General features: G+C 53.4%; 26 protein-coding genes across 26 annotated transcripts; 13 read left to right on the top strand and 13 right to left on the bottom strand.

Annotated features, from left to right (window-relative positions):
* Window positions 1–1759: 1759 nt before the first annotated feature.
* On the bottom strand, window positions 1760–2569 carry TRIREDRAFT_5016 (uncharacterized protein; the record flags this gene model as incomplete). The annotated part of the gene is made up of 1 exon (XM_006967521.1): window positions 1760–2569. One exon carries the CDS (start codon window positions 2567–2569, stop codon window positions 1760–1762), a length of 810 nt encoding a protein of 269 aa, XP_006967583.1.
* A 5341-nt stretch (window positions 2570–7910) lies between these two features.
* Window positions 7911–8834, top strand: TRIREDRAFT_123131 (uncharacterized protein; the record flags this gene model as incomplete). Its single annotated transcript, XM_006967653.1, has 1 exon — window positions 7911–8834. One exon carries the CDS (start codon window positions 7911–7913, stop codon window positions 8832–8834), a length of 924 nt encoding a protein of 307 aa, XP_006967715.1.
* A 6628-nt stretch (window positions 8835–15462) lies between these two features.
* TRIREDRAFT_123130 (uncharacterized protein) lies at window positions 15463–17896 on the top strand (the record flags this gene model as incomplete). Its single annotated transcript, XM_006967652.1, has 1 exon — window positions 15463–17896. Exon 1 carries the CDS (start codon window positions 15761–15763, stop codon window positions 17894–17896), a length of 2136 nt encoding a protein of 711 aa, XP_006967714.1. The 5' UTR covers window positions 15463–15760.
* A 2713-nt stretch (window positions 17897–20609) lies between these two features.
* TRIREDRAFT_66438 (uncharacterized protein) lies at window positions 20610–21752 on the top strand (the record flags this gene model as incomplete). Its single annotated transcript, XM_006967651.1, has 1 exon — window positions 20610–21752. The coding sequence occupies one exon, from the start codon at window positions 20610–20612 to the stop codon at window positions 21750–21752; it is 1143 nt and encodes a 380-aa protein (XP_006967713.1).
* A 2472-nt stretch (window positions 21753–24224) lies between these two features.
* On the top strand, window positions 24225–26323 carry TRIREDRAFT_50625 (uncharacterized protein). The gene is made up of 3 exons (XM_006967650.1): window positions 24225–24861; window positions 24959–25264; window positions 25331–26323. The coding sequence occupies exons 1-3, from the start codon at window positions 24609–24611 to the stop codon at window positions 26302–26304; spliced, it is 1533 nt and encodes a 510-aa protein (XP_006967712.1). The 5' UTR covers window positions 24225–24608; the 3' UTR covers window positions 26305–26323.
* Window positions 26324–29432: 3109 nt separating this feature from the next.
* TRIREDRAFT_66329 (uncharacterized protein) lies at window positions 29433–30493 on the bottom strand (the record flags this gene model as incomplete). Its single annotated transcript, XM_006967579.1, has 2 exons — window positions 29433–29824; window positions 29890–30493. The coding sequence occupies 2 exons, from the start codon at window positions 30491–30493 to the stop codon at window positions 29433–29435; spliced, it is 996 nt and encodes a 331-aa protein (XP_006967641.1).
* A 2802-nt stretch (window positions 30494–33295) lies between these two features.
* TRIREDRAFT_123126 (uncharacterized protein) lies at window positions 33296–36996 on the top strand (the record flags this gene model as incomplete). The annotated part of the gene is made up of 6 exons (XM_006967649.1): window positions 33296–33420; window positions 33502–34304; window positions 34355–35041; window positions 35093–35389; window positions 35438–35869; window positions 35987–36996. 6 exons carry the CDS (start codon window positions 33296–33298, stop codon window positions 36994–36996), a joined length of 3354 nt encoding a protein of 1117 aa, XP_006967711.1.
* Window positions 36997–37739: 743 nt separating this feature from the next.
* TRIREDRAFT_110015 (uncharacterized protein) lies at window positions 37740–39798 on the bottom strand (the record flags this gene model as incomplete). Its single annotated transcript, XM_006967578.1, has 4 exons — window positions 37740–38157; window positions 38249–38775; window positions 38856–39692; window positions 39784–39798. The coding sequence occupies 4 exons, from the start codon at window positions 39796–39798 to the stop codon at window positions 37740–37742; spliced, it is 1797 nt and encodes a 598-aa protein (XP_006967640.1).
* A 1651-nt stretch (window positions 39799–41449) lies between these two features.
* Window positions 41450–42348, top strand: TRIREDRAFT_5013 (uncharacterized protein; the record flags this gene model as incomplete). Its single annotated transcript, XM_006967520.1, has 2 exons — window positions 41450–41603; window positions 41711–42348. The coding sequence occupies 2 exons, from the start codon at window positions 41450–41452 to the stop codon at window positions 42346–42348; spliced, it is 792 nt and encodes a 263-aa protein (XP_006967582.1).
* Window positions 42349–50235: 7887 nt separating this feature from the next.
* TRIREDRAFT_66280 (uncharacterized protein) lies at window positions 50236–54735 on the top strand (the record flags this gene model as incomplete). The annotated part of the gene is made up of 1 exon (XM_006967648.1): window positions 50236–54735. One exon carries the CDS (start codon window positions 50236–50238, stop codon window positions 54733–54735), a length of 4500 nt encoding a protein of 1499 aa, XP_006967710.1.
* Window positions 54736–56022: 1287 nt separating this feature from the next.
* On the bottom strand, window positions 56023–57019 carry TRIREDRAFT_66437 (uncharacterized protein; the record flags this gene model as incomplete). The annotated part of the gene is made up of 2 exons (XM_006967577.1): window positions 56023–56922; window positions 56978–57019. Coding segments are annotated over 2 exons (942 nt in total), but the record flags the coding sequence as incomplete, so codon positions are not given.
* A 943-nt stretch (window positions 57020–57962) lies between these two features.
* Window positions 57963–59348, bottom strand: TRIREDRAFT_123125 (uncharacterized protein; the record flags this gene model as incomplete). Its single annotated transcript, XM_006967576.1, has 2 exons — window positions 57963–58923; window positions 58966–59348. 2 exons carry the CDS (start codon window positions 59346–59348, stop codon window positions 58464–58466), a joined length of 843 nt encoding a protein of 280 aa, XP_006967638.1. The 3' UTR covers window positions 57963–58463.
* Window positions 59349–69789: 10441 nt separating this feature from the next.
* TRIREDRAFT_123124 (uncharacterized protein) lies at window positions 69790–72011 on the bottom strand (the record flags this gene model as incomplete). Its single annotated transcript, XM_006967575.1, has 2 exons — window positions 69790–70349; window positions 70400–72011. The coding sequence occupies 2 exons, from the start codon at window positions 72009–72011 to the stop codon at window positions 69790–69792; spliced, it is 2172 nt and encodes a 723-aa protein (XP_006967637.1).
* Window positions 72012–74246: 2235 nt separating this feature from the next.
* TRIREDRAFT_66296 (uncharacterized protein) lies at window positions 74247–75951 on the top strand (the record flags this gene model as incomplete). Its single annotated transcript, XM_006967647.1, has 4 exons — window positions 74247–74436; window positions 74489–75033; window positions 75097–75704; window positions 75789–75951. The coding sequence occupies 4 exons, from the start codon at window positions 74247–74249 to the stop codon at window positions 75949–75951; spliced, it is 1506 nt and encodes a 501-aa protein (XP_006967709.1).
* A 4935-nt stretch (window positions 75952–80886) lies between these two features.
* Window positions 80887–81931, top strand: TRIREDRAFT_110008 (uncharacterized protein; the record flags this gene model as incomplete). Its single annotated transcript, XM_006967646.1, has 5 exons — window positions 80887–80964; window positions 81316–81322; window positions 81367–81418; window positions 81654–81753; window positions 81806–81931. 5 exons carry the CDS (start codon window positions 80887–80889, stop codon window positions 81929–81931), a joined length of 363 nt encoding a protein of 120 aa, XP_006967708.1.
* Window positions 81932–88072: 6141 nt separating this feature from the next.
* On the top strand, window positions 88073–88654 carry TRIREDRAFT_110007 (uncharacterized protein; the record flags this gene model as incomplete). The annotated part of the gene is made up of 2 exons (XM_006967645.1): window positions 88073–88316; window positions 88512–88654. 2 exons carry the CDS (start codon window positions 88073–88075, stop codon window positions 88652–88654), a joined length of 387 nt encoding a protein of 128 aa, XP_006967707.1.
* Window positions 88655–89332: 678 nt separating this feature from the next.
* On the bottom strand, window positions 89333–89587 carry TRIREDRAFT_5011 (uncharacterized protein; the record flags this gene model as incomplete). Its single annotated transcript, XM_006967519.1, has 1 exon — window positions 89333–89587. One exon carries the CDS (start codon window positions 89585–89587, stop codon window positions 89333–89335), a length of 255 nt encoding a protein of 84 aa, XP_006967581.1.
* A 12071-nt stretch (window positions 89588–101658) lies between these two features.
* TRIREDRAFT_50618 (uncharacterized protein) lies at window positions 101659–104144 on the bottom strand. The gene is made up of 7 exons (XM_006967574.1): window positions 103990–104144; window positions 103561–103906; window positions 103346–103506; window positions 103159–103293; window positions 102397–103106; window positions 102244–102348; window positions 101659–102188 (listed from the first exon to the last, which is right to left on the bottom strand). Exons 1-7 carry the CDS (start codon window positions 104046–104048, stop codon window positions 101779–101781), a joined length of 1926 nt encoding a protein of 641 aa, XP_006967636.1. The 5' UTR covers window positions 104049–104144; the 3' UTR covers window positions 101659–101778.
* A 3718-nt stretch (window positions 104145–107862) lies between these two features.
* On the top strand, window positions 107863–110249 carry TRIREDRAFT_66469 (uncharacterized protein; the record flags this gene model as incomplete). The annotated part of the gene is made up of 6 exons (XM_006967644.1): window positions 107863–108419; window positions 108536–109054; window positions 109107–109245; window positions 109299–109378; window positions 109434–109507; window positions 109567–110249. Coding segments are annotated over 6 exons (2052 nt in total), but the record flags the coding sequence as incomplete, so codon positions are not given.
* Window positions 110250–111579: 1330 nt separating this feature from the next.
* Window positions 111580–112603, top strand: TRIREDRAFT_66218 (uncharacterized protein; the record flags this gene model as incomplete). The annotated part of the gene is made up of 3 exons (XM_006967643.1): window positions 111580–111756; window positions 111878–112459; window positions 112496–112603. The coding sequence occupies 3 exons, from the start codon at window positions 111580–111582 to the stop codon at window positions 112601–112603; spliced, it is 867 nt and encodes a 288-aa protein (XP_006967705.1).
* Window positions 112604–112824: 221 nt separating this feature from the next.
* TRIREDRAFT_50616 (uncharacterized protein) lies at window positions 112825–115312 on the bottom strand. The gene is made up of 5 exons (XM_006967573.1): window positions 114795–115312; window positions 114319–114603; window positions 113646–114243; window positions 113203–113542; window positions 112825–113119 (listed from the first exon to the last, which is right to left on the bottom strand). The coding sequence occupies exons 1-5, from the start codon at window positions 115090–115092 to the stop codon at window positions 112985–112987; spliced, it is 1656 nt and encodes a 551-aa protein (XP_006967635.1). The 5' UTR covers window positions 115093–115312; the 3' UTR covers window positions 112825–112984.
* A 1290-nt stretch (window positions 115313–116602) lies between these two features.
* TRIREDRAFT_123120 (uncharacterized protein) lies at window positions 116603–118774 on the top strand (the record flags this gene model as incomplete). Its single annotated transcript, XM_006967642.1, has 8 exons — window positions 116603–116721; window positions 116889–116996; window positions 117083–117437; window positions 117532–117659; window positions 117710–117839; window positions 117891–118338; window positions 118414–118498; window positions 118575–118774. 8 exons carry the CDS (start codon window positions 116603–116605, stop codon window positions 118690–118692), a joined length of 1491 nt encoding a protein of 496 aa, XP_006967704.1. The 3' UTR covers window positions 118693–118774.
* Window positions 118775–121010: 2236 nt separating this feature from the next.
* On the bottom strand, window positions 121011–121838 carry TRIREDRAFT_40074 (uncharacterized protein; the record flags this gene model as incomplete). Its single annotated transcript, XM_006967535.2, has 1 exon — window positions 121011–121838. A coding segment is annotated over one exon (828 nt), but the record flags the coding sequence as incomplete, so codon positions are not given.
* Window positions 121839–122493: 655 nt separating this feature from the next.
* Window positions 122494–124733, bottom strand: TRIREDRAFT_66311 (uncharacterized protein; the record flags this gene model as incomplete). The annotated part of the gene is made up of 6 exons (XM_006967572.1): window positions 122494–122688; window positions 122772–122932; window positions 122997–123318; window positions 123448–123739; window positions 123836–124067; window positions 124238–124733. 6 exons carry the CDS (start codon window positions 124731–124733, stop codon window positions 122494–122496), a joined length of 1698 nt encoding a protein of 565 aa, XP_006967634.1.
* A 538-nt stretch (window positions 124734–125271) lies between these two features.
* On the bottom strand, window positions 125272–126446 carry TRIREDRAFT_109998 (uncharacterized protein; the record flags this gene model as incomplete). Its single annotated transcript, XM_006967571.1, has 5 exons — window positions 125272–125483; window positions 125603–125770; window positions 125852–125909; window positions 126004–126228; window positions 126351–126446. The coding sequence occupies 5 exons, from the start codon at window positions 126444–126446 to the stop codon at window positions 125272–125274; spliced, it is 759 nt and encodes a 252-aa protein (XP_006967633.1).
* Window positions 126447–128183: 1737 nt separating this feature from the next.
* Window positions 128184–130914, bottom strand: TRIREDRAFT_123118 (Hypothetical protein; the record flags this gene model as incomplete). Its single annotated transcript, XM_006967570.1, has 1 exon — window positions 128184–130914. One exon carries the CDS (start codon window positions 130912–130914, stop codon window positions 129121–129123), a length of 1794 nt encoding a protein of 597 aa, XP_006967632.1. The 3' UTR covers window positions 128184–129120.
* Window positions 130915–136824: the final 5910 nt, after the last annotated feature.

The raw sequence follows: 136824 nt of genomic DNA, 5'->3' as shown, positions 1-136824 counted from the left end.
TTGCAAAGCCTTATCAATCAGCTCATCCTTCCAGCTGCTCACATCTCACACAACATGCATCTTCACTTCCCTACCAACCAGCCCATGTATGCCCACACAGCACCCTCAACCAAGGTTACACTGATAGCATTTACAATCAGTAACCCCTCTTAATGGCTTCTGTCACGACCGCCACTCGAACAGCTACTGCTACGGCATGTCACAAGATGGAGGCACTCAGAATCTCCACCACTCCGCTACTCGTACTGCACGGTTGGAGTGCACCCTCCTCGTTCTCCACCTCTTCTCTCACATGGAAGCTGGTTCCATCGCCTGCGTTGTATGTACTACTACTAGTAGTACCTTCAACACCCTCGTTGATGCATACAACCTGCAGGAATCGAACCATATGCATAACATCAACTTCTACTGCTCTCCTTCCAGTTCCATCAAACATATAGTAATGCCACCCTGATTCTTCGCAACTTCATCCACCAGATTCTTCCGCTGCTCTCCTTCTGCTTCCATCAAAGATAACCACCACTCCTCGCTGAGACCTCTCCAAACCTCACGCTCCTTATCGTCATCCCAGCCTCGCAGCACCACCCTCCTCCACACAACCCGACTCGTCCGCATGTCTCACGTCCGTCAAACACCAAGTCCAGCTGATCACCTTCTCACACCTCAGCCCCACAACCATCACCACCACCACCACCCTCAATAAAGCGCGCACCTCCGCGATGCCCATTTCCCCATGACAGGTCACGCCAAGCCAAATGCGCAATTCCGAGCTACTATTCCATTAGTCTTATGCGCGCGCAAGTCATACATATGCAAGTGCTCTACTTGGTTGGTATCATCCACTTATTGACTGCCTTACTCTACGAATGGATATGCAATCAAGTCAATCATTCCGCCCAAGGCTCATCCATCTTTCCGTTGTGGCCATAAGCTTTGCGCTGTGAGACCGAGTGTTGCGGGCGAGAGAGAGAGAGACAGAGCCCTTGATGGATGCAACTATCACGCTAGAAGAGCATCCGCATTCGCATCCGATATGGTGTAGTGGCTAACATCGCTCGCTCTCAACTTCTGGTTGAAGCACCGAGCAGCCCTGGGTTCGATTCCCAGTATCGGAGAGTTTCTTTTTTTGGGCATTCCTCCTCCGGCACTTACACACACGACTTGCATACAGTACACACAGCTGTTGAATGTTTCTTCTTTTTTCCCTTCTTCTTTCTTCTGTCAGTTACTCTCATGAACGTCTCTTTCAAAGGAATGTAGCAAAGTAGAGAGTCAATTTGGTAGTAATTACGGTAAACGACGAAATAACCTCTGTAAATCCAAGAGTACTGTCAGAAAGTTGCCTCCAACTCCCACTGATGCCCACCACCTCCGTTGGTATAATTGCAAAACAAATGACCAAACCATCAAGAAAAAAAGCAACAAAGGGAAAGGCAATGCACTCTGCTCCAGCACTCAATCGAAAAGTCCTCTCCCATGCCATCGAGAGTCCCAGCTCACAATGGCCCATGACCAAAAAACCGCAAGCCAAGATGTGTAGACGTAGAAGCGCCCTGTCATCTATATCTGTGTGATGCGGAAACACCTCCAGCCGCCGAAACGCCTTGAAATGCCGTACTATAAGAGAAATTGAAAAGCAAAAGACCTCTCCAAACCCCCCAAGAACGTTGAGGGAAAGAATCCTGAAAACGCCACCCAATGCAATGATGGTTGACCAAGGAATAAAAAAAAAACAAAAAGGTACCCTCAACAATCGACCTCACTCCTGCTTCTCGGGAAGCACAAAGCGGACCTTCTTCTTCGGCTTCGCAGCCTTGACGTCCACCCCAGCATCGCTCATGAGCTCCTCCTCAGTCTCCTCCTCAATGGACCAGACATCGGGGCTGGGCTCCCGCCACAGGTGATTGTCCCGCACGCGAGCAGACAGGCTCCTCGTCTGCATATGGTGGCGCGTCGGTCCCCGGCTATTGGTACGGCCTCGGCCCCGGCGCCCCGACGACGACGACGACGACGACGAAGGCGCAGGCACGGACATGGAGCCCGGGTAGAGAAAGGTGTCGTTGGAGAGGCCAAACATGGGGCTCTTTGATCGAAAGCGGAGGCCCTCGACGGCCAGGTCGCGCAGGGGCGAAAGCATGAAGGACGACGGCGACGACGGCGAGAAGCGGATGTAGTCCTCGTCGTCGTCGTCGTCGGTGGTGAGCGCATCCGAGTCGTACTCGGGCGACGCCGGACGGGCAGCAGCACAGTCGGGCTTGCGGAGCCCCTCGAGCGACGAGGGGCTGACGCTGCGGACGGCCTCGCGGGGCTGGCTGGCGTCCTCGATGCCGGCGTCAAAGTCCATCATGTCGACGTCGTCCAGGTCCATCTCGTCGACGTCGGCGTCGTCGGCCGGGATCGGGGTCAGGAAGTAGGTGAGCGGGTTGTCGTCAATGTCCTCGAGCAGCGGCCGGGGCTCCAGGTCGGCGGCGGCGGGCCTCTTCTTGATGGACATGGCGGGCGACAGGCGGAGCTGGGTCGGCGGCCAGGATTCTCGGCGGGAGGAGCACAAGACGGGTTCCATGAGCATTGTCTTTGTCTTTGTCTTCTGCCGGTCCAGGGAAGAGAAGAACAAAAAAAAGCTGGGGAAGTAGAAATGATAATGGTGGGATGATGGGGTGTGGTATATGTAGGGGCTGAGGTGTAAGGCGAGGCAGACAGGCAAGATACGACTTGACGATGTTGATGCCTTCAGGCCGCCCAACTTGTGTGAAAATGACTCAGACGGAGAGACAGTAATTATGACAAAGTATGTCTCCTGAGCCTGGATGATTTGGGGGGGTTTCCCTGTGACCTCACGCCCGAGTGGACGAAAAGAATGAAGACGAGGGAGGAAGAGAAGTCGGTGGCTTGACGGCACCTCCGACGGGGGTAGTGCTGAGCAGCCTCAGCACGAGGCAAGGTGAGAAGCGGGAGGGAGAGAGAGAGGGAGAGGGAGAGGGAAATGTGTCCTTCACGCGAGACCAAAAGAGTTGATTCAGAATATCATAAATGAAGCCTGAGAATGCCTGGCGTCGAGGCAGCGAGATAAGCCGCAGCTATATACCAACGGGCAAGCCGACTGGACAAAGGCTAGCAGAAGCTGTCCTCTATCTCACTACCACCACACACACACCCCATCCCCTCTTTTTTTCATTCTTCTCTACTTTTCCCACAAGTCAAGAAAGAATAGGAAAGAAGAGCTGGAAATTCACAAATGGGGTCAGCCAAGAGCTTGTGCCCTCTAAAAAGACGTCACCACTTGCAGCCCGTGATAGCCCCATCTCATACATCCATCCCAGAGGGGAAGATCAAGACAAGGGGGGGGAGGAGAAGAGGGGAGGGGGTGGGCGTGGTGGGCACGGCTCCCGGCTTGGACCTTGTGAGCCCACTGCCCTCTAAAGAGTGTCATGCATGGAGATGGAAGCTCATTCAGCAGCAGCTGCGCCCACGTGAAGGCGGCCTATCATGAAAGGGGGGGGGGGGGGGGGGGGGGATGGACGTCTGGGGCTGGGGTTGCACCGAGTGTGGCAGCCGAGAGCCGTCTATGTCACTTGTCACATATGAGTACAATAATCAGGGAAGGGCCAAGTTTTTCCTTCTCTTGACTGCATGTCATGGGGAGAGCGTGAAGAGCGTGAGCGAGTGCCAATAGACTGGAGTGGACGTGCCGAGAAGAACGTGGAAGGGGCTGAACGGAGGGCGTGTGTGAGTGAGTGAGTGTGTGTAAGTGTATGTGTGTGTGTATATGTGCGGCCTCTGGTAATAGTCTTGTTATGGCGTGAGAGCGAGCAGCGCTGATAATTTCACTCGTTTCCCGCCTATGGGCAAATAGTCTCCAGCCATGGGCTTTTTGCATTCCAGCACGGCGGTTGGCAATCATCAAACCAGGCGGCGAATGAGCGGCCCGTGTCAGATCAGACAAAGACGCGGGGCAGTAAGAGACACAGACAGCCAGACAGACAGACACAATCCCACTAGTAGGTAGCGATCATGCAAGGGTAGTATGTGGGTTCTTCGGAGGAGGAGGAGGAGGAGGCTCTTCCTTGTTGGTGGTGGTTGTCTTGTTCTACGCACATGTTCCATGTAAGCTGAGAGACTAACACGCCCACTAAGACAAACCACAAGACCAGATGACTCTTTTTTTTCCCCCTCCCGCTGGAGCCAGTGCTCTGGGAGTAGCATCATGAACGTGCTATATGGATACTTACATGGGCAGAAGTGAGGCATGATGCTCGACTTTCTCCATCTGGTGGGTTAAGACTCAGGTCATGCCCCCCCCCTTCTCAGTCCATGAAAATGCCCGTCTGCATGATTTCCATGCTGGTTTTTCTTTCCGATCGACCGTTGTTCTGCTCGATCGGACGAGATGCATGACTGGCAAGATGCAAAACACACATTTCTCGGATCCAATCTTGGGTGCTGAACTTATGCATGGTTCCTTGCATGAAGGAGGTTTTTTTTCCCCTTCCTGTTGCTGCCGACTGGTGGTTGGTGTTGTGAGGTGAAATGGGGTGAAGCGGTGTGCACATCACCGCGTCGATCAGAAGCTGCTACTACTTACTACTGTATGCACTATCTGCCTACCTTACTATTAGTGTAAGATTGATAATTCGTCACCTCTTTACAAAATCAAAGAATGAGAGGCAAAAGGATAAAAATGGAACGCGGGCAAACTAGCTGCGGCGCGGCGCGGGAGCGTCGGCTGGCTGTTGGATCATTGTCATCACCCTCACTCAACAAGAGCGAGGATGTAGGCAAACGCAACAAGAGCCGTGATGCCATCTGGATCCGACCAGGCTGCCGCTTCCGGAAGCTCTCATCTCACACAGAAGGTCACCACCCCCTACACCAAAGACAACCCTTTCTCCAGAAACGGACTGATACGAGCTCGCGATAGCGCGCGCACACACACATACACACACACACACACAGAGAGAGAGAGAGAGAGAGAGAGCTCTCCTCAGCTATGGTGGGTCGGACTCCCTTGCGTCTGCTGATTTGCTCCAGCCTCTCCCTTGCGCGACAAATGCGGCCGTTTTGAGCTGAGCACGATGGCGGTCGATCGTCAAAACTCCCCGGTCGTTCTTCTGGAGAGGAGGGGCGGGGGTGGTCAGTCAGCTCACGATTTTTTTTTTTCAAGGCTTGAATGGTTTGTTCGTTATTATTTAGTGCGGGCGAAGAGCAGACAGAGAAGGATACGCAACGGCGACATCATATCGTGCTGACGACGCGTAGATGGGGAGGCGATGCACAAAGTAGGTATTCCAGAAGCGTTCCAAGTCAAGTTGCTACGTCCCGATATAGAAGCAGTTGCCTGGCCTGTAAGATGGGGAGTTGTTCACACACACAAAGTACATAACTCAAAGTCTGTATTGTTTTTCCAAATCTCGTCGAGAAACAAGGACTCGAAATGGGAAAAAAAAGTCTGATCCTCATGAGACTCTTCACTTGACAGCTATACAACCCGTAGCGGATTATAGAACCAAGCGTGACATGGGACAAGCATCCGAAATTCACTCAGGAAGAATGTCCCCTGCGTCATAGAAACCGGGCGAGACGTCTTTTCCTTTGAGCATTTCCCGGTATTCTGGACAAGACGCAGCACGGGGACTCGGTAGGCGTGACCATCTGAATTTAAAGAAAAAGAAAAACGGTCGAGCCATGAGTCGTGATCATGCCAGATCCATTCATTGCGCTTGGATCGTCGATTCCTCTCGCAAGGCTCACGAACTGCCAAATGAATGACACCCAACCCAAACCTTGCTCATTACTTTGTTGCCATCCTCCTACATCCAGAGAGGTAGTACCTAGATCAGTGATAAAGCAAAAAGCATCACGGCAGATCCATGCCTCTGCTTGCTGCATCTCGTCCCGCACTGCTGCCAAGCTTTCCTAAGTACTTGGTCGTGACCCCAGCACCTGATGCCCTCATTTGATTCAACCCTTCTTCATCCATGTTGCTCTCGCTGTCTTTTCCGTTTGCTTACATGATCCTGCTTGATGAACCCCTGCTCGATTCCCGCAGCTTTTGCACGAGCCGATGACGCCATGTCGGCCATCGGAAACTTGGTGAGCGGAGCCCCCCCAGTGTCGCAGTTCGGAGCTTAGATGTCCGTACATCCACGGAGATCTTGAGCCATCCATCCATCCATCCATTCCACAATCGACAATTGCAATCACTCCAAAAAAAAACTTAGATAAATCATGGCTGGCTGATATAAAGCAGATGCAATAGCCCGGCTCTTGAATTCCCATGGCTTCAATCTATCCGTCTTCAAGATTCCCAGTTGCCTCTGGATCCGTCAGCGAGGCTCATGTGCCCGGACAGGCCACGATGCAATCCCGCCCTTGTCAAATTGCGGCTTGCGCGGCACTTGCGTGTCTCTCGATAGCTCAGGCCACCATCCAGATTCCAGACCAACAAGCGTCTCCTCTGCCCGTGGTCCTGTCCTGCTTGTTGGCATCAATCATCCTTGCGCCGGTCTTTTCTCTGCCTCTTGCTCTGCTCAATTCTTCTTGCTTCGTGAATCAATGAGCCGCCCTCGACGGCAGCATTACGATTTGTACAACCGCCTGCTTGTAACACAGATAGACATGCCTTGCTCACCCCGTCGTCGCCCATCTTCCCGCCCAATCCCGCCACTTCGGCCGCAGGTGTGCCGGATGGAGGAGAACGAGCGGCCCTGCATCTTCTTGGCATGCAGACGCCGGGTCGTTGACCCAGAACTTGCCAGACACCAAGAATCATCGAATCACAGAGCGTCGAATCCTCTCATCAACCCCGTGTAACCCCCGTCCAGCCTATCATGATGGCTTCCCCCCCGGTCCCCCGTCATCGCCAGCAGAGGCATGTACGTGTATCGCAACTCCGATTGCCTACCTGTAGATACCTGGTTAGAGGGCATGATTCCTCCGTACTCGTAGGTACATGTTATCTATTTGCACCAGAATCCGTTCTCCTCCCCCCCCACGGAATCAATCGCCCTTGCGCCTTGCCTTACGTAGCCCGCTGTCGTAGTCCCTGTCGGAACCAGAAAGAAAACAGCAACACGGCTCCGAGCGCCAAGCAGCCTGCACTCGGCCTTTTTTCCCTCGTTTTCGTCTCGTTTACCTGAACTCGGCCCGCACGGGATGTGGCCTTTCTTACTACTATTACGAGTGCCTACCTACCTAGTAGTCCCTAGTAGAAGTCCTTTTTCGTTCATCGCGGGTTCCTCGAGACGGCCGGCCGATTACATAAAGGCCATTGAAGCCTCCAGCTGCCTCCGGATCTCCGGATAGTAGACTCTGCACTCCAACCAACCAAATTCTTGACCTCATACGGGACCGACCAGGTATATATTCCCAATTCTTGGAACATTGTAGCCGTCAGATTCCCCTCCGCATTTTTTTCATCTCTTCTTTCATCTTTTTTTTTTCCCACCGTCTCCTTTGACTCGTGGCGAGTCTCTTGGTGATAGTACTCCGCACACCTCGACAGCTTGCCCCACGTGAAGAATCCGACGATCCGATTGCTCACATCATCGATCTTTGTTTCGATTCTCCTGCCAGCTCCGGCTTCGCTCAAAAAATAAAAAGTCCAGGGAATGGGGATCTTAGACCAGGACTCAAATCAAGTTAAAAGATCAAGGCTCGCCCGGCTGTGCGACGCTCTGCGGCCGCAGCGAGATCCAAGCCGGCCAGCAGTCTCCCCCCCAGCAATGTTGCGCTCTGTCGTCATCGTCGTCCTCGTCATCTGCGGCCTGGTCGCCTGGAGCAGCGCGCTCTTCTTCCTCGAGGGCGACTCGTCCCTTGGATCGCTGTTCGACACGGGCACGCACCGCGACAGCGGCCTCGAGTTCAGCAGCAGCCTCACGACGCCGGATCCCCTCGACTACGACGCCACCAGGATGGACGTGACGCAGCTCAGCCCTACCATCCCCCTCCGGATTGTCACCTTCAACGTCCGCTACGCCACCACGAGCCCGGTCCGGGGAGAGAAGCCCTGGAAGGAGCGCGGCCCCCGGCTGCTCAACCAGCTCGGCTTCATCACCGCCGGCCACGAAAACGCCTTCCTGTGCCTGCAGGAGGTGCTGCACGAGCAGCTCGAGGACATCCAGGCCAGCCTCGGCCCGCGGTGGGCGTCCATCGGCCGGGCCCGCGAGGACGGCCGGCAAAAGGGCGAGTACTCGCCCGTCTTCTACCGCTCCGACGTCTGGTATCTCGAGCGCTCGCAGACGCGCTGGCTCAGCCCGACGCCCGAGAAGCCGTCGCGAGGCTGGGGCGCCAGCCACAACCGCGTCGTCACCATGGGCGACTTCACCCACAAGGGCACCGGCACCCGCGTCGTCGTCATGAGCACCCACTTTGACCACAAGAGCGCAAAGGCCCGCCAGCACAGCGCCCAGCAGCTCATGCAGTACGCCCGCGAATGGGGCGTCGACGACGACGACAACGATGATGGCAACGGCAACGGCAACGACGGCAGCAGCAACAGCAGTGGAAGCAACTCGGCCGTCCTCATTGGCGGCGACTTCAACAGCACGCCCGATGACGTGGCCTACCGCCTCATGACGGCGCCCGGGTCGGGCATGTCCGACCTGGCTGCCCTGTTGCCCGCCGACCAGCACAACGGCAACAGCCTGACGTACACGAGCTTTGGCGAGGCCAACGAGTGGCCGCAGCGCATCGATTTTCTGTTTATCCAGGAGCCTCGCACCGCCGTCGTCAAGACGTTTAGCGTCCTGGAGAACATCTTTGACGATCAGGTTCGCCTGTCGGACCACAGAGCCGTCGTGTCTGATCTGGAGATTGCCGTGGACCCTTCGTCATGAGATGGGAGAGTGAATCCTGGGAAGTGATGTCCTTTATGATCAAACATCTCTTGCAAGGAAAAACAAAAAGAACCCTTTGAAATCTCGGGAGGATAATGATACCCGGAGCCGTGCTCCCCGAGTGGCACTGTCTCCAACTGACATTATGACACGGAGTATTGGACATGATTTTCATGCACGCATACACACGAGAAGAAATGAAGAAAAAAACGCAATGAATTGGAGCGGGACTTGGAACTGGGACTGGAAACGAACGAAATGAGATTCCTTAGCATCTATCACCTGGTCTGTTGAAGAGAGGCCACAAACGGGCACCATGCAGCTGCATGCAGTCATCGCCGCAGAGAAGGATTCCAGTCGCATCTCCTTCGCAGTGCTGCCCTTCCCATAGGGACAGGCATCAACAGTCGTTGATGCAACGCATCGACAGACATGGCGCTTTGCATCAAATCAATAGCCTCAACGGACTCGGACTCGCATGCGCACAAAAGGCGGTCAAGAGGCGTCAAGCTGGTTGGTTTGAGAGATGCACTCAACTGCATCCTGCTCGCAGCTTGGAAATACTTTCTTCAGCAGATTGCCAATTTCATTGGTATTATATCGCTGGAATAGATAAGACGGCGAATAGGATACGACGAATATGCAGCAACGGAGTTTCTGGGTCGTTATCTTTTTTTCTCCTCGTACAGTGACGAAAAGCACTTGAATGACCTCTCACCTGCATATGACCAGTTCCCTTTGTCCTCGCTTCGACGAGATCACGACACGTAATGAGGATTGAATTAATCTTGACGAGAACTGCTATTTCAGAAAGAAGCGATTGTTCCAGTGCATTTCGTAGTGGGTGAGCCGATATGACACATACTGCTTGACATTGGACCGGATATGCTTACCACTTCAGTAATCTACATGTTCTCCCATTAAAGTCCTCGTTTGTTTGATACCATGGGTGGTGTTGTTGATATAAGTTAGTAGGATGCTCACATACAATGCATCCAACTTACTGATGTACGTTCTGGGTAACAAGGCGAGAGTATGGCCGAAGTGACTGCACACATGTCCATCACAAGGCCCCATTACAAGTATCAACCTTTCCTCAGATTTAGCTTGTACAATGTCCGACTGGCTGTATGCACTCATATGCCGGGTGAAAACAAATCATAAAGTACGTCGGCCTGTTGGTAAGAAGGCCATCTTACCTGCTTCCTTTGCGCATCTACAAGCAGCCATTCTCATGCTTTACCTAGGTACTGTGGGACAAAGAAAGAGAGCTTACAGTACACACACATGTATGCACTTGCATCCAAGAAAAACATCCCTGTACGACGGGAGGGAAAAGCCAGGTGGAGGGTTGCTGCTTGTTAAGCAGACTGCATTGTCTGCCTGCAAAGTACCGCTTCTTTGCCACGGCATCACGTACAATGCACGAAAAATCCTTGGGAAACAAAACATCTTGGACTTTGCTCGTGCAGTGCAACGACCTGGAAAACTTGCACCAAAATCAGGGAATTCATATGCCAAGCCGAACAATTTCAACGAGATATTCTTCTTTCTTGAGAAAAAGAAACAATCCTAGTTGAGCTACACATCTCACCTACCTACTAGCATCTTAACCTCACACAGCAAACCCGTGAAAGAAACTAGCATCGCATCAAGCATCGCATCAAGCAAGACAAAACACAGACGAAGCAGAAAGACCGCCTTTGTGCCACTTTCTCCCACTGCCAATCACATCGACGACGTTTACCGATTTTGACAGTTCTTTTGCTAGACTTCCTCCTGCCTTCTTTCTTGTTCTTTTTGTGTAAGTGTGTGTGTGTGTGTGTGTGTGAGGTGTGAGGTGGGAGGTGGGAGGTGTGAGGTAGGAGGTATGTGGGAATCACGAGATGTTGATATGCGCCACGAGGTGCTGCCTAGCGCGGTGTACTCTATGAGGCGTACTATCCCTACACTGTCTAGTTCTGTCTTGCTGAACTTGATTTGATAAATACTTGACGAGAGAGCTTCTTGTAACGGGTGCTTTTCGAACAGATTCGGCTCACGATGTACAAGCAAGTGGGCAAGCTGGAATCTTCGCATTCGCTCGGATTTTGTATGCAAGTGCTGTTATCTGAGTTGTCCTCCTCCGTGCGAGACGCACCTTTCATGTGCGTCTTTGCGTGGACGTCTTGATGCCTTGAGGACATGTGATTCGATTTTCGCCATGGGAGTTCTAGAACGCACGAGTTCGAAGGGGGGAGGGGGCTAGGCAAAACGCCAATAGCACTGTGCAGAAGGACAACAACTGAAACAGCAACAAAAGGACCCCAAAACTTCGAACATGGCAGTTCAATCAGAAGGCAAATCAGACATCTTACATATGTAAGTACCATAGTATGTAGCTGCTCTTGTGGAGGCCAACGTAAGACGGGCCAGGCCGGAAGCCGAGACACGCAAAAAAGACGGGGTCCCGGAGGTGGGGCCGGGACACGAAATATGAAGGACGAGGGATCAGAATGCTTCAATAAAGGAGCTCAAATGGCTTGTACGGAGTGTTACAGAAAGGCACCTGTGCCAGTGCTGCTACTATAGCAGGTGTTACTCGGTAGTATGAGGACGACCATGAGCATTAGCTACTCACTTACTGTATGAGCACTACAAAACATGCTGACGAGCAAAAGGAAGGGATTCCGTAGCGTTCGGAACAACAACAGCTTGCAGCCCGGCTGTGAGCTGCTGCGGGACAAGCAGAAGCAGCGGACATGGGAGACAGACAGTGGGCAAGCGGTTTAATATAAACTGTGAACAAGGGGGGGAGGGGGGGGGGGGCGTGTGCGAGCTTGGTCGATCATGCATGGAGCCCTTCTTCGCAACGCTATGCACATTGTCGAGTCATCCGTCGGCCGAAAAGAAACGAGAAAAGACAAGGACAGATCAGAGAGGATGAAAGATGCTGGGGACAGGCTTGACCCGAGAAAATGGAGCAGCACGAGTATGACTCGGAGCAGAAACTGCACGAGAGGAAGGGAAGGGGGGGGTTGAGTGCTTAGACCTCGCAGAGAGAGCTTTTCAGCCTGTAGTTGTGCTTTGGTAGGGGGCCAGGCTGCATGACGACAGCCGTCGACGATTGGGCCTCAATGGGCATATGTAGTGTGTGTATTATGGGGAGGGGAGGGGGGTTGAGCTGGCGTACGACGGAGCATCCGCATACGCCCAGGGACGCGCATCTGGCTTTTATCATCTTGTCTCTATTTCACCGTGCATCAAGCTGGATTAACAGCCATGGACAGTAAGTTGCTTCATGATGAAGTTTTCCATGCCATTACCTACCCGTTCTTGACGGGCGTTTGAGTAGAAGCGGCGAGCACAAGTGACGAGAGCTCTTCGTTGTCTTGTCGGGATGAGGGTGGTACTCTGCGGTTGATACCCAACAGGGCCCTAAGAAGAAATTTGCTCCCACAAAGTTGGGCTGAAAGACGTGATTGAGAGTCAGAAAGAGAGACCTTACAGTCGGACTTGGAGGGAATGGCAGTGGCAGTGGTGGTGGTGGTGGTAGCAGTCGTAACCAAGTCCCATCCGGAGGGTTGGAGAGGCGTATGAACTCGGAACATACATATGTTCCCCCCCTTTGCCCTCATAGACACCAAGCTTGAGTATGAATGACCGCTTCCCATGGCGTGCAGTTCATTCTCGAGGCCGTGACTACGTAAAGACGGCAAGGCTGGCTGTAAAGCCCAAGAAAATTTGCCCGAGGACAGCTGGCAGTTGAACAAGGCCCTGCTGTCCAACGACCAGAACCGCTGCGCTGTCCAGTCTCCACGAGTGGCGATGTTCAGGACGAAAGACGCGGTCAACCTGACCGACCAAGCTTCACCAACTGATAACTGCATCTCCAACAACAAGAGTGAAGGGAAGAAAAAAAAAAAACACTCAGTTCAACAAGGACCTCTGGTTTCAGCCAAAAAAGGCCATGAGGCGTTTCACAATCCAGAGGCGACAACCCAAACGAAAAAGGTGGCGCGGCGCCAACAGAAACGGGCAGAGACGAGCCGCTCCCCAAACCCCACAGTTGGGCTTGAGTGCTTTTTTTTTCTTTCACTCTTCTCTTCTCTATTACTCCTTCAACCTTCTTTTTTCGGGTTTAATGGCTGTTCATCCATTTCATTCGCAGCGGCTCGAGCCGGGCGCACTTGGCACTAAGGGACTACTAGGTAGGTAGGCATGTACTCCGTAATACTACTAGTAAGAGTTGGCTTGTGTGTTTCCACACGCGATGGGAAAGGCGAATGTCGAGATGCAACGTCTAGGTATTTCCCCCCCTCCATTCAATCTGAGCCTTTTCTCTGGGTTCCGGGTTTTGACGTTCTTTTGCAGTCCCCCAACCCCCTAACCCTGGTCCGAACGGGCGGGATTGGTGCTGGGGGGGCAGCACCGGTGACGTCGTTTACAGATTTTCGCGTTGGGCTGCATTCCAGTCATTCCATGAATCCCACGTCTGACAACGATGAGAAGAGCAAGAAAAGAGAGGATAGAAGCAGACGGCAGAATTTGCAGCTGTAGCGGTGCGAATGGATGGACGAGAGACTGCGTGATTGCGCATGCATGTGGTCGTCATTCGGGATCCAGACCAGATGGGCGATGCCATCTTGATCCGTTTGAGATAGCCAGTCGTCTTCAACAACATTGCAGTAGGAATTATTATAGATGCGCCCCCCATCAAGATTGAGCAAACTGCCTTACCTTACTTAGTAGTAGGTAATGAGAGTGCCTGATAGCGCAGTTTGCACTGTACAAAGTACCTATGGATACAGCATCCAGCATCGTCCCAGGATCCCTGCCCGAACCTCTCTGGTCGCTGCATGAGACGACTACTATGTCGCTATTCCCGTCTCCTTCTTCCCCGGCGAGCGCTTGCTGCGACGGCCCCAGCAGGCGCTTTGGAATTCCATATCCCCTAGCCAGATCGTTTCGGCATACGGAGCTGCATACATATGCTGCCTCTATAGGTAGGAAGGAGTTTGTACACGATGCGACGCCAGACACAAAGCCGACATCTGGCATGCGACTCTCAATATTCGCCATTTCCAGTGTCTTGAACCCCTCGCCTGCCCCCCCTCCTTCTTCCCTCTCTCCCCCCTTCTTCTTCCCAAAGTCCTGCTCATCCTCATTAAGTCCAAACCCCCCCCGCGCCCTCGACTGCTGCCCGTCTCGCGCTTCTCATTCGCCAGTCGCTATCGCATGTTGCTCTGGGCTCGGCGATCTGGTGGTGCGGCACCTCCGCCCTCGTCGAGACGACTGGAGTTTGCGAGCCAAAGGCGCCGCTAGAGGGGTCAGGCGGGTCAATGGCTGCCGCTGCACTGCGCTCTATCTACCATGTATGTATGTACACCTATGTAGTATCCATGCACTAGGAGAGCAGATGGAGCAGAGCAAAAAAAAGGTAAAACGAAAGCCGACGAGCTCGTGCAAAGGAGCGAAAGAAGCTCCGGAGTGTGTCTGGGGCCATCGTCCATCAATCCGTCAGGGTGGGGAGAGAGAGGGATATCCCGCCATGCAGAGCCAGACGGGAGACGTCGACGATACATCAAATGTCTCCATCAGTGCCGTTCCTATGTAGCAGTAATATTACGATATCATCACCACCACCAGCAGAGAAGGTCAAGCAAGGCGTTCGCACTCCGCCATTGAATGTGCGAGATATAAACAAGCAACCTTGCAAGTTACCTTAGGTACGTGTAAAAAGGACGATATCCCGTAAGCAGCGGCCAGGATCCAGTGATGCCATGTCGCGCGATATTTCCAGCGCTGTGCGACTGCAGACTGGAGACGTAAACACACCACCATCTGCCCAGTGCTCGTTGCCCTCGTCGCCGTCGAATCACGGATCTGCCTCGTCTATCGAAGCCTCTCCCTTGCGTCGCCTCGCACAGACCGCTCAGACAACAACAACATCAACAGCTAGTACTGACCTTCGCTGCCCAAGCATCACCAGTCCAAGGTACATGCTCTGGTCGTCCGCCCTTTTTCACAGCCCAGATCAACTGCCCGCTTCCCGCTCAGTCTTCGTCGGCTGCCCGTCGCCGGCACAGTGCCCCTCCGCACGGCCACACAGCGCCAGATCCAGTGCAGCGACAGCGCATGAGCCCCTAGAGCAAACCCCCCCTGCCGCCCTCCAGCGCCGCTACCCCTCCCTACGGCACCCCTCCAGCCCTTGCAAGCCCTCTGGCCACCCCCCCCCGAGATGCCGCCCATCTCGCACTTACACACGCAAACCCGACCTCCATGTACCTACAACTACTGCACCTAACCTTCATCTTCGCACCCCTCACTTGTCGTCCCTCCCCCCCCTTGTACACGCTCAAGTCTGTCCTCTGCACACACTTTGCGGCCATTGGATCAGCGACGACGGGCTGTTAAAACCTCGACGCAGCCGCTACTGCGCTGTCCGTTGGTCTCCCCGTCATTTTTTTGCTGCTGCAGGCGCAAGAAAGACGAAGAGAGAGAAAAAATCCTGTTGCTGGGTTTTCATCCTTTATTATCCTGGCCCTTCGCTCTCAGAGAGGGGTTCCCCGTCTCATCTCGCTCTCATCATCAACATCACCTACCTACCTGACCTTATCACTACGCTTCTCACACAGCGCCCGCCAGCCGTTGTTTCTTCCTCATCCGCGACTGATCGCCGTTTGCTATCGGCATCGGGTCTTCTGAGCTTGGATCCATGCGCTAATCGATACGGACCCCCCCGTCTATCAACACCCGATTGTCACCGCCTGATTGACTGCTTGCTACCTGGTCGCTGCCTAGAACGCCGCACTCGTTGATGCGGACAGCTGCGCTCTCAGCAGCGACGCGAGCGAACCCGACCCCCGCCTTGGTGCGGCTTCCTTGCCCCTACAATCTCTGTTTCCCTCTCACCATCCATCTACCATCACACATCCAGCTTCACCATGCCTGACAAGTCCATGGTCGGCTACGTCGAGGACGTCGATGAGGACATCGGCAGCACCATCGGCGTCGAGAGCACCCGCCGTTACGCCCGCTCAGAGGCGCCCAGAAGCCCTGAGCGATCCAACACCGGCAAGCCTCGAGGCGGCCGAGTCCTGCCAGACTCCGACTCTGAGGACGAGACGGCCTCGAGCAGCAGCAGCCTCTCCGACTCCGACACCACGCCCGCACCCGTCCGCAGGGACAAGATGAGGCCTGTGCCCGCTGACCATCGACGCCTGTCGCACCAGGATCGAGACCATCACCGCCGCGACCCCCGCGATTCTCGAGACGCTCGTGGCCCCCGCGACCACAGAGCCCTTGATCGTGACCACCACCAGAGGCGGGAGAGGAAGCCCAGAGACGACGACAGCCACAGGAGGCCCCGGCCTCAGCCAAGGGACCGAGACCCAAGGGACCTCAGAGACCTGAGGGAGCCCAGGGATCCCCGAGACATCAGAGACCTCAGAGACGCCAGGGGCCAGAAGAAGTCCCGGCCCGGTCCCCCCAAGCACGCCGCCTCCCAGCCCGTCGTCTCTCAGGCTGCCTACCGGAGAGGTCAAGTCGAGGACCCGGCCGCGTACGGCGTCCAGCAGCCTGCCGTGTCTGGCCAGCGACCCCGTGCCAACACTCGTCCTGCGAGCTACTATGCCGGCCAGCCCCCACGGCCCCCTCTGGACATGGGCTGGGCTGGACCTCACCCGCCTCTGCCCCCTCCTCCGGGGGCATTTGGCAACTTCCCGCCGCCGCCTCCCATGTTCCCTGGCGGGCCCCAAATGCATCCTGGCATGCCGCCGCCGTCTCCCATGGGCATGGGCCCGCCTCCCTTCTTCGATGGCCCCATGGGCCCACCGCCTCCACGAGACCAATACGGGCGTCATTTCGATGAGTTTGGCCGGCCTGCTTCCGCCATGGGCTTTGGTTCTCCCCCCGAGGCCATCGGCTACTTTGACAACGACTATGGCGACTATGAGGAGGAGCAGCCTCAGAAGCATGCCCGCCGTCCTTCCCGTGCAAAGAAGGCGCCGCCGCCGCTGCCGCTTGAGGAACGCAAGAAGATGCCGCCTCCCGAGTTCGCCCCCAAGCGTACCCAGTCGGCGCGGCCAACCGCGGGCGGCTTCAAGCCTCCGCCAGCGCGTGAGGCACCGCGGGAGGCGCCGCGCGAGCACCTGCGAGAACAGGCACGGGAGCACATCCGAGAGCAGCTTCGAGAGCGCCCGCAGTCCCGCCCAGCCCAGCAACGGCCGCCGCCCCCCTCGCACCGCCGGTCTGTGGGCTTTGTCGACCAGCAGGACTATGACGACGACTTCCTCGACGAAGAGGAATACTACCAAGACGTCCCTCACAACCAGCGCCGCAATGCCCTGACTCGTCAGCGTCGCAGCAGCTCCGTTGCCTATGATCAAAATGGCTACGACATTGTTCCTGCCGGTAACCGAGGCCGCCGCGCATCCATGTACGGGCCCGGCCCCCAGGAGTCTGGCGGCGTCAGCCTCGAGGACGACAACAGGTACTTTGATGCTCTGCGCTACCAGGAGGATGTGAGCGGCGGCACGCCGATGCCCCTGACCGCCGAGACGCTGCGCAAGGCGTCCAAGCGTGGGGAGCTGGCCAGCAGCCGATCCACCAGGAGCAGCGGCAGCCACGACGAGAGCGACTACAAGCGAAGCCACACCACCGGCCTCACCACGCAGTCGTCGGCAGCCCACAACGACGATTTCACCATCAAGGTCTCTGGCCAGGCCGTGGTCAAGGTTCCCGGAGCCCAGATCGAGTGCGATGGAGGCGAGATCACCTTCAGCAGCAACCGAGGCGCCGGCGCCGGGCCTGGATCCGGAGCCATGGGCCATTCCCGAGCCGGCAGCGACAAGGAGAGCACCGTCTACCAGCTCGACGATGCCCGCAGCTCTCGCATGGAACGCAAGGCGCTGCCCCATCGCCCCCGCGCAGCCAGTCAATCCGACGTCCACAGCCGTATTTACGCTCCGCTGCACGCCCCCTACGAGCATGTGCCGTATGATGAGCCCGAGCACTATGAATACGAGGCCCCCAAATACGCTCCCTACGACCCGTCTCTTGCTGCTTCCAACTTTTATTGAACGTTTTGACGACCAATGACCACATGACGCCACATGACGGTTCACGAACTTAATTGACGATTTACGCCATGATGAAAAAGTGCTTCTTTCTATTGTCTTGCTTCGATGTCGACATGCGGCGATGTCGAGCATTTTCTTTAACCTCTTTTGGAATTACGAACCGAAGGAGTTCTCACCTTTGAGTTTCTCCATCCTGCTTTATTTCCGCGTTTTACCATTTCTTGACAACTTTGTTTCCATTTTCCTTTACTTCTCTTCTCTTCCTTCACATCCTGTGCTTGTCTTGGTGGTTCATATACCCTGGTGCCATTTCATGGCGGCAAAACATTCTGATACCCCCAAAATAGTTAACGATGGGAAGGATATTGTGCGCATTTATGGGCAGATATGATACACGGTTTATGGGTTCATTATATCTCATTTCTTCCATAATCTTTTCTCTCTTTTTTTTTTTCTTTCTCTTTACTCATTTCATCTTCTGCGTGAGCACTGCACCGCCTGCAAAGAGTGTCGGTGAGAATTGGGATGGATCGGGCAAGCATGGAGGCAACCTGGTCCGAAAACCTCCGTCCTTGCCGCATGGGAGATGGCACCGCTCCGATGGTTGTGTCGTGTCGGCTTGGACTTGAACCGCATTCAGACACTGCCGTCTCCCTAGCCATCCAGCCTCTGGACATGACGAGTCGAGGTCGGTCTCTCTTTGGGTCCGGCCAATCTCAGTCTTTTTACTCTAGCGACCTTGGTTTTCGAGACAATATCGAGTTGTTTGATTTATTCGTTTTCTCACCAATGTTACGAAAGCGATAGAATGTACGAGCAACGGGGGTTCACACCCCCTTCACTCCCTCTGCCGTACACGAGGGGCACTCTTGACCTTCCACTGGCATGCTGTTCGCTCACCCTGCTCCGACTTTTTCATCCTTCCGAGACACGGAGCTCTTTTTTTCTCTCTCCGTCTGGCAAGAAGAGGGCTGCGACTTGCGGCCACGTGCACTCGAGCCGGACTCTCTGATACCCCTCACGGCTTACCTTTGTGGGCTAGCACGCATAATGCGAGGAGGTGCATGCATGCATGGCTCGAGGAGGACGTGATACGACGGATGAGAGACAGGATGCTGCAAGGAAGGCGATGTGGTATGTAGACAGGCTATTGGGGTGTTTGGATAGCGTGCTGTCGGAGGTATGCGGAGGGATTGACACGGCTCTTTCATGACCTGATGACGAACTAAAAGTGTTTTCTTGGATATAATGACGATATCGATTGGTTTATCATGAGTGCTGTTTCATTGCGTCGTTTTTGTTGTATTTGCGGTGCTATAATGAAGAGTCTATGATTGCTAATAGCTGTCTTTCCGTATTTGGGGGGCATAATGAGTGAAATGCGTGTCATGTTGAAATCCACAGGCATGGAGCAACACTGCATGAAATACATGACTTTTGTATGCTCGTCTTTCATGCAGGGAGCCAGACCAAAGGCGGTGAATCATACAGGAAGACGAGCTGAGAAGCCTCCACGTAGGCTAGATGTGGATCACAGTGTAATATAATTCTTATACTAATCTCAAGCCTTCTGTGGTGCAACTCATCCATTGAAGTGAATCTCACATGCACTCCATCTCATTCAGGAGTACTAACTAGGTTTATTAGCACGACATCATGAGAAGTAGTACAAAGAGGCAAGGTGCTTTACTTGGGGAGTGGTTGGAATGAGATATATCCATGATGAGATGAGATGCGATGAATGAGAGAGTGAATGAGTGAGTGAATGAGTGAGCTGACGACGCAGGACTTCTGAATCGAGATGCTAGAGGCCCAGAAATTGCTAAAGTGGGAAACGCTCTGTAGGTCCACTTTGACGGGAGGAGTGGAGTTGATTGGAGAGATGGGGAGGAGTGTGGGGCGTTGCTGGGTTGGGCGGCTTTCGGTGTGTTTACTCTGGACGTTCCATGTAACTCCTCTTGATTGACCTTTTGCTGGTGTTGCGATGAGGGGAGAATTGGAGGAGATGGTAGAGGCGTGAAGGGCACTTATTGTTGAGGGTGCTGCAGACGCTCTTTATCCCAGTTGTATTCACCTTTGAGCAACAGAAAAGGCGGCATCTCATTCGCAGAAAGACTGTCAATGTTGTAGGTACCTAGGTAGTGAGCACCTCTGCCATGCATGCAGAATCCAAGATGATTGGTTGCAGCTGCTAACGCGACACCCCCCCAGCCACCAGGTTATTTTCGTGGTTTCTGGAGGAACCTGAACCGCGCAGCCGCCGCCCCCCCGGTTCAGCTGCACACACCAGCTCTGCGCCTCTGTTTTCTCCTTAGCGCTTGTGTGTGTTTTCTTTCCCCCGTTTCTTCAAATGTTTGGTTCCTGAAGTGGTGACGATATCGATTCCATTTGTTTAACTCCTGAGACAGTGGGACAATCTCTGCTTGCTGGCACTCTTCATCTCTCGGGCCACGATTAGAGGTACTGAGGACTGCAAAAGGCGGTGGCTGGTTGACGACGACATCGTCCCATATCTCAACTCCGCCTAAGCACCTCCATCTCTCTCTCTCTCTCTCGAGACACTCCCGCATTCCAACACCTCGGCCAAAAAAGTAACCTTCCATCGCAAACCATGGCGCCGGCGGTGGCGGCGAGCACCGGCACGCCGACCGTCGACTTCCTCGACACCGACCGGTTCCCCGCGGACGGGCCCCTCGTCGAGGGCGCGCGCCTCATGGCCCGGCTGTCGAAGCGCACCGTTGACCCGTCCAAGGGCGTGCTCGACCCGCACGACATCAACAACGCGGGCTTCTTCTTCCTCTTTGCGCTCATCGGCGTCGGCTTCGTCGTCACGGGCATTTGGTTCTTCTTCTACGCCAAGAACGGCGGCATCTACTTCAACGACCACGACTGGGACGACTACAAGTCCACGGTGCTGCGCCGCAAGGGGCCCAACGGCACGCTTCTCTCGGGCGCCACCGAGTCGACTGATTTGGGCGGCGGCAGCGTGTACAAGCGTTATGACGACGATGATCACGACGACGACGACGATAGGCGCACGGCCATTACGGACAGCACATACTTGACGGGCATCACGGCCGGTGCGAGCGACATCTTTGCGCGCGAGAAGCGCAAGAAGAAGCGCGAGGCGCGCGACGCGGAGCGCAGGAAGCGGCGCGGCGACAAGGGCAAGGGCGCAGAGGCATCGTCGGCGACGACGGCGTTTGAGGGCGTCGTGGACGAAAAGGCCGAGCGCGAGGCCAAGAAGCTCCTGCGCAGCTACCGCCACGAAAAGGCTGCCCGCGTCGGCGGCATCAACAAGGAGGCTGAGGGGTCTGAGTGGGAAGGGTCGACGAATGCCGCCGAGTCCTCGGTGGGGGCCACGTCGGAGCTGCTTCTGCACCAGGAGCCCACGCCTACGTCGTCGCCTACCAAGACTTCTGCTCCTACTGCTGCTGCTGCTGCTACGGAGGCTTCATCGCCCGAGAAGAAGCCGGCCAAGAGCGGGATTCGGAAGGTGTACTCGACTGCGGACCGGAGGGAGAATCGGGAGGCGGAGAGGCTGCGCGCGGAGGCACGCAGGCTGAGGGCCGCGGACAAGATTGCTCAGCGGGATTTCGGGTACCAGAGGGCTGCCGGGGCGGTGACGAACAGCGAGCTGAGCGAGAGCCTGCTCTCGGGGTCGGGGAGCGGCGGCGGGTCGACGACGCTGGGGGAGAGCAGCATTCCCGAGGAGGATAGCGAGCTGGGGACCAAGAGCTATCACCATCCTCTGCCGGAGCTGAAGGAGCAGAGGAGGAGGGAGAGGGAGGAGAGGAGGGCGAGGAGGAGCAAGAGTGGGTATCGGAGGGGAAATACGGAGGAGACTGATCTGTAGGGTGGATATCGAGCCTGATATAACTGGCTTCGATGAGGCTGGTTTGATGGGTTGATGTTGGTAAGGACGGAGGGTTATACGAGATGACGCTGGAGGTTTCTTGCGATGAATGCGTCTCTGCTGCTTTTGTTGGCGCGGTATCGTTGGTTTGATGATTGATGGATTGGAGGCGGGTTGGTATGGTTGCCTTTCTTTTGTTATGCAAACGCCTTTATGAGCATGACTTGCGGTCAAGAAGGCGACGAGTGAAGATGGTTATGTTTGCTAGGTAGCTTTACGATGTCGGTACTTGTATGAATGATATGCAATAGTTTATAAAATGGCTTGACGAGTTGTCAACACGCTCCATCTTCCCTAGGTACATGCAATATGGCTCTTCCACGTCAAGTAGGTATGAGTTGGACTGCCCAAGTCAACAAATTCTTGGTAGTCTTTGAGATAACATGAGGCTTCTGATATCTCCAAGATGAAAGTCACTTATGATACGTCCCTTTCTCCTATCATGCTAGCTGGTGGCAATACTATATATCCAAGCCGCATCTTACGCGTACGCGTAATACGGAGATTATCATCACAACGAGGCGCTTTTACTTTTCGATCCAGGAACCAACAAGTGTTCACAGTGTCCGTTTCTTTTCCGTGTTTTTGGTCTGCTCCCGTTTTAATGACGCACCTGCATGCTTCGTATACTGGAGTTTTTCGAGAGATGCGTCTTAGACGGCGCTCCTGTTCATCAGGTTTGTGATTTGGGGGCGCTTATTTGCTAATCTGTTGTCGACCTCATCTTACCTCGATATCCCACGAAAGAAGAGGAAGGTCAGCTTTCAACGTCGTGTTGTTGCCGTACAAGCAGACGCGGCTACGAGCTATTCATAGACCATCACACCCCATGCTCAGTGAATTGCATGGTTCCCAATGGCACGAATATGTAAGCCCACCCGGGGTTGCATTGACAGTTACAGCCCTGAGGCGATACGATACAAGCATAAAGAGGGTTTTTGAAACTCGTCGCGGGCTGGAAGGGGGTGAAACTGCAGGGATTTCTTCTGCCCTTTTGGACGGTTCTGCGTATGGATGTACATACATAGGCGCCGAGGTGGTTCAAGGGGAGAGCTTGTTTGGTGCTGCTCTAGGTTGCATGGGTCGAAACGAAAGGGATTGATTGATTTTCTGGATGTTGTTTCATCGGGATTGAGGTGATACTTATGCAAGAGATGCGATGGGTTTGGAGCTGGGAATTGTCTGGTACGTATGTACTGTGTGCGAGCTGGAGCTGTCTGGTTCCAAATTGTTCACAATGGTCGCGCACGAGGCTGCCTTGCCTTGCCTTTGCTGATGCTGGTGCTGGTGCTGATGGCTGCCCTGTCGGGTCATGAACCCGCATTGCGTCACACAGTCCGTCCAGGCACCTCGAGGGATTACCTGACAACCCTGACCCCAACAACAAGCGAAGTGCAAGTACCCGCAACTCCAATGCCAGGGACTCTGCAGCCATGTCGGTACTTGAGCGTCCCCGTGACGCAGATGATCAATCTACCACTTCTGCCACGTAAACTCTATCTGAAGTAGATGCGCAGATGAGTACTGTCTTTGTCGCGGGCAAGGTACCGAATACCTCCGCAGCCGCCCTGAGGTTTCCATTTCCTTCGTCCATCCTGGCCCTGACGAGCCGCCCAGATTCGCAGCTATTCCACCCGACAGCAAAACGGCAGCATGCGGCCCCCGCAGCTTTGAAGCCCTTGCGACGCGGTCAATGAGCCCAGCCAGCCCTCTCTGTTCTTCTTCTTTGTCCGTCTGTTCGTCTGTTCGTCTGTTCTGTTCCCTCTTTGCCCAAAACAGGCAACATCACGAGCACTCTTCTCCATGAACAACACCAGTCTTGCACACAATCTGCTTCATCCTCCAGGAGAACGGAGCTTAATATTCATCTCTCTTCGGCTCTTGAAATTGACTCGCAGACTCCTTTTGTTTGAACACACACTCCCCTTTTCTGCTCCTCTGCTGGGTTCCAGCATATCTCAGACATCATCGTCCTTTGCCTCGTTAATATTCCCTCAGCTTCGCTTGTGCTACGGCGAGGTTGTACTGCACTGGACTGCTAGCGGCTCTTGGCCCTTGAACCTCTGCAGCCTTCAGGCCTTGTACACCACCTACCTAGCTGCTGCCGGTCTAGTGGCTGCTAGAACAGTTTCGAACAGTGCCGCAACAGCGTCCCGGTCGTGCGGGTTGAAGCACCAGACAGTGGACCTGCAAGCCCGTGCCGCCCTCTGCAGCAGGCACAGCACCGCAGCACAGCGCAGCACAGCACAGTGCTCGACTCCCACCCGACCTGATAAAGCCCGGGCGAGTCGCCTCCAGCGGCTGTGGCGAGTGTCCGAGTGTCTGTCAGTCAGTCTGTCTCGCCCAAAACGCCATCTGATCCATCTTCCCCCATCAACCATCCACCACCACCCAACTGCTGTTCTTTTCGCCCTCTGGCAGCGGCTGCTCCGGAACGGTCCGACGACAAACCTCATTTGCATTTCTTCCTGTTTTCTGCGTGAACCTTCTTAACAAGCGACGACTCTCGATTACTGCTTTTGCCGCCGCACCTACGGCCGATTTTCCTCTGGATCTGCGCCCTCGACGGCAGATCGGCTTTGGGAGCATCATCCATTCCTCTCCCCCGCAGCCTCCTCACCAGACGCAGTCAGAACGCTCGCAGGGCCGCGATCGCGGCGGAGACGCCGGTCTCGTCAGTCTGGCTCCTCGGAGTCTTGATTTCTTGTCTTTCTGTCCTCTTTCGCCGCCAGCGAATGCTGCTTCTTGCTGCTTTGCCTGTCGCATCGACTCGCCTGCGTTGAAATACCCTCCGCAATGACGACGTCACCATCCTCCGCCTTGACGGGCGTCATCATCGGCCTCGTGTCGTCCTTTGGCTCCATCGTCCTCATCTTCCTCGTCATCTTCATCTTCTGGGCGTCCGGCTGCGCTGGCTCCGGCCGCATCATCCTCGACCGCATTGGCCGACCGGGCGAATATGACGACGAGCAGGCGTTTGCGAGGGAGGAGGCCGAGGCCCTGGAGAACATGGACGACATGGCCAGGACAGAGTATCTGAGGGCCAAAGGTATGCCACGAGCCCATCCGCGCATCCATCTGCCCTCCCGCCTTTTTTCTGCGGCATCGCGTCCTAGCCTGGCCAAACGGTACTGACCATGAGATAGCATTCATCACCGCCAACCCTCCCGAGTCTGCGCAAACCGACATTTCCCTCTCGCAGTTCCTTGCCATCCAGGAAAAGGGCGTGTCGGCCTGGGAGTTTGAGCCCGAGCTGGAAATTGCAAACTGCTTCGTCCAGGCCCGAACCGAGATTGAATTCTTCGATTCCGAGTGCACCGTCATGAGCAACCTGCCCGTGCCCAAGCAAAACGACGTCTACTACTGGGAGGCCAAGATCTACGAAAAGGCCGAGAACACGCTGGTGGCGATTGGCATGGCCACCAAGCCGTACCCTCTGTTTAGACTTCCTGGTGAGTTCTGTTTTCTTTTTTTTCTGTCTCCATGACGTCGCCTTGCGATATGCTAAATTCCTCTAGGTTACCACAAGTACTCCGTTGCATACCACTCAAATGGCTCGCGACACTACAACCAGCCCTTTAGTCGAACCCCGTACGGTCCTCAGATTGTTCCCGGCGACGTGATCGGCGTTGGTTACAGGCCGCGGACTGGCGTCATCTTCTTTACGCGAAACGGCAAGAAGCTCGAGGAAGTTGTCCACGGCTTAAAGTCTCAAAACTTCTTTCCCGCCATTGGAGCCAACGGGCCAGCGTCTGTTCACGTCAATTTTGGTCAGTCTGGCTTCGTCTTCATCGAGGCAAATGTCAAGAAATGGGGGCTGGCCCCTGTCACGGGCAGCCTGGCTCCCCCGCCCCCGTACGGCTCTGAGCAGGGCAGCATTCTCCTCGAAACCGGCACCAAGGACGGCTTCACCTCTTCGCACGGTCGGGCCCATCGACACTCCGTGAGCGGCACGCCCTACAGTGTTAGGATGGGCGAAAACGATCTCAGCGTTCAGCATGGACGATCACGCAGCGGAAATTTCAGGGTTCTCCCTCCCACGAGCCCCGGTCCTGTCAGGAGTCCAACCGACATCTCGCTTGCCCAGCTCGTGCCATCCGACGAAGGTGGTGAGGCTAGCAGCAGCACGCAGCTTGCGCAGGAACAGCATCTCAACGGCAACCCTCTCGAGCTCCATCTCGAAGACGCAACCAACCCGCCTCCTGACTACTCAAGTCCAACCCTCCCGGACGACCGCAATCGTCGGTACAGCTCAGACAGCGAGGACGAAAACGCCCCTCTGATTCAAGTCATGACGCGCAGCAGGGGTGAGTCTTCGTCGACAATACGGCCTGCAGGACATGGCCAGTCCGCTACTCCCCAGGATCCCGTGCCCAGCTACAGCGACGCGATACAGCAGGGCGCGAGCCCCATTCGACGAGATAGAAGTAACAGCTCGGGATCTGAAGATTCAGTCCAGAGCTCAAATAGCGGGTCCTCTGCGTCCAGCTGAAGATGAGCAGGCCTTTTATTGAACGACATCCAAACCATCCATTCACACATCTACACACATCCACATCCACATCCACACACACACACTTTACACATTGTTACATACTTTGCGTGGGCGCTTGGGAGTTGGAATAGCATCGGGATCTACCATTCAACGGGGGGGACATTTTCTTGTCTTTTGTCCTTTTTTTTTTTGTTCTATAGGCCCCCTCTCCTCCAGTACCTCAGAACAGGTCCAACCTCCTTTTCCTTTTGTGCTGTCACTCCTCTTGTTGTGGAATTTTTCCCATGGATGAAAGAGAAAACTACTCTACCTATGACATGATACCACCTCTGTTGAATTAAACTCCCCCACCGGCGACTCTTGAATTTTCATTTGTTTTTTCTTGTTTTTTTCCCCTTTTATCTTGGTTTGGCTTTTTTTGTCTGCTTTTTTTGAGTAACACCTGTCATTGGGTCACTTGTGTCGAAGGGTGTTGAAAAAGGGGGGTGTTGTGAGGCAAGGTGCTTTGTTTTGGTGTAGAAGTGTGTTGAGATTCTGGTGTAGATGGGCCTCGATTGATGAATTCTATAGTAAGAGCTTCAGCTTTGTGCATATCAGCTGGATTGTGTGACTTTGTGATTTGGTGATTTGGTGATTTGGTGACTTTGTGTGTATTGTCGAGCTTGTAAGAGTGACGTATTAGATGAGTTTTAGAGTTGGGGTGGGTGGTCGTTTGCGGTAAGGTAGGGAATGTTGTAGATTTGGAATGGAAGGGGTTTGGGCTACTATATCTTGCAGCCCCGAGTTTCGATAGACGCTGCTTAAAGTTCTTCTCTTTGACTTGAACTACCTTGTGGTTGAAAGGATATGTCGCTTAGACTAGAATAATATAGCAAAAATAGTCAACTGGATAGCCGCTCTCCGTTACACAGTCCCATGGCTTAGATCTGCCCATACAAATGTTGCTGCCCTGTCTTGCGTGCCTCGGCTTGCCTTTGTCAATGGCCGATGATTGCGTTTGCTATTCTTGATCTTGTTGATCGGTGAACTGATTTCCTCTCCTTTCCTTCGTGCTCTTGTGATTCCAGTCTGACGCTCACAATCGACATGTGAGTCAGTCTGTCTCCTACAATTCTTGTCCCTTGTTCCGATCTTGATTCTCTCCACCATACTCTTGACCGTTTCGTCCTTACAGCGTCATTGCCTATATCCCATCTGTGACCTTTCAGGGCTTTGACAGATTCGTCACCTAGCTCTAACCCCTCCAGAAAGACAAGAGCTCGGCTTACAAAGTAGCCGGGGCGTGATGGCGGAACGACGAGATTTCACTTTGGTAGATTAAAGAACTCCTTGAGTTCTAGCCCTTTGATATTCATATATTGTTCAAAAACGATGTTCCTTGATTTGGTGCGTAAGTCGTGGCAATTGGAGCAAGACTGTTTTGACTGCGGGCAAACTTTGTCGAATGGCAGCTGATCAATCTCGAGGATTGCGTCATCCAATGATAACATGCTGTAGCCGGTGAACGGCGCTACTGGGAAAGGCTCGAAGAGGTCAAGTCTCAGGCTTTTGATGAGCGCCCCAAGGTACATCGAGGAGCACGCAAATGAACAACAAATCCCCTTTGCGGAAGCCTCTTCCTTCACTAGTCTCTCGAGATCAGCGAAACAGGCGGATAGGTGCCCTTCTCTTCTTTCGTTAAGGGTGTCTGATGGATGAACTTGGTCAGCATGCCTCATTTGAATCTTCAAAGCATGGATTCCATTTGGGCTTACCGATGGCGTGCTGTGATATTGGTAAACCTATGTGATCAAGAGACCCTTCGCTTGTCTTGATGACACCGGCTGTCGATGTCAGGAAGGCTTTGGCATCTTGGAAAACCCAGGAAACACAAAGGTTGTACAACGCATTTCTGCCTTTTGAAGCGACTTTGCCTAGGTGATGTAACCATGTCCTCATGAAGAAGTTGACTGCATTATAGCACTGGTAGTGGTGCACCATGATGCTTATCTTGGCCAGTGTCTCGAGGCTCACTGACGAAGGCACCTTTGCCGTCTCGCCGTGAAAGAGATTCATTAGGATAAGTAGTGCTTCTTCATCGTAATCTTGGGTTTTGATTGTGTACGAATATTGGCCTTGGGCCGTTGTATTCTTGAAGCCATCCATCGATTTCTGGAAATACGCGGATGCCAGCGCAAGGTGCTTTGACGAGAGGCGCATCCGAACTTCTGGCTCACCACACGTCGATTCCAGCTTTGGACGCTTCTGTGGCGGGCTTGTAGGCGGTGCGTGAACAAGAAATGGGGCATTTGGGTTGCGGAGTATGAGGAGAGTGTCTCCGTTTGGATCGAGGTCGTGGAATTTCGGCTCCATGGCGTTGAGCTGTAGGGTTCCTGGATGGCGAAGAACCTAAGTCGCGAGATGCAAAGAAAAGGAAGAAAGAAGGGAATTGAGAAAGAGGGAAGGAAAGATGCCCTGATGAAAAGTGTGGGCATTCACTGGAGGAGAAAAGAATTGGCAGCTGCCGGCAGGTGACTGCAAGGGAAGGAACCAAACGGCAGGTGCATGGCTGCGAGGGAAAGGAGCGTCGGACGGGAAGTGTATAGCTGCCTGCTTTGCACTCCTCAGGCAGAAAGATCAGATTGAATACTACCAATTTAACCCACTAAAAGACTGTTCTTATCCTCCTCCTCCTCCTCCTCCTCCTCCTCCTCCTCCTCCTCCTCCTCCTCCTCCTCCTCCTCCTCCTCCTCCTCCTCCTCCTCCTCCTCCTCCTCCTCCTCCTCCTCTTCTTCTTCTCTATCCTACCTGTCTTGCGCGGCAAGCCTTTGTCAACCTTGAGATTGCCCAGCTGATATTCTTCTTCCTTTCCTGTCCTGGATGACGGATCTTTCCTTCCCATCGTTCGTTTCTCGGGAGCCCTATCCCGACTTCTCAAAGTACTTACTTTTAATTAGGGAGCCAGTCGTCAATGTCCACCTCATCGATCGTTGATACCTGGGTGAGGTCTGCTATTCCTTGTTGTTTGAGCCCTTGTCTTTTTCCTCTTAGCTTCCCCGCAGGCACCTCATCTTCAGATGGTCCAATCTTCTTCAAGAAGGGTTCAGCTCGATACGGCACGGTAAGTAGGCTGCGAGTAATGGTTCTCAAACTGAGCGTTTGATGTAATCCTTGAGCACCAGCCCCACTACCCGATTGATATACATGTCAACCATCGGCTTTGTCTTGCTAGTAAGACTGCAGGGCTGCCTGTAACTGTAGTGGTTCCTGCTGCCGCAGAATCTATCCCAAGATGGCTCCTTTATCCCGAGGATTCCCTGCTGCAGCGATGCCAGGCTGTAGTCGGTATACGGCGGTAATTGGAGCTGCCCCGGAGAAAGTCGCATCTTGTCCATGCCCTTGGTAAGGGCGCCTATGAAGACTGAGGAGCACTCAAAGGTGCACCCGAGACCATTGTCGGAGCACTCGGCCTTGACCAGTCCGCCGAGGCCAACAATGATTTTACTGATGAGGGTTTGTCTTTGCATGTTCATTGCGTCTAGGAACCAAAAGTTAGATATTATGCCATCTGGAGTCTCACAGTATGCGTGAGATGCGACCTACTGATTACCGTCAGCGGTATTGGCAAGCCCAGTGAGTCAATATTTCCTTTACTCTCCTTGATCAAAGTGGCCGTCAACCTCTGGAAGGTGGGGGCGTCCGGATACACACAGGAGACAGAGAGCCTTAGCAATAGGTTTCTCCCGGTGTAAGAGACTTTGTCGATGCCAGGGAGCCATAACTGGATAAAGAACTTGAGTGCCTCGTGGCATTGGTAGTAATCGACCAGGGCGCAGAGTTTAGCAACGGTTTCAAGGTCCATTGACATGGATAGGCCTGCCGTCTTGCCGTGAATGATCTTCATCAAGATAAGAAGCGCTTGCTCGTCCCAGTCTTCAGCACTGACGACGTAAGAGTAGTCGCCCTCGGTTGTCGTCTCTTTCCATTCGTTGGCCGTCAGCTTCTGGAAGTACGCAGAGGCCAGCGTCAGATGCCTTGCCGAGAGCCTCATTCGCACCTCTGGCTTGGGAGCGGCCCATACTAGCGCGGGGCGATTCTGTTGCGAACCGGTATTAGACGGTGCAGAACCAGCAAATGGAGCGTTTGCGTTGCGGAGAATGAGAAGCGTATCCCCCTTTGTGTCGAGTTCATGAAGTTTCGGCTCCATTGTGCCGGGAGCCAGAGTCATGAAGGTGGGGAGCTTTTGGGAAGAGTGAAGTTGTTTGGAGTAAGGTAAGGTAGTGAGTGATACGTGATCCTTGTGTGAATTCCGCGGCAAGATTTCTTCTGCTACCTACCCCATCAAGCACTAACTGATTGGTCCAAGAGAAGCCGCGCAGGACTCGTTGCATCATGGTCAAATCGAGTGGCTCTGATATTGTAGCCTGCCGCCATGCCGCCCACACGCTTCAAGATAAATTCCACATGTGCACCGTAGCGCCATCCATCAAGTTGAAGGCTATATCCATACCAAGATCAATCGACGAGACACAGAGGATCATCAGTATCATCAAAACATTCACTCTATTTCCCAGAACCGGGATGCCGACTACAGATACATGTAGGTAGCCTACATGTACCCAATGAAGGTCCAGATACAGGTGGTCGCTCCCTAAACCCATCGTACCTGCTGCCATGCCCGCTATATGATTGAAGGTATATCCCAAACGCCAATGCAAATGCTTGTAACCTGCAAACCTCATCCGACAACTTCAAAGTCATAACCCAATTCTTCCACAATGGCCTCATACTCGGCGTCCTCCTCCCCAAGCTCCTTGGTCTCCTCACCCGGTGTCTGCGCCGACAGGAACGGCTCGGCATTGCCCTCGACAGCCCTCTCCACCAGCTCCGGCCAGTAGTCGAACCCGTCGCGCACGGTGAAGCCGGCCTTGTGGCCCAGAAACATGCGCCCCAGCTTGGCCCTCTTGCCCTCTACCTTTTCCAGCCGGACGAGTCTGTACCCGAGAAAGACGATGGTTTCTTCTTCGTAGTACGCCGAGTAGCCCTTTTCGCGGACGACCTGAAAGTGCCCGCCGGCGCCAATGTTGACGTTGAAGGACGGGTCGACGGGGACCTTGACACCCGCACCAACCCCCGATGAACGCCCCGTCGAGTCGCTAATCTCCATGTTCGTCAAGGTGACGATGTCGGTGATGAAGTAGCCCTGGTCGTGGTTGCTCCGCAGCAGCTCAAACAGCTCCTCGAAATACTCCTTGTCCTTGAGCAGCTCCTTGAACTTTTCGCCCGGCGAATCCATGTGCCATATCCTCGCCACCGTGGCCATCTTCTCGCTGCTGTCCTCCTTGGCGCGGTCGACGAACGCCTCGAGGATCTCGTTGAGCGAGGCGGAGACGCCGGCGTCCTTGATGCGGCGGGTCCAGAACTTGACGTTGCGGACCTGCACGGGCTTGGGGTCGAGGCCGGGGACGATGTCGCGCGGCAGGCGGGCGCCAGGGCGGTAGGGGATGTGGCGCTCGGTGGGGAGGTCGGGGTATTTGACGACGCTGCCGATGAGCGTGTCGCGGTAGACGCCGGCGTCGAGGCGTGGCTGGATGAGCCAGAGGGGTTTCGTCTCGTGGGCGTGAGGCATTGCGTCTGCGGAGCGGGTGATGGTGACGGGGTTGAGGTTGAGGTTGCGGTTGAGGCGTTGGCGGTGGTGGAGGTGGTGATTGTGAGGGCTTGGGCTGATGATGGCGGCTGTTGACATGATAGAATTGCAGGAGGAGAGAGTTTCGAAGAGCAAAGGTATGGTATGGGATGGGATTGGTTGTGAGCGTAGTCGATCCTGGGGCTGTCCCAGCTACTGCAGTACTGGCGTTGTCAAGCCCAGAAGTAGGACGCTCGACCAGAGCCTGTATGAAGATGAAGTATATACGGTGGAAATTCACGCTTCAGGGCATTGTGACTATATGGTGAGCTTTATTGCAATCATGAGATAGGATCTTGAGCTGGTTCGCCGCATCAGTCATGTTTGGTAGGTAGAGAGCCTTGGATGTGGCATGTGACGTCGTTTGTGCCTGGAATGGCTGAGAGGCCGCCTCTGGACCAAAGTTTAGGCTGCGCCACACGCTCGGTGGTGGCATCACCCGCGGCTCGGTGTGGTTGCTGCGCCACGGATAGCAGCAGACTGGATTTGGCGATGGCAGCGGCTATTCAAGGGCCGGTGAAGAATGAGTCAATGATTTTTATTTGATATGGAGAAGATGATTATTGGGATAGCAGGTGGTCAGAGCGAATTAAGGAAGAGAAGTGGGATGGCGGACAGTGGCAGACGGTCGAGATCCTGCTGGGTATAAGCGCACACGGTAGCGACTAGACTGAAGTAAGGAGAGGCTTCGCCGGGAACATCCAGTTACAGACAAACTGATCGAATGCCACCTCAAAAATCCAATGCCCTGCTGATTCTGCCCTGAATATTTGCCACTGCCAGGTCACGCCCTGACTGGTAAGGTGTTGAGGTTTGGTGTGTCCAGTCGGTTGGTTCGTCTCCTCTCGCCAGAGCCCTTGAAGTAAGGCTGCGGGAAATGGCGACCCAACCGGTCGGTATCACACATCTGCCTGGTGACTCCAGGCAATGAACCGTCGCTGTTATGGCGCAGAGCCTTGAATGTTGGCATGAGGCTGGATACAATCAGAATATTGCAACTTGTATGGACAGATTCACGTATTTTCTGGCCTTTGACGCTCAGCCACTGAAGGAATAACCTGAAGGCCCAAACTCTAACCTGCCCGGGCAGGCAAGAGCCTCAAACTGCCTGTACTTTCAAGGTACCTGCGCTCCTGCACCAGCCACGTCCTTCGCTTGTCAGGTCGCCATCCTCCTCTCTCCTTCAACTCTACCTTACACTTCCATCATTCCTCTCCCAGTCGATGGCCTTCACATTTGCGCACCACAAACTATCAGACGTGAAATGTCCGGTGAGGCTTTCACTCACAATACGACAATCTCGACACACCTGCACTTGACCCCATGGCGGACTCGCGCGACTCCTTCAAGGGCCTGTTCCAGCGCGTACGAACAGCCGTCACACGGCAGCGAAGCTCAGAAGGCAGCGGCTTGCGGACAGTTCATGACCCTGAGGATGCCGAGATAGAGTAGGTTTGGCTGCGTCCCCGCTGCGATTACTCCGTGGTATGCGAACCTCCTACTGGTACACTTGCCTGACTCAAATACAGCATTGTGGCCGTCCATGGCCTTGGTGGACAGGGCTTCAAGTCATGGATCTCGCTCGAGGGCGGCAAGGCCAAGTCGTGGCTGGAGGACCTTCTTGCGCAGGATATCCCCAACGCGAGGATCATGACGTATGGCTACATCTCAGACGGAGTCAACTACCGGTACCTGGTGCGCAACGTGCTGTACGGCAGGGCCTTGGATTTGGTCAAGGAGCTGGGCAATCAGCGCATTCGCGACGGCACCACCAGACGGCCGCTCTTCTTCATTGCGCACAGCCTGGGAGGGTGGATCGTCAAACGAGCGCTCATCATCTCCAGCGAGGCCATCGATGCGGAGCTCAAGGACATTGAGCTGGCGACTTGCGGAGTGGCTTTCCTGGGCACCTTGTCACCGGGGAAGCCACTGTCGCCCACGCCGCTCGCGCATGTCATTCGAAGGACCACATCCGGCTTCGACGAGCACCCGGCATCTACTCGAGGGCACTCCATGCAGCCCCAGCCACAGGACATCGAGTGGTTAGAGAACCAGATGGAGGCATTCAAGGCGATTACAGCGAACCTGCCGCAGCTGTCTTTTCACGAGACTAAGCAATCGGACGACGGATTTGTGGTTGAGCCGCGGCATTCCATGTCGGGCTCAGATGGCGTGCAAATCGGACTCTCTGCTACTCACTCAGGCCTGGTTCAGTTCGAGGGCCGAGATGCCAACTACAGGACGTTTATTAGCAAGTTTCGCGGCATGGTCCACCATGCCACTGCTTCTGGACTGTTGGAGAAGAAGCGAAAGGCGTTTGATCCCGTCACAGGTGAGTAAAATGCCATTGCTCAAATCAACAAGACTAATACGGTGACCTAGATCAGCAACTGGAATACCTAAGCGAAGGTTTCAACATTCCATACAAGCTGCCATCTGAGCCGAGCGTCATCATTCACAGAAAGAGTCTGCTCGAACAGCTTGAAGCCAGCTTCAGGCCATCCCCTGATCGGCAAGCTCTGCATATCAGCATCGCCAGCTTATGGGGAGACGCCGGCATTGGCAAGACTACTCTTGCACGAGACTACGCTGAACTCAAGAAGCACGAGCTTTCGTTCATTTTCTGGATTTGGGCCGAGAGCTGGGAGACGGCCGTGACAAGCTACCTCGAGTTTGCCACCCACTTGGTTGAGTACTACTCCAAAAATGCTCCTCGATCTCGGGTCGAAAACGAGCTGGGACTCACGGGCGTCGAAGAGATGCTCAAGGTGAAGAGCATTCAGCAACTAGATACGTTGCGAGTCAAGGCTGTGGTGCGAGCCGTCAAAGACTGGCTGATGAGGCCCGAAAATGACAAGTGGCTGCTCATATTCGACAATGTTGAACCCTCTTTCGACATATCCGACTTTATTCCACTCACCCTTACTGGAAAGATTATCTTGACCTCTCGGGATAGCAGCAACTGCATATGGGGTACGAAGCTGCATGTCGGACCCATGGTGGACGAAGAAGCCGTACAGCTACTTCGCTCAATAGTGGGAGACGAGTCACTAGAAAGCGATCACGAAGGTATGAAAGACTCTTTGATTTGGGTGCTTGGATAACTGACACGCACATAAGATGAGGCAGCTCATAAGCTAGTACGGCAGCTCAAGTGCCATCCCCAGAGCATAGCGCTCGCCGCCTCGACCATCAACAAGAAGGGTCTGGACGTCTCTTACTACCAGAGTGAGGTCGCGTTCAACATGCCGCTGAGGACACTGGGCTCTATGCTTGATCAATCTTCCGTCACACGGACAGTACTTCGTGTCAGCGCTATGCTTTCGTACACAGCCATTCCCGTCGCCTTGTTCGGTTCACCCAAAGGCCACAGGAACACGCCGGCGCGGTTCACAGAGACATTGAAAGAGATAAGAGGTAGGCGTGAAGGGATTCTTCTCAGGTTCAAGACTAACTATAGTGTAGCCTTTCAAGAAGCGAACCGACTTGACGATGTTCTGCAATACCTGTTTGATCAAAACTTCATCCAAACACCTTCCCCCGACTCAGCACCGTCTTCCGCAACTTCATCGCCCAGCTCACCATCGGCATCGCAAGCCACGAATTCCTCGACATCATCCTTCGAAGCTTTCGTACTCGACCCTGCGGCGCGTGAGCACGTGCGCGCAACGCTCAAGGATGGAGAACAAGAGGAGAACGCATGGTTAGCCTGCAATATCTGCGTGGATGGCATCCGGGAACGGGAGACGACTTCGTCGAGCCTACCGGAGATTCACGATTTCGGGAGGATCATGGCGCCTCACGCAAAGGCTTGCTATGATGACTGGTCCCGCATCTTAGAGCGCGACGATGACGATGTCGCGTGGCATGTCTTGGGAAACGTCTGCATGACGCAAGGTGCGTTGGAGCAAGCCATTGGCTGCTTCAATCTTTCGTTGCGGCAGAGGTCTTGTATGGATGCCAGGGAAAGAATACAAACGTCCCTGTCACTCGCCTCATTGCTTCAACAAGCAGGAGAACACGAGAAGAGCGCCGAAGTCCTGATGGACATTGACTTGGCTTCCATCGACCAAGCCCTCGGCTTCAAGGTTGCTCTGGCGAAGATATCAGCGGCAACCGCTCGAGGTGACTATGACTACGCGGAAGACCAGTACGGAATCATCGAGCATAAGCAAGAGGAAGAGCTTGGGCCGACGGATGCGGCGACTGTGAGTACTGTCCAGAAGCTCGCATCAACGCTAGAACAGCTGGGAAAGATGGAGGAGGCACAGGCACTCTATCGCCGAGTGTACATCTCGTACCAAAGCATGTTTGGCCCGGGCCATCCAATCACCATCGAAGCCCTTGATGAGCTTGCGCACGTATCCAAGGCTAGCAACGCCATGGACGAGGCCGAAGCACTCTACAAGAAGTCACTCGAGATCAAGACAAGAATCCTTGGGGCAGAACATCCAAACACAGCTCACGCACTGCAGAAGCTGGCTGTCATTGACGACATACGCTGCCGTTATGATGACGCCAAGGTCAAGTACCGGAAAGCATTGGATATCATGGCTGCCTCGCTTGGCAGGGCTCACCCTCTTCATACGACTACGATGGAGAACCTGGCATTAAGCTGCCGCCTGCATGCCCACTTGCTGGGCGAGGAGGACGAGACGGCATCCATTCACTCGTCTGATTCGAGTTCAACTCCGCGCGCTTTTCGATCTCGATACCGGCGTCGTTCAACAATCAACTCGACCAACACCATTACTCGCGATCGCTACACGAACTCGAAGGAGGAGGCGGTTCTTCGCGATGCTTCCCGTCGCCGGGCATTTGGCGAAGCGGAACAGCTGTACCTCGACGTTATTGCGATCAAGAAGTCGGCGACTGAGCTGTACCGCGAGGGAGAGGTTGTCGAGACGGGATCCAAGCTCAGAGAGATGTACGAGAATGAGCCATTCTTCCAGAAGTGCCGCGATGAGAAGGTGTTGAATCTGATGGGCCTCCTGAGGGAGATGAAGAGGAGGGGAACACTCTAACTCTTCGCTGTGAGTTTGACTCGAGCCGAGCAAGGTGGCTGGCTTTGTCTCGCTGCTATAACGCAGTTTTCCAGGCCAGGCATTCAACAAGCAAGATCGGCCGTGTGGCTCAATGGCAGAGCGTCTGACTACGATTAAGTACATCAGGAGGTTGCAGGTTCGACCCCTGTCTCGGTCAATTTTTTGGTGTCTTTCGCCACCTTCTCTTTTTGTGGGCTACACTTTGGCTAGCTCAACGTTTTACTGTTTTTTTCTCTCTTTTCTTGTGTTCATGATATAGGTGGTTTTGTCTGTATTTATCTGTATTGGGGTGAGCGAGGAGTTTTCTGGTTCAGGTGGCGCGGCCAGAATGGCGGCAGTGCTTTGTAAATAACATTGCTTTCAATCATACATACCCTCTGTTCATCAATGATTGATTTGTCGTCGGTACCTATATAGAGATGGCCTGGCTATAACCAGCCTGTCTCATGCCAAGTCTCCAGCAAAAGTTATACTATATACAATCTCCCGACATCCAATATTCTTTCTTGCCAGAGCCAAAAAGTAATGGCTGCAAAGTTGACAAGGCACTCAGAGTACTCACGGTACTCGTTATAGAGGTACCCAATAAGTGTGAGTGACTGATAAAACAACTCATCACTCAGGTCCCCTCCCCCATCATAGAGACCCAATGCCAATGTATAAATCCTGCTCAATAATGATATTCTTTGGGCGCATATCCATAACACTCCTATCCTCTAATATCACTGCTGCTGCTGCTGCTGCTGCTGCTCCCCAGCCTCAGAAGGCGGTGGCGGCGGAGACGGAGGCGGCGCGAAATACGCCTTGCCCGCCTCGACGAGAATCTGCTGGTCAACCCTCGCCTGGGCATTATCCCCAAACTCGACCCTCTTCCACGTCGTGATGCGCGCCTCCTCCGTGTCCACCTCGAAGAGGCGCAGGCGGCGAATGTACCCGTCGTAGCCGGCGTACCCGCCGAAGCCGATGCCGCCCGAGTAGCACATCCACATGGCGGGCACCTTGTTCGCGGCGGCATCCTTGTCCTTGTCCTTTTCCGATTCGAGGGGCAGTTTCTGGTCCCAGCCGGGGAGGAAGGATTTGGTTTCGTCGCCGTGGGAGGAGAGGGAGCAGTAGTCGTTTACGTGGTCGCTTTGAGCCCCCCTTTTGTTAGTGGATGTGGTATGGGGTGAGAGAGAGGAAGAAAGAGAGAGGGGGGGGGGGGGGGGGGAGGGGGGTGGTATAATTGACTTACTGGCCGGCGCTGACCATGACGACGCCCTCTTCAATGAGAGCGTCGTGAAAGCCCGTATTGTAGACGGGCGCTGTGACGCCTTCGCGCCATTCGCCCACGCGGGGCTTGTCCCAATCTGCGTATTCTGTCAGGGGTATGTGAATAAAGGCAATGTCCATGTGGCGGTGCGTATATCCGTCGTGGTTCTTCTTGAGGCTCGCACTGGTCTTTTTGAACCAGTCAATCTGGCTGGGCTTGACCCAGTCGTACCCCGGATAGTGCCGCTCGTCGGGCGAGTAAGCGTGGGTGTCGAGTAGGTAAATGGTCAAGGCGGAGTGCTCGTTGTGGCCCCGCGCCAGGACCTCGATGTAGTAGTTGCCGACGCCGTCGACGTCAACGGGGCCGGCCTGGGAGAGGGAGTAGGGCAGTGTCTCCATGAGGGCCATCTGGCCTTCGCGCGACATGGACTTTTCGTCGTCGTGGTTGCCGAAGATGGCGGCGTAGGGGATCTTGCGCTCGATCAGAAGAGAGGCGTACTTGTATATGGCCTGTGAACGTCAGCATCCTGTCCCATACAAAAGCGAGTTACACAGTGGACTCTCGCTCGAAACAAACAAGGGCACGTTACCGATGGTGCGTCAGGGGCTGTATCACCGTTGACCTGGTCGCCGCTCAGGATGACGAGGTCGGGCTTTTCCTCGTCAAGCATCTTGGTGAGAAAGTCGAGCGTCCTGGGGTCGGCCTCGCATTTGCCCCCCTTGTAGCTATCCGGCACAGCATCGCGACACTCGCCCACGCCGGTGCTGAGGTGCAAGTCTCCCACCTGCATGATCTTGAACCGGCCGTTGTCGGGGATTCTCGGCTTGGGCTTCTTCGGCTGGTGAGGCGCTCCCCTCCGCACGGTCAGGTGCGCGCTGAGGAGGTTGCCCCCGGTGCCGAGGTGCAGAGGCCGCCCGACGATGCCCCAGCCGTTGCGCGCCTCGGTTGCGTCGTCGCCAAAGACGACGTCGACGTCCGTCACGGCAGCGTCCGAGTCGCTCGACTTTTTATTCCGGGAGCGCTTCAGCCAGATGCCGCCCGGCCGGGGCTCCCAGTGCTCGCTGCCGTCGGCGACGTCGCCGGGGTTGAGCGATCCGACAGAGACGCCGACGACGACCTTGTCATCTTCGGACAGCTCCTCTTCGCGCTTGCGGCGGACGTGCAGGTACGCCTTGGATGTCCACGCCCTGCCCAGGTACAGCTCCTTCTCGATCCGCTGCCATTCGTTGGGGTTCAGCTCGCAGGAGGAAAAGGGCTTGAGGGAGGAGCAGGTCGTGAGGGTGATGTCGGTGACGACGAGGCCCGGGTGGTGGGAGGGCATGTAGTTGTGGAGGGCGTTGGGGAGGACCCTGTAGTTTCGGTCGAGGAAGAAGATGACGATGGTGGTGACGAACACGACGGCGCCCAGCTGGGTGAGCGTGCGGACCTGACGGAACAAGCATCGTGTTAGTTGCTGTCTCGTGTCCACGTCGATGCGACCAGCCAACAGTAGCAGAGAAGGGAGCTGGGCAACGTACTATTCGTCGCGTCATCTTGGAGGGATGCCCGCGGGGGCTGCAAGCTGCGTGTCAAACAATGGATGGATCAACTGTGAGGGTAATGCGCCGCGCAGCACAATCTGCTTAGTATCGCGTGGTTCGCATCTTTGTGCAGTCAAGCATCGCGGAGGGGTGTCGGATATCGAATGCCGCCACTCGATACAGTTGGCCGCAGCCGCGCGGGAGGGTTCGGAGTCGAGGCAGCTGTCTGTGTGTCAGGGCAAGGGACTCATGCAGCCAAAGTGCAAGCCAGCAGGTATAGGACTAGGTAGGTATCCAAGTCTGCCTTGAAGCGGTGGGATCTCCGTCTGGCCAGGAGGCGGTTTGGCGGTTCGTGGCATGTGGAAGCTCGTCCATGCGGCGGCCAAAGGGGTTCAGCATCCAATGCCGGGAGGCCGCAGGACGAGGCACGCAATTGGTCCGAGGCCGGGGTCCACGTTGATCCGACTACTACTAGTAGGGCTCTAGTAGAGCCTTGCTGCAGTGGGTCAGGACCGCCGAGCTGTAGCGAGCTCAGGGCCTGGAGCTGCTGGAGAGCCCCTGGAAGCAGCAGCACTAATGCAAGATCTTGCCGGTATCGAGTATCGCTCCAGGTTCGATCGCGGCGGTTGATGTTACGGTGAAGGGATCCATGTCATGGCAGTCGGGTTTGAATTTGACAGTACATAGTATCGTAGTATGGGGGAATCCGGAGGCCATGGGGAAGAATCTGATATGGGAAATCATAAGGCATAGTCAGAGCATGTAACTGAGTACATGAACCTCTTGTAAATGCTCAATTCGTACTCCCTAGGTACTTGGAGGCCCTACCTTGGTAGGCTGCAGGCTGGATCTAATGATGAATGTCAGATTGGTTATTTCAAGCCACAGCCATAATCTCAATAATCAGGTCAATAGGCAATCCCAAGCATCAAAATTACCAGAGACCTCACCAAATCCAACCATACAGGCAAGCATTCTATAAGAGCTGAAGCAACGCCCTTCAGAAAAGGTCACACAAAGTGAAGCAGAGAGATACAGGGTAGGCGTCCCCACGATACAGCCAAGTACAACGACTACAAAGACACGAAAACAATACCTATGATACAAAGAACAATCCATCGTTGAGCGTCTGCAGTCCGTTGCGGCACGTAGAAGCCTTTATGACAATCAAGGTACCTTGAAATTCCTTTCTGCTACCAAACAACAGCCATTCATGCGGTCAACAGAAGCGACTTGCTTCAAGTCCATCATCTCTGGCTGACTGTACCAGCTGGTCCGTGCGCCGTTTCCCAGTGCAAATCAGCGCTCCCCAGCCTCGCCTTTCGTAATAGCGGCTCGCATCGCGTCTCGCCTCGACGTTCCTTTTCCTCTTCCTCTTCATTTCCTTCGCTGGTCAATTCCCTTTGCCAACACCACCTTCTTCCTTCTCGCGCCTCCAGTCACGCATCCCCTGATTCACCGCCAATACCTGCGCCTTTCCGCCGTTACCTTGGTCGCCCTTGAGCAGCCGCGCGTCTACCCGCTTCCACCAATTGACGTGGTTCTGCGGCACTTGGACTCTGTCTTTCTTTCTTGCGCTCCCTCAGTTCGATTTACCGTCACCGCAACCGCGCGACGTTCCTTCATCCAAAAAAAATCACCGACTGATCAGACCGCCGTCACAATGGCCGACTACACCTCGCTCAAGGTGCCGGAGCTGAAGAAGCTCCTTGCCGAGAAGAAGCTTCCCCAGACCGGCAACAAGGCCGACCTCATTGCGCGACTGCAAGAAGACGACAAGAAGAACACCGCGTCCGCCCCGGAAGCCGAAAAGTCTGGTATGTAGAAGCTGCGAAATCCCTTCATTTAGACGCCAAGCGACACCGAAGCGGAACACGCCCAACCTCCAGCAAAGAGCGACGCTGACAAAGGACGATTTCAGCAGAGAACAAGGAGGATGAAATCAACTACAGCGACGACGAAGCCACCACCTCAAAACCAGAGCCGGAGCAGCCCGCCCAACCCGTAGAGAAGCCCGCCGAAGAGCCTGCCGCCGCCGCCGCCCCAGAAGAAGCAGCCCAGGACGAGTCCAAACCCGCTGAAGAAGCCGGCGAGAAGCCCGCTGCCGAGGAAGCGCCCAAGGCGCCTGCCCCGTCCTTTGCCATGGGTCTCTCGTCCACGACCGCCGACGAGGAGCTTAAGAAGCGCGCCGAGCGGGCCAAGCGCTTCGGCACGGAGCTCGACGACGAGACCAAGAAGCTGGCCGAGCGGGCGAAGCGCTTCGGCATCGACGACAAGGAGATCGCCGGCGGCCTGGACTCGGCGCTGCCCGAGAGGCCGCTGAAGCGCGGCCGCGGCCGCAACGAGGGCGGCGACGGCAACAGCCGGCCCGGCAAGAGGCGCGGCGGTGGCGGCCAGGACCGCAGGGAGCCCTCGGGCAACGAGAGGCGGAGCGCGCGCAACAGGGGCGGCCGGGACCAGGGCGGCAAGGCGTCGGGGAAGCCCAAGTTTGGCAGCGTCATAGAGGATCCTGTCGAGCGGGCAAAGGCCGAGAAGCGGGCTGCCCGATTCGCTGCGGCGTAAGGGATAGGCCAAACGTCATTTCGACTGCAAGGCGATGGAAAAGGAAACGTGCGTCGCATGGAGTATATCGGAAGTTGGAGATTTGACAATCTGATTTCTCAATTTTTTTTTCTCTTTTTTCTTTTTCTTTCTCACTTCTTTCTTCTTTCAAGGCAGAGAGTATCTGGGGAGATGCGGGAGGTAAAGAACGAAAATCTGTACTGAAAATGCTCGGGCGGGAAAGGGGGGGAAACCCTTTGGACGGAAATGAATGGCATATACATCATACGAAAGCGCAATTTTCTTTCTTAAATAAGAGGCTTACCGGCGTTCTGGGATCTGAACGATGCTGAGTAGTTGTCGTGATGGCTGTTGCCATCGTGTCTGGTATTCATTGAGCTTGAAGCTCAAGTATCGTCCGTCTGGGAGAACCGTTTGTTGTCTCGCTTGATACAATGAACTTGACCGAGGCCAAGACCAGGACAAGAGGGGAGAAACTCGACAACTTCAAGAACAAGGGACCACTGCCAATTCACTAAGCTTATAGGAGAATGGAAGCATTTTCAGTGTATTGGAAGAAATGATCTCGATACTTTCAAGAAGACATTGAGTACTACCTTACGATGGTATTTGGGCAATTCACAAACGTTGAATCCTTCGTGCAGCGTTGTGAAAGACTACCTACACCTTTGTTGTCTAAGAACTGTCTGTTATCTTGGTTCTTCTTGTGACTCTCCCCCTTTTCGTAAATATTGCTTTTCAATTAGGTATGTCTTTATCGGTAGGTATACCACATCTCTTCCTTATACTTTAAGATAATGTGTGGTATCTTTGAACGACCTCAAAGCTCTCTTCTTGCAACGAACTATAAGGTAGGCTTTGCTCTAGGTAAGGTAGTGAGAAACGTAACTGTCTCGATGACAAAGAGAGATTTGCTTTCGACTTATTAACAGGGTTTCTGTTGACATGTGACAGTAACCCGCAGTGTCCGAGTAAAGTGAACTACCTACCAGGTAGCTCTTCTATCTCTTCATTCCGTCACTTATCACACTTACAGATCCCTAGGTAGCTAGGTAGACATTCCGCAATACGGGCATCTATCACAAGAACCCCTCCCAACACATGAACAAAGACACAAATCAAGCAGGAAAACAAAATCTTCACATCCGCATCCCTCCCTAGCACAGCCATAATCACGATCATCACCAGCTACACATATCCCAGCTACACCTCTTGCTCCTATCCGTTCTCGATATTTACCTTCATTCATCCACAAGATAGGTCAGCAAGAGATTAGATTGTACATGCCACTATATCATATCGCACACTACTCGTATGGTAATAGTACTTAAGGTACTACTAGTATGTAATATCACACAACGCCAGACTAAAAAACCCGTGATCTCCGCTCCATGCCCACATCCCAGCCTCGTCACATCAATCACATCTCCATCTCGCCCCCCCCCTCCCGAAATCCCCCCCCCCCCCCGCCGTTCAACAGCCCCCCCTTCCCCCTTCCCACCACCTCAGAGATCATGGCCTCACAACTCATTTGGCGACATACAGTAGCAGGAAACAAGGCGAGAGGATCCGAGTCCGCACCCTCTTTTCGCCGTCGTCTGCTTTGAATCCCCCTCTCTCCCCGTGAGAAAGTGATAATACTGTAGTCGACTTGTCACTGGCGAGTATATATAGGCTCATTACCTACTACTTTCCACCCCCTCATAGTACCTACCTACCTACCAAGTCAGAGCCTACCTAGTGTAAGAGGTAGTAGTAGTAGTGTAGATACTAGGCATTTGGCACTTCCGTGCGGGAAGTCAATCTAGCCGTCAAGCTAACAATGATGTGCCTGGTTTTGTGAACAGTCACTTTCGTCTGGCAAGCTCCATCCATCGTCTCAACTTGAAAACACTGGACTTGCCATCTCGCTGAATAAGAGGGGGTTGATTTACGCGCCGGGCAATGCATGCAGGTCAGAGCATGTCGCTAGCCAGCTCTGGCAGCTGAGGGTGGGTTTGACGGGGGGCCAATCGCAACGAGGGAAGCCTCTCGGTGGGCTTCTGGCTTGGAGGACGCTGGAAGGGACTCTCAGACCAGGCGTGATTGTATTGTGGAAGGGAGACACTAAAGTGCCAAAAGAACGATGGGTAAGATGGGGGTAAAAGGAGGGCAGTAGGAGAAATGGAGGTGATGGCAAGACTCTTCTCCTCAGCTGAGCACTTGTGAGGTTGTATCGCCGAGGTGCTGGTGATTCGTCTGCAGTAGCAAACACCACTGTCTGTTGATAGAGAAGCGTCGAGAGGCCAGTTTCTGATCCTTCGAGCTCCTTCGACCGCACGGGGCTATAGCCGGCTCAAAGCAGCGTCAAGCCAACCTCTGACGAGTGTCCAATGTGAGGTTAGATTGAGCTGATTGTCCGAGGCGTCCAACGACAAGAAAGAACTCATGCCAGGCGGATAATGCGGAGGGGATCCAAGAACAGATAGTTCCCATGTAGTCAGATATCAGCCGCTGCGTCAATCAGGGAACAGAGGCCAATCACTCGGCGGCCCAACAGCCCTTCAACGCAGCCACCAGGGTCGACCGACTTGATGTGTCATACGAATGGACCAACAACAAGCTCAGCAAAAGAACCGTCTCCAAGCTGCCCTAGAAAGTATTAGCAGAGAGCAACGCGCCAATCCCGCATATCGAGCAAAAAGCTGGCTGCCAATGGCTTCCTGTGCACCATGTCAAATGCTCTGCTCCAACCATGTGTTAATCACCCACACAAGGAGCCCGTCAAGCCCGTCTAGCGGCTCGCTCGGTCCTCGATGCTGGAGGGAGACGGAGCAGAGATTTTTCACCTCGGCGAGTCAACCTCCGAGCTGGGTCCCACACGTGTAGGCCCCCTTCTCGGTAGACATGATTCAGCACTCGGGCGGCACAATGGCCAAGGACTGGTCGAGCGGCGTTGGAGAGTGGTGCACTCCCCGTCACGTTACTTGGGGACCTTGAAATCCGGGAGCCAATGGCGCGCGAGAAACCCTTGCTGAGCTAACGGGATGGCGTCCTCCGCCTGGCGTCTTGCACACCTTGATATTGATCGATGGAAGGCCGGGTGTGAAGGCTTGCGAGGGCAGGGGCACCGACGTGATTCGCCAGGTGTTGCTGTGAGAAGACGTCTTCTTGGTCCTGCGTGTAGTAGGTACGAGTAAGTTCTGAAGTCAGGTCCTGACTAAGTCAGACAGTCGGACTCAAGGCGTCTGCCTTTCCGGCAGTGCACCGTCCTAGTACAAGTACTAGTAGACAATGCCGACGGTATTAGTACAGTAGGTATGCCTTGTCAAGCCGGCCAGCAGACAAAGGGAGTGCTGGTGCTGGCCGAGGTTCGGGGACCTTGTACGACTGCCTGACTTGACGAACTCGGCTGTCCGTGCACAATGTCCATGCCTGACCCATGCAGAAATGGTCCGAACATGGTCGTGGAAACACGCGCTCGTGCAACCCCAGAGAGAGAGAGAGAGAGAGACAGCCAAACAGCCAACTGCCATTGCCATGCTCGAATTGTCGTCAGCAAAAAGCGCCAGTGCGGGAGCTGGCAAGTTGTGGACAAGCCACAGACCAGCCCCACGGCGCCACGGCGGGAGCGGGACGTGCCACGTCAACAAGCCTCACAGCCTGTCCCGACTGTGGCCAAGTGTGGCGAAGCAGCTCAATGCAGCTCTGATGTTCTTACATAGCTGGCCGGTTGCCTCCGTCCAGCGTCATGATGCTGCTTTTCGTCTTGCACGAGAGGCAACTTATGCAGAAGCCTTGCAAGACCTGCTTGAAGGCCTCAGTCCAACACGCATAAGCTGCAGTCGGTGACGATGGACATGGCCAGCACATACAGTACACGTCGCCACTAGTTGCCTTCCATGCCATGGATACAGTTTTCAGCTCCGTTGTGTGCCCCGAGCTGTTGGGTCGCGAATACGGCCTCGAGGATGACTGACCCGACATCTGCCGCAAGCTTAGCGTTTGAGAAGAGGAGGCGTGCCCGGGAAGGAAGGGATTACCCGTTTGCTATTATTATCTCTCGTGGCACTGCCTGGACGAGACTCCGGATGCACTTGATTCCATCATGGGACCTTGATGCATCGTACCTTGTAGCAGACTGCCGGCCCCAGATTCGCGATGAATACAGAAAATCCATCAGGAATAACTAACACAGTGGTTTCCTGAGAATTTCAGCCTGTGCCCGGTTTTATCAAGGACTCACGTCAGCGTCTTGCAATCTGTATGTCTCGAGTCGAGCCACAGAGTAGCTGAGGCGTATCGTGTAATTAGCACGCTGGGGTGCGGTGCTTGTTTGCTTAGTGACTTCGTGGGCAAGGCGTTCTGCTATGGGGGAGATCCTGGCGAGCAGGGGACGGGAAGCCTGGAGAAGAGTGATTGGCAGGAAAATCTGAAAATAGTAGCCAATGGTAGCGTAGAGACAGCCGCCATCTCATATAATTTGAACGAATCACACGCTTCGGGCTGGATGAGCATGGTCTTGTACCTGGTACGGGCCGTGCGTTCGAGGAGAAAGTGGACAGAGTGAGCCTCCAGAGCTGGACTGCCCACTTGGAGTGACAGACCCCTGCCCATCTTTTGCTTCCGCGGTGTGATAATGGTGGTGCGACAATTTGCGGTTGCGGCTGGCCTCCGGGATCATCTGTAGTGCAACAACGGTATGTTAATGTGTTAACGTGTGACAATATCGGAAATGACGAGATGGAAGGAAAAATTCTTCATGTCTGCGAGCAGTGCCTCCCCTTCCGCCGAAGGGCTGGTTGAGGAGCACGCAAGGAAAACATTGGTACTCTAGGGCCGCCAATGGACACTGATCTCCTGGGAGGAATCGTCGTAGCGAGCGTCCCCGGCAGCCCTTCCGTAGCATCTGCTCGTGCTAGTAGTAGTAGTAATGCTCCCCAGCCGGTTGCATGCAGATGAAAGATGCACCAGAGGCCCACGCAGGAGCATTTCCAAACCTTGATTAAGGGCCGACGTCTGCCCGCCTAGGCGTTCATCTGGAAAGCACTGGATACGAGCGTAGGATTCAGTGCTACCACCACAATATCCAGGCTGATGCCCTCGTCCAGCTGGTGGTGTCTCTCTCGGGCAGCGGGATGATTGATGCCCGCGCGAGGTCGCAAGAGGGTGAGCAGCATGCCGGTGTGTTCGCTCTGCTCGCCAATTGAGCGAAAGGATGCATCTTGCAGGTGCGTCTGTCTTGCATCACCATCTAGACTAGACGTCGGGGTGGGTGAAGGACGCACTAGGGAGACAACTAGGTAGATTAGCAGGGCAACAATGGCTATCATCACGAAATAGCAGGCCTGGGCGGTCTGTGACTCGGTACCCTGACGCTGGAAATGGATGTGGTGAGCGTGACGGAAACAGGCGAGATGGAGGCTGATGGATCGATGCGGGGCAGATGAACATTGAGGCTCGTCAGTTGTTGACATGTGCAAGTTTGAAGGTTGAATGTTTGACAGATGCAAACTCGGTGCCTCAGGTTGTGAGCAGAGAGAGAGAGGGACAGACAGAGAAAGAGTGCGGAGTAATACTTGGGCGTGTGTACCATCACACCCACTGCACGCTGACAAGCTACACGCGAAGGAGTACTATCACCACCAGCAACCAGCAAGCAGCAACAGGGAAGGCACCACATACGAAAAGCTGCACACCCTCTTTGCTCCTCACCATCCATCTCTCTCACACCCTCCTGGCCCTGCAAAAAAATTTGACGCCTGTCGACGCCGTCCAGTAGCAGCAGGTGGATAAGCTAACGACGCAGATCGTGCGGAAGTGCTGAGACATGCAGACGCAGCGTCCTCTGGATCGACCTGTCGGAGTCGAGAGAAATGAGACATACATGGACAGGCAAGACATGTCTCAGACATGCATACAGCCTCTAGCAGACGACATTCGGCTGTGGCTTGGTGGCCTCCTCTCAGCATGGGCGTAAGCGGCCGGCGACGCTCGGCTGGAGCAGACGAGAGAAGAAGGGGGATGCGCCAGAGGTGGAACGGACGGACAGACAGACAGGCAGACAGGCAAGCTGGCAGTCAGGCTGGCAGACGGATGGACGGTTGAACGAGCGCCATGTGGCTGCCAGCAGAGTCGCCTCTTCAGTGTTGACGATGGCAATGATACGATGATGATGATGATGATGATGACGATGACGATGCTGGCACGACGACCACGCTGGCCTTTGTCCTGGGTCGTGGTTGACGCGACCTGCGACTGAGCATGTGGCCATCCCATCTCGTCTGTCTCCTCCGCCTCACCAACGACCTGTCCATTCCTCTTCTCTACCAGCTGCAGCCCCCGCGAGCCCCAATTGCGCGCGACAGTCAGCCTGGGAGCCAATGAGTCCCTCGCACGCCGTGTCCCGTCGGCCTAGCCCTCGCCGCCTGGCGCCTCCAGGGACCACGGCAGCCTTTCATCTTCAACGGCGAGGCCAAGCGGAGACCGCAGACCCTCGGACGCCCCACTGCTGCTGGGTATTCTGGCATACTCTGGATGCTTGGACTGCCAGGAACAGACGCCCTCGGCCAGGCCTCGTGCCCAATCGCCGCCTCGCTCTGCCCGGCCTGGCGCTGGCGAGAGGCCATGGGATGCTTGGATGCCACGGGCCAGGACAAGTCTTCATGCGCGCATGGCGGCGCAGCTGCAGCTGCATCTGCAGTCGCAGCAGCGCAGTGCCACTGATCTCCCCAAGCGTCCGGGACCCCCCAGCACCCATGGACTGGCCATCGCACTGCCTCCGATCGGCCACATTTGACCGCCGCCCAAGCCCGCCGCCAGCAGCGTGCCATTGTGTGCTGCTTGCTGCTTCGGGCACCGTCAAAGCGTTGCTGGCCTGGCCTGCTGCTCTCCACAGGCACCACTCCCGGCCCTGGGTGCGGTCAACCACTCACGAAGCTCCATCCGGAGGCCTTCATCGCCTAAAGAGGCATCACACCCACCGAGATGCCAATGATCGTGTCTACAAAGGCTGCTTGTCCCATCCGCTCCCAGCAGCCTCATCCACCAGGTTTCCCCGCTCTCTGAGTCTCGTCTATCGCGACTCTCGTTGGTTTGTCCTCAGCGTCGACCTGAACCCTACCGCCGGACCTGGTTTCGCCACTCCACTCCTCCTCGTGCCTCTTTGCCACGCCTGTACCTGTACTCGCAGACGGGACCAATCGATCCCCAGCTGGCAAAATCCTTTCCAAGCTCGACATCACCCCTGTCGTCCGCCCCAAGCCAAAGTGCCCTCCTGGCCTGGCACCGTCAAATTTACCTACTCGCAAGCGCTCTCAGCAGCACTAAGCTGCTCCGTGCCTAGCTCAGCTTATTCCCGTCTCGGGCTGCATCCCCACTGCTCCGGTCCTCTGAGTCTGCCGGTTTCTTTTATACTACCGGCACTCCATTGTTACATTGTTCCCTTTTCTCGCAGAACAATCTCCTTCTGCTCTATTCGTTTATCTTAGAAAGAACACCTCGTCTTTGCTCTTCCAACGGCCTTTGCGGGACATTTCTATCCTGCTTGAGAGCTGTGTGCTCAGAAACTGTCATAACCTGCCTTCTGTGGCTAGATTTGGTGTGCCTGCAGCTGTACTAACAACACCTCGACGCCCAAGACAACGGCGAGAAAAGTGAGGCGTCGACCCAGCTCTGGGCCAACGAGGTAAGGATGCTCTTTCTACATGGATCTAAGCGTCGTATTTACAGCAATTACCCGCGCTCTGTCCCGGCCTCACTACTCCTACGTGTTAGTTACGTTGCATTGGCTGACTTAAAGGCAAGACAAACTTCGAACCGAATAACCCTTTGGACGAAGCATGCCTCTCTCTATATTGTAGGAGGCATGTTTGGAATACGACAAATCTCCCACGAGGTTGGAACAGTATGGCATCCCCCAAGGTGGGATATGGGTTACCGGCCAGGCCCTCCGATGGCTTTCGACGACGACCCGAAGACTCCAGGTTGTTGAGTGGCATTCCAAAGTCTACCTCCCGGACGAGCGAAAGAGAGGCGGAAGCCCCGAAATTGGTAAAGCAAGAGCCATTACAACCCCGTGTTGCCAGCCGAGTCCCTCTCCCATCGTCAACACGCCGCCCTTCTGCCTCTACTACACAGCAAGTTGCTTCCAAGGTCGTCCCAGACCGGCATTCGAAATCATGGGGCTCGGCAACGAGCTCCTCTGGCTATTCACGATCCCATACGCAAACAGAGTCAGGATCTTCATCTTCCAGTCGGTCTTTCGACGGTGGTTCGAGATTGGGTCAAAGCTTGCCGAGACGGACGAAGCCCTCTGCATCGCCCGAGGCAGGCAGCCTGCTCAATGGCGCTGCCAATCCGGGTTCGAGCTCATCCAGGCGCCAATCGCAACCAAATGTGGCTTCGGCACTCGGGATCCAACTTGATCGGGGTATCACGGCTAGCCCAAGCACAGTCCAGAGAGAGGAGCCGCCAGAGGTCTCAAAGCCCGTTGGCCAGTCCCCCGTGATTTACCCCGAGTTAGATCGCTACCGCCATCATGACCGAGCTCGCAGTGCTTCGAATAGACCGGCTGTGGACATGCCCTACCGCTTGGCTACTCATGACCTCCCTCCGCCCACGCCTGGCAGCCTGCTCTTCTCAGCCAACAGCAGCCAAGTCAGCGCCATCAGTGGCAGTCCCTCAACCAGGTTCTCTGCGTCCCCGGGCCCGGGGCCGTATAGCCGAGACACCACGCCAACTTCGATATCGTCACAGTCTCCTGGTCTCATTGCTCCCAGTAGAGGCTTCCCTGTGAACAAGTTTCGACAGCATAGTCCCGCTTTCACTCGCCCGCCTGTTACTCGACGAAGGACTGGAAGCATATCAAACGAGGTGGACTCTATCAGTGTCGATCCCCATGGCTTGGCTGCGGTTCGAGAGTCTCTGACTTCGTCCTCATCAAGCTCTACTGTCAAGGGTAGTGTCATGAACTCAAAGAAGGAGAGGAGAGGTGGCAAGAGCCTCGCAGCGCCGCCGCCAAGCCCCCCTCCGCGGAAGTCTTCGCAGAAACTGTTCGCCAGTGAAGACGAGGATGAACTTTCTCCCAGACAAGGACGCCAGCCTGGTAGCCAGCCCATGGCGGTTGCATCCCCGCCGAGGGCTGGTCTTCCTTTTCGCAGCTATCATTCACCATCACCGCAGGCTATGCCGCCGCGTCGACCCAGCCGAGATGGCACGTCCGACCTCAAGTCCCAGCTGTTTACTCCCATTCCAGTCATCCAGAGCAGCCTGGCACTCCGAGCAGCCAATCTGGAGAGGCGTGATAGCGAGGCAACAATCCCCCGCCCTTTCCAAACTGCAGGTCTCCAGTCCAACAAGAGCGCATCAACATCAAACTTACCCACGGCTGAACAGTCCGCCACATCCTCCAAACTGGCGGGCCGAAGAAAGCTTAGCATCTCTGGCCCTATTCGAGCAAGCGGTACGCCATCGCCGACTGTCAAGGCTTCTTCTGGCTCTCGGTTTCCCTTCTTTGGGCGCAAGAAGGCTGCCTCGGAGAGTACGCCCAACGATAAGGAAAAGAAGGAGAAGCAGAAAGTATCTCGCAAGGGCCCAGCAGCTGGGACAGGCCACGAAGGTTACGGGCGCCTTGGTGCTGTTCGACGACGAAGCGGAATTGTCGCACCTCCGCAAGTCTCCAACGAGAGCCTTGTCAGTGGCGACTCCTTCCTGGCTGACCGTATCAACCCTGTTGTTATTGCTGGAGGAGCAATCGTCGAGAACCGAAACGCCAGCGCAGAGCTTCTCAGGTCAGACAGCAACCTGAGCTTGACGACAGATGAACGCCCGAGCATTGATTCTGTTGCAAACTCAGCCACATCTTCTATAGCAAGGGGTATTCCAGGACCAGGTCTCTGGCCGTCAGCTATTCCTCGCGAACGAAATCAGATGCCGAGCGCTCGAAGACCGTCGGACAGCTCCGACAATGGAGGCGCGCCCATGCAATCTACCCTGGCGTATAGACGATCGGTTCAACGATTGAAGTCGTTTCCCGATGACCCTCTGCAGCTGCCACGGCCTATCAATACAAGCGGAGTGATTACGTCCCCCCTGACCAGCTTTGATACCAGCATCCTGTCTGATGAGTCTTCTTTGTTCAATCTGCAGCAACTACCTTCCCAGGATCTGAGCAACAACAATCATCCGGCGCCAAAGAAGCTCAAGAAGAAGCCTCGATCTCCGAGAAAATGGAACTTCTTCAGCAGATCCAACAATCAGTCCAAGCCGGACAAAGCAAGCGAGCCAGTAGCTGTTACTGTCCAGCCTGTGGAGAAGAAGCCTGTGGCCTTCTACGCCATCATGGACTCACCTGAGCAAGGGGCTGCCGAGCCCGACCTCAAGGAGATTCTGCGCGAGGCCGATGCCTACGCACGCTCACCTGCCAACGTCGATGCCCCTGAGGTGCAGGCACAGGACGCTCCTGCAGTCAACACATCACACTTGCAGCCTCAGTCAAACGTCCTACCAGAACCTCTGTCGCCAGTCCAAGACACTTATCCTGTCATGATCGAGCCGTCCTTTTCTCACATGGAGGCAACACCTCCTCCGGCAGTCACGCTGAGTTCTGGAAGGCCCAGCCGCTTGGCCCAGGTGGGAAGGATACCTCAGGTGGTGAGCAACCGTCCGGCGAGGCCGTCTCCGCGTAGCTTCTCTCGGCCTTTCGTCGCGAATCAGCAGCTTTCTTTGCATATACCTCCAACACACGGCGTAGGCTTGAACCTACGGATGCCGAACTTTTCGAAGCCGTCTACTCCGGTCCGCGATGCATTCGGTGGTGACGGCTCAACAACAGATGCGGGCACCGAATTCTCATTCTTCAGTGAGCCAAGATCTCATATTACCCCAGAGAAAGCAACCGCACAAGAGTTCCTTGCCTTTTCTCCCCGCAAGAACTCTGACTGTACCACCAGCTCGACCGAGTCCTGTGTCTCATACAGCTATGCAGAGGCGACGGCCATCATTCCCAGGCCTGACGACCCGCCTGTGGACGATGAGGTTTGGGACGAATATAACGATCTCCTCGGAGAAGAGACTGTGAAAGAACGACAGTCGGCTACCTCTTCGCGGGGTATTCCGTTTCATCTCGAAAACTACCATCTGAAGCTCGCAAAGGAGAAGGCTCTTGAGTCTCCCACGCTTGTCACTGATGGTCGTAAGCTGTCGGCCATCTCGGATGCACCGACGGCTTCCACGACCTTTAGTGCCGACATGACGGAGAGGATACGAAAGGCCTTTCAGCCTCACCCCAGCCCTACAGTGCCGTCTCCTGTGCCGGAGGTCGCAGAACAGACGATTGGCGGGCACTCAAGGAAGCCCAGCGCCGCTGAAAGCATGCGCCATAGCATCACGTCTGTCCGCAAGTCTACGCAATCGGGCTCGTCCACGTCTTCCGGCGAGTGGACGCCCCTGGCTCAGGTGAACCTCCGGGTTGGTTCCATGACCGTCTCGAAGTGGCTTTCATTTGGTCAGGTCCTCTTCAGCGACATTCGGCATTTGCTGGTCAAGGGCATAGAGTCCCCCGAGCGCCCGTCAGTTCTTGTCATTGACGGGCTTGGTAATGACGATTGGTCTTTTTATGCCGCGGAAACATACTCAACCGCCGATTTCTTCAACCTTTCTCCGCGGGCTCCCCTGCCCACCGACGTGCAGAGCTCGGCATCTCGCTACCCCCTGAGTCCGCCGAATCACCATCAGGTGCAATATCTTTCCCAACTGGACGAGTTCCCCTTTCCTACACATACCTTTAACTGTGTTGTCTACCGATTCCCGGCTGCTGCCCCGGAGTCGCACTATCAGAATGTCCTTTTCGAAGCTCGTCGTGTGCTCAAGCCAGGTGGATATCTTGAACTATCTATCCTCGACGTCGACTTGAACAATATGGGCAATCGCGGGCGTCGGACCATTCGCCAACTCAAGGAACGCATTCATGAGATCTCTCCAGAGACCAACTTGGCCTCTACTGCTGACCTGATTGTTCGACTCCTTGGCAAGAGTGGCTTTTCGACAATAAAGGCTGCCCGCGTTGGGGTTCCGGTTGCAAGCGCTATCACTTCCTCTGATGACAACTCGCAAAGCAACGGCTCGGCTGAGAACAAGAAAAAGAGGTCGTCCAAGAACCAACCCAGCTTGGCGGAAATGATGCGAGACCACAGTCCCAACGCGGATGAAGGCATCACCAACATGGTCTCTCGAGTTGGTCGCTGGTGGTATTCTCGATGCTACGAGAGTGCAGCCGGTCATTCTTCTGGGAAGAAGAGCATCTGGAACGACAAAGCTTTGCTTAGAGAATGCGAGGAGCTGGGCACTAGCCTCAAGCTCATGGTTTGCTGTGCTCGCGCACCCGAGGGGATCAATAACTCGGTCTAAGCATATGCTACCGCATCTATCTATCGCACCCTAGATCGGTTTCGTCTCTTGTTACTTTTCTTTTGCTTTCCTTTTTTACTTTCTTCAAATCTTCCTACGGGCGACTGGAAGCATGACACAAGATTGGAAGACCTGGCGCAAGCCTTCATCGAGACTGGATCTTTGACGAGCATGCTACGACTCCTTGTTTCTCTGCTCTTCTTCTTTCATTCCTACGCCGAACGATTCTCTTTACTTTCGATAACACCGAAGGGTTGGATCTCTAATAGCGCAAACCCGACTTTTCTTCCTCCCTTCAACAAATGAGCAGCGAGCAGTACATTTTGCCATGACTGTTACGCCTTCATAGCGCGCGTTGATAATTTTCCCTGTCGATTCTGTCCTTGTCTTTTTTTCTCTCTTCTTCTCTCTATCACTATCGCTTCCACTATTTCATTTCTGCTTTTGCCGACCGCCGGCCGGAGGATTCAGTTGCCGGACACACAAGTTTGCTTTACTCTGAGAGACTTCTTTCTTTCTGCTCCCTGCGGGGTTTACATTAATGGGTCAATGGAGCGCGGCTCTTTGCAAAGGGGGCTGAAGCAAAATTCGCAATGGCTGGCCGACGCAGAACTGCGGATGCCCCCTTTGGAGCACACATGTCCTCTCGGTACTTTTACCTACGGTTCTGTAACGAGATGGAAGAGCGCAGGAGGAGGAGGATTGGCCCGGGAAAAAAAGGGGGGTGACGAGAAGTGTGGTCTTTTCTTGTCTCTTTGACGAATGTGATTATGACGACTATGACGAATTTTATGAAACATTTTCTTTTTCGTTTTGCAGTTTGTTTTCTTTGCTGGCAGCTTTTTTTGGAGCGTTGTATATAGAGATACCCGCCATCAATTGGTAGAATATTGGGGCAGAGAGAATGTTTATCGGCAGGTACCTTGGAAAAAAACATGAGATAGCAAACAAGCGTGGCATTTTTGACTTACTTCGTTTTTATGCCGTTCTAGATTGTGCGTTGTGCGATTGGCAATTCAAGAAGTGGTGATGTGTGGGCTTGCTCTATCCTCGTGGAGGGTCTGTAGATTTCCAGATCAAGAATATCCTCAGTCGATGAGAAAGGATAGGCACCTTGTGTATCTGACCATATACCTATATCTGTGTTTCATCTATGTTGCTTTTTGAGATCTACTATATCGATATATTATACAGCTTGGCAGTTTCCTCATGCAGATTTACCCAATCCGGATGCTTGCCTATCTATGCTCCCCAAACGTATGCAAAAGAGACAAATGTATATCAAATTCACTCTTGAACCTCCGTTTCTTCCTCAGAAGCTTCTCGCACCGACATCCCAGAAACAGGCCACCGCCGCAGTACAGCCACAAACCCCCCGCCAGCAACCCGCTCCCCTACCTTTGGCCTCATCACCTGCACCGGCTTGTTGTTGCCCGCTTGGCCTTGCTCGGCCCTAGGCACAACCGTCTTGACGTCCCAGTGCCGGCCCCCGGAACTGTCATGTACGCCACCTTCGGAAGTGGTGGTGGAGTACAGCTCGATGACTTTTTCCATGCGCACGGGCTGCTTCGTTTCGGTCGACCATGCCTGGAAGTCGGCAATCTGACTGATGGACGGCTTGAAGAGGATGAGCAAGCCGTTGGGGTGTAAGGCTTCTATTACGCGCTCGGCGTTCTCATGAGCTGAAGGAAGGTCGAGGATGGCGCGGGAGAGGAATGGCTGTCCGCCGTTTTGCTCGAGTCTTTGGCTGAGATATCCGTCTACAGAGCCGACGTGGAAGTCGACGGAAGGCAGGTACTGCGCGCGGCGAAAGTTTCTGACCAGCTTATATGCGGCGCGAGCGTGCTTCGAGTTGCGGTCGAGGGTATGCAGAACGGCGCGGCGGGAGGACGCATACTCATCCAGAGAAGCCTGCTCCTCAGGGGAGATGTCGAGGCAGCCTCTTGAAGTTGCAAAGTCATAGTGAGGCTTGAAGGGGGAAGAGATGAGGGTTTGTCTGAGGGGAGCTGGGAGAGGCGGGTTTGCGGCGTGTAAGGCGCGGGCGATGTGGAGGGTGAGGCTGCCCATGCCGGTGCCCGCCTCGAAGATTTCAAAGGGGGGCCCTTGGTCTTCGTCTTCGTCTTCTCCAGGACGGGAGGGGTTGAGGTCCAGGAGAGAGACGATGGTGGTGGCGTCATTGGGGTAGATCTGCGATTGCTTAGGAGGCTGTATCTATTTGGATTGTGTCCTTAGTTCCACTTACTGGGGTGGCGAGACGCTCGCTGTTGATGATGTAGCTTGCTAGGGAGGGTTCATGCAGAACGACGGAATTGCCAGCGCTGTCGCGGACAATGTCGAGGATGCGACGGCCGATGAGATCTCTTCCGTAGATGGAGGCGCCGTAGGAGAGCTTCACGCGGGATTCGGGTCTCAGGGGAGCAGAGAGGTGCCATTTTGCGTGTTTGGCGCCGTGTTGACGGAGAAAAAGGACGTCGTGCTCTGCGGAGGACGGAGGAGGGTTAGTTGTCTTGAGTCTATACCTTGTTAAGAGCTTCTTGAGTGAGAGAAAGAGATCAAACCTTTGATGGTGCGATTTGAAGAGTAGAGGCGGCAGATGAGTCTGTTGGTTCCGCTTTGTAATTGCTGGGCATGCCTGGACGTCAATTGGTTGCGAAGCAGTGACATTGTGAGAAGAAGAGCGGTATAGACTGTATGCTGGATAAGAGATGCATGTCGTCGTAGTTTCATGAGGTCAACCTGAAATTATTTTGCGCCGGTGATACCTCGGGAAGGGTGAAGGGTGTGGTGCCGACAAGACAGTCGCCGCCATATTGACAGCAGACGAGGTTTTGGTGCGTGTCGGTAGATGCAAATTCAATGCCAGTGAGGTTATTCGCATAGTAGTTGCAGGGCAAGTTGAGCGTATGATGTCATCATGTCTTTATTCATTAATACCAGTTGAAGTTTTTTATACTAACGGCAAGTCAAGTCGAAAAGAAGGCGCGATGAGAAAATCAGTGTGCTCCCGCTCCTTCCCAGAAGGACGGTCGGTCTGGTCTAACCATCTGCAATGACGACAATCGACAAGTGCCTCGTCCGTTCCTGCCATCCAAACTCCGGCCTGCCTTCTCCTTCCCGATGAAGCAGGAAATGCTCGATAAAGGTATTTTTTTTCTTCTGCTCAATTCCCGTCAACTCCTCGTTCGCCCTGTAACAAAAAAAGTCTGACTGCCAACTTCTTTCAAAACACTCGTTTCCCGCCTCTCCCTCGTGGTCTTCAGTATCAAGAAAGCTGAACATCGCATATCAAACGCAGGAAAGGAAAACAGAAAACAACGGATACTATTATACACGGATGACGACGCATCCAAGGGGGAAAAGGCCCTCCCTAACGCCCGGCTCGAGAGGTGCAACAACTTGCGTGGAAAGACCAAGGAAATCGACTTGTCAGCGTCGGCGACATGAGAAAGGAAAATGTTCCGCGATGGCGAGAATTGTCAACTGTCCAAAACTCCAGGCTCGATGTGAGGTGGCAAACAGGACGTAACCGAAAAAAACTGTCGCTAGGTAGATGCGCCGCAATCCTTCTGATGCTGGGTATTAACCGCCCGCTAGATTCCGGAAAAAGAAATCTCGAAAAAGAAGCTCGCTGCACCGCGCGCTAGGAGACGAGAGACAAGGTATCTTGGGTACCTGACATTTGCGCCAGCTGGGCGTGGAACACACCCAACATTCTGAAAGCGAAACCGCTAGATGAAGCCCCAAGATCTATTCGTCGAACCCATTTGCAGAGCTGCCGCCCAGGCATCCTGCGTTTCTTGAGCGTGCTCGGTCGTGTGGAAGTCCTCTTCGAAATAGGGATTGATTCTAACGCCTACATGCTCCTCGAATATGGTGACGAGTGTGTCGTACCGCCTGCGGCACCTCTTTGTCCACGGATCGACCTTGAGCGGGCTGTGATAGCAGTAACTATTCGGACGGGAGTCGCGCATGGGAAACATGGTGTTCATATTCCGCAGCAGGTTCCAATAATCATTTGCGGCTTGCTTCGAGGCATCCGACTGGGGAGACGACGCATAGACCAACAGCAGAATGGCATATCGGATGGAAACCACTTCGACACTGGAATGCCCATGTCGTTGCTCGAGCTGCCTCTGGAGCACACGAAGCTCAACAACCAACTTCTCCAGCCTTTCCGGGTTCACCTGGCTGTAAAACAGCGCAAGATCGGCCCATGTGCGAGCCACATACGGATGCTTGCGTCCATAGATGGCCTCGAGTTCCTCCGCAATTGTCGAGATGCTAGTCCACAGGAGCTCAGACAACGTCTGCGCCCCATGCTTTTGTTGCACTTCATACAGACAAGTGAAGATTTGCCGGAGAGGATGGGTTCGCTCCAGATTGGTTGTCGAATATGCTGCAAGGTACTTGCAAAGGGCCGTCATCATGCCGGGATCCCGATTGATCATACCCAGGATTAGTTCCATGATGCCTTGTGGCGAGAGCTTTCTGAGGTCCAGCTCGAGCTGCTTGAAAGCTCGCATCAGGTAGTCACCGCCTTGATCTGCGTCGCGAGCTTCGAAGTAAAAGTTGGCCTCGACCAGGAGTTCACTCGATCCAGCACCCCAAACCATGGTTGATGGCCAACCAATCTGAGTCTCAGTCTCCATCTCGAATTGCCGACAGTGTAGGAATGCCTTGCGCATATTTCCAACGACTACCTCCTGTGCACGGAGCAGATCGGGTGATCGCAGAGCCGGAGGTGGTGTCGGTGTTCTGCATCGGATATGTGCTGGAAGGTCGGCCGGTAGTTCGAAATCAACGAGGTCATACTCCGTCACTCCTTTCCGTTTCAAATAGGTACCTAGGTTCACCACCCTGCCGTTTCGAACAAACTCGGAAACTTTGCCCTCGGCATCTCGCTGGAACTTCATCGACAACAGCCGTTTCACTTCTTCCTCCGTGTTATTCTTCACAAAACCCCATTGAGAGAACCTTGTTTTATACATCTTTGGCCTAGAAAGGGCGTCGAATTAGTTTACAACGAACCAAGAACCCGAACGATGAAGCAGAAGAGGAATCAATCTTCGACTCACGTTGCTTGAAACCCATATTGTTCAGCCATGACACTCATGACTTCTTTCAAGGGTTTTCTCTCCTCGAGATAGAGGGTACGGATAGTGGATTTGTATTGCTCCCAGGCCTCTGCAGGAACCTGTTCCCGTGACGGCCTAGTACCTGCCTGGGCACGAAGAGCCATCGAATCCCGCCGCTGTGCCTAGACATGCGCGTTAGTACACCTAGCTGCAAGGATTCTCTTGGTTTAGCGGCATTGCTCACAACAATGGGTGTGGATGAAGAAGACGGTTCTGAAGGGCGAGGCGGTTTAGGAGGAGGAGACATTGGACCTGGAGTTGAGGCAACGGCTGGTGTCGGTGTCGGTGCCGATGCCGGTGCCGGTGTTGAAACCGACGCTTGCACAGGTGCTGCTGGTGTTTGTGCCGAGAGTTGTGATTGTGAAAGGTTGGGTTTCCGAGGAGGCAATCGAGGCCTGGGAGGCTTTGCCGGAGCTTTCCCTTTGGCTGCCTTGGCGCTGGGGTTGAATTCCAAGATGAACTGATTACCTGTGTTGACTACCGGCTTGGGAGTCGTCGGCACTGGAGGTCTGAAATAGCCGCCGAAATTGGCTGGGTTGGTGATTTGAGAGGGTTCAGGTTTGGGAGTCATCGAGGGAGGAGGTCGCCAAATCTCGAATCCAGGGGTACCAGGCACTCCCGGAGCGGCCATGGGACTGGGCATCATGGGCGTCGATGCCATTGGTGTCGCCACCATCGGGCTGTTCACGCGGGCAGAACTCATAAAGCCATCCATGCTCCCAAAAGGCGTACCAATACCGGGACTATGCACCTGCTGAGTGTCATGGAAGCTGCCATAGCTTATACTGCCGGAGCGGTTCATGTTGGTGACGATTGAGGTGGGTGTTGGGGGCGAATGCACCCCGAGCGAGCCATATTGGGATTCACCTGGGCTAGCAACGGGACTCGATATCCTATGCGTATGGGCTACAGAGTTTAGACTGCCAAACTGCGACGACATTGAAGGACTGTGGCCCATGTGATGCGGTTGATGCGGCTGATTGTTGATGGGCCGCGGAGGCAATGGCGGGACATAGCCTTTATTCTCAAAGTGCGCGACCAAGCGGCCAACCCCTCCCCCTCCCTGAGGCGAACCAAGGCTGTCCAGTTCGACGTGTTCCACCGGCGACATGGCCACTCCGTCGCCGTGGTGGTGAAAGGTGGTATCGATCTCGGGCGTCCAGTCCATTACCGAAGCGGTGGAATAGGCCCGTCCGGTCCTCTGGATGGGCTGCGGAGGCATCGCAGGCGGAGGCGACGACACACTGCCCAGGCCATATCTCTCCCAGGCCTGGGTGACAAACCCGAACGGATCATCGTCGAAGCCAGGCGCGCGAGGCTTTTCCGGCGGTTGATGGAACATGTCAACGTGCCCACACACCGAGCAGACAGAGCAGTGGTGCTCAGTCCGCCGGCTGTCTTGTCTGTCAGGAACTGACGGACCTGGGCAAGTCGTAGGACTCGGCTGGAATAATCAGTCTCCAGCGCGGTGATTCATCACTCTCTGAGAGTGGCGAGCGTGCTTGCTCAGTCAAACGAAGGTCGTGTATGGGAGGCGGGCAAAGGTGCCCATAATCGCCTGGTGTAGAGGGATAGTAAAGAGAGAGGGAATCACGGCGGCGGAGAGGCCTACTGGGACGGGCGCAGCACGAAAGTACAGGCAAGGGCTGGCTGGCTGGCTGGCTGGCTGGCTGGCTGGCTAGGGGCAGATATCCGTATCGTTCCCCCAGATATCGGCCGATGTGGGAAAACGCCTTGATAGGGCAACAGCCGCTGTGTGGTTTGGACAAACAAACAACAAGAGCAGCCAGCTCCAAAAGCATCAGCAGCGGCGTGGGAGGAAACCAAGCCAAGCCACGCAGCGAAGAGAGCGAGCAAAAGTTCCCTCGTCTAGAGTGCCAAGAAGGGAAATCCCATGTGCCGTCTTTCGAGAAGGGTCAATTTAGAAGGCCCCCGCTGAGATAAGAGAGCCAGAGATGCTCAAAATACAGGCTGGGCCAGGACGGAGCTGTTCTGGCTGGCCCTGGTGTGCTACGGGCTAGTACGAGTGGTGCCTCTAGGAGTCCTGATGCCGCTGCTAGTACGATGGGATCAAAACGACGGGGACAGCCTAGGCACGAGAGCAGGTGGAGAGAGGGGCCTCTAGCAGACAAGAGACAGCAGCATGGTGAGCCAGAGGTTGGATTGGAGGGGATGTAACCTAATGCAGGCTGGTGGCTAACGAACATTGCAACAGCGATGGCGAAGCAAATAATCAGGCCGGGGAAACCAAGTAGGGCTGCCGGCCATTGAGCTGGAGTAGCCAGGGGGGTCGGCGTGTGAATGCCACCATCGGCCAGAAAAAGAAGGTGATATGAACGCAAGCCACCACTCGCCAGGACACATCGCCCAATGGCAGCGCTCTGATACCAACCCCCTGGTGCCCGTACGCTCAAGGACACTGTGCTGGGACCGATCGATGATGGCATTCTGCCTCCACGGACGCAGTTGCCTCGAGCCAACGACGTCTTCCAAGTTGCACAACTCCCCGACAGTGACCGTCGTTGGGCGGTTCCAGAAGGATTCGGCACCCTGTGTCACTCTGGCTCTGTCGTGCGGAACGAAGCCACAGAGGGCAAGCTTGGTGAGGGATATGCGAGCCACTCAGGCCAGGGCCGAAAATGAAAGCGCCACAAGATCCAACCACCACCACCACGATTCGCACCGGCACAACCGACAGTCTCGGGGGCCATTACCAGTTCCAAAGGAGTGACCGAGCCAGCCAACGCGGGGCGGGAAGGCTTAGGGCTTCTACTAGATTCCGCCCAGGTCGCTGATGCGATACGTGCTCCCCCCGGAACCTCACCAGTCCGGCCTCTTCACAGACTGCCTGCTTGCAAGATGCGGAATGGAGTAGTACAGATATGCTTGGTGCCTGTGGCTGTCACTCCAGGCCCCGAGTCTCGCATTCAGTACGCTAACTAACATACTAGCAACACTCCGCAAAACCCTTTGGGGGCAAAACAGGATGAGCGACGACATGTGGGAGGAGCGCCAACAAGCAGGTTCTGTAATACAGTATGTATGTACGGACGTGGCGCACCTGTTCAGGGAACTTGACGACATCAAAAGCCATTGTCTGGCCGACTTCAGGAATTGACGTTGGCAATCTTCCTCTGTTGGCGGCATTGGAGCTGCCTCGCGTTGGATAGATCGCCTCCTCCAGCCTGTCATAAAGCCGTCGGATCGCATCCTTCCTTTGTCCGTGCGTAAGATGGGCAGTGGGCGTGACCAAGCGCTGTATCCGGGCCGACGATGTCTTGTCTTCAAGCAGCTACAAGTAGTATACCACTATTGCTGCTTGTGCTGCGGTACGAGGGCTCATGATTGACAGAGACAGATCGCAGCCAGGGAACAACAGGCTGGGGGGGAAAAGACATGGGACGTGGGGCACAACGCGATTCAGCAGCGAGGTGACACGCGAAGAAGTCGACACTTTGACGGAGGAAAGCACAAGCACAAGCACGGAGCACGGCGCAACATGTTGCTGGCGCCTTCGGCCACCGCCGTGGGTCGAGAGAGACGCCTATCGAGGGTCTGGGGCTGACCCGCGCCGAGACCTTTGGTGTCAGCAGCTTCTGCGAGACTAGCAGGGGTTGGTTGGAGTCGACATGCAACCTTGAGTCCGCTTCCCTGGGCACTGTGCTTGCTCTTTGTGGGTGGCATCTCACGAGATCTCAAATCACCAGCACTCTATGCGAAGTACAGGTATGACTCCCGCGCCTGTTGCAATCCGTCCGTGGCCGTGGTATAAAGAAGCTTATCAAGGATAAGCACGCTTGATGCCCTCCTCCCTCATTTTACGGAGCTGAGCCCGTCGTCGTCTTGTCCGCAACGGAGCTAGCAAAGGCGAGGCTGCATCTTCAGTGGCCGCCATCCGGTTTGCCCCAAGTGGGCAGAGTCTGTCCAGACCAAGGGAATGAGACCCGCTATCAACGAGGGCGAAATGGCTTGCGGCAAAAATAAGAGAGAGAAAGAAGGGGAAAAGATGGAAAATTGCGTGCAATTTCAGAGTACTAATACGGAGTGCATGTCACCTCCTCTGGTTGGCGTTATCTGTGCTGTCGGCGTCCACCTAGCGCAAGAGCCCCAGCTATTTACGCCATTTTCGATTTTTTCTCTCCTTCTTTCTGCTTCGGACCCTGTGCAGAGCGCTGAAGGTGAGGCGCAACTCTCGGGCAGCAAATTCCAAATCAGCTAGGCCAGCAGCATGATGCCACCGTCTGCCGAACAGGGTCTACATACAGAGCAAATGTTACTGCTCATTTCATATGCAAAGCATGGACTCTTCATGCGACGTCTTTGGCGTCGAAGAAGTGACGGCAGTCCCCGAACCATGGCTGCGAGGAGCAGCAGTAGTACCTCTAGAGCCGGTACTCTGCCCACTTTCACATGGCGGAGAAATACCTGTGCCTAGGTAACTCTCCATGGAGCGGGAGATCTCTCTCTCGCACCTGTGCCCCGGTGCTCTCGTTTATCGTTTTCCCGGCTGGCCGTTCGACATCACTGACCAAGCCTCTCCATGGCTGCTGCTGATAAGGGCTCATCTCAAAGCTGATGACTTCATTTGGGCAGTGCGAGCTTATCACTCATGACATGTGACGACAGAATCTGCATGTCTTTCCCACGCTTTCGCGGCAGAGGGGGCAGGGCATCATTCAGAGTGGACATGGAAGGTAGCATCAATACTTCGGAGGGCCTGTACATACACGGGAGATTCAGCAGAGTGGCGTGGGCAATGCGACAAATTGCGAGCAGGTTCTCATGAGACTCGTGGCTGATTTCCGAGGCATGCAACGCTCCTGGCCTGGCCTGCGAGGATATGACTTGCTGCTAGTGCCTCGTACCGTCAGCCGAGTTGGCCAGGGCCTTTTCAGGTCGAGACCAATGACGTTGGATGGTGGGCGGGCGACGCAGCAACGCTCAAATGGTGGCTTGTTTTAGCATTACGAATCGCATGGCCTTGACTGGATGCCAGGATGGGCTTGGATGGGATCCCGCATGGAACGGGGGAGGCGCTCTTATGTAAGTTCGGGAGGAAGCGCATGCATCACGGTTTCCCCTGAAAAGCCATCCCGGCTTATGTACGAGGGACAGCGGCTCGATCACCGCGTCCCAAGTTAGGTACAACACGCAGACAACGTCGTTGCTCACTCGGAAGCGCTGGAGGGCGACCCTGGGGAAGGGGACCGCTGTCGCGATGGGGGATCGAGCCGGAACACTGCCGAATTACATAAAAGGAGCGCGTGCTATTCGTGCCCAAGATGGTCGATATTGGATGCGGGGACTGACAAGCGGAGCTCAGAGTTGCCGCCGACTCGCCGCGATGGTCTTGAAGCGATCCACCTGTTGCTTCTCCAGCGCGCCCGTGCGAGCTGCGTTTCCAGCTCTGCTGTGGACGGAATGACCAGCCAAGATTGTCCGGATCGTCAAGCCTTGTCGAAACAGCCGGGAGTCGGGGGCACTCGCGGCCATTCTCAAAGGGCAGACTGTGCCCCCTGCTTGTGACACTAACCAGAGCGTCTGACGCACTTTGACGTACAGCGCACCGCAGCTTGAAGCCGAGGCTCATCAGTGGCAGTGGCTTGCAGAAACAGGCCTTTCTCTCGGGGACGGCTCGGGTTCGAGCTTGTGCCAGCCAGCCGAACTTGCGCCTAGCACAAGAACGCACTGCATGGAGCGCTCCGGCATCTGCCAGCACTGCTTATTACTGTACTACTCGCAACGGCCTGCTACTACCCCAATATCAAGACATCGAAAAGATGAGCCTGCAACACATGGCTGCATCGTATTCTAGGCCCGATTTCATATACTAAGCCCGCAGCCAAGATGTCGGGGTTCGATTTCTATTAGTAGTGATTTTCCGGAGAGGCCCTCCAGAGTGGACATTTCCCCAGGAATTGCCATGCCATCAGACGCCAGACAGTGCATGCTGCTTACCGACGATAGCCGCCGGTCCGGTGTGGCGGTATCTGGGGATGCAACGACCTCCTTTTCCGGGGTAAGGCTTCCCAGCCTCGTTGAGATGGAACGGAATGGTACGCTGCTGGTCCTGCAGGATGCCCAAAGAATTGTGCCAAGAAGAAGCGAGCGTGGGAGGAGGTAGAGGGACTATTGTCGAGGCCGTGACCTTTGGCCCCTGATATGGAGAGTTGAGCCTGGAGAGGTCTAACCAACAAAACGTGTCGGAGACGAAAGCTTGCCCTGCTTAACCGGAACGCCACTTGACACTGGGGTTTATTCATGAGCAGATGCTTTCTTGATTCCGCAATGGCCATTACGAGGCCCAGAAGCACGGAAGCGCGGGGAGGGGATCTCTGTGTCTTTCGGCTTCTTGTATATTGACTGACTGGTTGTATAGTGGAGTGCCCTGCTCTGCATGATTGCATCGTGGGAGGTTCATGGGCGAAGAGTACTCACAGTGTGAGCGGACGTTACGCCGTCGAGTTTGAATGACATGCTTTGCAGATCTGGAATGGACGAGGGCGTCATGTGTTACGCAACGGCGACGAACCGGATCTCAAAGAGGCCCTGAAGACGCTGAGCTGAAGCAAAGACATTTCTCCCAGTCCCGCAATTGTCTCAGTCTCGGGTTTCTAGGGAAGCTCCCGGCCGCCCTGTGCCATCTATGTCTGGATTTCCTGTCTGCCAGCTTGGCTTCAAGGCGCCCAGATAGATGCACGTTCGAGTCAGGCAGAAGCAGCTTCTTCTCGAGGAATCACATGCTCCTGAGCAAGCCCTCGGCAGGAATAGTGCTGCCCTGCAGTAACGCCTCGTGTGCCGTGCCACACATCTGTTTGCTGCTCAGCCCTGTGTCTCTGACCGCTCTTGGTGGCACCAGAGTCCAGTCATCGTATGTCGGCATACCCAAATGTGCTGTCGCGGGTCGTTGAACGGGGACTGTGGCACAGACTTTTAGCCCAGAGTCCAGGAGTCGACTTTGCTTGCCGTGTAGCCGCGGGCTCAGCTTGCAGCAAATAAAGGCAGAGGTGCTAAAGTCCTTTGAAGAGAGGGACTACTACGGCTCAGCTGAAAAGCAGAGCCTGCACTTACATGTGATGCTCATTTCCATTATGAGACTGCAGACGCCGCGCACGGGCTCCCCAAAGTCGTCGCGAGTGGAAACAGGAGGGAGGCAGAGTCGCATTAGTCTTTCTTTTTTCTTTTTTCTTTACGGGCATCCCGGTATCCTGCCAACACAGCCTCCTTCGTCTAGGAAGACAACACGTCGAGCCTGTCTAGCCTTGTTCTTTTCCTCTGCGGAAGGATGAGACAGCGCTTATGATGGAAGGGGCGGGTGGACTTGCGTAGTGGAAGGGCGAGTCAGTCTGCTTTGTTGGGCTTCTTGACGTGGTGACACGGTGGCGAAGGTGAGGCTCTGCGAGAGGATGTGCATGATGATTTGCGTCATGGTTCTGTGTGCGATTGGCGTGAGTGTGATTAAAGGGGTGGGCGGTGAGGATGTCGAGGCGTGAGGTTGAGTTGATCTTCGCAGCGGATGTTGGTTGACAGGAGAGTTGGCCGGCATGGGAAGGGGTCAGAAGCGGCATCTCAGGTTCAGAAGAGGGGGAATGGCGAAGGCTTTCTATGCGGTCAAGTGGTGGCTTGCTCGCACTTGGTGTCGGTTTATTCTTGTAGTAGGATGGCTGGAGAGAGTTCTGGAGTTGTGTAGAAGTCTTCATCGCGGAATTCGGCGAGATGATTCAAGAGTGGTTAAGGGATGTGAGCTGGAGATGGCCCTAGGCAATCATGATGTGGCATCCGTGAAATTTCTTGACGGAATGTGAACTGCTCTTTATCCAGACGATACTGTACACAGAAGCCAAAGTATTACCCCCCTAGAGAGACGGCCTGGCCTTGCAACTTGTCTCGACTGGTCTAGTCGATGATTTGAGCACCGTTTTGTGGAGGTCTAATAAGCATCTGATAAGTTCTGTAGATATCATAGTTGAGACAAAGATAATAATAATGGGTTGAAGTTTCTAAAAAGGGGATAATAACACATGGTGTTTACAATGAGGACATGAATGGCGAATAAAGGAGGAGCAGATAGCAAAGGCAAAGCTTGGAAGTACACCACCCACGAACGTGTGATATTGTTTTCTTTCTCTCCATCAGCGGATAAAATGTTTACTCTTAAGTATCGAACAATGATGAACCGAGAAGATTGTAGCTCATTGGCTATGTTCATGAAATGGCGCGTTGTTTCCCCCGGTCTATTTGCATGTGAGCTCTCGAGATGCGGGAGACTTTATTAGCTCGCTGGCTTGTATGTATATATAACGAGATTTCAATAAAGCGCGAGGGAAGGAAAAACGAACAAAAAAAAAACAAATAAATAGCGCTTTTACAAACAAGAGCGTTTTTCTTTTCCTTTCTCTTTCTTTGATCAAGAGTGTGAAGGGGCCACTTTCAAGAGCGAATTCCTCCAAAGCTTACTTGGACCGAAGAAAGGGGTTCGGGGAAGAGGAGGAGCAGAGTCGGTATTGGAACATGTTATTTGTTTGTTTAAGCGAGGTGACGTAAGGTGAGGTTTTATAAGGTGGCTCGATGATTAAGTCGGGCTGTTGTACATATAAGAAAGAACAATAACACGAAAAGTTCCCTTCCTTCTTTCAACTACCTACGTAGATCACTTGTGTACATACATATACACATAAACTTGTCTATGTTCGCGAATAGAATCACAGTAGGTACCTAGATATTGTTCATCCTGAATCGAGAGCAAATCTTAGTCCTTTTTCTCGAAAAGTACATGATTGTCGTCTACAAAACACTGACATGGTGAAATTCGCCTGAACAACAGCATCGTCACGAAGCGGATCAACAAGTATACAGTTTTCATAACACTAGATATACCATACTACTAAGGACTGCTCCCTCAGATATCGCCATTGTCAGTTCTTTGTGAAAAACAAGAAGTGAACCTTCATTCTTGTAAAAGGGTATCGTGCCGTCAAGTTCAAGATCACACTGAGATCAAACAAGACATCACCAGCATTGATAACCTTAGAACCAGGACCTTTTAAGCATAATAGAGTCTTCTCGCTTCTCAGCACAATCAATTCAAACTCAATTACTACCTCATCACTATCTAATTACCACAGCCTCACATCCTAATACAACCGAACAAACGACAAAGTGTGCACTTACCGAATATTCCTCCGTGATACATATACACATACACATAACAACTACCAGACCTCCTCCTCCTCCTCCTTCTCCTCCTCCTCCTACAACTACTGATACAATACTACTAATACAAAACAATCTACCTACCAGACCCTCTGAAAGGCCCAAAGCAGAATGCCAGAGCGACCAAGCTGACACTTCACATTTATTGTCGAGGCAAGTTCCGAAATACATATAGCAAGCAAAAGATGTAAGGAAAAAAGCAAGCCCTGATTCCAAGCCAAAGAAAACACACACCAGAATATGCTGAAGGACCTCGAACTCGCTCCTTTCCCCCGCTACAAGAGCCAACCATACGAGATATCGCACGGATCTCTTGTAAATCCTCGCAACCTTGCTTCATTTCCTAGAGCTTCAGGTGTGTTCCGTGCGATAATTTCTTTCGCCCTCTACCGCCCCTATAACTCCTGATCGATGGGGTTTCTGTCCCTTTTCCGTGGTTGATATAGAAAGAACAAAAAAACGCGTGAAAATGGAAAACTGGCACTAGTTTAGGCCTGATGCCGGGAGGAAACAAAAGTGAGAATGAGATAGAAGAAGTAAAAAGAAAAAGAAAAGAGGCCGACGTCGAGACTATAGGCCGTCTAGCCGAGAAAGAGGCAGCACGCCATAGAAAGAAAGACCAGGAAAGTTGTTTTCGGTCTGGTTGCCTCTGCTGACAGGGACCGGATGCGTTGGGTAATAATAAGAAAGCACAGCGAGTTGCTGCTCACACTTCGGCTCCCCCAATCTCCTCTCTGAAACGGATGCCGCCTTCGACGGCAATGGCATCTCGCACCCACGGCGTGGCCAACACTTGGGGCAATGTCCACCGACTTCGAGCACGCTTAAGAAGGCCTTCCGTGATGTGCATGGCGTCGAGCAGGCCCTTTTCCTTGAAGCGTGCTTCGTTCGCTTCGTGGTCGCCGTCGTCGCCTCCGTATTCGATCCAACGCCACTCGCCTCTCGCAATCCGGTGGCTCTTTCGACTACGCATTCTATGGGAGTCGTGTAGTCCCGGGGGAGGATCGAATGGAAGCCGGGATTCAAGGAGTGCGTAGAGCAGCACACCAAGCGACCACGCATCAGTGGCACGGCCGTCGTATGGTTGGCCCATGATGACCTCGGGAGCAGCATAATCTTCCGATCCGCAGCGCGTTTCGAGCTTCTCGTCTTCGGCTATCCGTCTAGACAAGCCCAGATCAGCCAATGCGATGACTGGATACGGATATGTGCTCCAGTTAATGGATGGGTCGGCAAGCTCGCTGGGTGTAAGATGGACAAGGACATCTAGAGTGGGCGTTAGCAGGATTCATGTATCTGCCGCTGCAGGCACTTACTCTCAAGCTTGATATCACGGTGAACAATCATCTGGTCATGGAGGTACTTTACAGCACCGACCAGTTCGGCAAAGATGCGTCTCAGTAATGGGGGCGTCAGCAGCTTGCGATGAGCTGTAGCGACGTCAAACAAGTCTCCTCCGGGGCAGTATGTCAGAACAAGAATTGCCCTGGTAGGCTCAATGTTCCATGCCTTGAGGTTGACCAGACTGGGATGGTGGATGCTCTGCATGATCTCGAGCTCTCGTTTGAGACTCATCTCCACGCGCTCTTCGCTGGCTCCTCCCTGGGGACCATGCTCGCACACCTTGATGGCGACCAACGTCTTTCGGTCAAGCGGGGGATCGGCAGACGTCTGCTTGGGCTGGTCCATCTGACTGGTAGCCAACACGACTCTGCTGAACGTGCCCTGGCCCACGGTCCGCACCGAGCGCCAGCGCCTCCGTTTCCGATCATGGCGGTCGTAGGCTTCAAAGTACTCGTACTGCGACGTCGAGGCGGCGTCGGCCGAGTCTCTCGAACTCTCACTAGGAGGAGGCGTCGGCGGCTTCGCAACACTGGGAGACAGGCCGCGCGACTCTGCCAGGTTCTGCTCCCTCTTCATATGGGCACCTTGGAGCTCGGGTTTGGCGTGCGGGCCAGACACGGAGACGATCCTCTTAGGAATGGCAGCCGGATCTGGCTTGTATTCGCTGAAGCTTCGGTTTCTCGTATGCGGCACTTGGGCTTGCTGGGCTTGCTGGGAAGGTTTGTGTAAGGGCTGTTTAGCCTCGTCATTCTCGGTCAGGCTTGCGTATGCCTTGCGTCTCGAGGAAGGCGCCGTCGTGCTCGGGTTCTTGATCGGCCCTACCGGCGCCCCCATGGCCGCCAAGTCTTCTCCCACACTGCTCAACAAACTGCGGTGCTGAGGCGGCGACACAGAGCCCACCGCCAACCTCTTCCACGGGCCAGGCGACTCTCCTGACAAGAGGGGACTCGGCAAGGGCGTCACGTCTCCCATGGCGGCAATCATGGGACTCGAGATGACACTGTTGGTACCGCTAGCAGGCCCAATCGAGTGCGCGAGGGCAGCCTTGAGACTCGGGGTCCGCGTCAACAGGCGTATGCTGCTGGAAGACGACTTGTGGTTCAGAGGCGAGGGTATACGGATAGGCGAGAGACTTGTATAACCAGTCGGGGACTCGCGATGGTAAGTGGAAGGGGAAGCTGTGGAGGAAGAAGATGCGACGTTGGTGGAGATGCGAAGGGATGAATAGGCATCGCCGCGAGAGGCGCCAGCATCTACCGAGCTTCTGTCGTGATGAGCAGCAGCATCTTCAGAAGGAGCAGACTGGACGGGAGGCGATGGAGCAGTGGTTGTAGACTGAAAGCTGACAAACGACGCAGGGTTGCAGCCGGCAGACGTAGAGGCAGAGGCAGCGGTTGACAAGGCTAGCTGGTCATCTGGAGCATGTGCCGGCGCGTTGTGTTGGGGGTTGGGCCGGATGCCAGACTCGGAATGACAGCTGGAACTCGGGGTCGGATCGAGGTTGTCAGAGCTTGCCGTCGAGGGGGCATTGGAGCCGCGGTCGTGGGATATCGAGGAAGGCGGAAAGTACGGAGCGTTGCTCATGGCTGTCTGGAAGCCTATCCAACAAGAGCATCAGCATCCATCACAAATGCGACTCAGAACAGGTAGGGTATCTCCAGGGCTGCTCACGTACGGCTAGACGGTTGCGGGCCGCGTCGGTGATGGTCAATGTCGCCTGGAGCCGCGGACCCGACGGGTATGAAAAGGCGAGGACGGTCGGCTTCGGGCGGGAAGGCGAAGGGCGAGGAACGAGGCACGAGGCACGCGGTGCGGCCAAGGCAAGGCGAAGCAGGGCGTCGCGAGGGAGAGGTCGCGAGGTGAGGGGTTTGGCAGGGCAGGGCAGGAGAGCGGCGGCGCTCTGCTATGGCGGTGACATCTAGGCTTCGACGTGGTGCCTCTGCGGGCGGGTGGAAGAGAGCAGCAGGCGGCGATGGAGCAGCAGAGCAGGCGTTGAGGCTTCTGCGAGTCGTTGTCGCGAAGAGTCAACGAAGCTGGAACGACGTTGGCTCAGTCCGATCCAGCGTCGACGTTCCGGGTACAAGCGAGGCGCATGACATGCCTGCGGGTCTGCTCCCTGTTCATGTACAGAAGCGTGTAGCAGGTACAAGGCGTCTCCACCGCAGCCATAGGGCGAGCGCCAGCAGAGGCTACAGGGCTTGAGGGCGCTGCAGGGCCGGCGCTAGCCCGAAGCGGCGCGGGCGGTACGTTACATAAAGTACTGGGTTGGATTGTGCGTGCGAGTGCTTGCAACCACGGGGCCCACGGGGAATGGGGATCTTCATCTTCAGCTATTTACTGTACTATATTACAGGAGCACCTTAAGAAGCATCTTGAGATGCCCATGAAACTCTCTGGTACAAGCATCAGCAAGCCATCAAGCAAAGCAAAGCATCGCAGCGTGATGCAGCACATGTGATTCGACATCCGCATCGGAATCGGCTTATCGCCATATCGCTGCAGCAAGTCGGGCGCATAACGTCATCCCTCCAGCAGAGCCACAACGTGCATCGGCTCTGGCGAACAAGTGGACTCGCCGAAAAACGGGGCATGCAACCTGCTGAGCCACTCAGAGACTCTGCAGCCGCCGGGATCCGCTCTCATCTGCTCTATGAGTGGCTTTAGCATCCCAACTCCACGTGACAAGATCCCGGCCGTGTGGCTCAATGGCAGAGCGTCTGACTACGAAAAGTACATCAGGAGGTTGCAGGTTCGACCCCTGTCTCGGTCAAAGATATCGTCATCATCCAGCGCCAAGTTGGATGTCTTCTTTTTTTCCCACCTCCAGTGGAGCCTTCTATTATCTTTTCTCTCTTTTCTTTTCTTTGGCAATTCCGCTTCGATGAAGGTTCTTAGAGCAATTGGGCCTTCCCTTCAGCCACAATTCAATGGCCGTGTGGCTCAATGGCAGAGCGTCTGACTACGATTAAGTACATCAGGAGGTTGCAGGTTCGACCCCTGTCTCGGTCACGAGATCCGAATCCAATTCTACGGAAGATGGATTCATTTCTTTTTGTTTCGGCCATTCTTTTGCTTGGGGCACCGCTTGCACGCTGCACTTTGCGCTCTCTACGGTCCTCCTGCGATTTCGCGCGGCTTCCCTTTTTAGGGGAAACGAACGTGTGCCGTGCGTGACTCTTTTGCATTGAACTGGCCTGGTTGTAGCCATTTGATCAGGCCGGATGCCGAATCGTTACTAAGTTGTGATGGACAAGCGACATTAACGGTTCCAGATAACGAGTGTCACCACCCATGTTTACCTTGGGGCGAGTCTTGGTATATGTAGTCAATGTCTGGCTGTGACGGACAAGGGTTTCCTGTGATTCGAGATGAGATTGACGTGGAGTTTGCACTCTCGAAATGCTCGCATGACCCTTGGTAAAGGAGTTCCACGTATGATGTAATAGAGTAAAGACAGAGGTAGATATATCGAACAGCAGGCGAATAGTCCCGTAATATATTCAGTTCAGGGCGACCTAGGCTACAATTGAACGAATTTTACGTGTTACCTTGGGAGCAATTGATAGACCTGCTCTCAACTGGCAGGCTGTGAGCCGTGAAAACAATTTCTGGTGTTGATGACCGGTACCTAGCGCTAGCGCCAATCGAGGCGCGGCATCAGGTACCGCCGCCATGGGTTTTAATTGATTCTGCCCCACGTGTCGACGCGTCAAGTCGCGTCTCTCACGCTCAAGTCCTTCTCACCCGCCAAATCCATCTCAACACCAAACGGATTCAGTGACAGCACAGCTTCAACAGTCACATCCGCACACAGCAGCCATGATGCGACAAGACCCCAATCGAATCGACCCCAAGCGGCGCAGCGTCGTCGACTACCGCAAGAAGCAGTTTGCCACGCCCCAGTTCAAGGACACGCAGTATCCCCATCGCCTCAACTTCTACGCAGATGCCCCGACGGCAGACATTACCCTCGAGCAGTTTGAGCAGTGGGCCATTGACCGACTACGAGGTAACTGAAGCTCGAGTGTCCGTTTCCGCGCAAACATGTCTGACCCTGCCAGTCCTGGCCGAGCTCGAGGCGTGCTCCTTTCGCAACCGGTCGCCCGCAGAGACGGCATCGCACATGAAGCCCATCCTCGACAAATACCTGCCGCTCGACTCCAACAGCTCCAGCAACGCAAAGCTGCTGTTTTCCCAACGCCAGAAAGACCACTACAGCCACTTCATCCTGAGGCTAGCCTTTTCGTCCACCGAGGACCTCCGCCGGAGATTTGCCCGCGTCGAGACGATGCTGTTCCGATTGCGATTCAACAGCGACGATCTAAAGGAGCGGGCCGCGTTCGTTTCCAGTCTGGACCTCGACTGGTGGGAGCCCGTGACGGACGACGAGAAGAGGCGGTATGGCGCCGAGCTGGAGGCCATGGTGAGCGGCAAGAAGACGAGCAGCGAGGACGAGACGTGGTTCAAGGTGGACTGGGAGCGAGTGCCCGATCTGGTGGAGAGTCGGAGGGTGTTCCTGAAAGCCGGAAAGGCGTATGTGCCCGGGCGAGAGCAGTCAAGCATGGTGGTGGCGGAGTTTACAAGCCGGCTTGAAAGACAACTAGAGGTGAATGAATCCCTGCCCGCAGAGTTGTTTCAAGCTTCATGAAACTGACAAGTGTCCAAACAGCTCACAGCACGAGCACTGCCGCGTCTGGACGAAGACGACCGACTAACGCCCATCCTCAACCACCTCTCCAAAAACTTCATCACTCCCGACGCGTCCTACATCTCCGGCTCTACAGCGCCTGCCGGAGCCCAAATCTCGGCCGCCAACATCGACAACCTCTCACAGCACTTCCCGGCGTGCATGTCCAACCTGCACCGGTCGCTGCGTCGCGACGCCCACCTCAAGCACTACGGCCGTCTCCAGTACACGCTCTTCCTCAAGGGCATCGGCCTGAACCTGGAAGAGTGTCTGGCCTTTTGGCGCGGCGCCTTCCACAAGGTGACGGACGACACGTTCAACAAGGAATACCGGTACAACATCCGGCACGCATACGGCGACGTTGGCGGCGACTCGAATCGGCGAGGCGGCGGCTACAGCCCGTTTAGCTGTCAGAAGATTCTCACCGAGCACCCTCCGGGGCCTGGCGAGGCGCACGGGTGCCCGTACCGGCATTTCAACTTGGAGAACTTGACCTCTTTGGTGCAAGCCATGGGGGTCACTGATCGGTCGGTGCTGCAGGGCATCAAGGAAGACAAGGATAATCAAAAGTTTCACATGGCATGCAACCGGTACGTCCAATCTTTAAACCTTTGCTTGATCCCTTTCAAGGGGGGGGGGGTTCACAACTGCTACGGAGAGCTAACCCGACTCAGCGTGTTTGACCACTTGCACAAGGCCGAGATCAAAAAGGCCAAGGATGAAGGCGTCATGACGGCCAACCAGCTGGAAACAATTGTGCATCCCAACGAGTACTTTAAGCGGAGCTACCTGCTGAAGAATCTCGGCAAGGAGGCTGATGTCAAGATGGAGGGATAGACGGTGTCTATTACTGTTGACGCCTTTCGCAAAAGAAGGCACCTAAACGAGAGTCTTCATGGCAACACAGACGGCCCTGCATACAGTTATGAGCTACGTGAAGCATTGATTCAAACACAACACGGAGGACAGCATAGGCGATGAAGCAAAAGGCGTTTTAGCAGGCCGTATCAGGATATCAGCCATAGGAGGGACACTGTCGACATTGCGTCAAAGCTAGGTTTGCATCACGATGTACGAATATCGCCAAACACTCAATGCCATACATACACAACAAGATCAAAAACGGTTTCGTCTTCCCACCATCGTCATGATCGACAACGGTCTCCCCTCCCGAATCTCGTCCTGATCTTGGTTCTAAGGTAGCACACACCACCCTTTGTACCCCCAGCACCCCCTCCCTTGACGTCCTCCTCCCATGCCCATTGCAGAAAAGACCCCCCCTTACGCAAGCTAAAGCAAGGCCCGTCCTGCCAAACGACGTAGGTACCGAGCGTTTTCCATGGTTCATGCACCTTTTTGGGGTTCAGCTTTCAGAATGATGTAGTGCATGACATATGAGCTGAGAACAGGAGGTGCATGCATCATCTCATCATTGGGGCATGGCATGATTCCGGGGAGGGAGGGGACCCTTGAGGTTCGATGGGGGGGAGGAGCAGCTAGGGATACGCCCGGCGTTTGCACTTGTCAAGTCTAATGTGAGGTGATGTTATACAAGATCGTGAGACCCGGTTTTTGGAGGAAGATGTAGTAATGATATGGAGGAGAAGCATGTCAAGGGTTTATGGGTTTCATGGGGGTGGATTTGCAGTTTGTTGGATAGTTGATAATCGGGGTTTTGGAGATTTGGTTCATGACGGAGATTTTATGTCGTGTTGTCTTTCGAAGCAGTGATTAACACGTGCTTTGGAATAGAGAATGAGAGAAAACGAGGCTCGTCCGACAGGCCGAGGCGGGTCACGATGATTGCTACTACTTTTCGAGATCGCCTGTCTGAGCTTACAAAGACGGTATTGTTCGTGAACCTCGTATAATGCGCCCTGAAGTCGTGATGACATGCCAAATCACGCAGACAAGATAACAACACGTCCAAAAATCACATCATGCATGTACTAGGTAGGTAGGTAATCATCCAAGTCGTCCGTTTGCCGATCAAACGTCCAAAACGGATCCTTATACCGAGACAAAACAAGTGTCAATAAGTGGTGTAAGCCAACCACCATCACCTTGAAAAAAAAAAAAATCGAAAAAAAAAATAAAACATCGTACAAAGTCAGAACCAAGGAAAGCGAGCGGTGGACTGCATGCGCCCCTCATCAACAGACACCCATGCTTATACGAATTCCGTTTCTGCAAATGCGACGCAACAAACGGTACGGAAAAGCTTCACTCTGATCTCCTCTTTTTGGTAATACTACATACCCTCATTGTTGCAACTTAGACGGTAATACTTGTATGTCTCTGCTGTCGTGGAGAAGACGAGAGACCTGGGCAGCTAACAAGCTAGGGTATAGGAGCATTTGAGCCTAAAAACGACACCGTCGGCTGCACGATGATATCAGACATACGGAGGGGAAAATAGAAGAATAAGAAGTCCAGTGGAGAGAGGGCGTGTGAGAGCGGGGTTTTTTTAGAACGATGAAATGAACAAATGAATACTCTAGCCAAGCATCGTGAACGTAGGGGGAGATAAAAGATAAAAAAAAAAAAAAGAGGAGGAAGAGGTTAGCTGTGGAGAAGGGAAGCAAGGGAGGAGAGGGGGGGTTAGCCGGTTTGTGTCTTGGGGGTTTACGATGATGATGATGACGACACAGGACGATTGGTGCATGAGCAGGGGTCTTTGCGGGTTCTACATACAGATTGGGCTTGTCTTGAGGGCGGATGAATGAGTGGATGGATGGAGTAGGGAATACTGGTTATATGAATGCTGGTGCGGTTTGGCGGTGGTTGAGCGCTGCCTTTTTCGAGGCGTGCTTGGGCAGAAGTCCATGTCCATGGACGGCTATGAAGCTATTCCGGGCAAGCCATCAAATGATGGGTGATGAACAACCACAGGGGGAACGAACAAGATGCGGCGACAGTTGCTCCGTTCTATGAAGCCTTGCACATATCGGTTTAATACAGAGCTATTCACGGCATTATTAAAAAAAGCGCAGCATCGCCGCAGCAGGCTTGTACAGTGTTGTGCACAGATGCAGAAAGGCAATGTATCATTACCACCTTTTCCTTGTAGTAGGTAGTAGCAAGCAAGTCCAAAATGAGGGGAAAATTGGAGGGTGAAACAGCGATTGTCGTCTCGGCTCGACGGGAACGATCGGGCCAGGGCGAGTAGATGCATATCGCGCGTCTGGGCGTGTGCTGGATATTGCGATGGGCCATTGACCAGGGGGTACAGAACTTGCGTAGTATCGTAGGGTGCAGCTTTGAAAGGGTGATGAGGAATTTGGGGGGACCTTGATGGACGTTGGCGATTGGATAACAGACCCCCCATGGGTATATTACATATATCCAAGGACAGACGAGGAAAAGAGCTCGAGGAAAAGTTGCATCTCAAGGAGCGGTGGTGACAGGTCTGGGGTTGAGGATGGACAGGGTGAGGCTGCGAGATGTAAGTCTATGGATGTTATAGGGGGACGAAGGGCCAAAGCCGCGTGTGGTCTGAAGGCAACGCTGACTGAACTGTCATGAATCTGGCAAGCTACATACAAGACATTCACGACAATTACTTACAAGGGAAACCAAGGCGATGCGGAGTAAAACACAAGGGATGACCGTGTAGCGTCTGGCAGAACCGGTGTAAGTCGTCAGCCCTGCAAGCGACACTTAATTATCAGAAACGACCTTCGCCGAGACCCTTCAACTTACATTGATACAGAGACCTACATAATCCAAAACCAAGACCGCAACAATCGAGGAACGGGCCGTCACAAAAAAATAACGGCTCGACGCGAATGTGACGTGTATCGCCAATATGCGGGGAGGCAAGGAAGGGTGTGTGCATTGCATTTCTCATCAAACTTGATGAGGACGCAAGTCCCGTCGCTGCGTTACCAAAGTCTCCGCAGAGCTTCATCCTTCCATTTCCCTACCTTACCATATCGTACAGTACTATTATCATGTCTTGATCCTTCTCGGTACCTATTTTCAGTATACTGACTCCCAGCTGCAGCAGCACACGAGCAGCTTGCTATTATTAACACCACTGCCTCGCTCGGCTCCTACACTCGACGCCCGCCAGCTTGGGCCTACCATCATCCCCCCTGCCATATTACCCCATGTCTCTCTTTTCCTCCCCCCCTGCACAGCACAGAACGGTATGGAGTTGTATTACTACTCGTAAGATGCTCGCAGACAAGAACGGACTATGCTCGATTTGAGGGCAACTCGCTGCGGAAATAGCCGTCCTGGGGAGCTCCGTAATGACAGGGGAGGGGGGACCCAGTGCATCTAAAAAGGCGGTAGCGGACGATCCCCCAGCCTGCAATTGTGTCGTCGCTCGCTTTTTCTTTTTCAGCTCTCTCTCTGGCTTCTCCTTTCCTGCCGGGCGCCTCCCATATATTACGTTGCCTGGTTGTGCTGGGCTGTTTGCGATGCTCTTACACTGAAGTCGGCGAGGCAGATCAGGGCTACGAGCTGCTCGTATATATGAGGTGCGTGTTTTTACCGGAAGAAGATGGCTGGACGTTGTCGTCTTGGCGGTGCCGAGCATTGCCCTTTGACAATTGCTTGCTGAATATCCCATGCCTTGTCTGGTCAACTTAAACCCTCATCAACGCTCAAAAGCGGTATACACACCGACCGCCATCCATATTATCTTGGAGACCCATCCTCGAGCCCTCATCATCCTGTTCCTCAATCTACACTTCCAGCTCCCCCTCAAAGCCAAAAAGCCCCTCCCACAACCCGAGCAGTATGTATTGACAAAACTATGTGGATTAAATGTTCCCCCCTCACCCCCAGTCAGAACAAAATACAGCAGCAGTAATCCTCCTCCCGGTCCCCCAGCCTCCCCAGGCACGGATGTACTCCCTGCAGCCTCCTCTCCGCCTAGCTTTGCCGCGCACAGCGCCCTGATAATCACCAGGCATCCCAACCTAGAATTGAACAATCGGGTACATGCATAATACCTCACAAGTAAGAAAAAAGCCACAGCTTCGAATGAAGGAGAGAGGGGACTGGGACTCGAGATCCCGCGGCTGCACATCACTGGCCGCTAAAAGCTTTGCGAGGACGACGAAGGGGCAATATCCGTCCAATCCGGAAACTCGCGCCATGCGTACATACCTACGATACATGTAGTACTTACGGCGCCCTTTCTGGGCCAATGATGAACACGAGATTGCGTGCAGAGTGGCCTATGTACCTAGTATTTGTCTCTCGCCATGTCATGCACGCAGCTCAGCGGCATTTGCTTTTCTGGCTTCGTGCTGCTAATACTGTACGTGGGTTCTATACCTGATACACGCATCTGCTGAGGAGGTTGGACGGATCGTGCCATCCCGCAACGGGGGGTCATGTGGACTGCGACTCCGAATCCTCTTCCCTCATCGTCCTACACACATAGTAGTAGCACTAGGTAATCTTCTTCAGTTCTTTCTTATGCGCTGCCCGGTTTGGGTCTTGCCGCGGCCAGCTTTGCCCTTGGAGATGCAAATACACGCCCGCGAGGGGGTCTCAATGCCATAAAACGACCAGGCTGCACATGTGCTGCTAGGGCACATATCCCCCAGCCTCGTCCACCGTCCGCGATTGCACGAGAAGAACCGTGCATGGCTTTAGAGCTAGTACTACCTACTGGACTGATGCTCGTACGAGGACATGTGCAGCTAGGCATCGGGATCGATTTAGGTGCCAATAAATTCGAGAAGGAAGACAAAAACAGGCAGGCATTCTAATATTCACCCCTTGCCTTGGGCTCGACTTATCAAGGGCGCCATGATCAGCTCAGTTTCAGGAACCCAGCCTCGCATCTTCCGCAAGCGAGCCCGACCAAAACGCAAGGCTCCGGATCGCGTACGTACTGTAGAACATCCCGGCATCCGATGCTACGCTCCCCCCCCCCCCCCCCCCCCCCCCATCCATCCTTTATGCATCTTTTGTCTCTCGGCAGACGGAATTGCTGCACTGAGCAATGTGTGTGTTTGCGCCAACGGAGATGCCCCGTTTGGAGGGGGTGAGAAGGCGGAGGAGCAGGAGGAGGAGGGATCAGGATCCTTTCGTTCAGCTCCCCCGCGTGAAGAGGATACGGAGTGTGTGTGAGGCTGCTATTACTACAGTACTACCCTTGATCTCGCGCCATGGTGTCCCTGATTTTGCCCGTATATAGTAATTTGATTTAGTATGAGTTGACTTGACTCTATGAAGATACGAGGTTAGTAAGAAGCTTGGAAAAGGGAATCTACAGCATGGGAAGAGAGGCAGCCAAGGCGGTTGATCCTAGATCCGGGCTGATCGACGATTTACCCGTGTAAGTCCAGATGAAATGTACTCACATGTCCATCACAACGGGAAGACGCTGTGCCTTTGGCGCAATGCTGTTGCGTGTACGGAGCAGTATCCCTATCCTTTCTGCGCTCCCCTAGTATCTACAGTTACGAGACAACAGCGGAGAGAAATAAACAATTTGGTTTGTTTTGCGTAATCTACAGCTTCAACAACGCGCCCCCGGAGTAAACCAAGCCCGATCTGCAATGTCCTCCCAGGAAGAAGCTCAAACCCGCCCCAGAACCTGCTCCAAGCTCAGCCAACGCTCCAATAGCCCCAGGAACAGCTCTCTTTAGCTCCTTTAGCTCCCAGTCCACAGTATGTAGCCATGCCTCAGCATGTGTAATTAAGCACCTCCCAACTCTCACAGACATCCTCAGCCGTAAACCCCCCCTTCCGCTACTCAGAGCTTGAGAACATGACACCGTATATGCTGCATTCCCAGTCCGTCCTAACATACAAGGCCGCCATTTCCTCATCCGCAGGGGCAAGATGAAGGCAAAACAGAAGTTAAAGCCAACCTATGTCAGTTCCATTCGTAAGCCTCTCTAGCCGTCCCCTGCTGCTTGAAGTAATAATACTGCCCTTTTCCGTAACACCAGCATCAAGGATTCTCAAGAAAATCACCCGAGTCAGCGAGCAGAAACGGGCTGAGTCGCTCCGCCGGTGGTTTATTCCCGACGACAACTCCTCTGGCGCGGTTGATGTATCATATATATCAAAAAGAAAACAACTTGTAATAAGAAAGCCTCACTGTCGGAGAGGACAAGGGAAGAAGAAGAAGAAGAAGAAAAAGAAGAACAAGGTCCACTGAGTTTCCAGGCGTGCTATGCATTGCCTCCGTCCTTCATGGGTACCGGGGTAGGTACCTTGTGTACCTGACAGAGAGCAATGGAATGAAGCTGCAATTCGTGTCTAACTGAGGCCTGGTGAACTGTCTACTTCACAGAGCCTCGTCGTCTCACGCACCTCCACATCAAAGACCGCCCTCAGAAGAAACGAAAGACAACTCATTTCACGCATCAGCAACAGCCAGCATCCCAGGTCCTTCAACCCAATAACCTCGCCTATATCGCCTTACACAAAAGCACCCGACACTTCAACAAACCCCCCCACCAGCACGCACCCATCAGACAAGGCATCAAGAAGCACACAAGTCTAGGCCATCCACGTAGCTCTCGCAGGCGCCTTACATCGCATCGCATCGCATCGCATCGCAGCGTCTCCCGCGGCACAACCGCTGGAGCTCGACTCCCCCCATGTCCTACATACATACGTACGACCCTTCACGTCCCATCCCATGTCCCATTATATGCTGCGTCCCCCTGGCCCATAGACTAGTAGTGTCTCATTGCAGACTCGCACAACATCTCTTCGTGCCACAGACGATATTAGACCCCCTCCCCCCAAAAGCCACACAAACCCCATGCCATGCCATGCCATGCCACAGCCATGTCATCCGACGCCGTGCCTCCCCAAGAACCCAAGAAAGTCCTACATGCGCGCAATGCATCTCCGCTCCTTTCCCTTCTTATTCGTCCCTTGGCATGCCTACACCTATTCACTGTCCATTCATATATTGCACATGGCTACACTGAATATCATCCAATCGTCTCCAAGCTCCCAATTCTCTCGTCTTACAGCCCATACCTATTCTTCAAAACCTAGGTACCTTACAACACTTTGAATATTTAAAAGACAAACGCAAGAACAAGGCTTAAGCTCCTACACACACGCACACGCATAACGCATACAAACATGTAGAGTGCAAGTATGTACATATGTAGGCCTTCTCAAACCCGTCACACCGCAGAACCCTCTTGCATGACAAAGACGCCCTTTATCATCCAAAAGACAGAAAAAAAGAGACGTGTAACAAATAACAAAAAAAAAAATATCTTCTACTAAACATACATACATACATACATACTTCTTTACCTCACATACCTTACGTACCTCTCCCCTCGCACATGCATCCAGCCAGCGCCCTAAACGCACCTCTGCTATATATCCTATGCCGCCCCCCCCCTCTAAAACAAGAGTATTACTATTAAGGCACTATTAGATTGCTATTTAGGCACTAACTAACCTAAATTAGCTTAGATTTTATCTGCGCTATACCGCCCTGCTAATTTATAATATATACTATAATAATTAAAAACTATATATAATTATAAAAAAGGAAATTCCTTATTAATTAATTCCTTTAAAAAATGCATTTTTTATTAAATTAAATATATATTTATACTGCAGCCTATTAATTAATTTATAGCCTTTAACTAGGTTACTAAAATAACTTCCTTAATAGTAAAAGATAAAGGCGCTACTATTAAATATATAGCTTTAATACTGCTGCTGCTATTATATTTATAGCCTTATCCCCTTTTTACTCCTTATCCCTTAATATTTATATATATTTATAAGCGCTTTATAAATAGCTATATAAATAGTTATATAAATAATTAGCTAGCTTAAGTTACTTCTGCCTTAATCTTAGCTATAGTATATATTTAATAAAGACTTAAGCCTAGGCGCTAAATACCTTAAGTTAAAGTTAGTAGTAATAGCAGTAATAGCAGTATTAAAGCTAGTTATAATACCTACTATTATATTAAAGCTATTATTAAGTTTATAATTAGCTATAAATATATATTAATAAGCTGCTTATAATTTTAAAAAAGTTAAGGCTAGCTATATAACTTTTTAATAATATTAAAATTATAAATTTAAAAAAAAGGCTTTAGGAAATTTTATAATATTAAGTTAGTAAGTTTTTTATATAAAATAAAAAGGAAACTTATAAATAGCTTATTTAGCTACTAGTAGGCATAAACTAGCTTTTTAATAAAAACCTTATTACTTTTAATTATATTTTTTTATAAATAGTATATATAAAGTAAGGCATATTACTATATAAAGGTATAAGTTATTTTATAAAGTATTAAGTTATTATTCTTTTTTAATATTATAGCCTTAGCCTAATAGTATTTTTATATAAGTTATTTAATAGCTTTATAATTAACTTTTATTAAAAGCTGCCTTAGCTAGTCCCTGCTAATATATTAATAGCATAGCTTTATTTCCTCCTTAACTGCTATTTACTTATAGTTATATTTCTTTTTAACTAGTATTTATATAATTACCTTATAAAAATAATATAAATTACTAGTCTTAATTAAAAGAAATAACTTAATATCTTTATATATTATTTTTATAAGGCTATTAGTTTATTATTTAAAGTTATAATATTACTTAATGCAGTATTATAAGAATTAATTAGCTAAAAAGAGATACTTAAAAATAATATAGTTAATTATTTTATACTGCTATATATTAAAATAGGTAATAAGCCCTGCTTAAGCTATTTTATAGTCTTTCTTAATATTAGTATAAATAACTAATTATTATACTTATTTAAAGCTATTCTTATTATTCTTATAAAAAGGCCTAATACTTAATTATACTACTGCTATAGCTATAATAAGGCTAAGGCTATTAAGCTTATTAGTATTAAGGTTAGTAGCTAGGCTGCTTATAAATATATTACTATTACTAGCCTTATTACTACTAGTAGCCTTATTATTAAAATCCTTTTATTATATAGTTATCTTTTTATTAATATTTATATTAATATAAAAAAGGCATAGCTGCTATTAAGTATTTAAAAAAATATACTTAAGTATATTTTTTAATATATTTTCCTTATTAATAATAATAACTTAAAGTAACTAAATCTTTAGCTAATAGTAAAAGGCATTAAATTAATTATAAATTTATTTATAAGTTAGCTACTTTTTACTATTTATAAAACTAAAAGTAAAGTTAGTTATAAAATACTAATTTATAATACTAGTTACTTAAAATAAATATATTTTAAACCTATTTATTTTATAAGTATTATTTATTTTTAAGACTTTTAGAAATTACTTTTACTGCTTTTTATAATATAAGTATATTTAAAAAACTACTTTAACCTTATTAGGCTTATTATTATAATACTAAATAATATAGTAAAGGCCTTCCTTTTTTAAAACTTTAATTTACTGCTATATAAAAGTAAGGCTATTAAGCTTTAACTAATAAATAGCCTGCTAATTATTATAAATATCCTTTAAGTAAAAAAATAAGCCTTTTTTACTAATTAGTATATAAATAATATTTTTTATTTTTTAAGTATTAAAGGCTTTTTAAAAAAAATAGTAACTTTTTAGCTTTTTTCTATACCTTTATATAATAGTAATAAATTATATAAGCTAATATATTACTAGTCTTATTATAATTATATTAACCTTTAAAAACTTTAAAGCTTTACTTTTAGTTAAAGCTTTATTTAGCTAAAGCTATAAGTTTAAATAAATAGTTAAGCTTTACTATTATTAACTTTTTAACTTTAGCACTTAAGCTTAGCTATAAGGCTTTATAATTATAAATAAAAGAGTAGTAAGTTAAGATTTTATTACTATTAATAATTATATAATTCCTAGCCTGCTTTTTTATAAAGGCAGCATTATAATTATAATAAAAGCTTTAAAGGAAGGCATAAAGGTTATTAAATAAGTTAAATTATTATAATAGTAGCAGTAAAAGGATTTAATAAGCAGAAGCTTTTTAAAGCAGTAATAATAATAGCAGTAGTAGCAGTAAGGGATAAGAATTTTAATAAGCAGCTTAATTATTAGCTTTAAAGCTTACTGCTTTTATTATAATTAATTAAGGCTTTTAGTAATAATAGTAATAATAATAATAATAATAATAATATCTTAGTGTTTTAGTATTTTTAAGGCTATAGTAAGATTACTAGTATTAACTTTAAAGGTGCTATAGCCCTGCATTATATTTATATAGTATAGTATAGTGTAAATAAAATCTAAGCTAATTTAGGTTAGTTAGTGCCTAAATAGCAATCTAATAGTGCCCTAATAGTAATACTCTAAAATAAAAGCTAAAGTAATAATAAAAAATACATATAAAAAAGACTGACTATTTGTCTGCCTACTAGCTAGCTACCTAGCCAGCCAAGATAACCTAGTCAATCAGTTAATCAGTCAGTCAATCAGTGTGTCAGTTCATCTACACGCCTCGCCTGTCTATCCAGTAAAAGATACCTACAATACACACACACACACACACACAACACACACATAAACACCTCTCTATAAACGCAGCCAAGCCAAGCCAAGCCAAGCACTACACTCACAAACGCACCCGACTCGACGCGCAAAAGAAATGACAGCGCCTAATACCTCAGATTCATCCTAACACCCCAATGCAAACAAGCTCTCACGAGAAATAGACACAAGACCTGACCCAATAGTACATACAGCACCTTAGGTACCTAGGCAGGTAAGTACCTAGGTATCCATCATCCCACAGGTTCTAGCCGCGGCTACGCAAATCCAGACCACATGCCCGCACCCAAGCCACCTCACCTAACGAGTGCGCCTATTTCTCCCCATTTCCTCTCCCATCAGTACTCGACTGCACCCTCATTTCTATTCCATATTCCAGATTGGAGAAAAGGCATCACAATATCACAGCAAAATGAATCATAAGCGTGCGTGCATGTAATTGTGTGTAATCATAATGACATTTGTGAATTTCTAAAGACGTGAAAAAGCAAGGCTCAAGGCCGGTGGTATCACTATACTATCCCAATAACCAGTAAAGACAAAACGTTCCAAAAATCCCATCGTCTATCGCGTGTTTCCTGAACAAAGTGCCTCCCAACCCAACCAGGAATAGATAAATAAATAGATAAAAACGCGAAACAAAGGGAAAAGGGTCGAAAAAAGGTAATACTCGGTAACAAATCATTTGCGAACCACGCGCAAAGGACAGGAAGTGAATGAGAAATGAAGTAGAAGGAAAGAGATCCGTTATCCCGACACCAGACCACGAGTTTCATCCCATCGTACCATATGCAGCCCAAGAAAAAAAAAAGCGCCAAATTGAAAAAGAAAAGGCCACTCTTAGACGCGCAGCGCCATGCAGAGAGAATGCGTGTAAACTGAATACCAAGGTGCAACAGAAAAGTAATAGACACGTCAGTGGCTGTGCCGGAAAGAAAGCAAGAAAAAGGGACCAAGCAGAGAAGAGAGAGACAAGCAGCACGATGCATGCCAAGGGCAGAGGCCAAGGCGCTGCTCGGGCTAGACCCAACAGGACCCCCCGTAAGGAACCCACTGGTCGCTTCTCCTCTCTCTTTTTGCGAATGCTCTTGTTTTTTTTTCCTTCCCTTGCTTCGAGGCGCCAGGGACTAAGGCAGACCCTTGTCGCACAGCAGAACTGGTCGCACACGGCGTTTCTGGGCCAGGCCTTTGGTCGCTTGTCGTCGGTAGTCTTTCGGGTCCGAAGCGAGGGGAAAAAGAGCTGAATAGAAGAGAAAGGCCGCCGACAGTTGCAAGGATCGGCCAAAGGGTATCTGATGGGAAACGGCAAACCCAAGGGGGAATGAAGCGGGTAAAAAAACAAACAAATCGAGAGAAAAAAAAGGTCGATGATACAATCAATCATCGCGGCGGTCGTCATTCATAGTCAGGCTTGATGGCGCTGTTTCGCATGTTCCCCCCGAGGTCGAGTCGAGGCCGTCGTGCTTCCCAGTTCCCCAGACAGGCCGGCCCAAGCGACCTGTCACAAAATGACGAAGCCTGTCGAATCAGCGTCGCACAAGGGCCAACGCCGACCAGATGTGCCGAAATGCCGCAGGCTCCAATTGGAGGCCCTTGCCTGCGGGCGAGGGCGCGAGGGCGCTGGCGCTGCGTCCCATGTGCAGCGCAAGCCAGACAAGACTCGACAGACCAGCCACGGAGCGGTGCAAGCGAGGAGGCCCTGCGCCTTGTGTGTGCGCGTGCGTGTGCGTGTGCTTGTGTGTGTGCGCGTGTGTGAGTGCATGCGCCGACTGCCTCTCTGCACCCAGGGACGCTCGGGTAGCACCGCATGTGCGCAGTGCACGAACGAGGGAGCGTCAAGTGGCATCGCGTTGGGACACGCACATGCGCCGCGCAGAAGCGAAAGCGACGCTGTGGTCAAGCCGGAGCCACGTCCGTCTCGGTAGCATCCGCTGCTTTGGCGCCCAGGTTGCTCGTTGGCGCTCGAGCATGTCGCGCCCGACCCCAAGGGCCAGACGAAGACGAGACTGGACGGCCAGGCTGAGCACATTTGCACAGATCTCGCAACCCATGGGAGCCAACGGCTGCGCGACCCGAGCTATGCCGCATAGAGTGCTGACCGTCGAGCCGACGCCCTGGGTGACGAATCCCGTATTGCTTTCCTGGGCATGGGCTCGCGGGGCTGCCCGTTGCGGGAAGGACATGGGGGGGGCGGGATAAAGATAGCAACTCTCACAAGGCAGCGCCCGTTTTCTCAGTTGTCGATCCAGGAGAAAGGAAGCAAGGGCCCAAGTGAGAGAGCGAGAGAGAGAGCGAGAGAATGCCAGGCTTCGAGAGCGTCATCTGTGCCGTTTGGGCGCAGGGCATCTGACCTCAGCGGAGGAGGCAGAAGGAGTGCCAAAATCCTCCCTGGATGCAGGTGAGAGCTCGCCTTTTTTTTTTTTTGACAGGTGACGGCGTTTGCGATCTGTCAGAAAAGCAGGCAGCATCAAGTGTATGCGTTGACCCGGCGGATACCGTCGATGGCTGTCCTCGGGGGCGTAGCAATACCAGGCTGGCCAGTCGTGTGTGTAGAGGGCGACGCCTGTGGTCCATGGAAATGCGGCGGGTTCGTTTATGCTGCCGCATCGTTTGCTCGCTTCCCAAGGGAAGAATATAAAGTACAACGACGCAGTCAAAAGAGATAAAAAAAAAAAGCTGGCTGCGTCGCTCATGCAGGTGAGAAAAGATGCCGTATTCGCGCGTGTGCTGCTGATACAGAAAAGAGGCGAGAAGAGGGGCAAAACGCTCTACTTGTATCCGACGAGCTTGGCGCACCGCTCGCAGTAGTAGAGGTTGTGCGAGATGCGCACCATGCCGGCGGTGCTCGCGTCGTCCGTCGTCGTCGTCTCGGCGGATCGAGCGCAGCGCATGCAGCGCAGCACCAGCACGGAGGCAATGGGCCGGGGGTTGGCGTCCATTCTGACGGAGGAGGAGGAGACGTCGGAGTCGGAAGAGGAGGCGGAGGCGAAGTTGTGGCTGGCGATGAGGGCGGCAGCGGGCATCTTTTGGGGGTTTGCTGAAGTTCAGACTGGTTGGGATAGATAGATGTCTAGGCGATGGTGGACGTGTTGTTGCAAGGACGGCTTCCAAGGGTAGAGAGAACCGTCGATGGGATGTGGAGGAAGAGTTGGGGGAGGCGATTCGGTGGTTGTTAGTTGGCTGTTGCGTGTGGATGCGGTGTTGATTGTTTGTTGAACTCTTTTCGTTTTGCCTCTTTATTGTAGATCGCAAGAATGAAGAAAGAGTGGGAAAGCGAGAGTTGAGAAAGGATGAAACTTGTCTGAATGTCGAGCAGTCCTAGTTGTGTAGCGGATATCTTTCTCGAAGGAGGGATGGGCCTTGATTAAAGTACTAGCAATAGGAGGTGTGTCGTAGGGCCAGATGGGCAAGGGAAGGGGGGTGTGGGCGTGGGCGTGGTCTTGGCCCAGGGGAGGCGTGCAAAAACAGGGAACCAGCTTGGAGAAGGGGAAGAGCAAAAAAAAAAAAGGCAGAGAAGACAAGAGAAAGAAAAATAGGGTCTCCGGTTCCAACAAGGCAAGGCAACAAGGAACGATCCACGCCAGGGAGGTGTGCAGGGCCGATCGTCGATGCCCGTCTGGACCCCCCCCTTGGAGATGGAGTTGTTGCAACTAAAGGGAACAAGAAGGGGACAGGGGCTTAGATAGATACCTTACGAGTGTTGCAGCAAAAAGGTTGTGCTTAACTGCATGCCCGGACTCTGGTCTGTTCGGGCAACGGAGACGGCGCAAGACGGCTGCTGCGGGATTGGGGTGGGCTCGGCAGAGTCGTGTTGCTTTGATGCATGTGCGCTCTAACCTTGTGCAATCGAGAAATGATCAAACATGAAGCCATAAAATGTCACTTTCTGTTGCGAGCGAGGCCTGCATGGCCTGTTGCTGCAGCCGAGCTGGAGCGGTCCGAGGGGCGGTATGCCGCTCTCAACTGTTATGCTGCTTCTTGATGTGGTGTTATTTTTTTTCGTTTCCTTGTTTGCATCTCGTCCTCTTTCTCTGCCCCGGCATGCATCAAAAGGTGCCCCAACCGTTTACGAGGTTCGGGCGTCCGCATCAGAGCTCGAGCGTCCAAGTCCCTTGCACGCCCAGATCCCCCGTACCGCTCGTAAACTCAAACGGTATGAACGTAACAAGCAGTCTCGACGGGGGGGCCCAGTTCAGCTCGAATACGGGATAGATGCAAAGCTGGGCAAGAAGAAGGCTTAGCACCGCTTGGCCCAGGCAAAGGCGTGCGCAGCCCAGTCCAGCACAGCCAGGAAACAAGGGGGGGCGTGTGCCTCGACGCTTGGTCAAGCTTGCGGTTATGCGCATATGCAGGATGCGACCATTCGTTCCCTTGCCCGTTTCTACCACTCACTGCTTGAATCTGCTGGCAGCGACTAGAATTTCAGGGCGTCTGCTAGACTGCTCCAGGCCACTTTTTCCCTTGGGAGTCAGAGGGGGGGCGACCAAGTGTGGGCGCTGGAGCCCGGTCTTGTCTGGCATTTTCGCAGACAATCCGTCCAATGGCCTCGGTCCACCATGAAAGTTTTTTTTCTTCTTCTTCGAACTCCAATCCAATCAGTTCGTGATTCTGCCCTTCTGCAGTCCTTTTGCCGGGTAATTTGGGCAAGGACCAGGGGAACCATCCGATATCTCGATGCCCAAAAGCCGCACGTTTTCTCCGACATCTCAGAGCGGTGGGCTTGCCAGACCTGTCATCGCCGCCCTCGTCGGTGGATATCCGACAGGGGGAACAAACATCCATAGTACTATCCATATGCAGTCAACAACACCTGGGGCAAAGAACAGAAAACAAAAAAAAATGGCATTCTTCGCCTCACTCGCTAAGCCCGATAGCGGGAGAGGGCTGTCAGCCGAGTGTCCCGTCGTGGCAGGATTCTGGATGCAAGAGGAGGAACAAGGCTTGGACTGTAGAATCCCGAGCATCGCCAGAGCTTTCCCGCCAGCTTGCTGCTTACATGTATGTACCTGCCCGGTGATGCATCACATTGTCTCGGCGTTATGAGCTATTGACTCAGCTAAGCTTCTGTTTCGAGCACATCCAAGCTCCTCTAGGAAGCAAAGCTATTGAGCCGCCCGGTCCGAGACGTGTCTTGGGGGTGTTGCGCTGCGTTGCGGTGCTGCAATAATAATACGACTAGGCTCGTCGTCCTTCTCGGTGGCTGTACATGCAGAAAACGCGCGGACGGGCCAAGATGGCTCTACTACTGCACGCACCATCCATGATATTGATGCCAAAATAAGAATGCACAGCAGGCTGCATTGGCACCGTACGAGAGGCCACAGCCAACAGGCCACAATGCCAATTGCTTGCAGGGTCGCTCCATGCTCGAGTGCTGTGAATGAGACGCACCAGAGCCTGCATTTCATTCATGATGCGGAAACGACTCAAATTGAAACGCTCCAGGACGGGCCTTGGGTTGAGCAGGAACATGCCAGCGAGGCTGTCTCCATATCCCTGTGGCCACAACAACAAGCTCAAGCCGGGGCTATCCCAGAGATCCAAGGGAACAAGGCGCCGCTGCCAGCTCGCGCAATCCGTCCCAATGTGCTCCGTGCTGAGGCTGCCCAACTCTTTTGTGGACACAGAATTCCTCACCGTCTCGACAAAACCTCTGACTCTTTCTTATTTTTCCCGCTCTCTCATGCGCCGCAAAACGCCACTACAATGGGATAGCGCCGCGTAGTTGAAACTGTAAAGACGCACAATTCATGCCCGAAAGCCGCGCGGTTTGCAGAGGCTCGAGCGGACCAAGGTGGTTTAAGTTGAGAAAAATAAAAAATCGAGTCGGTGAACGGAGTCGGGGCCCGGCGTCTCCGCCGAAAGCAATAAGCCACAATACAGTAGGTAATAGAACAAGACGTACGATCCAGAAGCTGGGCGCCCAGACGGCCTGCCGCGGGATTCCAGCTGGCAGGATCCCGTCCGTTTTTGACAGACAACAGCAGCAGCAGGGCGGCTGACGCACAGCGGTTCTCAGGAGATCTCGGGTCGGGCAAGCATCCGGCGAGCCGCGGAGTCTGTCCTCAGCAGATTCGCATCGCCAATCACGATGGCAAACAAACCTCCTTTCTCTCGACCCTTGCACCGTTCGGGGCACCGTAGCTATGGATACAACTACCGCGTATGTTTCTGCTCATCGCCATCGCCATCGCCGTCGGCAATCGGAAACCAGACGAGCTATTTCTTGCATGCGGAAACGAGAGAGAATGAGAAGAAAAAAAGGAACAAAAAGAGGACGTTCCAGAAGCCCGGGATAAATGAAAGGGCCTGGAGGAATGGATATCGCGCTTTGAGGCGCAATCAAGATGAGGCAGCGAATCGGTGCGCTTCGGGCTCCGGCTTGTGGCCCAGCTGAACGAGGCATTCGCAAGTCCCTCCACTCAAAGCATCGGGGCAACGAATAAACGGGGTTTGGGGGAGAAAAATGGACTCTCGAGAGCCCGCGCGTTTCAGATGGCCGCGATGGCGCTAGGCTTGACACACGTGGGCGCCAACAGCATTTGTGCGGATATTCGACTAGCGGGGCAATATGCATCTACGAGGCACATCTGCTCGCATTGCTGCATGCTTGGGTGCCTGCCTTGTGCCTTGAACTCAACTCTCGTCCATCTTCATGCCAGCCAAACCTGGGCTCTGGTTGCGACAGTTACAGCGTGTCTCAGTTGCGGTAAAACACACTGCGACAGACAGACCACGTACGCAAGATGACTCATCCTCGCCCAGCCAAATTGCTAGGGCCAACTCTCCGAGGATTCCAGCAGAAGCGACCCCCCTCCCTCCACCCCGTCCGTATGTAAGGCGTCCGGATCGGAATCGTTGACGCCGCGCTGACTGGCTGGGGCGGGCTTATCATGCACATATGACTGACCGGAAGGAAACTGCATCACCGGCCGCGCGTTTGCAGGTCATCAAGGGTCGTTCTGTATGTATGAGTCGTACGAGCAGGCGCACGAGCTCGGAGCCAGACGTCCGAGGTAGATGGCCAGATGGCCAGATGGTCCTCTTAGGGGAGGGGGGCAGCATCCCTTGGGATGCACGGCATCGAGCGAAACAAGGCAACGGGACAAGCTACCCGGCAAAGAATGGACATCAATCTGATGCCATCGCCCCAGTCCCGCTGGCCCGCGGACGGAACGCAAAACGTCTGCTCCACGTCACCATGATTGGCGTCCTACTGCATGACTTGGCGGCTTCTATCGTCCCGGCCAGCCTCTGATACAACAACAAGTATCTGCAAGACAGAAACCGGCCCCGTCATCAGCCAGCCAGCCAGCCTGCCTGCCCGGTTTTGCTTCAGGCCAAGCTAATCAGTCAATCAAATCAATCGACCAACCCGGCGGCTCATATCAGCCAACCACATGCAAAGGGAGAGCTGCATGTCTCTCTCCTCGTGAGAAGGCCTCGCCAAATCAGCGTCGCCTCTTTGCTGCTGCTGCTTGGCCTCGTCCTGTCTCCCATGGCCTCACGCGGGCTAGCGCCATCGGCTGCTCCTTTGATGGCCCTGCAAATTCCCGATCCCCAGGCCCTTGGCAGAATGTTCCAGCTCGAAAGCCTGTTTTCCGTCTGCTTCATGTCTCCCGTTTTCCCTTGCTTCGAGCCTTGTGTGCTGGCCGCGAATTGAGGCGGGCTGAACGCCGGCCGTTTCCAAGACATCTGATTGATTAGAGCCAGAGTGGCCCGGCCTCCTTATCTCGGTTTCTTACGTTGACGAGACGCACCGGTGCGTGGCATTTGGCCACCCCCTTTTTTTTCCATCGGCAGTCCAGTTTTCATCTTACAAACGGTTTCACCCTGGACGTAATACATACAGCTTCCGTTTTCCCTCATCGCCGCCAGCTGGCCCAATATACATCCTACTGCTACCCAGCAACCGTCGTACGACGTGGCTCGCCCGGCTCTGGTCACGGGCATTCATGCGACCGTATTGACTCGTCAGTTTTGTTCTCCAATTTATCCCAGGCAGGCTCAGTCATCAGGCAACGAACAGCTTCTTCCGGTCATCCTTTGCTGCAAGGACCGAAAAGTCTCGAGCCACACCCGACATGCTTGCTTTAGCCATGACCCCCCAGGAGCCCGCCAGTGAGCTGCTCATTCATGAATGACCCTTCTGTCCATGCATCCTCGGCTGCAGTCATATCTGCTCTCATGCTGTCTAGTCCGTGTCTCACCCGTCGTAATCGGCCTGGCTGCTGCCTTGTCACGCCTTGCAGGGAATGAGATGCACAGGCGAATCTGCGCAGGTCACCGCCATATTAAACGAACCAGGAACCGACTCCTTTACAAAGATTGCGGCTATGCCGTTGCCTTCTCACTTGTATTATGAGATGCTGCCTTGTATGAATAGATGTTCGTGAAGCTGACCTTGCTAGCCCTCTGGTCCCTTTGCCTGATAACAAACACTCGCGGCCCCGTTTCCCCCTCCCCCGATAATAATCAGCTGCCTTACCAAGCTTGTCCAGCGCTCTCTCACTCTTCCCTCCCTCCCTTGAGCCCAATTCTCCGCACTGATCGTCGATTTCCAGATACCGGGAGAAAGGTAGCTTTGTGGGGCCCGTGTTTCGACTCTCATTGTGTTTCCAGACACGGACGATCCCTAGCATAACTCGACTATATGCATTCGTACTCTTTTTTTCTTCACAGAGTGAGAGAGTTTTATGTGTCAAACATGTCTCACGACGACGTAAGATAAGGTAACAAGCACATGCTTAATGCCTCACGTCACAGACGACAAAAAGATCTCATTGCGTGTACGTACACGTAGGAACGAAATAAAAAGGAAGTGATGCGTGCTTGTGCTCATCCGTGACGTTTGATCGATGCCCTCTGCAGTTGTTCATCCTGTCTCAGATGACTATCAATCAATCTTAATACCTCCGTAGCGCCGCGCGGGTTGACGGGTAGCTACCTAGCTGAAGAGTTGTCATGTCCACATAGCCATAGTAGTACTCCCTCGACGCACCAGAGGAAAGCAAAAAAAAAAAAAAAAAAAAAAAAAAAAAAAAAAAAAAAAAAAAGGGCGGAAATGTCTCGCCTCTTCGCCTCTTATCAAGTCCCCCATCACTTCCCAATACAGTAAACGGGGGAAATTCTGCAGTTTGCCATCGACGATCAAGGAGGGGGAAAAAAAAGATGGACAACAAGGGACCCCCCCCCCCCCCCCCCCCCCCTTTGTTAAGATCCCCTACTAAAGTCTCGATTTGCGCATACGATCGAAAAAGGGTCCCTTGCCTTAATAATTTACTTCTTTGATCCTTTTTTTTTCCCAGAGGGCAGTTTATCATCACCAGGGGTGCGATACGTATGATTTGCGGGTGTGTGTGTGTGTGTGTGCTCACGCATATGACAGACGAGATGGACAAGATAGGTAATCTATAAGACAAGACAAGACAAGACAAGACAAGGGCGGGTCGACCCGGTTGAAACTGGGCTCGCCACTACTATGTTGATCGAGGGCATCGCGATCGTGGTTGCTGGAATCTGAGCACAACTTCGTATTGCCATGTATGTATGTATGTATGTATGTATGTGGTATGTGTGCATGTACCTGCTTTGCGTTGCTGATAAAGCGTGTAAAGTATGTAGGGTATTGGTATTATCTAGGCAAGGCAAGGTAGGTATGGGTGTGTGTGTGTGTGTGTGTGCCGTGAATGTGACCATGGCGGGCTGCAAAATCTCTGAGACAGAATCTCTTGGAACAACAAACCCGTTTGCCCTGCAGATGCTACTGCTACTGCTACCTGCTGCTTCTGCTGCAACTGCTGGTACTAATGCTACGTGGACGAGCGTTCATCGACGATGCTACCTTCCATTTGTCTCGGGATCTTGTGACCAACGGAAAAGTCAAGAGGACGTTGAAAGCGGCATGGCGGTTGTGCTTGGAGAGTTAGGGGGTTAGCTGCATATCCGCACGGATCGAATTGACCGGTCTTTGCTCATGCTGCTCATTACCTACTCACTACTGGACTTTTACTCGTACTACTACTACTACTACTACTATCAATCCAGTAGGTATTAGAATCATCAGTATCAAGAAAACACTGGACCTCGTGCTCCCGGAAGAAGATGCCCATCACGGCCACTCTCATTCTCAAGCGCTGTCAAGGCGAATAAAAGAAGCCGTCTATCCGGTCCGCCTCCTCCCCCCCCATCGACTGCCCTCCGATATCGAAGCCGCAAGTTTGATTCTGTTCGTCGGCATCTGGCATCCAGCTGGCCATCGCCACCCCGTCCTGCCCAAGGTCCCCACAAGCACTGCGCTGAAAATGCGACTTTCTACTACTACGTACTACTACTAACCTAATCACCGATCCTCGCACCAATTCATGCATTGCACCGCATTCGCCATCTCCTCTCTCTCTCTGTGTTGGCTTCTGGTTACTAACTGTTGCGCTTTTATTCAATTAGCTCGAAAACTTGCGACTATGGTTGCGCCGGCCGAGCCGCGGGCCAGACCGATCGAGGCATGAGGCTCCCCAGGTCTAGACTTGTCCAGACTCTTCCACTTTTGTCGTCGTAAAAGCATTGCATGCATACAGGCATACCACATTGCATACGATATTACACACACTTTCGTACATTCTGCAGCCAAGAGCTGATGGGAAATCCCACTTTCGCATGGTCCAGATCTTTTCATTCTACACGGGCTGCCTTTCTTTTTTTTTGTCTCTTCCTTTTGCCGCGGCTGCTTCTCGCCAAGGGAGTCTCGGCCGTAACTTGCTGCAAAGCGGCTATAGTTGCCGACTCTGTGATGCTTTGATCGTGTAGGATGACCAGGATACATACAATACAATGAAACATGCATCTGATGATAATACGCACGTCTCTCCAACAAAAAGACTCAGAGGCCGGACCGACGCCAACAAGAAGAAAGAAAAGAACCACGGCGTCTCTCCCAAGCTGTCAGCTTTCTCTTCTTCTTCTTCTTCTTCTGCTTCTTCTTCCTCTTCTTCTCCTTCTTCTTATTCACTCCCTTGAGCCATCTGACTATTCTCGACCTGCGCTAACAACTGCCATCTGAGCCTCCCCTCCCCCCCTGCAATCAAGATCCAGCAGTCCCATCACGAGGCGGGAAAGTAGGTACCAAAGAGAGAGAAAAAAAAAAGGACCAGCTTCTAGACTCCGGATATCCAGCGCTTGTTGCTGCTTGGGCACTGCCCGCCCGACCCCGTCGCCGACCGTTGCAAAGCCCGCAGCCCCGGTCCTCGCAAAAGGACAACGACGGGTCTAGGCCCGCGGGATGGAAGGCTGGAGAAACGGGGACGGACGCCTCTTTTCTTATGTTTTCCTTTTTTTCTTTTTTTTTCTTTCTTGTTCAGGCGATGTCGCTTCTGGCTTGCAGCTCCATACCCTATTACTACCTACTGTGAATATCAAAAGTAGAGTATTGCTGTACGTACTACTACCGCAGAGCCGAGATGATGCCCGACTGGAGACTATCTTGCCGTAGTCCGTCGTAGCTCAAAACTTATTCACCTCTTCTTCGTCCCGTGGCCGATAGCTTCCCGATTCCGGGCTGCCGAGCTGCCATTGTGTGTGTCTTCTTTCTTGTCTTTTGCCTGATGCCCGCGTCTTCCCATCGAATTATAAAAAAAAAAAAAAAAACCACTTCGAGAGACGGGATACAGAAACATACTTTGGCCGAGCAACTTCTAGTCTGCTCGCTACTAGGTAGTCGGCAATGCCTATTTCCTTGGCTCCCCTTTAGTATTACAGTCAGACTTCTCGGCAGCGAAAACCTATTCAAAAAAGAAATGTCTCGAGATGGGTAGTACTAGCAAACCACCACCCCCCTCAATGCGTATCGTATCTTGCTGTTGGACGGGGGGGCGCTTCGTGGTCCGACGGGACGGCACACTCCCCCACCGCCTCAACTATCGATGCTGTGTTACACTACTTCCTACCAACGTTTGGGTTTATTGAGATATCCGGTATAGTGAGGGGGGGGGGCTTACACTTTGCTTACACTTTTTTTTTTTGGTTCTTGTCTTGAGGGTATCGTGGGCTATGCGTGTTATCTGATTCGACTTTTCCTCCCATGTCGCTTGGAGTTAACCTTTGTAGCTAAAAGCCAGCCGGAATTCCAGCCACGCCTTGGCAAACTGAACGTATCGTACGTCCCATCCAAGGGGCGTATCGTTCTTTTTCATGTCCGCAACGGGGGAAGTGGGCACAATTGGGCTCCTCGTTCAAAGCATACATACGTACGTACATACATACATACATACATACATACATACATACATACATACAGCATCGGTTTGGCATCTACTCACATCGAAATACTTCCACAGTGAAGACGAGAACTCATGCATGGCAAAGTTACGGTTCGCTAGTATTAGTATTTAACAACTCGGCCCCTGTCTGCCTGCACACACACACACCCCCTCACTCAACGGTCTGGCCCGAGGGACTGACAGCTGTTCGCATGTTCCGGGCCCCCATATCGTTCGTTCCTTTCCCCCCAGATCGGTTCAGACGGCGCGGTCATCGGACGATCTACAAAGTTCCATGCGGGAGAAGTCCACAGGGCAACAGCTGCAAAAAGGATGAAATGGGCTCCAACATCGTAAGTTGGCTTGTCAATTTGTGTCTGTCTGCGGCTCGTCCGGGAAGCGAAACGTGCAAGGGCCCTGCCGTGTGTGTGTGTGAACCAAAAACGGCCGTTCCGTTCCGGGCCTTGTCCGGATATAATGCGATGGGCAGGCTTTCGCACAGCCGTCATGTTATATGATTTTCGTGATATATGAGATCTATCCAACTCTGTTGTGGACGAAATAGGCTGTAGATTCGCATGGAGAACAGGTAAGAAAAGAGGTGTGTACTATGCAATGCAATGCACGCAGTCAGAAGAAGACGGGACGGCAAAAAGGAAGCAAAAACCGTGCGAGGTCAAAAGCAGCAAATACCTTGTAGTAGCATGGCCAAGAACATGTCTGTAGCCATCGTGGCTGATGATACTCGTAAGCAACAAACACGCACTACAGACGGTGGGAAAAAAAAGCGCAGGGGTCTCATTTTCCCATCTCCAGCTGTCAGCTTTCGCCCGCTTCTCACCAAGGCGGCCACTAGCAGGATGATGGGCTGCCAAATCGCCCGCTCTGCGCCCTGGGTTCCGCGCGGGCTTCGCTTGCGGGCTGTTGCTATTCGTGAATGCTTGTTCTGTCGCAAGGGGTAGGAGAGAGGGGGGGGGGGGGGGGGGGGGGATTTGTTCTTGTTCAGCTGGCTGCTTGCATATACGCGAACTCAAGGGTCTTGCAATTTTGGGGATGAGATCCGCTGGGGTCTTGGTCATGGTCACCGGGGGGTTGGAGTTTGTTGGACGTATGAATGTTTCTCTAATCTGGAACTGATTTGATATCTCAAGGCCAGGTAAGAATGACTCATCGGAAGTAATGGAGGGCAATGCCCGGCCGGAGGACGCGAGGGCAGGTAAAGATATTAGTCGGCTATCAGCCCCCTTTGGTGATGCCCGTGCCGCGGTGGGTTTCGCCACTCATCTTCTCAGTGCTTGCGGTCATGCTGCACGCGTGGACTCGTCGTGGCTTTGAGGCATTGGCGATTTTCTCATTTAGAAAGGGCGTGTGATGACGGGCTTTGAGCGATTTTGAATTCATGCTGAACAGTGAATGATGGCTAACCTTCTCTGTGTTCTGATGCCCTTTCGGGACATCTAAGCGTGTTCTCGCTGACCGAGTGTGTCAGAACGAAGTTTCTCGGCAGAGAAGTCAATTCTGAATCTTGCTGCGTATATCTGCTTTGTTAGGGAAGCTTATTAGATTGGTCTCGTCCGAACGATGTATTCCCGGTAGGTTGAAGAATTGAAGTTGCCTACTGACAAACCCGTCTTACCGCTTATGCTGCCCAACATGTTTAACCTTCTTTGACGTCTTATGGTTCTGGACGGGACCTGTCTGATAGTCTTTTTCCGGCGGTTGAAATGGACGGGCTTTGGAGCGGTAGCTCTAGTAATACTTGTTTGGGCGTAATCCATCCTGTTGCGTGTCTTACTTGCATTGCATCTCCAAAAGGGCTCACCTCCCAAGACTTGGGGTGCAAAGACTTTTGCGCGTGCCTCTCACTGCTCTTTGAGCAGTGTCTGCTGTCTGCCTTGTTTAAATCTTGACGTACGTATAGTATGATAGTTTTTATGGAAGTACTGCATTGTGATGGTACTCGTGAGACGTCAGCGCAAAGAGACGTCCAATGCTCCGCGCTACAGCAAACCACAGTGATAGTCTTGAAAAACATTTCAACCACCACAAATGCATACATTAGCTTTACATATCGGATGCGTATAGCTATTAGCAGGTGATGTCGTGAAACAACGCCCTTTGTCGCCGAGATGCAGAAGTGTCCTCGTTGACGGTCAAGTCTCTCGAGAGTCATGACGGCGAGTCCCCTAAGGATCCCTTTAGAGTCTTGATACCACTCTTACAATTTTCACTCTCGCATTCGAGAGCAACAATCTATGAGAGCCACTGGCAAACTCCTGCATGCATTCCATCGTAACTCCAATGCAATTTTAAGAAGGGAGCGGGATTTTGATACACTTGGGAAGCTGGATCCAAGTTTGAGTGCTGGCTAGCCGCCCCTTTGACCTACTGCCAGACTCTGCCTCAAGCATAGGTTTTTCGCCCAGGACGAATGTTACATTTAGGTGGTAATTTGTAGTAGCATACTGTTCTTGGAAGCATTCTTACGAGCGGCTCTAGCATGTCGTCGTAAAGGTTGCAGGCGTATAACCTCTCCTTCGGTCAGTCACCAACCTCAAAGGTCAACAGGATCGCGCACTAAACTTGCTGGCTATATGCCTCACGTATTCCAACATAGCTGCCTTGGTATCGACTTGCTTCCCGGAAGTACCCTCAGACTGCTCCCTGGTATGCTGTAACAAGGGCATTCAGTTCGAATGACTGATGCCTTGCCGTGACAATGCGGATTCAACAGGGGCATAAAATCATGATATTATCTAGACAGCGACTACCAAGGCTTCTGATTTGATCAAGCGAAAAAGAATATTCACAGGCCCTTCATGTGCGCATGTATCCAAGCATAGATCCGTAATATAATTTTCATCCATCATAATGCATCAGTCAAGGTACAAAAAGAAAGTGGTATCATATCACCCAATCTCCATCCATCACGCCCTCAAGGGCACTCAAAATTCTTCAAATTAGGCACTTCCAGCATCCGTCTGCTCCGCATTCTGATCATGGTACAGCTGAGGGCAGGGACCAGTCTTCTGGAAGAAGACATAGCGCTTGAACCACCACGGCAGCACCTCGGTGAGCTGGTATTTCGCGTGTCGGCGGTCCGAAACACCAAAGACGTAGTCGAGCTCTTCGAGGGTCTTCTGCTTCGTCTCAGGGACAAAGAGGAAGATGAGGGCGAGGGCGATCAGGTTCAGGCCGGCATAGAAGCTGAAGGCTCCGGTGGCGGTCATGGCGGTCAACATTCGGGGGAAGGTCAGAGAAAGGACAGAGGCCCAAAAGTTGTTCGTGGCAACAGCCCACGACATGCCAATCTCACGATGGGACAGAGGGAAGACCTCGGCAGAGTACATGAACGGGACGGGGCCCTCGCCTGTTGATCAGTCAGTAAATGATTGTGCATTGTAAAGGGTCGGAAAAGAGCGTACCTGGTGAGTAGAAAGCGGCAAACAGGTAGACAAAGGTAGCGACGGTCGCGATTCTGGGGGTGCTGTTGACGACATCAGGCTCGATGAGATAGCAGAGACCGGCGGCTGTGGAAGTTAGCACACGATCGAACAATTATATGGGTTGTAACATACCAAGTAGAGTCCAGAACATGTTGGGGAAGGTAAAGAGAAGAAGGGCTCGTCGACCAAAGGTGTCAATAGTCCACACGGCAGGCCAAGCAAACAAGAAGTTGATGATGCCGAAGCCGAAACTGGCCCACAGAGCGGTGTAGTCGGAGATGCCGCTCTGCTTGAAAATGGTGCTAGAGTAGAAGGAGATGATGTTGATACCGCACATCTGCTGGGCAATCATGACGATACCAGAGGCCCAGGTGGCGCGGCGGATGCGAGGGACAGTGAAGAGCTCAATGAAGCGTGTGAACATGTTGTTGGTCACCTTGAGGCCGGCCTTTTCCACAAGAAGCGCCTCCTGGTCCAACAGGCATTGGATGTAGTAGAGGTCTCTGGCGGCCTGAATGGGGTTGTTTCGAAGTCGCAGGAGTGATTTCCAGGCCTTCTCGTGCTTTCCCTTCTTCATGTACCATCGAGGGCTTTCGGGGCAAAAGTACGTGCCGATGACGAGGGGAACAGCGGGAATGAATGCAGACGCAAGCTGGAGGCGCCAAGCAATGTCGCCGACTTTACCAACAGCGAGGTTGGCACAAGTACCCAAGAAGATACCGAACGCAGTCCACACTTGCCAAGACATGACAAGACCACCTCGAATGGAAGGAGGGGCGTTTTCGGCGGAGAAGACGGGGACAGTCACTTCCTTCAAGCCCATTCCAATACCGAGGAGCATACTAGCAGACGTCAGCAGCTGACCTATCATGAAAGTCGTCGTGTTTTACATACCGACAAGCAGCCAGTTGTCCCCATGTCTGGGAGAGGGCCATGCCAAAAGGAGCGAGGAGGGAGAAGATGGCGCCCAGGAAGATGGTACCGCGGCGACCAATCCAATCGTTGAGGGGATCGGAGATCCATCCGGCGCTAGGAGATGTAAGCATTGCATCCACGATGAAAAGGGTGACGGCTAACATACAATAAGCAGATTGTGATGTAAGGCAGAGAGTTGACGAAGCCGATGATCCAGCTGTTCGTGGCACATTGGCCGGCGTTGGCATCGGGACCGCAAGACGAGCCAGCGCTGTCCGGAATACCAAGAGCCTCAGGGAAAGACAAGTTGGCGCCGTTGGAGCCAGTCTACAGGCGGGTTAGAAAGCGAAATAGGAAAGGCAGTTCGGATGCTTCACTCACCTGATCCCAACCTTGAATGGCGGCAGCAATGGAGCTGAGACCAATGGTGTAGTAGAGAGCCCACGGGTGCTTCCATCGATGTGTCACTTCCTCTCTCAAGGCTCGCTTCTCCTCCTCGTCCAGCTCGTTCAGGCTCTCAAAGCCGGCAGGGTTCTGGGCGACGAGGGCTCCCTTCTCCAGGAGAGGGAGGATGTCGTTGGGCAGACCCTTGGAGCGGTGGAAATCTCGGACATTGGCGAAGAGGGTCTCTCGAGGGATTCCCTTCAGGGGGTTGCGGATCTCGCCTTCGAGGTTGTCGGTCAGAGCAGCAAGCTTTTCGCCAGTAGAGTCGTGGTGGACGTGGACCCTATGAGGAGAAGCGTGTTAGTCAACCGCAACCGCGGCGAACAAGACACGTGAGCGGCAGCAATGTCGGACGCGTTGACTTACATCTTCTCATTGTGCTCGGGATAGGCCACGTCTGCGGCAATCTTGTCGTCCGAAGCCATTGTGCTGTAGCCACGTGGTGGGCGGGCGAGTCAATGATTCACAGACTGACACGAGGAGGAGAGACACCAGTTCAAGCAGCCGCCGCTAGGAAGAAAGAAGGAGAAAGAGAAGAAGCGCTGTGCCCTGCATGAAGCAAAGGTTTCATCCGAAGATGGGCGAGACCGCGTCGATATATACTCGTCTGCGTACCGTCGTACGGGACACGCCTGGATCAGCCACGGGCAATTCCATGCAGGCCCCCATGGCCAAGGCCGTTGTGCCACCACGACCAATCTCTCCGGCCAGACTTGCGAGAACAGGGAGCCATTCTGCAAAAATTTGAGGGGCCCCAGACAGAGACCGGGATCGTCTCCTCACAGCAGGCCACTGTTGGCCGGTTTGGGGAAAGAATCTGGAGGATTGAGCTTGGGGTTGTGGAGGCAAGAGTGGCTTCGGTTGCGGCCCCTGCACCTGATCATTGTGGAGGGAACAGGGACGAGGGACGAGCGAGGGTACAAAGAGGGCAGCTGCGATGATATCCGAGAGACAGAGCCGTTCGACCAGGCTCTAACACGAGGCATCGCCAAGTCGCCGCACCACTGCACGGCAGTTGGGACAACTCCCGTTAGTCTCCGGCTTCTTTGCCAAGTATCTGCCAAGTACCGGCCCGGCTAAAGCCTCGCGCCAGCAGGTATAGCACGCAGGTAGGGCAAGTACAGCCGGAGGATTTTGATGTCACAGACTCGCCAGGAAGGGGCAAGGCGCGCACGAGGCGTCAAATGGGAAGGCGCTTGGCTCCAGCCCAAAAGCACAGATGAGGTTAGGTCTAGGCAGCAGAATAAAAATTGGCAAGGGCAACGGGCGCCGATGGCATTGAGCTTGTTTTCTGTGGCAGGTGGCGCCGGGCAGCGGTAGCCGTTTGGTTCTGGAAGATGTGAAGGAAGCAGCGGCGATGCGGTTGCTCCTGGGAGAAGGCGGAGAAGAGATAGACTTGATCCATATAAAACCACACAGGTAAAGTGGTAATGAACTTCACGGTAGGAACTTGACTACAATACAACTCTGCATCGTATGCTTAATTAGACTCCCAAGTCATGGTCGCATCTTCGTCTGCTGTGGAGGTACGCGATGGCCGCTGATGTGCAGCACACCTCCAGATTTTGGAGGAGAAAACCGCCCGCCCCCAGATGGAGATGGTCTCGTCCCCAGTGGAGTGTGGAGAGCCCGGCTTTTTTTTCTTTTGTTCTTCGTTGAGGTGGAGCGTCAGCCACTTTTCGCAACCCCTTACATGGCGGCATGGCCCAGGTGTTCCTCGACAGAGCCAAGTGGGCCTCGTCCATTGACTTTTGCAGGCGCAAATAGAACAGAAACCACCAGAGAAAAGCTTTGACTCGGGCATTGTTCGACGACGAAAACGCCTCTTCAGGCTGTTGGCCATTGGGACTGAAAGCGTGCGGTGGAGATGCGCCCACCACGAGCACACCACGTTGACAAACAAGCTGCGCATGCCTGCAGCCACGACCAGGCAATTCAACCACCAAACCGGCAGCCGGTGGCGACGATCTTTGGTCGCGATGCCCTCGCCGTTGGCCTCGCCAGCCGTCATCAAGCGGGATGCCGTATTACGGCCAAGGCCGTCAGACTGGACTACGAGCGCTTGCCGTGTGTCACATGCGATCCCAGGTCCCTCTCTATGGCTCGCACAGAAGCAGTGCAATGCGGCGATCTGCCCTCTGGTGTGATGCGACGCCGTGAGAGGGACGGCGAGAGGCATGCCGATGACAGAGGTCGCACAGACCAATATTACAGACCGCCTGGAATACAGTCAAGGGACATGAAGGTGGACCGCTGGACAAGAAAAAATTCAACATCAAACGTCCAGACTCTCGGTAGCCAGGCAGCAGTTTAAGGAATTGGGGAAATGCGGGTGGTTTGGACGCCATGTGGCTCTAGGTTCTCTCCAGATTCTCCATCTTCTCCGTATCGACGGCTCCATTTCGACTGACTGGTTAGTCATTAGCCTGCAAACGGCGACATGCCACATTACGCCTACGAGTACTGATATTACCTCTTTGTTGTCCGGGTGGGCTGTGGGCGGCCAGGCCGAAACTGACCAGGGAGATTCTGGGTGGTACGAAGGCGATCATGCATCCGAACTACTACTTCGCACACAAGACGACTCTGCATCATCTCCATTCTTGCGCCAATCTGGCAGAAGACTTCCGCAGTATGGCCGCCTGTCGTTGAGCTTCTTTCGCAACGGCGTGGATCTTCACTCTTCCCCAGACTAGCGACTAGCCCTCCCGGACTGGCTGGGGGGAGTCAGGCTCCTTGAGGGTTGCATCACCTGACTTGCGTGTTGGGAGCATTTGTCATCTTCATCGGATGGGCTCCCCAGCTCAGGCCAGCGGAAGATTGTCGACGCGGATTCGCGACAGGAGCAGCTGAGCATCACCCGCAGCCGCGGAGGCAGGGCCACGTTTGAATGGGGGCTAGCTTCAGTGCTCCCGTCGCGGGATAAAAGTTAAGTGGTGAGCTTATTGTCCAACTCTGCGCTCGACTCGATCTGTCAAGGGACAAACGCCCGCAGGAGGACAGGGCGAGATCTGACTCTCCAAGTCTCTTCACAGAGAGCCAGGTTTTGCCACCGAGCAGATAGCCAGAAGTGTTTTGTTTCAGACGCACAATGCGCGGGGAATCACATCTCAAGGCAACATGACTGGATGCCCATACGAAGCAACGGCAAGGGGCTCTTTGGATCGCCGTCTGAAATGCCCCCGGTGCCGACCAGAATGCTACGTCCATGGAAGTGATACGGCTAACACGGCCAGATGAGCCGGCGATAATTTTAGCAACCTGGACTGTCTCTGTGGGAACGGCAGCAAGGACTCGTCACTTGCAGAATAGCCTCAAAACTCCCCGAGGCGGCAATATTGGGCCTTGCCGTCGCTGCTACATACTAATCTGCGTGTCTGCTCGAGATGCCTCGCTCTTCGGCCCTAGGAAGTCGGCACTTGGAAGTTGGGCATCCGCTGGCCGAAGAACTTCTGAGTTGCGACGCAATCTTGCGTCCAGAGGGGACGGCCTGATAGCAAACAAGGGAAGCTGAGTGAGCGAGGATGTAACCATGGCGCCATGCACTCCTTGTCGAATCGCAGCCAGCAAGCAGGAAGACGGCATCGAGATAGTTTTTGACAGCGCCTTTTTTATGTACGACCATGCTGCCTCGAGGGCCTGCCCCGGATAGCCGGCATTCGGCATTCGGTAAAGGCTGGACTATCCCGATTTTTTCTTCCCATGCTGGCCTGGCTTTTTCTCAAGTACCTCGACGATGGCTCGGACAGGACAGAAGCGGGTTAGCCCGTCCAAAGTTACGTGTACCGTGGGCATTGTGCACTGTGAAATGCGCCTCCTTCATGAGTGACCCGTGATGGCCCGTCTATCAACCTGCCGCTCCCCGGATCCCAGCCAGGAGTCTTGCTCGACAAACCTTTCCACTTCTTCGCTAGACGGAGCATCTTAGATGTTAGTGCGCCTCGACGCGATGCCGACTTGTTAGACGGGCGACCCGACTTGTGTAGGCCAACCATGACGGAGCAACCGCCGCGTCCGAAGCAGGCCGCATGCCTGGTGTGCAGGCGCAGCAAGATCAAGTGCGATTGGATGCCCTACGAGGCCAAGTGTAGACGCTGCATTCACCTGAATTGCGAGTGCATCCGCCCAGAGTTCCATCCCGGCCGGCAAAAGGGCATCAAGAAGCAAGCCTCCCCCCAACACGTCAAAAGAACCCCCCTCGTACTCTATATAGATCAGCGACTGACTGGGTAGTGAAGCAAGCGGGTTGGGCTCGACAAGGCGCTGTATCAGCTGCAGCAGGCCGTCAAGCGCGTCAAGTCGGGAGAGGCACGAGGCCCCGAGGAGAGGAGCATCGTGGCCAGCCTCAGACAGTTGCTGGATGACGTAGAAGCTAATGAAGATGCGGCCGAGCACTCGTCGAGGCAGGGCTCGCGTAGCAACACGCAGGAGGAGGAGGGCGGCTCAACCTCGAGCGAGCTCGACGAGGACAACGACAACGAGAACGACAGCGCAGGCAACCGATCCATGGCCGACTTTGTGCAGCGCACCGAGGAGAGCCTGGCCATTGACGACGCCGAGAATCCTCTCCAGCTGCTGGCGCGCGCGTCCTACTTTCATCCCGGAGATCGCCGTAGCGGGAACTCGCCCCAGAACCAGCGGCAGCGCGACGCCGCATCGTCGAAGCAGGATCCCGAGTCGACCCGAGTCCAGCAGTTCTTCTCCCAGGCCAAGGTGAAGCTCGACATTGGCGAGGACCTCGACCCCGTCGACCTGGGGCTCGTCACTATGGACGAGGCAGAGTCGTTGTTTAACTAGTAAGAACAAGTTACCCTTCCTGGTGGAGCAGGCTGGGTGCTCCCGGCTTGGCAATGTGCGGGAGAAGATGGAGGTGACCAAGGAGTGAAGCACCTTGAGGCTCATGATTCGGTAGCTTTTATTCCAAGCTCGTGCACACGCGGTGGGGCCTGTCTCCCCGAGTCCATACGGCCACTTACACGCGCAGCCGATCTGCGTTCCTCTTCACGACGGTCATGGCGGCGTCTACGCTCTTCATGCCCTCTGCGGGCCCCCTCTCCAAGAGGCTGTTTAACCATGTCAAGATGCTTGCTCACAAGGTCACGAATGACAAGTACAAATCGGTAGAAATTGTCTTGGCGTTCATGACCCACATCCCCTGGATATTTCCGGGAGACCACGCAATGGACGACGAGACGTGCATGTATATTGCGATGGCGACAACCATTGCGTTTGACCTGTCCCTCCACAAGGTGCTGATGCCCATGGACGTCTTGGAGTCGTCGACGACGGTGTCAAAGGGAGAGTGTCTGGATCCCCGGACCGCCCTTGCCATTGATGGGTTCCCAGACGTAGATCCGTGGTCTGAGCAGGGCCAGCTGCTGCTGCGAGCGCGGGAACGATGTTACATTTCGCTATTTGTCGTGGAGAGAGGGTGAGTGCCGGCTTCTCCTCCCATCTTAACTCCTCGTCTGACACTGTTCTAGAATGGCATTGGCTCGCGGTAGACCTTTTATGATACCAATTACACGAAATATCAAGGATTGCGACACCTGGCATAGATCACCGATAGCAGACGAGCAGGATGGTCCTGTGGCGTCCATGGCTGTCATGAGACGCAACTTGGTACGACGGCGACTGCGATCCTGGCCTCGACAATCTCATGCTGACTCTTGCAGGATGGGCTTTTCAACACAGTTCGAGCACTTTGCGATGGCTCTCAGGCCAGCAACAGTGATGGGTTCTTGGTGGCTCGATCGTACGTCGTCACCCGAGCTCACTTAACATCGGCAGAATCACTAATCGATGCACAGGATTCAAGGAGCTATAGAAAGATTCTTCGACCAGTGGCTAGCGGAATGGGGCATGATGATTGGCTTGGGTCCTGGTAAGTCTCAGCGGAATTGGACTTGTCTAAGAGACGTCACCTGCTGACTGCAATGGCAGAACGTCGCCTCCCGCCATATGTCGACATCCTCGTCGCCCACACTCGCCTCTCGACGTACGGACGCATTATCAACCATCCGACGGCGCCTGTCGAGGTCCGCATCTTCTTCCGAACCGCCGGGTTATCGGCCGCCCTGAACGTGATGAGGGCTGCGATTCAGGGAGAGTCGCAACTGCAATCGATGCCCAACAACACGGCCATTATGATTTCGTTTGCCGCATGCTTTGCCCTGAACATTAGCGCGTATGCCCCAGACGGCTCCGGGCTTGCACCGAGCATCAGGAGGTTGATCGAAGAGGCCATTGGCGTGCTGGAGCGTATTGGCACCGTCACGCCGCACAGGAATGGGCTCTCGGTGCTGTATGGAAAGCATCTCCGACATCTGCTGCGGATATCGGGCTCGTCCAAGGGCACCCGGCCGCCCAAGGCACAGCGGACAACGCCGTCGTCGTCGGAGCCGATGCAGGACACGCCGCCGGCGCTGCCGAGCAGCTTCATGGACCAGCAGATGCTGTGGCCGGACATGGTGCAGTTTTCGACCATGTCGGACGACCAGATTGCGCAGGTGTTGAATCAGCCGGGCAACGTGTTTGAGCCGTCGTCGTCGTTTGGGGGCAACATGTCGTGGGAGGAGATGAACAACTTTGACTGGCTGAACTGGCCAGCTTTCAATGCAAATTAGCGGAATGCATACATAGGGATGGACTTGGTTGAGGATTTGGTTGGGCTGCGTGTAAGGGTTCTATTTGGGAATAAGCGAATGGTGGGAATTGTCTTTTGTGTTTCTTGTTTCCAATTCAACTGATACAATTGATCATAGGGAAGCATTGCATAGGGGCGAAGAATCAAGTGAGGCGAAACGCGTCGCCACGACCGCATTATATGTGCAAGAGTGACGAATTGATCAGCCGAATGCGTGGACAAGCTAGTAGTACCACAATCATGCGATATCTTACCCACAAGCAGATTACATGTGCATCTTGTATGGCCATCAAGGTAGTCGAATCAAGCACCGCCAAGGTGAAAACTACTACAGTAGGTATGTGTAGCCGAGCGAAACCCGGGAGGCGAATGGACCAGCTTGGCGACATCGGGATTGTGGGGGCTGAGCATCGGCCTTCAGATGTGTGTTCCGTTTTCTGGAACCCTCGGGGAGTTTATCGATGGGTCTTGAGTGATTGAGATTTGTGCGGCTTGCTTTGCAATTCATGGTTTATGCATGGGATTGGTGGTCAGGTTTGATTGTGGTATTTGGGTTGGGGATGTTGCTGCGGGTTATGAGGACGGGATGTATGGTGATGGATTTTGGAGTTGGTGTTTGTGCTTGGAATCAGATTTAGTCCATGTTAGGTAAGGTAACGGGCGTATCTTGACCACCTCCAACACGTAGCATCCTACTGTTACTTGACAACTGTCTATGCGTTAAGCAATACAGGATATTTTTGGAAGTACATATGGCTTGAGCTTCTACAGACTTGGCCGTCTTGCACAAAACAAAGCTGCAAGGTCGCATCTTCTATCCATCTGCATACAAGTTGTAATACTAATACCTGCGCAACTTTATTTTTTAAATAGCCGAGGCCCGGCGTAGCGGCAACAATATCGATCTGGGGGGGCGTGGGTTGCAGTGGGGACGGGATTTGGAAGTCCAGATTTTACCTCCGATTTCTTTGCCTTGATGTCATCTGTATCTTACCTATAGTATGTTGAATGAGGCCATTTCTGGGGTATATTCTTCAAAAAAGGACGGGGAACGATTTGAACAGGCCAGTTTCTGAGTCATGACGAGGGAGGGTGAGAAGAGAGACGTGCGGGAGCAGTCGGAAATACATGTAGCCGCGGCCAAAGGGTCACTGCTCCCAACACCATCAAGACGATCAACTCCAATCTCAACCTCGACCTCATCATCCACCTCCATCTCACCCACCTCAACTCCTGCTCATACTTTTTCTTCTTCTTCTTCATCATCAGCAGCAGCATCAAGTGACAAGAGGCGCCGACAACGACGAACCATGTCCAAACTCTCGCCCAGCCTCAAGGCGCTCATCAACGCGCCCTTTGCGCGCCCGGGGCCTCACAGAATCGCAAAGGGAGCTGCGGCGGCGGCGGCAGTGGGGGATTTGTTTCGGGGGATTGCGGGCGAGGCGAGGGGGAGGGGGGTTGGAGCGAGGGCGTGGCTGGCGATATCTGTGAGTCTGTTTTGTCTCCCTGGGCTTTGCGATGGCTTTTCTTTTTCTTTTGGTGGAGGGAAAATGGATGAGTGAGGTTCAATGTGAAGGCGAGGGGGAAACTTACAGGTCAAATGGATAGGCTGCTGCCACGTTTACGCTGAATTCTCCCGACGCCTTGTCGATACTGCACAACGTCGCTTCAGCAGAGCGAGGGGATTCCCAAGCAGCGCAAGTTCGCACGGCGGAATTCATCCGCGAGGTCGGCCTCAAGTGCATCTCCTTTAACGGGATCCCCCGCACAATCAACTGCCTCAACGCATTCCACGCATCACTCCCGCAGAGCGTATCCTCATCTCTGTCGACGCAGCCCTCGCGAAGCCTCAAGTCAGACAACGTCGAGAGCGTCAAGGCCCGGGGGAGAGGGCTATGGGACTCGATCTACGCCCCGTTTGAGGAGAAGCTCGTCGACAAGCTGGGGACGTCGCATCCCGACCTGCCGGTGGTGATTCTCAACTGCCACTACGGACCGCTGCTCTCGGATCCCGAGGGGGAGGAGGGCGGCGGCAGCAGCAGCGTCAAGAGGGGCGTGGGGAGGGTGATGACGAGCCTTGTGGCGGTTGCGAGCTTGAGGGCGCAGACGGGGGTCGGGCCGCAGGTGCTTTCGCACGTGTTTGGGCTGCGCAAGGCTCTTGACGACGGGTCCTTCCGGGGGGATCTGGAGGTCCAGGGGGGAGGGGAGGAGGAGAGGTTGAGCGAGGACGGGGCGCGGTGGCTTGCGGGGGATGAGGGCGGGGAGTGGGTGTTGAAGACGGTGGATAGGATTGTGGAGGGATTGGGGGGGAGCAATTTCGCGGCGAAGCTGTGATGCTGATGGGTTATGGATGTGCTGCAATGTGCTGCTGATGTGGAAATGCTGCAATGGTGCTGATAGACTATGGGTCAGGTTCTCTGTGAGACGTATGTAAGGTATAGAGTGATGGACTTATGAGCAATCATGTGTACACAAACAAGCCCGCTGTTGTTGAACTGTGTATATTATACATATAGTTATATACATCTTGAGCCAAAAAAAAACATGTACGCTGAATGCATTGTTTCCAGACATCTGTGTTACCGGTGTAGTTGATCCCAGCCATGCCATCTATGTCTTGTTTAAAAAAAAAACCATTGAAAAATCCCATGACCTTATGCGGATATCTCCTCCTCTGTACCTTGACAGTTCTCTATCACGTCCCGTTGTAAGAATCTACTCCATGCTAATAATGTTATCGGCAACGCTAAACGGCGCGTCCGTCTTGCTCTTGACCTCGTCGACGGTAACACCCGGCGCCAGCTCCGTGAGCGTCAGGGTGCCCTTTTCGCGATCGACTTGGAAGACGCACTACAAAACCCATTAGCAAGTGGTAAAAAGAAAGAAAGCAAGAAAAGAATCAGGGAGAGAGAAGGGGGGGGGGGGAAACGTACCAAATCAGTAATGATGGTGCTCACGCATCGCGCGCCAGTCAGGGGCAGGCTGCACTGCTTGACAATCTTGGACGAGCCGTCCTTGCAGACGTGCTCGGTGGCGACAATGACTTTGGTGTTCTCGGGGTTGGCGACGAGGTCCATGGCGCCGCCCATGCCCTTGAAGAGCTTGCCCGGGATCATGAAGTTGGCGAGGTCGCCGGCCTGGCTGACCTGCAGGGCGCCGAGGATGGACACGTCGACGTGGCCGCCGCGGATCATGCCAAAGGACTCGGACGAGTCAAAGGTGGAGGCGCCGGGGACGAAGGTAACGGTCTCCTTGCCGGCGTTGACGAGGTCACTGTTATCAAAAAGGCACCACGTTAGTCAAACTCATATATAATCATCTTCAAGCATCGTCAGGGGGGGGTAGGGGGAGGGGGGGGGGGGGGGGAAACACTCACGCATCGACCTCATCGGGCGTGGGATGCGGCCCCATGCCCAGCAGTCCGTTCTCGCTCTGCAGCCACACCGTCCTCTCCTTGGGGATGTAGTTGGCGGCCATGGTCGGGATGCCGACGCCCAGGTTGACGTAGTATCCCTCCTTGAGCTCCTTGGCGGCCCTCTTGGCAATGGTGCGCTTGCGCTCGCTGCCCTTCTTCTGGACGTCTGCTGCGCCCTGCGGCTCCTCGCGCAGCTTGAGCGTCTCGACCTGCTTCTCCACCGTCGCCTGCACGACGCGGTCCACGTAGATGCCCGGCAGGTGGACGTCGTCCGGGTCGATCTCGCCCACGGGGACAATGTGCTCGGCCTCGACAATGGCCAGCTTGGCGGCCTTTGCCATGAGCGGGCCAAAGGCGCGCGTCGTGCGCCGGAAGACGCAGTTGCCCGCCGTGTCGGCCTTGTAGGCGCGCAGGATGGCGACGTCGCCCGGGAGCGCCGTCTCCATGAGGTACAGCTTGCCGTTGAAGGAGCGGGTTTCGCGCTTGTGCCCGTTTTCGAGGGGCGCGCCGCCGGACGGGTTGTTGCGGATGGGGATCTGGCCTTCTTGGAGGAGGGTGTCTGACATTTTGCCAGTCAGTATATATATTACCTTTTTTTTTTTCAAAGAGACAAAGGGGGGGGACATAAACGTACGGGCTCCGGTGGGCGTGTAAAAGGCGGGAATGCCGGCGCCGGCGGCCCTCAGGCGTTCGGCCAGCGTGCCCTGGGGACACAGCTCGACGGCTAGCTCGCCGTCAATGTAGCCCTTTTCGAGCACCTTGTTGCCGCCGGTGTAGGACAGGATGAGGTTGTTGATCTGGCCGGACTCGGTGAGGTGGGAGAGGCCGCCGCGGCCTTCGAGGCCGGCGTTGTTGGAGACGGCTGTGAGGGAGTGGAGGGAATCGCGGCCTCGGCGGTGCAGCGCTTGAATGAGGGTTTCTGAGATGATGAAACGTTAGTCAATTGGTTTATTTTCCCCCCCTGAATGTTGGTTTTTGTGTGATTTTAGGATATATATATAATTTTTTTTTTCGCCGTTGTGGAGTGATGGGTGGAATCACGAGATGTCGAAGAGGGCGACTTATACGGAGGCGAGAGAGAGAAAGAAAGGGGCGATTGCTACAACATACCTGCAATACCACAAAGGCCGAATCCCGAGCTCAACAGGACGGAACCGCTCTTGATGTCGGCAACGGCCTCGTCAGCGCTGGCGACGACTTTTGACTTTGGCCGGACCTGTGACTTTTGCTGCTGGGAAAAGCGAAAGGCTGTCGTCGAGAGGAACCGGCTCCTCGCGGGGCTGGCGTGGACTCTAGGGGCGTGGAGGAGCTGTGCCGAGACGGCGGTGATGAGGGAGCGGGAGCATCGTGGCGCGGCTCGTGGGAGGGCTGCCTTGGGGTTGATTGGTCGGCGTAGTACCGTGGCCATTGTGTATGATGTGTATGTCTGAGGGTATATGGAATTTGGTGGTGGTGGTTGAAGAAAAGATGCCGGCGTTGTCGTATAAGATGATGCACTGCGAGGCGGCACGCGATATACTTGTACTGTCTGCAGCGAAGGGGTGATGCAGCACCTTTTTGTCTCGTCCCAAAGAGGGTTTCAAGATGGAATTAAATTGCTAGAATGGCAACAACAATGAGCCTATTGTGAAACAAAAAGGAATGTGGATTTCCGCCCGTCAATTGCAGTTTCAATAGCCCAACAATAAGGAGCGCAGAGTCCGTGCAAAGCGATTGTCCCTCTGTTGCTTTATATCGTGCTCGGCTCGGCTACCGTGAGGCCACTAGAAACGGAACTTGTTCGGGAAAGTCGGCCGGTCGGCCGGAAGCTAAAAGCTAAGGGGAAGAAGACAGGTACCGTTGTGTGGGGATTCGCTGGGTCCCGGGGGTTGATCGGGGTTTTACTGTGGTGTGTGTGTGTGTAAGTGTGTGTAAGTGTGTGTAAGTGTGGCTTCGACGGCCTTCTTGGTGGCGATGGTATGACTTCAGCGTGGGGGGGATTAGGGTACTAGTATGGGGAGAGGACGAGGCTGAGAGTGTGTTTGTATTGAGAGGTGCTGATTGGGGGAGTTCAAGGTCAAGATGATGTATTATGATAAGATGTCTCGTGATGCCCGTGATACGCTTCGTCTGGATGGTTCTTTGTGCTTCTTCCTCCAGCTCGACGGTGTGTGTGTGTGTATGTATGGTGCTGTCTTCACCGAGATCGAAACCCGGCGAGTCATGAAGATCCAGTGTAAAACTAGTACACGCAAAAGACTCTAGAAGACGACGAAAATTCTACAGGCCACACGATCGAAAAATCTCCGCAGAGCTTGTCCCTCGCGATTCGCCACGAGTCATGATGCCAAACTGACAGCTCGCAGCCTCGTCTCCATTGCAAGCCTCCTTTCCTCCAGCCAGCCAATCGGCACTGCCTCCTTGTCCATGACAGATCTGCGCCAAATCTTACCCCAAAACACACCAAACTCCAGGTTTTTCCCCAAAATCCATGCTCAAGACATGAATAAGGTGCCCCCTCATTCGACTCCCTTTTTCATACGTCCGCCAGTCCGGACGTGACTCGACAGGGTCATATAAGGTAATGCGGGGCCGGACGCCTCTTACATACATGTAGTATATATACTATATAAGGTGCCTACACAACTGTACTATGTATGTAAGGTAAGGTATGCATTGTGCGGAGAGCCTCCAATGAAGACGCGCTCCTCGACTTTATCCCAATGGCCTGCCGGTAAAAACATGCTGACTCCTCATCCTCATCCCTGCAAATCCGGGGGTCGGACGCGGCATGCAGGCAGCGGGGAAAACAAGCTGGGGAAAGCTGCTCAACCTCTCCGCCCTTGAATCGCCTCGCCATTCAATCGTAGTGTGTCCACCTAATTTACTTGATATCAAGATCTCAATCGTTGCCACACGCGCGCGTCTCAAAATCCGCAATGACGGCCGACTCGGAGAATGAAAAGCACGATGCAATCGACTACGAGATTGAGAATGCGCAGGATCCGCGGCGGACGGCGGCGCTGACCAAGAGCGTGCTGTTCAAGATGGACACGAGGTAAGGCTCAAGTTTGTTGGGGGTTTTCCCCCCCCCTTTGCCAGCAATCATTGCGCCCCGTGTATAGTGATACACTTTCTATCCCAAGGTGAAATCATGAGCTCATCACCACGGCGCAGAGTCATGCCCATCTTGGCCCTCCTCCTGCTCTGCTCGTTCCTCGACAGGACCAACGTCGGCAACGCCAAGATCCTCGGCCTCGAAGCCGACCTGGGCATCTCAGACGAGCAGTACTCCCAAGGCCTCGCCGTCTTTTACGCCACCTACATTGCCTGGTCCGTTCAGTCTCAAAACCAACTCAGTCCGTGTCCAAAGTAGCATCACCAAGTTGTTGACTTTTTATCCATCATGATCATGGCAGCGAACTCCCCAGCAACCTCGTCCTCAAAAAGGTGTCCCCCCGCATATGGCTGCCCTCCCTCACCGTCGCCTGGGGCATCATCACCATGTGCCTCGGCTTCGTCCGCTCCTTTGGGAGCTTCGCCGCCGTGAGGGCCCTCCTGGGCGTCGCCGAGGGCGGCCTGTTCCCCGGCATCGTGCTGTACCTGTCGAGCGTGTACACGCGCGGCGAGCTGGCGCTGCGCCTGGGGCTGTTTTACGCGGCTGCTTCACTGTCGGGCGCCTTTGGGGGGTTGCTCGCCAGGGGGTTGTCGGCGATTGGGCCCAGGGGGGGACTGGAGGGTTGGAGGTGGATCTTCATCGTTGAGGGGCTGCTGGTGAGTTGGTGCTTTGATTTGTGATGAATTTTTTTCTTCTTCTAATTTTGTCTTGTCTGTTGGTGATGAGTCGTGGACTGACGGGGGGCTGTAGACGGTTGTTTCTGGGTTGATTGCTTTCGCTGGGCTGCCAAACAACGTGGCCAACGCTTGGTTTCTTTCGACGGAGGAGAGAGACTTTGCTGCCCAGCGGCTGGCCAACGACAGCGGAGGACGCTTCAAGTATTTCTGCCTCTTGTATACGGGATGAATTCATACTGATGATAGTCCAGCCCAGCACGTGAAGCCGAGGAGTTGTTCAAGTGGTCTGAAGTCAAGCGCGGCATCTTCAACGTCCAGATCTGGCTCACGTCGACGGCGTACTTTGCCTTGCTCTCGGGCGTATACTCTTTCGGACTCTTTGTGAGCAAACCATATCTGATGTTGTGTATGAACTGCAGCTGACTCGTGAAGCTGCCCACCATCGTCAACGATCTCAAAATCACCACCAATGCAAACAAGGTCCAGCTCTGGACCGTCATCCCCTACGCCGTCGCAACTCCCACCACCAGTCCGTTCGACCCCATCACACACACACCGACCCCCTCATACGACGTATCCCCTTGCATTGCTAACCCCGGCGTCTCTCCAGTCCTCGTCGCCTTCGTCTCGGACCGCATCAAACTCCGCGGCGCCCCCATGCTCGCCATGCTGCCCATTTCCATCGCCGGCTACGCCACCATTGCGCACGTCCAGTCCCCCAGCGTGCGCTTCGGCATGACGTGCCTCATGGCCATGGGCATGTACAGCTCCGTGCCGTGCGTGCTGGTCTGGAACGCGAACAATTCCGCCGGGCACTTTAAGAGGGCGACAACGTCCGCTTTGCAGCTGGCCGTGGCCAACTGCGGAGGGTTTGTTGCCAGTATGTGACATTTTTTAATCCCTTGTATTGTATATAGGTACCCTGAGAAATCATGACTGATGTCTGCCTGTGCAGCTTTCATATACCCCAGCAAGGACGGGCCCGTCTATCTCAAGGGACACTCTGTCGTCCTGGGACTCTTGTGTTATGCATGGTTTGCGTAAGCACATTCCCCTCCTCGATGTTTTTTTTTTCAGCCCTCTCTTTCTTCTTCTCAAGGCTAACAGCGACTGTAGAGTGTTGGCCAACCTGCTCTATTGCGCCAAGATGAACCGGGATAAAAAGGACGGCAAGTATGCGCAGTTTACGGGCTCTGGAGATGACCGCGACCCCGAATTCGATATGATTCTATAAGCTGCCTCTGTTTAGTTTGTTATGCCGTTATATCCAGCGAATTCGCGATTATAATGCTAATAATAACAATATCTTTGCAATGTTGACTAAATCTTAATTCCTTAGCCTATATATATATATATATATATATATCTATCAGAAGGTATCCTTCCTAGCATTTCAACATCATCTCTATTTCTATAGATAATCCCACCTCTGTTATCACATCCGCTCACCTCTTCCTCTAACACACTCCTCCTGAACCCCTTTTGCTGTGATGATTCTTTTCCTAGTGACGAGTGTGGATTGATGAGGTTTAGACGGTTGTTTCTGGATTGATTACTATTGCTGGGCTGCTAAACAATCTCAAATGATAACAGAAACCACTAAAATTGCTGGTTATATGCCTTAAATATCTTAATGCCAGTAGCACCCGGCCACCATGTGATGCCATAAACGGAACTGAGACCTGATTAGTATAGACACTTGGTATCTGGCAGCAATACCCTCTGAGCGCGATAGGAGACGAGGCTCGCTAAAGTTCAAAGTTCTACCGGAGTGTTCATGGCGAATCACCACAGCAGGGCTCAGCCATGGCTTGGGCCACAAGGTTCAGTGACGGAACTCGGTTAGCTAAAGGATCTTGAGTTACAAAATGCCGCTGTGGCCCTACTTGAGGCTGAATTGCTGATACGATCTCTCGACATCTTGGAAAACTTCCCTTCACAACACCGTCCTCATCACATCACAGCTACTGTCGCCCGGGGCCATTCAGCATCCGACTATCGGTTCCAACAGAACAAATGAATACTCCCTTTCTCGTCACAACTACCGTTATGCTGGCATCATTGATTGGGTTCCTGGACTACATGCGGAGACGCCGTCAGGAACGCGCTTCCCCTCGAAGTCAGCCAGCCCAGCCGAGCCAGCCCGTCCCGTATCAGGCTCTTGGCCATGATGGCGATTCTGTCTACACGATGCCGCCGTCATACCACCAAGTGACTACAGCACCCGAAGACATCAATCCTCACAAGTCATTGCATCCTACATGCGTCTGTGGACCTCATCGGGGTTGTTGCCGCAAGCATAGCTCGATACGTTCGCCCAGTCGCCGTCTTAACAAGCATCCATGCATCTCCCACCAATGTAAGCAACTCCTACCGATCGATTGGAATGATCCAAAGGCTGAAAAATTTCCCTTAGTTGACTTGCAATCGGCTCCTACGCTTGACCCTATACATGCCAACATGGCCTACCATCTTTCCATCAATCACCTAGCTTGCATCCGCGGCCGCCTCAGCCCTGATACAAACAGGGCCTTTATACCAGAATTATCAATCGCAGATCGCTGCACCTCTGAGAACGGCATGAATTACAGCTGGTCTAGCGAGATCTACTTTGATAAAGGCAGCTTCTTGCAAAAACAGGAAATGGACTGTTACCAAACTCGCGGGGATGAAAACCAACCGCAAACCTTCACTCCCTGCCCACACCAGAGCTTGACCATCTCTACTCCTAGATTCGCGATCAAAGATGGCAAGGTTGAGGTATCAGCATACATCACAAATCGCCCACCGAGATGTACGCTCCATGAAAGCGAACAATGGAGTAATTTCCACGGACAATATGCCCAGGTCGTTGGCTGCACTATATGCTACTCGGACGCTGAGTGTATATTAGAGCTCCACGATCGTAGCCTGCACATTAGATACACGTGCTATAAGGACCTTGGCCCTGGAACCCACTCACGGCATTCAAAATGGCTTGCTTTGCTCACAGGCCTGGGCAGCCCGGAGAGAAAAGATGATACGTTGGAGGTGTACGAGCGAGTGTGGAATACGGCTTATAGCTTGCAGCGTCGTGGTCTTTACCAAGTCACTCATCAGACGCTAAATGGAGTGTTTAATATAGGTAAAAGGTCCTATTAGGTTATACGGCAGAACGGGGCAATGCCATAATTCGATACACACGTCATGTCTTGTCATTATGGCCATCATCATAACGACGGAATTCGGTATGATTCTGTGAGCTGCCTCTGTTTGTTCAGTTATGCCTCTAAGCACTCCCATCAGGTTAGATAAAGATTCTCTATCTAGATAGATCTAGCCCGGGCTACTAGCTAGATATACCCCTAAAGTAAGATATTATATATCTATTCACCAGAACTTCATATAGCATACCAGCAGTTATTAAGTCCAGTAGGAGGACTAATACCTTTATAGCTAGCTAGTTAACGTTCATTTCGCCAATGATGACAATGTCTACTAAATGCCGAATCTCAACTTTTGTCTACTAAGCCCATACACATGTGAAAACAGCAGAAGCACGCCCTAAGAGTCTCACCCAAACAACACCTTCACCACCTCATCAACCTCATCCTCATTCCCAAAGATAATTCCGCCTCTCTCATCACACCCGCTCACCCCCTTCTCCAACACCCTCCTCCCAGACTCATCCACCGCCTTTCCGCCCGCACACTCAACCACCAGTCCCACGGGAAGGACCTCGTACAGCCTCCTCAGCTTGGCCTTGCTCGTCTCCGCCACGGGCGAAACGTACACGCCGTGACCCTTTGTGAGAATATGGCCCAGATCAGGGACCAACCCTCCGCAATACCGAAGGGTGTACTTGTTCGTGATAAAGGACGAGATGAGGGCCGCGTACGCCGGCGACTCTGCCGCATAGCGCAAGTTTGCAGGCGCAAAGTACCGCGTCTTGTAGGGCGGCGCAGACAGCCTCACATCGTGATTGATCACCTCCACAGTCCCATCGTCATTCAACCCCAACTCGAAGCAAACCCCCCTATCCTGCGCCTTCTCCCTCACAGCCACAATCACCGTCGTCCTCGGCCCGTGGACGCCCATCAACGAGCAAATCTGCTCGCTCGAATCCTTGCCCAGCGCGCTCTCCCCCTTCCAGATCCCCACGATGGTGCCCACGGTCCAGTTCGCCGCAATGATCGAACTGCCGTCCAGCGGATCAAAGGCCACGGAGAAGCGCTCGTCGGAGGAGATGTTCTCAGAGGGCTCGTCGGGGTGCAGGATCTGTCTCTCTTCGGGGTCCTCTTCGCTGCTGGCGGTGGCGACGAGGGGGCACTGCGCGAGGGCGGCGCGCATGATGGTTTCGCAGGCGACGTCCACGTTGAGCTGGTCGTCGCCAAAGGAGTTGGAAGAGCCGGCGAGGGAGACGCGGTGCGAGGAGCGGAGGGCGAGGCCGATGCGGGAGAGGGCGCTGAGGAGGGGAGGGAGGAGGGAGGTGGTGAGGGCGTGGATTGTGGGGGAGGGGGAGGTGGTGAGTTGAGGGGGGAGCCATGAAGGCTGAGGCTGAGGCTGAGGCTGAGGAGAGGCCATTATGGCTTTAGGTTGAGTGAGGATGGTTTGAGTTGTTGGTTGTTTGTTGATGATGATGAGAAGAGGATGGTTTGATGATGATGATGAGATGGAGTTGATGAGGTGCGGGTTTTTGGTGGTGGTGGGGTGGCGATAAGCTTAGTGGGACAGGAGATGAGATGAAGCTCTTCCGTCATTACATGCGGCTGTTGATGTCAAGCTTATACCAGCTGCAATTGAAGAGAGCCGAATGCTGCAACTTTGTTAGGAACATTGATGCTTTACATTGTTAGGTAGCCTGGATATGATATTGAGACATTGTACAACTCAAGGGAAAATCTCCTTCAGTTCCAGCAAGAGAACCAATGCTATAATACCTACTCTTCCATAACAGACAGAGCTCATGTCGAGATACTAGCTAGCAGCTACTAGGACTGGATCTAACATTATAGACACCTACCTGTACATACCTACCCAGGTCGTATAACCATCATCATCTACCAGCATGCGTCTTCCTCAAATTCGCCGGATTGGCCACAAACGCCGCAACAACACCCACGGCAGCCACCGCCGTCGTCGCCCCAAAAGCGAGCTTCAGCCCATCGAAATACACCAGCCGGGCCCTGAGCTGGACATCTGGCGGGAGCGTCCGCAGGGCTTCCACCGAGTGTCTGATCTCGTCAATGACCTAACACCTAGCGTCAGTTGCCAGTTTTTTACACGATGCCTTGGAAGTCTTTCATATAGTAGTAAAATGAGTGAGTGATAAACTAAAGAAAAGGGTCGTACTCTCCATTTATCTGGCACCTCGCTCAGAACCTGCGGTAGGCGCACGCTGAGCGTGTTCTGCACAATGGCGGACGCGACGGAGACGCCCCAGACGGAGCCGAGGGAGCGGATGAGATACGTCGTTGACGCGGACACGGCATGGTCTATAACAGGGCCCAGATGTCAATAGAAGACACAAGCAAATTGTACCAAAAGAACGGAACATACCAGAGTGAGCGTGAGACGCAATCGAGATGAACAATATGGCCGGATACACTATCCCCGTGCCCAAGTGAGACGGAAAGATGTACACGACATACTTCCACCGCGCATCGGCAAACGCCCACGACGAGACCAACGCCTGGCCAAGCGTCATGAGGACGAGCCCGGCGCGCATCAGGGGGATCAGCTTCCCCCAGCGCGACATGACCGTGCCGGCGACCAGGCCGCCCAGGGGAATCGCCAGCGAGGGCACGGCGAGACGAACGCCCGCCTTGGTGGCCGAGTCTTGCAGGACGGACTGGAAGAAGAGCGGCAGCATGAAGAGGTACTGCATATAAGGACAAGACAGGTATGTCAGTGGAAGATTTCTTCGTGTGTGTGTGTGTGTGTGTGTGTAAGATGAAAAAAAAAAAGAGAGAGAGACAGAGAGACAACAAGGGGCAAAGACAGAACCAACCCCGTACGAAGACATGCCGGCGCAGACATTCGCAACCTGCGTCGCAACGGGCATCCGCCCCCTCAGCATCCTCAGCGGAATAATCGGCATCGCAGCCGTCCTCTCCTCGACCCTGACAAACACGGCAAACAGCACCACGCTCGTCGCCAGCGCGCCAAGAACCCAGGGGCTGTCCCAAGGCAACTCATTCCCGCCGAGGCTGAGGCCCAGGAGCTGCGTCGACACGGCAAGGACCAGCAGAAGAGCGCCCGAGAAGTCGACTCGTTTCCACATTGCGCTGAAGCTGCTGCTGCTGCTGCTGCTGGCGTCTGTGAAAGTAGCAGCAGCAGCAGCAGCAGCAGCAGAAGAAGAAGAAGAAGAAGAAGAAGAGGAAAAAGAGGAAGAAGACGGAGTTGCGGTTGCGCCGAGGTGCTCGTCCTTGAGGACGACGTGGCCTGCGACGAGGGCAAACATGGATAGGGGCACCTGCAGGAGGAAGCACCAGCGCCAGCCGAGGGAGTCGGCGATTGTGCCGCCAAAGGAGGCGCCGCAGATGGCGCCGAAGCCGAAGACGCCGTTTTGCATGGCTTGGTACATGCCGCGCCTGTGGAAGGGGATCATGTCCGAGTTGATGATCGTGGCTAAAACAGAACCCCAGCAGCCCAGCATTCAATCCATCAGCACAACAAGCCCCCATCTAAGAAGACACAATCGCATATCAACAGAACAGTCTATCAACAGAGACAACCAGGGGGGGATGGCACGACAGCACACTGTACTCAAGAGAAGAAACCGGGACGGACGGACTCACCCATAGTCATCAGCCCGGCGCCTCCAACCCCCGTCAACGCCCTCATCCAATTCAGCAGCACGATATCCCCCGCGAGCCCGCAGCCCACGCAGCCGGCGGCAAAGACGGCCGTCGAGACGAAGAAGCACGCGCGGCGGCCGAAAATGTCCGACACGCGCCCGTAGAGCGGCTGGAAGGCGGCGGCCGTGACGAGGTAGGCGGTGGTGAGCCAGGAGGCGCTGTTGGCGGCGTCGAACTCGGAGCCGATGACGGCGTAGGTGGCGGCCGTGATGGTGCCGTCGAAGCCGTTGAGGAAGACGTTTGTCATGATGGCGAGCTGGATGGGGATGAAGCCTGGGGGAGGCGACCACGAGGGTGATGGCGAGGGCGAGGCATTGCGGGAGAGGAGGGGAGTTGTTACCGTTGTTGTTGTTGTTGTTGTTGTCTGTTGGCTTTCGATGTCGTGAGGTGGTAATGGGGAGGATGAGGGGGGTTTGTTGGGGGTTGCTGAGGGCATTATGAGGGATGTTACGTGCGAGAGAATGAATGAGATGGGAGTTTGAATCTGTATGATTATTGGTTTTGACTTCTTGCAGGAATGGTTGAGATGTGGTATATATGGTTATGCAAGTCACGTCGTGCATACCGTACATACTGTACATCTCCGTCTGCCAATCGATCGATGCCGTGCTCCGTGATCCGCACCAAGCGCATTGCACCATCGCCTCGTGCCGCTTCGTGATGGGCACCCCTGCAGCGACATCGGGTTTTTACTGCTACTCGGTACAATTAACACTGATGACAAGCAAACTGAAGCAAGATTGTCCGATAGGCCGTCCGGATCTCGTCTTATTGCTGGTCTTTGACTGAGCTACCGGATTGCTGCAATCGTCTCACTCACACTTACACTATCAAGCACACAATAACCGCACACAACACTTCATCGTGCCCAAGCCTCGCAAAAGAACGCTTGCACCGATCAACCGCTCTGTCAATACATACTCAATAACCATCACTGCAAATCTCATCTCATAATCCCCCCCCCCCCCTCCTCCTCACTTCTTCGCCTCCGCCTTCATGCTCTCCTGGATCCACCTCCTCGTCTCCTCCGCCTTCTTGTCCATCTCCTCGGGACTCAACTTGGCCAGCTCAAACGCAGTATGCGGCTTCGGCACGTGGCGGCCCTGCTCGAACCCGGGCCTCTCCAGCAGCGCGTGCAGCCACTTTTCCAGGTGAGGGAACTCTGCCAGCGAGACGCCCGCCCAGGCTGAATCCCATCCACAAAGTCAGCATCCAAGTCACACACACACACACAGAGAAAGCTCAAAGGGAGAGGTTGCGTAAGGGGTCGCTGGATGAAAGGGGGGAGGGGCTGAAAGGACGTACCGTGAGAGGCGACCCAGCCCCAGGAGGCAATGTCGGCAATCGTCACGCGGTCGCCGACGAGGTAGCCAGAGGCGGACTTGGCCAGCTGCGTGTCCAGGACGGAGTACAGGCGGCGCGTCTCGTTGGTGTAGCGGTCGATGCCGTACTGGATCTTTTCAGGGGCGTATCCTACAAGTACCCTCGTCAGCACTCCTTCACTCACTCACTCGCCCACGATCCATCTCTGTCTGTGGAAAATAAAAAACTCACGGTTAAAGTGATTTGCCTGTCCCTGCATCGGCCCCAGGCCACCCATTTGCCAATGAAGCTGCAGGTAACACACGTTAGCAAATAATCTCCTCCTCCTCAACATCATCATCATCATCATCTCTTGCGTAAAAGCATGGTTCAAAACGACTCACCCAGCTGTTCACCTCCCACGTCTCCTTCGAGTCCCGCGGATACGAAACCTTGTGGTCCTTGTCATACCGGTCCACGAGATACTGCAGGATCGCGCCGCTCTCAAAGACGCGGAGAGGCGTGCCGTCGGTCCAGGTGTCCGTGATGGCGGGGATGCGGCCGTTGGGGTTGATGTCGAGGAACCACTGCTCCTTTTGCTCGTTCTTGCCCAGGTCGATGGAGCGGATCTATAGGACCAAGTCAGCAATCTTTAAGCTGTGCGTAGATGAAACTTGAGCTATTGTAACTGTGTGATTTTGGCTGTTGTGATAGGTGGGAGTGTCAATGTTTGAGGTGGCAGAGAACTGACCTTGTACTCCAGGCCCAGCTCCTCCAGCAGAATCGACACCTTGATGCCGTTGGGCGTGGCGGCCGTGTACAGCACGATATCAGTCGGAATGCCCATCTTGATGCTGTTGATAATCAGTTGTCTGCCTAGTTGTGCTACACGGGCTGCTGGCATAAAATGTCCTGAGTCGAGAACTACGTTATCCGTCGTTGTTGGGAGAAAGAACAGATTGGAGCTGTCGAGCGGAGTGCGACCAACACCAGCATATATACTATAGCACTACCACCAACGAATACCTGCTTGTAGGTATGTACTACAGACTTGCGTATAGATGTCGACAATGCGATTCATAGGTAGGACACTAGCTGCAATGGGGTAATAGTCGTCCTGACCAGAAAACGGACAAATTGCGTCTCCAAATGCTTCCCCCCTCCCCCATTTCTCAGCCCACGCATCAAATTGACCCGACCCTCCTCATGTACTTCGCTGCTTAGAAATCGGGTTTTGCTCTCGAAGATGCTGTGGGAGGTACCCGACTACTAGGAAGGAAACCCCACTGGGGATTGGCGTCGAAAAGCGGAGAACGTCTATACGACTGACTATACTACCTTACTGTATATCCCTCGGCCTCTGAAATTGCCGTGGAATTCGTACATGTGCGTATGAGGTGGATGGATGAAGGATTGCGGTTGCTGAGAAAGCAGCTCATGGTGGTGGTGGTGGTTTGCTCAGCAACGTTGGTTTGTCATGTCTGTAACAGTGTTGGCCCGATGTGAGATGAACTGGTAATACGGCTTACATGTTCGGGAGAGGATCTGTGTAGGTACATATGCAATCCTAGGTACCCAACAGCTAATACCGTGAACTACCTACCTACCTACCGCAGCCAAACGCCAACCTTTCTGGCAATATGTATATGTGTATTAATAAGCAGTGCAAAAGGTCACTATTACTTCATCTCTTGAAAATACACAATTTGCAGACTCGCCCTCTTATCGTTCGTAAATGGTGTGCTATAATACCATGTTGTCACCAAAGATCCGGATACAGCGACGGCAGTTTCAACAAGCTTGCCACGGAGTTCAAGTACAACTTCTCAATTCCGGTCATACTCTGTCCTTTAATAACCAAAAACCCCCAATTCAGCGAGTCATGTCAGATCTGTCAGTTCGATTCAAGAGCATCTCCATCTGTTCCATCACCAACTTCACAAGCCTAACAAACCCATCAAGAGGCAACAACCGAAGAGACAACCAGACAGATAGACAGACAGACAGACAGACAGACAGACAGACAGACAGGCAAACAAACCACCAAAAAAGCCCACCGATCCAAGCAAAATAAGCTCTCCAAGGCAATCAACCCTCAAACCACCCAAGAACACCCAATCCCCTATCCATTCAACATAAAAAAACATCAAAAAAGATAAAAAAGAAAGAAAAGGAAAAAAGAAGAAGGAAAAAACACAACTGCTTCTAAATCTCACCAAGCCCAATCCCAAAATCCGCCCTTCACATCCCACATATCAATTACAGCCAAGATCACCAAGAGCATACGCAAGGTAGGTACACTAGCAGCGAGGAAACGAGCAGCAATCTACACCCCCAGAGAACGAGCAAGTTCCTTCATCTCAAAAGGTTCATCAACTCGTGATGCAGTCTAATATGTGTACTTGTGTATCCCTCGCCGCAGACAAAAAACACCCCATCACCCCCATCACCAGACCACCTCCCCATCTCCCTCCCACTCCAAATCCCACAATTCACACTCACATTCACAGCATCTAGGACCAGAGCGTTTTGACTTCCATTCTTATGTTCATATTCATATTCAATCTCTGCAAATGTTTGCAGAAAGTGCTTAGCTACAGCGTTGTCTCGATGCTCTCAAATTGAATCAAATGGGGGGAAAAAATGGGAGAGAAAAAGAGCAAAAGATAAGACGAAGAGAAGGAAAAGGAAAAGATGACATGAAAGAAGGAAAATCCAACGTCCCAGACCACATAAACCCATCCAACCGCACAATGTTCATAAATCATGCCGCGTCCCTGCGCGCAAGTCATCACGGCTCTATCCAAAAATGCTTTGGTAATAGATCGCTCCCTCGCTCGCTCGTCGGGCTCGTTCCCGTCATCGCCCCCTATCCATCCACAACCCCGTCATTCCAATCTGTTCTCGTGCCCGTGTGTCTATAAAGAGCGAATGGTATCCCTGGGCTTCGTCATAATGATATAGTTCTCCAGTAAACGCCTGTGGCACAGCTCAAGGGACTGGGTCCCGTTTCTTGTGCGCATGCAAATAAAAACAAATCTCCTCCCCACGCCAAGGTGCGGAGTGAACGCTACCATCTCCCGCATCCTCGACCATCGCTGTCGACAATCTTGGTGATATGGAACTTGGTGTTCAAAGTAGAAAGGAAAAAGGATAAAAAAGATTGCCAACATCCGCGTTATCGTTTGTATAAGCGAAAAGCCATCATCCCAAATCGTGGAAGCACACCAGTTGCACTCCGGGTAAATGTTGTAGTCGTAAGATGAATCATTCTCGTGATAGGAAACCAAATTGGAAAGAAAGAAAAAACGAAGGTCCACTTCTGGGAAATCAAATAAGAAAAGGAATAGATTGTGCATGTAACAATTCTGTTAATAAAAGTCAGGGAAGCTCCAAGACTTCCGCGGTGGGGGTTGTTCCTCAACAAAATATCGTTCGGTCACGACCGAGATAATGTCGTAGACGGGGAGTAACAGCAGAAAGAATATGAGATGGAGTATAAGAATGGAAGTCCAACGCCGTCAAGCATACGTGTACTCTTCACGTGGCTTCTGGTGGTGGTAGGCGGAGTAGTGGACGTCGTCGTATCCGTAGTTCTTGGACGTCTTGACCTTGGCAAACTGAGCAGATCCCGCAGAGGCGGAGTAGCTGCTCTCGCGGACCGGCATCGAGGGTCGGCCGTCGTGGCCAGACGAGTAGTACGCATATCGCTCCGACTCCGGCTCGGGGCGGCGAGTGTACGATGGCTGTCGCTCGTATCCGGGATACCGCGACTCCGTGTACCCTGGGTCGACAGAGTGCTCTCGCCTGCCGGCACGATGCCTTCGGTCTCTGGCCCGGTGGTCGTGGACCTCGTCCGACTCAGCCTCCTCCTCGTCGATTTGCGACTGGTAACGCGTACGGTTGCGCCCGCGGGGGTCGTTTGCGTCTCCAAAGTTGTACGTCTGGGAGCGCGTGATGGGCACAGCGCGGGGGTAGTTTCCATCGGCTGGCATGGTGTTTGTCCTGGACAGGTGAGGAGGCGAGCCGGACATGGGCGGGTGCGCATGGCGGCTGTTGGGGGAGGCGCTCATGACGACGGGCTCGGCGGCGACGGGCTCCCTCGACGATTTCCTATACCTGCTGTCTTTGGGGTGGCTGCTTTCCGTTGAGCCGCGGCGAGGTCGCGCGGCTGAGCGACGAACGTCGTCGTCGGGGGCAGCAAATGGGGAAGTCTGGTTGGGAGCGGGCGGGGGGGTAGGAGCTGCGGGAGGTTGGGTCATCCGTGGGCCATAGGTCATGGATCGCTTCAGGCCGCCGGGCGCAACGCTCTCCTTGGCCCGGGCCGCTTCCATATAAGACTTGGCGTCTTTGATCTTGGCGTGGGTATCCTCCCAGGAAGACGACGGCTCCGGGGCGGCCGGCACAGCTCGCGAAGGCTCCATGTACTTGCTGGTGGCATAATCGGTAAAGGTGCGAACAGATTGCATCGGGGGAGACACCACTGGGATGTCGTCGCGGTGAGAGGAGCGATCCCGATCCCGCTTCTCATCGTACTTCTTGCTCGACGACGAGGACGACTTCTTCTTGTCAGACTTGGCAGCGGCAGCAGTCTCGTCGCTGTAGTCCTCGACGTAGGTGGCCGTGGGCTTGGCGTGCTTCTTCTTGTCCTCGGACTCGCGCTTGATGTCCTTGTCGCGCTGCTTCTCCTTGGCTCTCTTTTCTCGGCGGGCGTCCTTGGCCTCCTTGGCCTCCTTCTCGCGGCGAGCAGCCTCTTCCTTGTCGGCCTTCTTTCGGCGCTCTCGATCCCGCTCCTTTTCCCTGGCCTCGCGCTCGGAATCCCGCTTTGAGCGGCCGTCGACGTACGTGGTCTCGCGTCTGCCGGCGCGCGAGGAGCCAGTCTGGTAGACTCGGGAGCTAAAGGTCACATCATCCTCGTAGGATCGCGGGTAGGTATATCCCTTGGCGGGCGGGGGGACGTTGGTGGCCGGCTTGTAAGACGAGGCGCGAGGCTCGGCGGTGCGAATCTCGTACTCGGCGTACTTTGAACTTGATCGCGGGGTGGAAACAGACGTCTTGCGCAGCTGCTCCTTGAGCTCGGCCAGCCTGACCTGGTCGTCGTACTTTTTGCGCTCCTCCTCATCGGTGAGCAGCTCGTAGGCCTGCTGGACCTTTTGGAATTCCTCCTGCTTCTGCGCCTTGAGGGCGGGATCCTGCACCTTGTCGGGGTGGCACTTGAGGACGAGCTTGCGGTAGGCCAGCCGAATCTCCGCTACTTGCGCATCCTTGTTGACGCCGAGAACTTTGTAGTGATCCGGGAGCGGCGTGGAGCTCATGTTGGGATGGCCGAGGGGACAAAGTGGACGGAAGAGAGCGCTGTAGCGGCAGATGAGGCTATTTCGAGGCTGGTTATAGAAGAAGAAGCTTGCGGGAGGCGGCTTGCATCGAACACTGTGGGCAACGGCGATTGAGGCGATGAAAGGCTCCTGAATGTTTGCCGGGCAAACTGCGAATGCAGAAGAAGGAAATGGAAGACGAGAGAGTCAACGTTTGCTCGAGATGGTCCCGAGGAGAGGGGGGCGACTTTGCAAAGTGCAGTGGTGAACTCGGTCGAGTATAGGTAGGTATGGTAGAGAGGTGCCAGTGGCAGGTAGCTGACGAGGCGGGAGGCGGCGAATAACAGCAGCCCAGGCACCGCAATGGAATGCCAGCCGCCGCTGATTTGCAAAGGAATGACGGCTTTCCAGAGACGCAAGAAAAGGCACAAGGAAAGTGGGAGGGAAGGAAATCAGACGAGCGACGAAAGGGCGAAGAGGGAAGAGGGAAGAGGGAAGAGGAGGAGGGAAATACCAGGCAAGGTAGGGGAAGAAACGGCGGGCAGATGGCGGACAGATGCAACGAAGCACACAAGCAAGGCTTGCAAATGCAAATGCAAATGCAAAGGCAAATGCGAAAAAGGGAAGCAGGCAAGATCTGGCTGGGCCTGGTCCCTTTTTTTGGCTTTCTCCCGTCCGTGACTTGACTTGAAGAGGGGGGATTGCAAGTGCAAGCCAGGTGCTGGTACGGTAGGTACCTTGGGTAAGTACCTTGGCCTGGTACCTTATCCTGTCCTTGTACCTCGACCTGGTACCTTGTCGCGTGTACCTTGTACCTGAGGGCGGGCAGAGTCGTCGAGGTCACGGGTCTGAGCAGTGCTGCACGCGGTGATTGGCCCAGCGGACGGAAAACCGGGCCAAGGGAGGGGAGCAGGTGCTGGGTGAGAGGGAGGGACGGGCAGCGCTGGGAGGTACCGGGTACTCGAGCAGGGCCAGGGACGGGTGCAGGTACAGGTACGCGCACAGGTACGAGCACAGGCACGAGGCGCTGCTAGAGGCTGCTGCTAACTGAAGCTGTCTAGTGCTGGCAGCGGAGCGCCGAAAGGAGGGGGCGAGTCTTTTCTTGGTCGAGCCGTGATGGTGCCGTCAGGTTCAGCTAGGTCGGATCCGGCCTGCCAGCCGTGGACGAACGCTTGGCCTGTTGTGGGTGGTGAGATGTATGTCGTCCTGATCGATGATGGGAGCGACCAAGGAGAGAGAGCGAGAGGAGGGGTGGCGGCAGAGGCGGGCGACTCGAGGCGGGTTAATACCTGTGAAGCGCCGAGCCTCGGGCTGTCGACGTTGCTGTGGCTGAGACGGACGACGGCGGCGGCGGCGGCGACGGTGGATTTAGGTGATGATGACTGATGATTGTTGACTGCGGAATTTGTTGAGAAGCCTCACTTGGTTCTCGCTCTGGGTGTGTGCAAGGTAGGTAGTGACGGAGCTGGCGCAACGGTTACAGCTCTCTCTCTCTCTCTCTCTCTCTCTCTCTTTGTGGATGTCCGGCGTCGTCGGTTTCGGGGAAGGCGACAGAAGAGGCTTGAGGGCGGGATTGGTCACAGCCGGCGGAGTGAATGCGTCAGCCAGAGGGACGAGCGCGTGACGAGGCCGAGCAAGACAACCTTGACAGTGAGTAATGGCAAGCAATTGGGAGAGTGAGTGAGTAGTAAGTAATGATAGTTGAGCTGCTGATTCAATCTTTGACTTCCAGGTTGCTCTTGATCCTGACACTTGGCTTTGACTCTCTCTGTCTCTCTGTCACTGTCGTCTCTCTCTCGTCTTCTCTCGTCTTCGCTGCAGGTGTAATTGCTGTCCAAGCGGCTACCTACTAATTGGGTGCAATCAGGTTGACGACACACAGCAGCGTCTTAGCGGTGCAGCAGCGCCTACAGTACATGTACAGTACCCTACCCGTAGGTGCTCAGGTCGCTAAGGTACCTACAGGCACGACAAGCTGCAAGTCCTGCTACCTCGCCCGATGGATGCAACGCTCCAAGAAATGCGCGACAAATGCATCTGCCAGGGTGCAGGTACTTGGCTGCTCCGTATCTCTCTCTGTCTCGCTCTCTCCTTGTGCCTCTGCTCTGCTCTTCCTCCTCCGTCCGCTGGAGATGACAAGAAAAAGACGCGAGGGGTACCGGAGACGTGTGACGCACGACGAGGGGCTGTCGGCTGATGCGCAACCTTGGCAAAGTACCGCCCATGTACTTGCACTCCCAGTCCCCGTTGTCGAGTGCAGGGACCCTGGCAGTCGACGCACTCTGGATCTGATGCGATGCTCTGATTCTTCGCAACGGCTAATACTGATCTGATCTGATCTGTGCAAGGACAAGAAGCAGAATGACGAGCGGATTGGCTATTCGCTGACGGAGATGACGGACAAGGCGAGAAATCAATCCAAACAAAACGAGTGTTGAGCAATTCTTTTCGTCTTCACACAGCGAATGAGTCAAATTGCTGGACCCCGTCTTGACAGAGAAGGCAAGCAAGGCTGATGTTATAATATATGGGACCTTTGGTGCAAAGTTCCTGGTTTTTTTTCCCCCCCAGCACCAGCGCTGTAAGATGATGACAAGATGCTGCTGGCCCCTTGTTGGCGTGTCATAGTAGTACTCGCAGTGCTGGAGCAGACGCGCAGGAGTGGCGACGAGCCTCAGGCGCTTACAGGAGCCGCGTGGTTGGGAACATTGCAGCACGAACGGAGAGAAAAAAGAAAGATGCAGATTCGCCCAAGTGCGGGCGAGACACGTAGTTTTGCAGAAGAAGCAGCAAGTGTGGAAGTCGACAGAAACCGGGGAAATCAAGACCAAAAAGCAAGGCAGAGAGGGAGAGAATGCGCGATGACACAGGATGATGAGATGGCCAGATTGTCGGCTGGGGGTATAATCGACGAGCGTGCCAACGACACAAGCAACAAAAAAAAAAAAAGAAAAAAGAAAAAAACAGGCAATCTCTGGCAAATTTTCGATGGACCGCTAGAAAGGGTGATTCTGGCGGTGAGAGTCTGGAGTTTTTGTGTTGACTGGAGGGAGGCTAGTCGAGGCCCTGTATTGTATAATACGATGATACTGTGCTCGCTTTGATCACACTCAAACTGTGCTGCACTTTTTTGCATGCGTGTAAGTCGTCTCTGGGCTGGAGTCCAAGGGTCCTGGGGTCGGCAAAGCGAGGAGTGGCTTATTGGATGCAGCAAATGGCCCACTGACGGTTGAGATGACGAGACTTTCAGATGGCTGGAAAGAAAGGCGATTGATCAGGAATGGTAGCGAGAGAGTGTGATACTAGAGCCCGAGAGCAGAAGAAGCGAGATGCAGGACGGGCGAGATTGTGGAGAGAACGAGATGCAACAGTTGTCCCAAAGAGGTTGAGGCCGATGGGAGCATGCGAGTGTGCTTGTTCGTCTGCATTGAGTCGACTTAGACTGTTGCCCGCTTTCCCGCCGCGAAGAATCGTTGCATAGGTAAGGTAGGTAGGCAAGTCAGGGAGCTCACGATGCCTCATGCGATGTCGTGGCGGTTATCATACAACTGGTGATTGAGAACATTGAGGACAGCCAGACAGACTGCGGCAGGCAATCAATCCTCCGACAAACACGCAGGCATACTATGCCAGGGACGCCATCAAGCGACAATCCATCACGATCTTGCCAGAAGAGGACATCTCAAAGTAGGTAGTACTCGTACTCGTAGCCTCAGGTACATACACTCTCGATCATCGCCTCAACCAAGGTACCAACACCAAACCATCACCACCACCACCCTTCCAGAACATCAGCGACCATCACAATCTGTCGTCCAGTGGTAACTGTCTCTCCAACACTCACTCGCCGCTCACTCGGCTACACTCCCCCCTTTCCTTTGGCCAGCAATCATTTGCTGCGCCGCATGAGCGCCTGTCGCTCCATGCTCCCCCCAAACTGCTCAAGCTGCGTCCTGCCCTCGCCAATGATGTCCGCTGCTGCGCGGCTCTCTGCCTCTAGTATCCCCAGCCTTGTTGCCCCTCCTCTTGATCACACCGATGCTACTCATACTTGACGGCGGCATAGCTAGTCAAGGGGGGGGGAAGAGGCGTTCCATCCAGTCAGCGGCATATGCGAGGCACCGCGCCATGCCACGATGCGTCCGCGTTCAAACAGGCACCGGCACGCCCAAGCATCGCGTCCTGTGCCTGGCGTGATTCGAAGTCGACTCGACACCGAAGGAAGAGGAAGAACAAGAAATCGAAAGGAGACGCGAACCACGAAGGAGCCCCTTCCTTTCGCCGAGAGCGACCATTTTTCACAGATCCCCAGCCATCATCATCAGACAGCTGCCCATCTTCACTTCCGACCTCTCATCCCTCCCCCCACCCCCCGCTTTGCACTCGAGCGGGATCATGCAAGTCCTCAGCAAGTTAGTAGGTACACCAGCCATCAAGGCCGTCCACCAGGAAGACACAGAGAAGCTACTAACATGCGAGTAGCCTGTACCTACTTAGGTATGTAGTATGTACATATGTACATGCGCTCAATGCACGGGAGAAGACTGCGCACCAGCACTCCCTCCGGCCAGTTCCCTGTACATACACGATGTGATGTGCTCCTCCTTGCCTCAGGAGATGCTCTAGAGGCCATGTGAGGATCCATATGCTCCCTCTGTGACATGTATGTGCGACGCAACGAAAAGCAACAGTCGCCTGCATCACGAGCCACCGCTCACGACCAGTCCCATGGGGTAGGATAAGACAGTTCAGTAGCACGCAGTGCCACCTCTCTTCCTCTTTGACTGGGTGCCTGGCCTCAATAACGTACTCCTCCATCACATACATACATGAACATACTAGGTAGTATCTTGGCCCGTTCTCAATGGAGGGCAACATGTATCCAGTACGTAAACAAAGCACCACGGCAACGCCCTCCAAGAGGTGCTCGATACGCTGCTTTGACTGCTCTTCCGGCCTACCTACGACGTGCATGAAGCCCGCGACTCGCAATTCGCTGCCCGCCGGCGTCAACTGCATAACACCATTCTGGAGGGGGGCTGCCCTTTTTTTTCTCCAGTCTCTTTGCACCATTGGAAGAAGCCCATCATCAGGCTTTTGTCCAATCAACCTATCACGTCTCGAAGCAAACCAGCTCCCTAGTTTTCTCCTCCCTTGTCCATGTTGAGCCAGCGCTGCCCACCACACAGCCCATATTATGTATACCAGCGCGAAAGAGAGGGGAACGAGAAGATAAGGTAGCGCTGGAAAAGGGATCTTTTACGCATCTGGTTGGTGAGAAGAAAAAAACCGTCACATCTGGACAATGAACGGCACTTGGCACACACCCGTTTAAACGACTCCAGGATACATAGCTCAGATCCAGGAACAGCGGGCCAGCGAGGATTGTACATACTACTGTTATACTAGTAGTAGTAATGCCATGGACCAAAAGAGTGAGGGGCCTCGTGATTGGACATCGCTGGCCCTGTCAGATGAGGGAGCTCGGCGGGGGGAGAGAGAGAGAGCAAGGAAGAAGAGAGAGAGGGCTTGCTTGCTTCCAAGAGCTTCCATTCGACGCCGTGGTCGATTTGCCCTGCCAGGTGACGACGGGGACCCAGTCGAAATCAAGCGGTGCAAGAGGGCCAAGCCACGCTCTCCTGACTGGACACGAGTCGGGTCGCTTTGGGGCTAATGAGGGAGATTCCGTCACTCTTGTCCGTAGATTGGACATGCCTGTCGTTGTTACTGGCTACTAGATAGGTGCTGGAGCTGAAGCTGAAGCTGCCTTTTTACTGCTGGTATCCGTTCCGAGCTCAGTGAAGAGCAGGAGGACAAAAAGCTGCCCTGCAGAGTCAATCCTTCCCCAGTAAACGCCTGGTGAGATGGATGATGATACGCCTCCGGCAAAGAGGTAATAAGCATCAAAGG

This window comes from Trichoderma reesei (genome assembly GCF_000167675.1).
Source record: "Trichoderma reesei QM6a unplaced genomic scaffold TRIREscaffold_18, whole genome shotgun sequence".
Classification (NCBI taxonomy): Eukaryota; Fungi; Ascomycota; class Sordariomycetes; order Hypocreales; family Hypocreaceae; genus Trichoderma; species Trichoderma reesei.
Note: the sequence above shows the minus strand (reverse complement) of the source record. Positions and strands in the feature narration are given on the sequence as shown.

Coding starts and splice junctions, on each gene's coding strand:
- TRIREDRAFT_50616 (XM_006967573.1), bottom strand. CDS start 115,092: ATGGCCACGGTACTACGCCGACCAATCAACCCCAAGGCAGCCCTCCCA. Junction 113,543..113,645: donor ACGCCCGATGAGGTCGATGC/GTGAGTGTTTCC, acceptor TTTTGATAACAG/TGACCTCGTCAACGCCGGCA. Junction 113,120..113,202: donor GCACCATCATTACTGATTTG/GTACGTTTCCCC, acceptor TGGGTTTTGTAG/TGCGTCTTCCAAGTCGATCG.
- TRIREDRAFT_50618 (XM_006967574.1), bottom strand. CDS start 104,048: ATGGCTTCGGACGACAAGATTGCCGCAGACGTGGCCTATCCCGAGCAC. Junction 103,107..103,158: donor GGACAACTGGCTGCTTGTCG/GTATGTAAAACA, acceptor GACGTCTGCTAG/TATGCTCCTCGGTATTGGAA. Junction 102,349..102,396: donor CATGTTCTGGACTCTACTTG/GTATGTTACAAC, acceptor TAACTTCCACAG/CCGCCGGTCTCTGCTATCTC.
- TRIREDRAFT_50625 (XM_006967650.1), top strand. CDS start 24,609: ATGACGACGTCACCATCCTCCGCCTTGACGGGCGTCATCATCGGCCTC. Junction 24,862..24,958: donor AGAGTATCTGAGGGCCAAAG/GTATGCCACGAG, acceptor ACCATGAGATAG/CATTCATCACCGCCAACCCT. Junction 25,265..25,330: donor CCCTCTGTTTAGACTTCCTG/GTGAGTTCTGTT, acceptor AAATTCCTCTAG/GTTACCACAAGTACTCCGTT.